This window comes from Taudactylus pleione, unplaced genomic scaffold (assembly GCF_031769625.1).
Source record: "Taudactylus pleione unplaced genomic scaffold, aTauple2 ptg000619l, whole genome shotgun sequence".
In the NCBI taxonomy this organism is placed as follows: domain Eukaryota; kingdom Metazoa; phylum Chordata; class Amphibia; order Anura; family Myobatrachidae; genus Taudactylus; species Taudactylus pleione.
Window position 1 is genome coordinate 4815812 of NW_028285021.1, and position 121896 is coordinate 4937707.

Consider the following 121896-nt stretch of genomic DNA (forward strand, 5'->3'; position numbering starts at 1 on the left):
CAATGTTGAGAGCGAGGTAGAGGCTACCAGCTATTCTTCATCTGGATAAAACAATAGGATAGAAGTAACTGACATAATGACCGAGTATCCTAAGTTTTTAATTCATTTTATAAGGGATAAAAAAATAACCTTTCTCTGGCACTAGTACCCTAGTAGGGACAGTAATACAATGGTGTTTTGGATGTGAGTGTGGCATTTTAATATTCTCATGGTCATTGGGTAGTGCTGTAGAGGTGACAGTCTGTTCAAGGCTGTAGGGGTCACAATGAGTCAGTCTTTTTATCAGAGGAGGGGGCCGGTGCAGGTGGACTGTATCCTGAAAGGGAGGAGGTCTCTTATTCAGTTGGGCCTCTTTATACTCTAAATCCATAGAACTCTATTCTTCCCCACCATACCAAACATTGTAATTATACAGCTTGTCTGCTGTGATGGCCTGTGACCTACGCTAACATTTTACAGGACTGGGGTTAGATTGGAAGGGGGCCAGGGCAGAAATGAAACTGAGTACCCAAATAGCCAATCTGTTTTAGGGATCTTTGAATAAAATAAATGTTGATCCAGTAAAAAAATCCATCTTGTACCTTTCATAAATAGACGTTGAGGTTCTTTTTCATTAACAGAACATGAAATCTTTATATTCTTATTGAACTTGTCGACCCAGAGCAAATGCCTTAATGTGATGTGGTGTTCTCCCCTTTCCTGCTGATACAGCATTGTTCTGCTACAACGCCATGTGGGCTCCTTTACGTCCAATAGGTAATCTGATGCCGTACAACATCTGGGTGCTATATGATATCTTAAGTGCTGTGATGTGGGAAGACATAGAGGAGAGATGTAATGCTGCCAGGAGCCCAGATATGTGACACATTATCACCAGAACTCTGCTGTGAATGTGCGTAGTATACTTTACCCCTGGAGAAAGATTAGCCAGCACCCCTAGTACAATTTGGGGCAGTGCCCTATGATTACTGGTCCACTCCTCCTGTGGCCCCTGCTCTGCTGACCATCTAACTCATGCACAGCGATGCCCTGCGTGCTCAGAAGTGCAGAGCTGGGGGCTCAGGAGGGTAACAAGGCGTCGCTGGGCCCATCTCACATCATATATGGTATATAAAGTTCTGCACTCTCATCTGCATTAGTAGTAATAGCTGGGGTGCTGCTTACTGTTCAGTACTAAGACAGTCCGTACACACAATAGTTACCCTGCAGTTCCAGTGTGAAGGGCACTTTCCAGACTTATTTATGAAATAAAGCACATTTATTAATGTTTGGATATATGTGAGTACATGTATGTGTGTGTATATATGACACAGGCGCACGCTTGGCACTACTTTGTTGATGCACGTGCGGCTACTGCGCACACAATTCACAAACACAGAAAATATATTATTTTTTTAGCACTTGGGGGGAAGCACCCCTGATGGACAGAGCACCCCCTGGACAACACTACAGCACCCCTTTAGGACTGGGACACTGCACAGGACTTTGGAGTGGACACAGCCCCTATGGAGAACTGACTGCACAACACAGTCCAGCCAGCCCCTATGGACTTTAAAGTAGTGGACAACAGCAGCACAGCGCAGCACAACACTACTCTGCACTACACTACACTACACAGCCCAGCCAGCCCTAACTCCCACCCTCCCTCTTCACTGTCCACAGCCGAGTGAGAAAATGGCGCCGACGCGGGTACCTTATATAGGATCCAAAACCCGCGAGACTCAGAAGGCGGGATGATGACGTTTTGCCTCGATTTCAGATCCGAGTCAGGCGGGAAAAGTCGAGCCTGACTCGGATCTGCCTCGGATCGGGGGGGTTCGGATTTCAGAAATCCGAACCCGCTCACCCCTAGTATGTATGTATGTATGTATGTATATATATATATATATATATATATATATACATATTAGAGCCAATTTTGTTGGCACTCCTGAGGATAAAATAAGTACTACTTTGCCGGTGCCTTAAATATACATTTTGTACCTTTTGAAGTCTCTGAGTGACGATCTTCTCTTTGAACATATTATTATATACACATATATATATATATATATATATATACATACACATAGGGGCATATTCAATTAGCCACGGGAGATCACCCTGTGGCTAATTGACGCGCTGATCCGATTCAATTAGGGGGGATTCCTTGCGCGGGAGTCCCAGAGTCCCTGCAGTCGGACTTTACCTCACACCTCATGGAGGTGCGAGGTTAAATCCGAATAAAAACGGCCTATTTGGCCTTGCGCACCAGGGAAAAACACTGATTTTTGCAGAATCTGTGTGTTTATGCGCGCGAGTCCCCATTTAACGACGCAGGGAAAAAGCTGTTTAATTGAATAACTATTTCCTGCGCCGCTGGACTTTTGGCCGGCAATTATTGAATATGCCCCATAGTGTGTGTGTGTGTGTGTATAATTCATGCAAAATAGAACTAAACATATTTTATCCTTTGATTCACTGTTGTATGCGGCAGATTTGTGGCACAATTATGTGTGTGCATGTCTGGCAGGTATTAATAATGTCTCTTATTAATCCGTGTGACTGGAGACAGTGAAGGAGAGAGAGGCTCTGCTTGTGAGCTAGCAACATGTGCTCCCATCCCAGCCTGTTCCTGCTGCTGTGTGTAGGGTGAAATAAGGACTTGGAGTTGTGATTTAAGGAAGTGTTACTGTGTCAGTGGTTATGAGAAAACATGAAAATAAATAAAGATAGGCACGGACCAGTACTACCCAGATCCCACATTAAAGGTAGGTACACACTGGATGATGTGTCCCTGGACGATATGTCGGACCGACAGGCCGGACATATCTAGTAACAGACAGAAAATTGTTTATTGGGCATTTGACAAGATAGGAAAAAAAAATTGATTGGCATGTATGAAACCAATATACAATACAGAGAGCATTCTTATGAATGTCATACAAAATAGAGATGATCTTAGTGACCACTTTAGAAAACAGAGAGCATCCTGATAACTGTCATAATCTAGAGATGGTAGGCTGAGTCACAATAATGGCAGGCATTTTTAGGGACCTATATACAATACAGAGAGCATCTTAGAAACAGATATACTATACAGAAGATATCCTACAGACATATATACAATACAGAGATCACTCTTATGACCATATACAATCCAAAGAGCTTCCTAGTGCCTGCCATACAATATAAAGAACAACCTAGTGATCACCATAGTAAATTAGCCCTTATATATAAACTTTGAAATGCTGAAGTTTCACGTCATGTCTACAGTAATGCATTCCCTCTCCTTTTGAGTATTTCATGGTTGTATATCAAGAATAAATCAATTATGTAACTCCCATTAATTAAAATATTTTTCACTGATTCAGATCCTATATCGTCAAGTATTTATACAGTAAGAAAAATTAAAAAATTTCCCTGTTTTAGACTTATTCAAATCACATGTTGTTTGAATATTTATTTACAAACAAACTCCACATGAAATATCATCACAGTGGACTCGTACCTTTCTCTTGAGTCCACACATTGGTGGAGCCACTCAAATTTGGACCTATTAGAGTATTTGCTCTGGTCCCTGTGGAAGTTTTGCTTTGTAATAATTACAGTCGAGATTTTCTTCCCAGTGCTACTACTTTGCGACTTTCTGGCTGGGAGCAGCCAGATCGGCAGAGGGGGGCATGGCCGGGACCAGGGGGAGTGGCCGGGACCAGGGGGAGTGGTCAGGCGGGTGACAGGCATTTGTGGGTGTGGCGGGAACAGGGCCACGCGATCGCATCATTTGGTCCCGCCCTCTCAACACAATGCCGATAATACAGGCATTGCGGAGTAGGGGGTGGGGCCAAAATGACGCGATTCACACTGTCACCAGCCCTCTCCGCTGCGGGGGTTTAACTATTAATTGCATAGGGTGGGATCGGGAGGATCGGCGGCTGCCGGGAGGCTTGCCTGCCTTTCCGGGGGGCCAGGAGCTACATCCGATTTTCGGGAGGCTCCCGGCAAAATCGGAGGAAGGGGGGGGGGGGTTGGGCTGTCAAGCCTGTACTGTATATGTTAGGTAACCTGATTAATATTTTGGCGGTCAGCTGACTATGGGCCTGATTCAGATAAAGACACAATGCCAATATTTATGCAGATTGAGTGATTGTTAGCCATTGCGCAGGCGTGTAAGCCTTACTGTGCCTGTGCAGCGATTGAATTGCGATGACACTTACACAGAGGATTAATTTGCAAAGTGACAGGCAGTCAGCTTCTGGGGGCGGTAACGGGGGGTGGTTAGAGAAATGCAGGCGTGTCTGACCATTTAAACACTGTTTTCTGGGTGTGCATAAATTAGCCAGTGCGTGTCTGGAGAGCCGCTGCTATGTCTGCGACAGCTTAGACTTACTCAGAAGGCTGATGGGCGTCTGACCTGCGTGCGATGTTTCCGTTTTTTGTCCGTGAGCGGCGGATGTGACATGCTGTCAGTGGGCGTTTCTAAGCCCTGTGCGGCGAGCGAGTCATTAGCATATTTTAGCAATTGCGATCCATGAGAGATTTCAGCTGCGATGACATTTGTTGCGGATCTGGATCAGGCCGTATGTGTGCTGAGCTTCCTATCCTTTCCCCAAGCAATGCACGGCTGCAATTTCTCTCACATTAGTAAATGTTATTTGAGGTTTACATGAGTGGTGTGCAGCTCTTGCTATAGGCAGCCTGTCCTATCTCCATCCCTACCGCTCCTCCTCCTTTTCTTCCTCTCACTCCAGCTTCCTTGGACAGCATCCTCCTCCCCCCTCCGGAGTCTGACTGGTACAGACAGTCTCTTGTTATAAGACATGCAGCTGCTCCTTTCTGCACTCTCTCCCTGGGGATACCCACTTGTCACAGACAGAGGATCAGAGTGGTCCTAACAAGCCCTGTCAGGTGAGTACGGAACCTGCTGACAACCATTGCAGTTTATGTGTGAGATGGTACCAAAGGCTACAAGCAGTGCGATGCTCTGCAGGGGTCATAGCCATACTACTATTGTCTTGCTAGATCAGTGTGGTCATTGGTGTTTTCATTTAATCATCAAGGGCTGTTGAGCTTCTGTCTATGAGAATTAGTTGGGGGCTTGAAACAGTGACTCTTGTTTACAATGCTATAATGGCAGTGACACGCTTTTGGCTGTGTTGGAAGCATCCTGTGATGTCATTATAGTTACAGCCGACTGTATGATGCTGTATTACTCTGAAATGTCTCATATACTGTGATGTGTTGATGGAAGCAGCGACAGACTGGGATGCTGTGAGAGGTGCTGTAAAGTGTTGTAGTCTGAAGTCCGTTGAACGTAGCGGGATGTTTAGAAGTGCTCAGTGCACCGTGATCCTCTGTTAGATACAGATCAATGATCGGGACGGTGCTGGGTGCAGTGCAATAGCCTGCAGGTTATTGACAAATTCTGATCTCGCCTGCAGTGCCCAGAGCAAAACAAAGAATGGATTTGTGCTGCAGAATCACACTGCAGAACTGCTGCTTGGGAGCATAGTGGGATGTGAAAAAAAAGAGTAGGAGGATAAGGAAGGCGAAAGGAGGGCGATGAGATGGGAAACAGGTGTATCCATCACTTTCCCTCGAAGACACGGGTTACCTATTTGTTCCGTCATCTCCTGACGTTGAATAGGGTTAAATTACGGAATTTGTCATTACACACAATTCATTTATATTCTTCCATCCTCCTACATCACACCAATGCCCCCTCTGTCATCCCCCTGTAATAAACCTGCCTATCCCCCGCACTTTATTTTCCTCCTTTGGTGTTCATGCATGAGATCTGATTGGTTGCTAAGGGCAGCAACTCCACTTCTAAAAACCCGCACTTTAGTAAATATACCCCAGAGTGTCCACAGCTGTATAAGGTCCTTTAAAGTCCATTCCTTTGGGAACGGCATAGTAACAGTTTCATCAGATGGGTATTAATATATCTAGACCAGTGGCGTAACTATAAATTTTGCTCCCCCATGCCAAAAAAGTTTCAGGCGCCCCCCCCCCCCCATACCCAAAGATCAAACACACCCAAAGACTACGTTTAAAGTGTGTGGTTACATGATACAGCAACGTGCCTTACACATTATGACACACTAAGTAATGCCACTTATAACACATTGTGCCACACAAGAATGCCCCTTACAACACATTATGCACACAGCAATGCCCCTTACACATCCCACACAATAATGCCACATATAACACATAATGACATACAGTAAAGCACTTATAACAAATTTATGCCATGCTGTAATGCCCCTATTTCACATTATGCCACACTGTAATGCCACATGCCACACAGTAATGCCCCTTACACATTATGCCACACAGTAATGCCCCTAATAGCACATTGTGCACACAGTAATGCCAAATACACATTATGCCAAACAGTAATGCCCATTACATCCCACCCTGACAGATCTACTTCACCAACCCTCCTTTCTGCTCCTGCCAGTCCGTCACCTCAGCTCAAGACAGGTTGCACAGTTTTTATGTCCGTGGAGAACCAGATTATTGGGAACATAGTTTATAACCTGTAAACTGTGTATCAAATTAGTGCCCCTTATACAGTGCCCCCTGTAGTTGTGCCCCAAAATGCAATGCCCCCTATACTAGTGCCCCTTATGCAATGCCCCCTGTAGTAGTGCCCCTTTTGCAATGTCCCCTGTAGTAGTGCCCCTTATGCAATGTCCCCTGTAGTAGTGCCCATTATGCAATGCCCCCTGTAGTAGTGCCCCTTATGCAATGCCCCCTGTAGTAGTGCCCCTTATGCAATGCCCCCTGTAGTAGTGCCCATTATGCAGGGCCCCCTGTAGTAGTGCCCATTATGCAGGGCCCCCTGTAGTAGTGCCCATTAAAGTAGTGCCCCCTGTAGTAGTGCCCATTATGCAGGGCCCCCTGTAGTGCCCCTTCTAGTAGTTAGCTGCCTGTAGTTAGCCCCCTGTAGTTAGCCCCCTGTAGTGCCCCTTCTAGTAGTTAGCCGCCTGTAGTGCCCCTTCTAGTAGTTAGCCGCCTGTAGTGCCCCTTCTAGTAGTTAGCCGCCTGTAGTTAGCCCCCTGTAGTTAGCCTCCTGTAGTTAGCCGCCTGTAGTTGCTCCCCCCCTCCGCGCGCACACAAACAAACACACACACTCAAAAGAAAAAAACACAAACACTTACCTTTCTCCCCGTTCCAGTGCTGCTGCCGTCCATACCCCGGCGTCCGCTCCTCGGCACTATGGGAGTGACGTCATTACGTCACTCCCATAGTGCTCTGTGGGACCTGGAAGACGGAGGGAGCTCCGTCCTCCGGCTGCCGCCGGGGGTTTGAATAGGAGCCGGGCGCCCGCTGGTAACACACTCAGCGGGTGCCTGGCAGATGGAGGGTGCAGGGGGTGCGACTGCACCCCCTGCACCCTCCGTAGTTACTACTACTGCCCCCGTCGCCCCCAAGCTACCCAGCGCCTCCAAGCCACCGCGGGGGCTGTGGGGGCAGTAGTTACGCCACTGATCTAGACTCTATAAATAAGTAACCATGTGATACCAGTTTACTGCATACTATAAATTAGTGTAACTGTGGTGTTATATAAGGATTTCACACAGTTGGGCAGTCAGACATTAAGTATACAATATATACAACTAGCTGAAGTACCCGGCGTTGCCAGGGTTTAAATCTTCAAGTTATTAAGTTTTGTTATGTGATGTCATCCAGATCCATCCAGTGGAAGGTCCAGAACAGGCTCCCTGGGTCAAAGTTCTGCCGTGAGATCTGACCGGGATCCCAAGCACTCCATTAGGCATCCCAGACCAATTAACCCTCCCCCCTGTGAGGTTTTCATCCAAATCCATCAAGTGGAAGGCCCAGTATAGGCTCCCTGGGTCAAAGTTCTGCCCAGTGTCCCCAGATTGAAGTTCTGCCCAGTGTACACCAATGGGAGGTTCGACCGGGATCTCATCCCTTTAGTATGTCTTCTGGGATCCAATTTTACCACTCTGTGAAGTTTTCGTCCAAATCCTTCCAGTGGAAAGCCCAGAACAGGTTCCCCTGTTCTGCCCAGCGTACACCAATGGAAGGTCCGACTGGGACCTCAACCTCCCCCTAGTATGTCTTCTGGGATCCAATGTTATCACTCTGTGAAGTATTCATCCAAATTTATCCAGTGGAAGGCCCAGAACAGGCTCTCTGGGTCAAAGTTCTGCCCAGCGTACACCAATGGGCGGTCCGACGGGACCCTAACCCCCCTAAAACCTGGCCAGGATCTAATTAGACCACCACGTATTGGTTTCACCCATTCGGTGCAGGGGTGTCCAAATGCATAACCGAACAGACAAACAAACAGACCAATTAATTTTATATCTAAGATACTGGGTTAAACTGCTTATATTAGATACATTGCCTCTTTCATGTCTACATATTTCAGTTCTCTTTATACCTTTTTGCCCCTTTTGTCTCTAGCCGCTGTTGCTCCCTGTGGGTGGGCTTTGGCTCTGGGCTGGGCCTCCTTTCCTCTTGGGTAGAACTGGTACTCCTCCTTGTATAAGACATGGATAACAAAGCATACAAAGTGGAAGGCACATGGCCCCCACAACAATGCAAACACACCTTGGAGCGTGAAAAGAAGAAAGCGAAGCTTCCTCCAGGGACGGTGTCTGTGGCTACAGGGAAAAGTGGGCCGCCTGTTACAGTCATTGAGATTTCCCCTGAGACAACCGAGGTGAATGATTATTACTTGTGGTCCATCTTCAACTTTGTCTACCTGAATTTCTGCTGCCTGGGCTTCATCGCACTGGCCTACTCACTGAAGGTGAGTCTTCTTTACTTCATCATTAGTCAAAACAGACCATACTGAAACAAGTTAACCTCAAAGCACAGTATGAGTAGGAGTTAGCCAGAGAGCCATATGTGGTTACTAGATCTAGGGCTGAGCCGGCTGAATTGCATAGCTGGTTCCAGATAAGATAATATAGGTGCTTTAAGCATTACAGAGTATACGCATTAAAAGATATAATGAAATCTTCAAGATGTACTATGCAAAAGATCTAGAGGCAGAAGCGTTCTACATTCTAGTCATCGTTTTTTAAACTCAGTCCTCAGGACCCTAACAGATGACGTTTTCCAGACCACCTAGTTGGTGCACCGGTGTATTAATTACTATCACATTCTAATGACCCACAGGTGATCCTGAAACTTTGGCTTATCTATAATGGGTGCAGGCCCTGGGCTAAGCCTACTGTGGTACCAGTGCCAGAGCCTACATTGCGCTTGCGGCATCGCGAGGGTGGACTGCAGACGGGCCTCCTCCTCTCATAGAATGCCTCTGCCTAGAAACCATGAACTGTGAGGACTCCTGAGGGCCGAGTTTGAGAAACAATGTTTTAGTGTATCGAGAACTTAACACTGACTGCTATGTGCAGGCAAATAGAGGGGATGTATTTGGCATCCCGGCGGACGGAATCCTGTCAGCAATCACAATCCTGACCGCTGACATCTTGAAGGTAATTATTAGGGTTAGGGATAGGTTTAGGGTTAGGCTGCTGGTGGTTTGGAAGCGGGAGGAGAGGGTTAGGATGCGGGAAAGGTGAGTTAGAGATGGGATACTTACCTAATCCTGTCGGAATCTTGACCGCCAGCAACCAACTACCGGGATCCCGTACCCAACCCAAATAGAGAGCTAGGCCTCTCACATAAGTATAGCTTAGCGCGTTAAATCTGGAGTTCTTTGTTCACAAGCGTTTGCAGCATCTGCGATTTATGTTGTGCAATGGCAATATTTAGATTTTTAAAAAAAAATGGATAACATATTTGTAAATCTGAGCCCATACATTGGATAATAGATAACATTACTAACCAAGCAGAAATTGGATCCATTAATAAAATCGATATAATGCCTCTACCAGAGGGAATATTACAGGGACAACTATGGGGCACGTGGACAATTCTTAGCTTAGTGCAGTCAGTAGGAACACGATTTTGACTCAGACATTTTACTAATTGTATTTATTTTACAGGTCAGGGATAAAAAGTTGTTGAATGACCTCAGTGGAGCCGTGGAAGATGCAAAAACAGCACGGCTCTTTAATATAACAAGCTCAGCGCTGGCAACACTCACCATCATTATCGTGCTGTTGTACCTGCGCTCCCCACCTGCTCACTATTAAGAACATGTTTCTCTATATACAAACTGTGAGCGATACCCGTCATAGGGTGAGAGATAGCTCTTCATCTTATACTGAGACAGTGAGCTCTGTATAGTTAGATGTAGTTGTGAGTCTCCGTTATCTCCCTTCCCCCTTTAAAATTCTACCCACAGATCTGTCCGAACCTCACTGTGATGTCATCATGCCTCGCCGTAAGGCAGCCTCCAGTTGGCTGATGGCAGCTAATATGCAAAACATCAGCGAGCGACTGTACCACCTCAGCACCGCAGGGGGAGGCGGCTCTGTGTGACATTGCGCTGCTTCCTTGGTCCCTCCCCTCTTGTGCCTCTTCAAAAACGACCAAGCCTGTGAATTTAGAGTCACCTCAGGCAACTGATCACATCCCATCAAATAAAGACTAATGTTTTATTAAAGATTGTGTCAGTGTCGGGGGGGATATACAATGTTTTATAGGATGTAACTTGTGAAGATCATAGTTTTTCAATCTTCCCTGAATACAATGGGGTAGATGTATTATAGCGGCACTTAACGTGCCGCTATAACGCTTCCCGCTTCGCCTCTTTACCGAGGCGAAGCAGGAAGCGTTAACTCCCCCTTCCGGTGCTACCCGCTAGAGACAGCAGCGCATCAGTCCCGGCCGGCTCCACTGAGCATGCGCGGGATCTCGCAAGTATCGCAAGATCCCCGCGTGGAGCCCTGGAGCCGGCAGACGCCGCAGCAGGGACAGTGCTGTCCCTGCTGTGGGGATAGGCTAGCGCCAGGCTGTAGCTGTCGATAACGACAGCTAAAGCCGGCCGAACGGTCATGCGTTATGACCGTTCGTACATGGCCCTGCCGTTGGCGCTGCTATCTTATAGATAGCAGCTCTGATAATGACAGGGGCGCACAGCGCCCCTGTCATTTACCGCCCAGACCCCCGATCATACATCGGGGAGAAGCGGTATCAGCGCACATAACGTGCGCTGATACCGTTTCTGGGCTTCGTACATCTCCCCCAATGTATCATATTGTCAATAAGTATATTTCTCTGTTAGGAGTGCTTAACAAATAGACATTAAGGGGTATATTTACTAAAGGTCGATTTTGTATTTCAGGATATAAATCATAATGAAACAATGTCAAAAATCATCTGTTAGTAAATGTGTGATTGTGATTGAGACCCTGAAACACAAAATCGACTTTTAGTAAATACACCCCTAAGTACCAAATGTATATTGGTTAGTCACTTTTTGGTCTTGAAGCCATGACCTGAAGCTGCAATTTGGTGACACCGTTAGCTTCTTACAAAATTACCTCATCCTGCTTCATACACTGAGATTCTATCCAGGTTCGTTAAAATGATCAACTAGGCCTGTTTCTATTAAACGGGATAGACACCGTTATGTGGGTGGGTGGCAAGATCGGTACAATGATCTACTCAGACAATGGTCAGATTGTTGTGAAAAAAAGCGATTATGAAGTATTACAGTTTACTATAGTATAGTAATAGAAATTATGTGTTTATATTGAGCTAGAGGTGTTATGGGAAGAAAGGGATTTGTGTACATATAGGTAATTAGATTTTTCTTCCTCTACAAACTGAATCAGCAACTATAAAAACAGACTGCAGGTTGTGAGTCTGTGGGCCCTACTACATACAAAAGGGGCTGTATGGTATTTCATTAAACAGAGCAAGAGCAGATCCGACAACTAATAAGACTTGGATATATGTAGATAATAGGACTGAAATGTAAGGATGACTTGTAAGCCATTAAATTCAACATTTTGGGTAAAATAATGAAAAGTATCATTAAAAATGTGGTAATTCAATTTACCTTTATCAGCCTTAAATAGTATATTTGTAATTTTGATATTGGTGAATGTTTAAAAAACATTCTGAGGGAGAGATGTATCAAACTTTAAGCTGAGTACAGTCTATACGATATATCGCATGCGATGGATCGGAATGACCATCGTATAGTGTGTATCCTGAAAACCACACAATCATTGTAATGAATTGGGTGGTCGCATCTTCCCATCGGATGTACTGCACATCTGATGGGACAATGCCATGGACGATGATTAGACATGTAATGATATATCGCACTGTCGTACAGTAGATTGTGCAGTGTATACAATAATGCGATTTATCGTTACACCATATTGCTGCGTCGCCTGGTTGTCCAGGTGTGTACCCAGCTTTAGGATAAAGTGGAGAAGTTGCCTATGGCAAACAATCAGCTCCTAACTGCCATTTTGTAGACTGTGCTGGACACATGACAGAAGCTGACTCGTTGCTATTGTTATCTTGTCCACTTAATGGGGAAAATTCAGTTAGGTGTGTGTTTGCAAAAGGTGATAAAACTCATACACTTTGCTTTTATAATTCGCAACTTCAACTTCATGCGCACATTCGAGATATACACATTTCAATTAGAAATGCCGATTCGCACTACGCACAGCGAGAGTGTGCAAATTTTGTCCAAAAAGCAAACAGGGAAAATAGCATAAAAATTTGGGAAGACCTTCCTGGACCCCAAAAAAGTGACGACTTCATTAGCAGAATCATATAGAAGACTGTAAGTGGGCATAAGGAAAGTACTGTATGTTTTTAAAAGGTGTCAAATGGCTGATTTGTGAAATTAAATAGAAAATGCAAAAAGAAGTAGAAAAAAGGCGCTTTTGGGGTAATTTGATGCGACTTTAAATTTTTTACATTTTTTTTATAAAAAGCAATTATTTTTTAATTGAAATAAATACTTTCATTACATTTGGGATGCATTATTTAACCTAAAAAGCTTATTTTGGGGCAATTTGAGGCCATTTAATTTTTTCACCGCAGAAATGATGTAATTATTGGCCTAATTAAGCTCATTGAAAGCTTCCAAATACCTAATTAGTCATTAGGGGGGAGGATCCAAGGGGTTCTGAAACAAGTCCCAACATTATTACCTTAACATAAAGATTTTTACTACCTTTTCACCTGCTCAGTGAAGTGCGAAAAAAAACAGGCAAATTTGCTCTAAAAAAAAGAAATGAGAATTTCGAATTAAATTGCAAATGTAATTCGCAATGTGAATGTGCCGTGAATTTGCCTTGCGGGACCAAACCTGCACCTTATTGAATTCCCCCCAAACTCTCTCGAAGGTTTGATACATCTCCCTCACAATCTTTTGAAATATATATGTTTATTGTGATTTTATTTTTTACTATAGGAAAGTATCATGAAATTTCCTGCAATGCCTGATTACAATGTTTTATCTTAAAACCTCTAATACTTTGCTTCTTTTCTCAGTGACTTTTCACCACAATATTTCCATTGTCAACTCACCATGGGGCTTCTGTAATAGCCTGCGAGATGCAGGCACAGGTGCATTTCGGCATGTCTGCCTGTTTTTAATTTTTTTTAAACCGGCAACCATTTAAATGATTGCCACTTTAAAAATACTCGCTGGGATCGCAACCCATGCCTACATCTCTTAGGCTACTGCATATAGCAATAGCCTAAGAGATTCCCACAGCCTTACCCCCCAGACGCCATGTCTGCTTGTCCCGAGCATTGAACTGTCTGTGACCCAACAGGGGTGTCTCTAGGGATTCGAGCGCCCCTGGCAAGGTAATGGACTGGCGCCCTCCTAATGTATGTATACTATATGAATGTAAGAATATATATTACATATGTAAGCACAGTTGCCAATGTTTTAGGGATCCTTATGTACTATGCATGTGAGACTACTAAGCATGTTACATTCTAAATTGGTACATGGCGATACAGTAAGTAATGTATTGGGTTTTAAAAGATTAATATATATTAAAGTATACATCCTAGCAAATGCAAATATATAGTGAGATATACACACAATGGGGATAAACTTTTTGGGTTCTAGACAGGGGCTGGCTGGCAACTTTTAGCCTGGGGGGCAAATGCATGCAGGTGGCCCTGGCAGAGGAGTAGCGTGTAGCCAGGGTGCCTGAAGAACGTGCGTGCTACGGCGCCCCCCCACCTCAAATGTTTCAGGGAGGAGGCGGGTCCATATGGGATTAATGTAAGGTAAAAATAAAGATATGGGGCAGCCCCCTGTCGTAGTGCCCATATGTAGTGATCCCCCCCCTATGCAGTGCCCACTGTGCCCCCAGTAGCAAGCCCCTTATATAGTGCCCCCAGTAGTGGTCCCCCCTGTGCAGTGCCCCTTGTGCCCCCAGTAGTAAGCCCCTTATATAGTGCCCCCAATAGTGGTACCCCCTATGCAGTGCCCCTCATATAGTGCCCCCAGTAGCAGTCCACCCCCCATGCAGTGCCCCCAATAGTGGTAACCCTTATGCAATGCCCCTTAAATAGTGGCCCCAGTTGTAGTCTCCCCCCTATGCAGTACCCCCAGTATTGCCCTTTATATAGAGCCCCCAGCAGTGGTCCCTCGATGCAGTGCCCCCAGTGGTAGTCCCCCTCCCCCTATGTAGTGCCCCTAGTAGTAGTCCCCTCCCAACTATGCAGTGCCCCTAGTAGTAGTCCCCTCCCCTTGTAGTGCCCCTAGTAGTAGTCCCCCCCTTGTAGTGTCCCCAGTAGTAGTAGTACCCCCTTGTAGTGCCCCCAGTAGTAGCCCCCCCCTTGTAGTGCCCCCAGTAGTAGTAGCCCCCCCTTGTAGTGCCCCCAGTAGTAATAGTCCCCCCTTGTAGTTCCCCCAGTAGTAGTAGTCCCCCCCTTGTAGTGCCCCCATTAGTAGTAGTCCCCCCCATGCCTTGTAGTGCCCCCAGTAGTAATCCACCCCCCTGGTAGTGCCCCAGTAGTAATCCCCCCCTGGTAGTGCCCCCATAGTAATCCCCCCCCCCTGGTAGTGCCCCCAGTAGTCCCCGCCCCCCCAGTAGAGAGAGACTTAAGGTGCGTACACACTAGGCGATAAAGTGGACGACTGAACGATATCGTTATCGTTCAGTCGTCCACTTTATCGTCCATTTTTAACCCCAAAACGATGAACGATAACAACGACGCGCGTTCCCGCGGGTCGTTCGTCATCATCGTTCATCGGGCTGACATGCAGGCCAACCTGACGATCTCGTCAGGTTGCTGCATGTTGGGGAATGGGGGAGAGAGCCCGGCGCTGAACGATATCGTTAATGATATCGTTCAGCAGCTGTGCTCAATGTCATGAACGACATTGAGCACAGCCTGCCGGGGACACACTACACGATATCGCTCAGGGAGAATATCGTGTAGTGTGTACGCACCATTAATAAATTAAAAAAAAAATCACTTACCTGAAACTCCCGCTCCTGGTCCCGCCGCTAACAGCTCCTCCGGCCGCTTTGCATGGGAGAGACGTCATTACTCATGACGTCTCTCCCTTTACCCACTGCGGGAGCCGGAAGATGGCTCCCGCAGTGGGAGCAGCAGCAGCCGATGAGAGTGTGACAGACTCTCAGCGGACAGTGGCTGCTGATTACAGCAAACACACAGCTGCCGGCTCCGGCGGCTGTGTGTTTGTGCTGTGTAGCGCTGACCGAACTCCGTCCGGTCAGCGCTACACACGCGGTGCAGTCTGTGTCACAGTGACACAGACTGCCCGCGGCCCGTATGACGCTGCGGCCCGGGGGGCACATGGTACCCTGCCCCCCGGCCCAGCCCGCCACTGGTTCTAGACCAGATAATTGTAAATTCTCATGCGCGGATCCATCTCAAACTGACAATTGCTTCATATTCCTGAGCTTGGTAAATTCTGCAATTGAGCATCACCCATAAAAAACATATGGGGACTGCTTTTGCAATCGAAAGTAGGGAATCTCCGATGTCTGCTACTGGTCCCCATAGATGCATACAGGGGATAATGAATATTTGCAGTTTCCCACTGGAAACAGGTGTTTCCAGGGAATATCCTGCAAACATTCCTTGATAAATAGGCCCCAATAAGAGACATTGTGGGGAAGAAGTGTTAATGATTGCAGATTACTTTGTTAAACACTTTAAAAATATGCTCTTTTTCTATTTCTCTTATTGAATTACTTTATTGTCATTTCCTAGTTGGTGGGTGTGATAACTGTTACAATATTTAGGGCTGATCTGCAGTATGTGCAGCTCATTGGGCTCATACCTTTACACGTTATGCTGCTTCCTCTGCTCAGCAATAGACCGTGGGGAGTTGAGCCTGTATTACATGCAGTTGAGCCTGTTTCCCTGCTAATCTCTGCCATCCACAAGATACATCACACAGGGCTATGTAGGCTGTTTCTGGGTTACTTTGTCTATAAATTTAAAATATAACCATGTCTATGCTATTTGTCCTAATATTCAGCTATACTGTCCCTGATGGACTGACTAGCTGCCTTTCTATGCGCTTATTATTTCACATGTAGAATGGAGATATACTGCAGCTCATAAATGATTACTGCCAGTCCAACAGCAGAGACGTCACACATTACAGATCTCCACTTAATGGCCACTACAGATCCCCACTTAAAGATCCAAGTAAAACACATCGCTCACTCAGTGTTAACCTGACATTAAATTGCAGCTGTATTGGTGCCGGTGCTGAGTGACATCACGAGGATTTACATAATATAAAACCTTTGTGATGTCATTCAGCTTTGGTGTGGAGGTAGCTGTTTGGTGTGGGAATGTTGGTTGTACCTGCTGATTTGATATCTCATAGTGCAAGGTAAATTTTTTATATTAACCTAAATATTATATAAAAATAATGTTAGATACATGATAGATAAAGACAGTAGATTATAGCTAGATATCAGTAGTGAAATATAGGCAAGTTGTTACTTGTCATCTCACTAGGTTTATCATGCGACATATAACAGTGTAAGGGGAGATTATCTTAACATGTTATATGAAAAAAATGTTTGATGGATAGAAATAGGGATGTAGTCGGCATCCCGGCGTGCGGGATGCCGACGGCCTGAATACCGGGACGGAAATCTCGACAGGTCGGGATCCCGGCACCAGTATCCCAACCGCCGGTATCCCGAAGGTAAGTATCGGGGTGTTAGGGGGGGGGTTAGGTAGCGGGGCTAGGATTAGGCACTAAGGGGAGGGACAGTCACCGGGTAGGGTTAGGATTAGGGTGCGGGGAGGGGGAGATTAGGTTTAGTCACTAGGGGGGAGGTGAGGTTTAGGCACCAGGGAGGGGTGTTAGGTTTAGGGTGCGGGGAGGGGGAGGTTCGGCTTAGGCACTAGGGGGGAAAGGTTAGGGTTAGGCACTGGGGAGGGAAGGTTAGGGGGAGAGGTAATCCCTATGGGTGTCGGGATGCCGCTGTCAGTATTCTGACCTGCGGCATCCCGACAGCCGGGATTTCATACCAAACCCATAGAAATAGACAGACATCAGTAGAAGGTTGTGATTAAGCACCTCAGTAGGCTTATCATGTGACATCTCACAGTGTAAAGTAGTCTTATATTAACCCTATATTAACCCTAGTGTTATATGAAATGAATGATAGAGAGACATCAGTGGTGAAATGTAGGCAGGTTTTCTATATATCCCCGTGGTCGGGATTATGACCGCATCCCTAAAAATCCATAGTACATTAATGTTTCTAGTTTTAATGCATTGTAAGTGCAATAAACTCTTAACCACTTAACTGACTAATTTTTTTTCCAAAACCGGTCAGAAATTGTCGGGTTTTTTTATGACTGAATTAGGTCAAGAACATCTTTTTAAAACTTATCCAACACAATTTTTAAAAACAATTTTTTTTTTTAAACACCATATACCATAAAATAGCAATTCTTATGGTATACTATAATGATGGCCATTGACAGCGGTACCATCGTTGGCCGATAAGTTCAACCATCAATAGAAACCATCGATTGTTTCAGACCATAGCCACCGTTGTTTCATTAACATTGGTTTTCAAACCATCGATGGTTCCACACCCCTGCCGGACCCCTCCGCACCCTTCAACGGACGCTGCTGGACCCCCGCACCCTACCATGGATGCCGCTGAACCCCCGCAATGCAAGCCAGACTCCCATATATTGTAAATACTGAAGAAAATCCCATATGCTCGGGACCAGGAGCATTTCGGATACGGGAAGCTCGACATATATATATGCTTACACATATATACACATATATGTGTGTTTTATATATATATATATATATATATACTGTATATGCACATATATATATATACACACACATATATATATCTATCTATATATATATATACACACATATGTATATATCTGTATACATATACACATGTATATATATATATTGTGATATTGTGATATAGTCGGGGTAGAGGGTCCCTCTCCTGGGGTAGATGGAAACCTCCTACACACACAGCAGCCAGGAAACAGCACACCAGTTCAGGGCAAGCTGGTCGGAACCAGTTTTATTGTGCAATATAAACAACAAAATAAACAAAACATAAAAATAAATCCTAGCCCGTCTGGGCACTAACTAGACAGGTTATTCCCTCTCTACAAGTGGCAGGGCCTAATGCCTTACCACAAACACAGCACTTTCAAATATCACAGTGTCTCTGAACAAACCTCAGTGTCTGTTCTCCCAGGGTATGTGAGACACTGAACCAAAACTTAACACAGCTTATTTGTGCCACTTCCGGGTGCAACTACTAATCAGCCTGCTCTCAGACTTAAAGGCCCAACACCTGGAATGGCCTGTGGATGGAGCCCTCCCTCTCTTCTCACGTCCACACCCCCAGGACCCATTATCCGGATTTGACCAAAGCCAACACTTCTGGTCTGTTTGGCATAACAGACTTTTCCTGTTTTTTTTTTTAAACAAATATGAAAGGAATCTGGGACACACATATATGCCATCCCAGACTTCTCCAGTGCTTCTATCACAATATATACACACATATATATATATATTATATATATATATATATACACACATATATATAGGGAAGCAATCGGGAAGCCGACTGCCTAAATACCAGCAGCCGGCTTCCCGGCTGTCTTATCCCGGCATGGGTGAAATGCCGGGTGTCTAGATGTAGACGCCCGCATTTCCCCGACGCCGGGGGACCGGCGCCCGGCATCACGATCGTAGTGATGCCGGGCGCCGTGAGCGGACAGCCGCGGGGGGGAGGGTTAGGTTTAGGGCTCCCAGGGGGGACTTAGGGTTAGGCACCCCCCGGGAGGGTTAGGGTTAGGCCAGGGGGAGGGAGGGTTAGGGTAAGGCACCCCCGGGGGGACTTAAGTTTAGGCAGCGGGGAAGGGGGTGGTTAGGGTTAGGCACTTAGAGGGGGGATTAGGGTTAGGCACTTAGGGTTAGGCACCCCTAAGGAGGGTTAGGGTTAGGGGGGTTAGGTTAGTACATACTTACCTATCCACGATCGGGATTTCCAGCGCTGTCGGGCTTCTGCTGCTTCGCACTCTGCTCCAGTCGGGCTGCCACTGACGGGAATCGAACCGCTGGCCATGCGGCCGGCGGTATATCATACCCATTCCATATATATGTATGGTTTATATTATTATATTTTAAATATTGCCCGATCACTGTGGCCAGCAGAGATCGGGACACATGGGGTGGCGGAGGAGGTGTGGGCGCCGCTAGGCTGCCCGGGCAGTGTACATAGCAGCAGCCGCGGCTATCAGAGCCACTGCTGCTGCTTCTGTTTTAAGTTGCTCCGGAGCTGCAGTGGGAGGGTGTCCCGCTGGCGGTCCGGATACATAGCAGCGGCGACGGCTACCAGACCCGCCGCTGCTGCTCTACACAGCAGTGATCAGTAGTGTGATCACAGTTGTTCCGGAGCTGCAGCGGGAGGATGTCCCGCTGGCGGTCCGGATGAATAGCAGCAGCGGCGGCTACCAGAGCCGCTGCTGCTTCTTACTGAAGGGGCTCTGGCCTGTTGCCTGATCACTGCTGGCCACAGTGATCGGCTCACAGCAGCTGCCGCGGCTACATGAGCCCTGGCTGCTTCCTCTATGGAAGTGCGCCGGGAGGGGGGTGCCGACGGTGCCCAATCACTGTGGCCAGCAGTCATCGTGACACAAAGGAGCCATGGGTGTAGAGGGACCAGAAGATTAACTTCCCGTAGCCGCCTAGTGCCCATTTTCTGACTGGTCGTATCAGATACGACCATGTCAGGGAAAGACCACTCTGGTATGGTCGTATCTGATACGACCGTGCCAGGCAAGTGGTTAAGATGAACTGTGCTTATCTCTGTATGAGTTACATAACTATTCTCATTGTAGAATGTATGCTTAAAGCTCAGGCCTAAAAGCTCTCATTACCGACAGGGTTGGAGACTCTACAGCACGGGTGGGGAACCTTTTTTCTGCCAAGGGCCATTTTGATATATATAACATTATTTGCGAGCCTGGTTCAGGCCATGGCCCCTCCGCGTGATGTCACACGGGGGCGAGGCCATCCTGAGGATGCTCCGGGGAGCTGTAAGGGCAGTGGTGTGACCATCTGACGCTAAGGACGCTCCAGGTGGCACTGCTGCATAGAATCTGGCTGCAGCGTGCCATTCTAGGCGCCGGTAAGTCGACCTCTCCACCCTTAAAATATCTGAGGATATGCTACGCATATATTACCATGTACTGTTACCATATATAGTATTATCTCCAGGCAACACCCCTGCCTGCTGCAATGCATGTTTGGCATATTACCTATGGCTAAATATTGATAAGTTGTGTGTACAGGTGAGAGCAGAAGCTTGCCTTACGCTTTAGTGTTAAACCGGTCTCCTACTGGTGGCAGATACCGGAGTCAATGGTCACAAGCGCTGAGGTACCGGTGTAAGGTCACGGCGGCGAATCTCAGATTGGCGTATCTGGGAAGAGTCATCACGGCGGTCCGTGTGATCACTGCTGTGTAGAAGCAGCAGCAGCGGCTCTGGTAGCGCTCTCTCCACTGCGGCCGCTTCTTTTAAACCCTGCTCTGCACCCCTCCCCTGCAGCCAGCCCCACTGCCTACCACTGGCCAGCGGGGCTAGCGAGGTGATAAAAGGAGGACAGATCTGGCTCCCTACCCCCCCCCCCAGGGATTCGCAACGTTGGCCCGTGGGCCACCTAGCGCCCCTCTCCCTTATCCTGCTGCGGCGGCCATTTCCCGGCACCTTCGCCCCTGTAAGAAAATAAAGTGATGTATAGCCTGGTAAGGCGACAAGCATAACATGAGGCTGCTTAGGTGTAGGGGCAGAAATGATCTAGCTGGCAGAGGTAGGCACAGACCACATAGACACTGATATATATTACTAGCCTCCTATATTCCCCTGCATCATCAGAGCATGTACAATCCCCCTCCGTATATACATTACTCTGGCTGACATGACCGCCACGTACAGGCATGTAACAGACATACATAGCAGCCAGCAGCAGTTTTATCACCAAGTCACACACCGTTTGGCAAAACGTCTCTTTAGCCGTTGGCAGAGATTAACGGCTGCAGCTGCGGGTAAGCATGGCAGGCTCCGCCCCAAAACACCCTGCCTTGTGTGAAGGCACCGGCCGCACCGCCCTCCTTATGGCCCGGATCATTAGAGACAATGCTTAGTTGGTAAAATAAATGGTACAATCAAGAGGGGCTATGCTGGTGACCCGAACCGCTCATCTTTAGTGAACACTGCTGGTATAATCAAAATTGGAGCAATCTTTGTGTAATTATTATGTATTATGTTATTTACATAGCACACACATATTACGCAGCGCTTTGCTGAGAACACGTACAGTAGTAATTCACATCTGTCTAGAGGAGCCGATATTCTGCTTTGTTTGCGTGTTTTCATTTTAGGTTAGTGGTATATTAAATTATATCTATACAATCATTTGCTAAGTCTGTCTAGTCTCTGACATGCTCTGTAGGTGTTGGAACTCTCAGGTCATGACAACTGCCATTGGCAGGAGAGGAGGTGGTCAGAGATCAAACCAAGGGGAGTATATACATGCAGCAGTGAAAAGCTCTGTTACACGTAGCACTTCAGGAAACAGAACTCATCACTGCTTGGTTGTATTCAGGAAGGGGTATACTTTTTTGGAGAATTCGAAGACTTCTCCAGTGGTGCCCCAGCTCCGTGTCAGGATCACTTCCCCATACAGTAGTATGGGGAGAGCAATTCAGAGAAGCACAGAGAGCTCAGCGTTCCGTTTCACATCTCAAAAAAATAATTTGACATCTCAGGATGGCATAATGAGCCTACTGACGGGAGAAAGGCAGAGAAGATTTCTGGCGTCCTGCCTCCTCTACATCTTCTCCACCCCCTTAATGGGCACCGGCAGTGAAGTCACCAGAGGTGGGGCTGAAGCACAGTTCACAATTCATATAGGGGAGCCACACCAACTGCCACCCCAAACATTGCCAAAAATCACCAGCCGGGACTCACTGGCAGTTGGTGTGGCTCCATTATTACCTCTGGACCCGTCACTGGACACCGGCTAATCGGAGGTACCTCAGGAGAAAAAAAATACAGCTCGTCTGCGAAGAGGCGCCTATGCCGGGTCTCATTACTAATACACCACAGTGGACCACTCAATACATTCACATATTTACACACAAGGACATACACAAATACACATACAGTCCACTCGCTATATACATCAATACACATACCGAACAATCCACTTCACCCAGATGGCCGACAAACTTCCTCCCAACGGCCGACTCACTCTGGACCTCACCAGCGCATGTGCAGTATCCGGGGCCAGGACACAGATGCGGTATGGCACTGATCCGCTGAGGAGGCTGATATCATGGGATAGCACAAGATGTGTAATATTGAATCACTCAGTAACTTCAACATATATTGCATCAATATGATTTACCGTGACCCCTTTTACTTTATTTATGAATATACCCCCAACTGTGAGTAACTGTAATGCAGCAGTTACTTATGCTGGCCATACACTAGGGAAGCTGTATCAAGCCTTGGAGAAATATAAAATGGAGACGTTGTCCAAAGCACCAATCAGCTTCTAACTTCTAAGGGGTAAATTTACTAAAGTGAGAGTTTTTAGAAGTGAGTTTTAAAAGTGACGTTTTCCATAGCAACCACTCAGATTCTATTTAACATTTAACTAGCACCTTCTAGAAGATAATAGAATCTGATGGGTTGCTATGGGCAACATCACTTTTAAAACTCAGTTCTAAAAACCTCTCACTTTTGTAAATTTACCCCTAACTGTCATTAATCTAGCACAGTCTATGAAATGACAGTTAGAAGCTGATTGGTTGCTATGGGCAACTTCTCCATTTTATCTGTCACAAAGGTTTGATATATCTCCCCCACTGTTATATAATACTCACCACCAGACAGACAATTTCTATGACATTTCCATACAGATAATTGGTCTGTCTGTCTGATGGTGAGTATATCCACTTAGATCTGAATACCAATCAGGGCCGTAACTAGGGTTGTGCGGAGTCCATTAGACGCTCCTGCCAGGCACTCTGCAGCCTGTGCCACTGATTAGAAAACCCTCAGAATGCTCCAACCAGCGCTGCACTTACATGCACAGGGCCCTGTACCGGCTATGACACCAATTATCGCATCTATCGGGCATGCTGAAAAAATTCTCATGCCCGACAGAGCAATAAATGGTGCTCGGTTATGGCCAATCAGCTGATAATTAGCCGATCGAACCGATAATTGCACAATATATGACCGCCTTTAGTAAAGGTGTTCTCAGGGTTACTCCTTACATCAGCAAAAATCTGCTAAGATCGTGGTAAGATGGCAAACATTCCAGGAGGTATTTTTCCGAAATGCTTTGTGAAACCATAAGGCCACCTAACAGTCTAAGTAAAGACAGACCCAAAAGTGATCTCCCATTCATTTCACACAATGTAAGTACATTTACTCTCCCCACTAACTCAACCAACTATTTGTTCGCAGACCTCTATCTGGACACTTTTTCTCTGGTCAGAGAACCATACACTTGCATGTCCACTCCACAATGGCCCTTAATTCACAAATTCTAATCACATAGTAAAACCTAATAAACCCTGTAAGAGAACAATTTATACCATTGCAAACTTGTTTTGTATTGAGCTGCTCATTGGATATAAAGACAGCATATTTTTCTAAAAAAGACCCATGTGGAATTTTAATAACAGATATAGGCAGAGGCGGATTGGGCCGCAGGGACACCGGGTCGGTTCCCACTGGGCCGGTCCCTACAGGGGCTGGCGGCCGCCCTCCACTCACCCATGCCCGCAGCACTGCCACGATTGGAGCTCGATCGGGCAATCTCTAGTCTCTAGTAGTCTCCAGCTTCTGCGCAGTGCGCATGCGCAGAAGCTTATCTGTATGTACTAGGGGTGAGCGGGTTCGGATTTCTGAAATCCGAACCCCCCCGAGCCCCCCCGATCCGAGTCCGATCCGAGTCAGGCTCGACTTTTCCCGCCTGACTCGGATCTGACATCGAGGCAAAACGTCATCATCCCGCCTTCCGAGTCTCGCGGGTTTTGGATCCTATATAAGGTACCCGCGTCGGCGCCATTTTCTCACTCGGCTGTGGACAGTGAAGAGGGAGGGTGGGAGTTAGTGCTGTGTAGTGTAGTGTAGTGTAGTGCTGCTGTTGTCCACTACTTCAAAGTCCATAGGGGCTGGCTGTGTTGTGCTGTGCTGCTGTTGTTAATAGGGGCTGTGTCCACTACTTCAAAGTCCATAGGGGCTGGCTGGACTGTGTTGTGCAGTCAGTTCTCCATAGGGGCTGTGTCCACTCCAAAGTCCTGTGCAGTGTCCCAGTCCTAAAGGGGTGCTGTAGTGTTGTCCAGGGGGTGCTCTGTCCATCAGGGGTGCTCCCCCCAAGTGCTAAAAAAATAATATATTTTCTGTGTTTGTGAATTGTGTGCGCAGTAGCCGCACGTGCATCAACAAAGTAGTGCCAAGCGTGCGCCTGTGTCATAAGTAAAGGGCCGGCTGGCTTGACCGTTAAAGGGTGCTGTAACCCCCGAAAGTACACTCCAGTCCAAACCAAAAAAAAATTATTTTCTGTGTTTGTGAATTGTGTGCGCAGTAGCCGCACGTGCATCAACAAAGTAGTGCCAAGCGTGCGCCTGTGTCATAAGTAAAGGGCCGGCTGGCTTGATCGTTAAGGGTGCTGTAACCCCCGAAAGTACACTCCAGTCCAAACCAAAAAAAAAATTATTTTCTGTGTTTGTGAATTGTGTGCGCAGTAGCCGCACGTGCATCAACAAAGTAGTGCCAAACGTGCGCCTGTGTCATAAGTAAAGGGCCGGCTGGCTTGACCGTTAAGGGTGCTGTAACCCCCGAAAGTACACTCCAGTCCAAACCAAAAAAAAAATTATTTTCTGTGTTTGTGAATTGTGTGCGCAGTAGCCGCACGTGCATCAACAAAGTAGTGCCAAACGTGCGCCTGTGTCATAAGTAAAGGGCCGGCTGGCTTGACCGTTAAGGGTGCTGTAACCCCCGAAAGTACACTCCAGTCCAAACCCAAAAAAAAATTATTTTCTGTGTTTGTGAATTGTGTGCGCAGTAGCCGCACGTGCATCAACAAAGTAGTGCCAAGCGTGCGCCTGTGTCATAAGTAAAGGGCCGGCTGGCTTGACCGTTAAGGGTGCTGTAACCCCCGAAAGTACACTCCAGTCCAAACCAAAAAAAAAATTATTTTCTGTGTTTGTGAATTGTGTGCGCAGTAGCCGCACGTGCATCAACAAAGTAGTGCCAAACGTGCGCCTGTGTCATAAGTAAAGGGCCGGCTGGCTTGACCGTTAAGGGTGCTGTAACCCCCGAAAGTACACTCCAGTCCAAACCCAAAAAAAAATTATTTTCTGTGTTTGTGAATTGTGTGCGCAGTAGCCGCACGTGCATCAACAAAGTAGTGCCAAGCGTGCGCCTGTGTCATAAGTAAAGGGCCGGCTGGCTTGACCGTTAAGGGTGCTGTAACCCCCGAAAGTACACTCCAGTCCAAACCAAAAAAAAAATTATTTTCTGTGTTTGTGAATTGTGTGCGCAGTAGCCGCACGTGCATCAACAAAGTAGTGCCAAGCGTGCGCCTGTGTCATAAGTAAAGGGCCGGCTGGCTTGACCGTTAAAGGGTGCTGTAACCCCCGAAAGTACACTCCAGTCCAAACCAAAAAAAAATTATTTTCTGTGTTTGTGAATTGTGTGCGCAGTAGCCGCACGTGCATCAACAAAGTAGTGCCAAGCGTGCGCCTGTGTCATAAGTAAAGGGCCGGCTGGCTTGACCGTTAAGGGTGCTGTAACCCCCGAAAGTACACTCCAGTCCAAACCAAAAAAAAATTATTTTCTGTGTTTGTGAATTGTGTGCGCAGTAGCCGCACGTGCATCAACAAAGTAGTGCCAAGCGTGCGCCTGTGTCATAAGTAAAGGGCCGGCTGGCTTGACCGTTAAAGGGTGCTGTAACCCCCGAAAGTACACTCCAGTCCAAACCAAAAAAAAATTATTTTCTGTGTTTGTGAATTGTGTGCGCAGTAGCCGCACGTGCATCAACAAAGTAGTGCCAAGCGTGCGCCTGTGTCATAAGTAAAGGGCCGGCTGGCTTGATCGTTAAGGGTGCTGTAACCCCCGAAAGTACACTCCAGTCCAAACCAAAAAAAAAATTATTTTCTGTGTTTGTGAATTGTGTGCGCAGTAGCCGCACGTGCATCAACAAAGTAGTGCCAAACGTGCGCCTGTGTCATAAGTAAAGGGCCGGCTGGCTTGACCGTTAAGGGTGCTGTAACCCCCGAAAGTACACTCCAGTCCAAACCAAAAAAAAAATTATTTTCTGTGTTTGTGAATTGTGTGCGCAGTAGCCGCACGTGCATCAACAAAGTAGTGCCAAGCGTGCGCCTGTGTCATAAGTAAAGGGCCGGCTGGCTTGACCGTTAAAGGGTGCTGTAACCCCCGAAAGTACACTCCAGTCCAAACCAAAAAAAAATTATTTTCTGTGTTTGTGAATTGTGTGCGCAGTAGCCGCACGTGCATCAACAAAGTAGTGCCAAGCGTGCGCCTGTGTCATAAGTAAAGGGCCGGCTGGCTTGATCGTTAAGGGTGCTGTAACCCCCGAAAGTACACTCCAGTCCAAACCAAAAAAAAAATTATTTTCTGTGTTTGTGAATTGTGTGCGCAGTAGCCGCACGTGCATCAACAAAGTAGTGCCAAACGTGCGCCTGTGTCATAAGTAAAGGGCCGGCTGGCTTGACCGTTAAGGGTGCTGTAACCCCCGAAAGTACACTCCAGTCCAAACCAAAAAAAAAATTATTTTCTGTGTTTGTGAATTGTGTGCGCAGTAGCCGCACGTGCATCAACAAAGTAGTGCCAAGCGTGCGCCTGTGTCATAAGTAAAGGGCCGGCTGGCTTGACCGTTAAAGGGTGCTGTAACCCCCGAAAGTACACTCCAGTCCAAACCAAAAAAAAATTATTTTCTGTGTTTGTGAATTGTGTGCGCAGTAGCCGCACGTGCATCAACAAAGTAGTGCCAAGCGTGCGCCTGTGTCATAAGTAAAGGGCCGGCTGGCTTGACCGTTAAAGGGTGCTGTAACCCCCGAAAGTACACTCCAGTCCAAACCAAAAAAAAATTATTTTCTGTGTTTGTGAATTGTGTGCGCAGTAGCCGCACGTGCATCAACAAAGTAGTGCCAAGCGTGCGCCTGTGTCATAAGTAAAGGGCCGGCTGGCTTGACCGTTAAAGGGTGCTGTAACCCCCAAAGTACACTCCAGTCCAAACCAAAAAAAAATTATTTTCTGTGTTTGTGAATTGTGTGCGCAGTAGCCGCACGTGCATCAACAAAGTAGTGCCAAGAGTGCGCCTGTGTCATAAGTAAAGGGCCGGCTGGCTTGACCGTTAAAGGGTGCTGTAACCCACAAAGTACACTCCAGTCCAAACCAAAAAAAAAATTATTTTTTGTGTTTAGCCGCACGTATATATCAAATCGATATAACATAAATGGAGGACCAAACTTTCTCCGATAAAAATAAAATAGAGAAAGATCAAGAACCACTTCCTCCTAGTGCTGAAGCTGCTGCCACTAGTCATGACATAGACGATAACATGCCATCAACGTCGTCTGCCAAGGCCGATGCCCAATGTCATAGTAGAGGGCACATACAATCCCAAATGGCAAAGTTCAGGAAAATGACCTTGAAAAAGACATTTAAATCAGCTGAAGAGAAACGTAAACTTGCCAATATGCCATTTACGACACGGAGTGGCAAGGAACGGCTAAGGTCGATCCCTAGTATGTTCATGACTAGTGGTTCAGCTTCACATGACGATGGAAGCACTCCTCCCACTAAAAAAATCAAAAGAGTTAAGCTGGCAAAAGCACAGCGAAGAACTGTGCTTTCTAAGAAGATATCACAAATCCCCAAGGAGAGTCCAAGTGTGGTGGTGGTTGCGATGCCTGACCTTCCCAGCACTGGACGGGAAGAGGTGGCTCTTTCCACCATTTGCACGCCCCCTGCAAGTGCTGAAAGGAGCACCCACAGTCCACTTGCTGATATGCAAATTGAAGATGTCACTGTTGAAGTACAACAGGATGAGGATACTGGTGTAGCTGGCGCTGAGGAGGAAGTTGGCGAGGAGGATTCTGATGGTGATGTGGTTTGTTTAAATCAGGCTCCGGGGGAGACAGTTGTTGTCCGTGGGATGAAAAAGCCCATCACGGTCATGCCTGGGCAGAAGACCAAACATTCCACCTCTTTGGTCTGGCAATATTTCTATCCAAATCCGGACAACAACTGTCTTGCCATATGTACCATATGTAAAGGTGAAATAAGTAGGGGTAGGGACGTCAACCACCTAGGAACATCCTCCCTTATACGGCACCTGCAGCGCGTTCATAAAAAGTTACTGTCAAGTTCAGAAACTTTGGCTCAGACCGTAAGCAGTCCAGGGACACCTAAATCCCGTTGTCCTGTTGTATCCAAGCGCCTGCAAACCACACCGTCAACTCCCTCCTCGTCAATTTCCTCCTTAGTCAGGATCGGAAGTAGTCCTGCAGGCCATATCACTGGCATGACTGACTCTCCTATCCGGGATTCCTCCGGAGGATCCTGCATTGCTACGCCTACTGCTGCCGCTGCTGCTGTTGCTGCTGCTGCTGGGAGTCGTTCATCATCCCAGAGAGGAAGTAGGAACACCACTACTTTTACTAAACAATTGACCCTCCAACAGTCCTTAGCGAGGAGGATGAAGTACGACAGCAGTCATCCTGAAGCAAAACGTATAACTGAGGCCTTGACTGCTATGTTGGTGTTAGACGTGCGTCCGGTATCCGCCATTAGTGCAGTGGGATTTAGACAATTGATGGAGGTAGTGTGTCCCCGGTTCCAAATCCCGTCTAGATTCCACTTCACTAGGCAGGCGATACCGAGACTGTACAGAAACGTCAGAAAAAGTGTCCTCAGTGTCCTGAAAAATGCCGTTGTACACAATGTCCACTTAACCACGGACATGTGGACAAGTGGAACAGGGCAGACTAAGGACTATATGACTGTGACAGCCCACTGGGTAGATGTATCACCTTACGCAGCAACAGCAGCAGCGTCACCAGTAGCAGCATCTCAGAAACGCCAGCTCGTTACAAGGCAGGCTACGCTGTGTATCACCGGTTTCAGTAAGAGGCACACCGCCGACAACCTCTTAGAGAAACTGAGGGAAATCATCGCCCAGTGGCTTACCCCACTTAGACTCTCCTGGGGATTTGTGATATCTGACAACGCCACCAATATTGTGCGGGCATTACATCTGGGCAAATTCCAGCACGTCCCATGTTTTGCTCACACAATAAACTTGGTGGTGCAGAATTTTCTGAAAAGCGACAGGGGCGTGCAGGAGACGCTTTGGGTGGCCCGAAAAATTTCTGGCCACTTTCGCCATTCAGCGACTGCGTGCCGAAGACTGGAGCGCCAGCAAACACTCTTGAACCTGCCCCGCCATCACCTGAAGCAAGAGGTTGTGACGCGGTGGAACTCAACCCTCTATATGCTTCAGAGGATGGAGGAGCAGCAAAAGGCCATACAAGCCTATACATCCACCTATGACATAGGCAAAGGAGGGGGTATGCACCTGACTCAAGCGCAGTGGAGAATGATTTCCGTGTTGTGCAAGGTTCTTCAGCCCTTCGAACTTGCCACACGTGAAGTCAGTTCAGACACTGCCAGCTTGAGTCAGGTCATTCCCCTCATCAGGCTTTTGCAGAAGCAGCTGGAGAAAGTGAAGGAGGAGCTAAGACGGAGCGATTCCGCTCGGCATGTGGGACTTGTGGATGAAGCCCTTCATTCGCTTTGCCAGGATTCCAGGGTGGTCAATCTGTTGAAATCAGACCACTACATTTTGGCCACCGTGCTCGATCCTAGGTTTAAAGCCTATGTGGTGTCTCTCTTTCCGGCCGACACAAGCCTGCAGAGGTGCAAAGACCTGCTGGTGAACACACTGTCAGCTGAAGCGGAACGTGACACGTCAACGGCTCCTTCTTCATTTTCTCCCGCAACTGGGGCTGCCAGGAAAAAACTTAGGTATCCTAAGCAACCCGCTGGCGGTGATGCAGGGCAGGCAGGACCAAGTTTGGACATCTGGTCCGGACTGAAGGACCTGGCAACAATTTCTGACATGTCTACTGTCACTGCATATGATACTGTCACCATTGACAGAATGGTGGAGGATTACATCGGTGACAGCATCCAAGTAGGCATGTCAGACAGTCCATACCTGTACTGGCAGGAAAAAGAGGCAATTTGGAGGCCCCTGTACAAACTGGCTCTATTTTACCTGAGTTGCCCCCCCTCCAGTGTGTACTCCGAAAGAGTGTTTAGTGCAGCCGGGAACCTTGTCAGCGAAAGGCGTAGGAGGTTGCTTCCACAGAATGTGGAGAAGATGATGTTCATCAAAATGAATTATCAGCTCTTCCAGGGAGACCAGCCTCCAGAACGTACAGAGGGACCTGTGGTGGTGGATTCAAATGGGGACGAGTTAATACTTTGTGAGGATGAGGATGTACACACTGAAGAGGGTGAGGAATCGGTGGATGAGGAGGATGAGGATGACATCTTGCCTCCGTAGAGCCAGTTTGTGCAGGGACACATTAATTGCCAGCTTGTTTTGTGGGGGCCCAAACGAACCAATCATTTCAGCCACAGTTGTGTGGCAGACCCTGGCGCTGAAATGATTGATTTGTTAAAGTGTGCATGTCCTGTTTATACAACATAAGGGTGGGTGGGAGGGCCCAAGGACAATTCCATCTTGCACCTCTTTTTTTCTTTGCATTATGTACAGTTTGGGGCCTAGTTTTTCTAACTGCCATCCTGTCTGCCACTGCAGTGTCACTCCTAGATGGGTCACGTGTTTGTGCCGCCCACTCGTGTCGCTTAGCATAGTCATCCAGCTACCTCGGTGCAACCTTTTGGACATAAAAACACTATTGTGAGGTGTGAGGTGTTCAGAATAGACTGGAAATGAGTGGAAATTAAGGTTATTGAGGTTAATAATAGCATAGGAGCAGAAAAACCTACAAATTCTGTGATTTTAGCTGTTTTTATGCTTTTTTTCAAAAAAATACAGATCCAAAACACAAAACCCAGAACCCAAAACACGGAAGGGTGGTTTTGGCAAAACCAATCCAGATCCAAAACACGAAGAAAGATCCAGATCCAAAACCAAAACACAAAACACGAAAAGTGGCCGGTGCACACCCCTAGTATGTACACAACAAAAAAATGACCGACAGAGGAGCATTTGCGGAGCCTGTCAGTCACCACTGACGGCTCCGCCTCCAGCCCCTCTGGTGTTCAGTCCTGCCTCCAGGACAACAGGCAGCCTGCACGGTGACGCGGACCGGCCACAGACAAGCGGTGGACAGCCAAACAGAAGACCAGTAGGTAAGTGTCGGTGGTGGTGGGTTGTTTGGATCTGACAACATAGAGCTGAGGGGGGGAGGTTGAAGCTGATAACATAGGGCTTGGGGGAGTTAGAGCTGAGGTGGCATGTAGGGCTGGCGGAATGAGGCTGACACTGACACACTGGGGCTAGAGACTGAGGCTGGGAGACACACTGGGGCTGGCTGAGAGAAGCACTGGGGCTGGCTGAGAGAAGCACTGGGGAGGAGCACTGGAGATGGCTGAGAGATGCACTGGGTATGGCTGAGAGATGCACTGGGGCTGAGAGACGCTGGGGCTGGAGAATGAGGCTGAGACACTCTGGGGCTGAGAAACGAACTGGTGCTGAGAGACACACTGGGGCTGAGAGATACACTGGGGATGGCTGAGAGACGCACTGAGGCTGAGAGGCGCCCTGGGGTGAGACACATGGGCTGGGCAATGAGGCTGAGAGATGCACTGGGGCTGGGGAAATGGGGCTGAAAGATGCGTTGGGTCTGGGGTAATGGGGCTATGAGATGCGCTGGGTCTGGGGTAATAAGGCTGGGAGATGCACTGGGTCTGGGGTAATGGGGCTGTGAAATGCACTGGGTCTGGGGGAATGGGGCTGAGAGATGCACTGTGTCTGGGGGAATGGGGCTGAGAGATGCACTGGGTGTGGGAACGGAGAGGCACAGGGGGTCCTGGGGATGGAGAGGCGCAAAGGGTCCTGGGGATGGAGAGGGGCTGAGAGACACACTTGTTATGGAGAATGAGGCTGAGATGCACTTGGGCTGAGAGACATACTGGGGCTGGAGAATGAGGCTGAGATGCACTGGGGCTGGGAGACACACTGGGGATGGCTGAGACGCACTGGGAATGGCTGAGAGGCGCACTGGGGATGGCTGAGAAGCACACTGGGGATGGCTGAGAGATGCATTGGGGCTGGCTGAGAGATTCGCTGGGGCTGGCTGAGAAACATACTGGGCTGGAGAATGAGGCTGAGACACATTGAGGCTGAGAGACGCACAGGGGCTGAGAGATGCACTGGTGCTGAGAGACACACTGGGGCTGGAGGATGAGGCTGAGACACACTGGGGCTGGAGAGTGAGGCTGAGATGCACTGGGGCTGAGAGACGCACTGAGGCTGGAGAATGAGGCTGAGATGCATTGGGGCTGAGAGACGCCCTAGGGCTGAGAGACACACTGGGGCTGGAGAATGAGGCTGAGATGCACTGGGGTTGAGCGACACACTAGGGCTGAGGGACGCACTGGCGCTGAGAGACGAATTAGGTCTGGAGAATGAGGCTGAGACACACTGGGGCTGAGAGACAAACTTGGTATGGAGAATGAGGCTGAGATGCACTGGGGCTGGAGAATGAGGCTGAGATGCACTGGGACTGAGAAACGCACTGGGAATGGCTGAGAGGCGCACTGGGGATGGCTGAGAGAAGCACTGGGGATGGCTGAGAGATGCACTGGGACTGGCTGAGAGACATACTGGGGCTGGAGAATGAGGCTGAGACACACTGAGGCTGAGAGACGCACTGGGTCTGAGAGATGCGCTGGTGCTGAGAGACACACTGGGGCTGGAGGATGAGGCTGAGACGCAATGGGGCTGAGAGATGCAATGGTGCTGAGAGACACACTAGGGCTGAGAGACGCACTGGGGCTGAGAGACACATGGGCTGGACAATGAGGCTGAGAGATGCACTGGGGCTAAGAGACATACTGGGTCTGGAGAATGAGGCTGAGATGCACTGAGGCTGAAAGACTCACTGGGGCTGGAGAATGAGTCTGAGAGATGCCCTGGGGCTGGAGAATGAGGACAGGACGCACTGGGGCTGAGAGACGCACTTGGTCTGAGGGAATGGGGCTGAGAGACACGCTGGGTCTGGGGTAATGGGGATGTGAGATGCGCTGGGTCTCGGTAATGGGGCTGTGAAATGCACTGGGTCTGGGGGAATGGGGCTGAGAGATGCACTGTATCTGGGGGAATGGGGCTGAGAGACGCACTGGGTCTGGGGATGGAGAGGCGCAGGGGGTCCTGGCGATGGAGAGGCACAGGGGGTCCTGAGGCTGGAGAGACACAAAGGGTCCTGGGGATGGATAGGCGCAGGGGGTTCTGGGGAAGAAGCACAGGGGGTCCTGGGGATGGAGAGAGACAAGAGGGCCTGGAGATGGAGAGACATGGAGGTCAGGAGATGAAGAGACACAGGGAGCCTGGAGAACCACAGGGGGCCTGGAGAACAACAGGGGGGCCTGGGGATGGAGACGTAGGGGGGTTTGGTGTAACACAGAGGGGCCTGGAGAGACACAAAATTGTTTGATCAGGGAAATTCATATTTTTCCCTGAACAAAAACTTTTGTTACTATATATTATCTGGTTATGATGATGACATTGGTTATATTTCTACATAAACAGGCATCTTCCAGACAATGAAGATGCTGCCCAGTGAGGCTCAAATTCTTCTGTTGCAGAGAAATCTCCATATAGGTAAGAAAAGACTTTCAAACTGACTGGCCTGTACCTAGTGCACAGGAATGGGGGGCCCAAAAAGAGTGTATCATTCACCAAGATTTATGTTGCCGGCTCTGCTCCCCTCAGAAGCTTAAAAAAGCCCCTCCAGGCCCTAAGAGGAGGGAATATCCTGCCCTCCTCCACAGACCCCACCCCCTCAACAGACCCGCTTCCATTAGGGTTGCATCCAGAAATCTCTCGGGCTGGTTTTCCATCCCAATCCGCCCCTTGATATAGGGGCCAATAATATTAATTTTACTCTTAGCACACGCATGTCTTAGAGGTCTATTTACTAAGCAGTGTTAGGAGACAGAGTGAAAAGTGATAAGGTGCCAGCCAATCAGCTCCTAACTGCCATCTCACAGGCTGTGTTTGAAAAGTGACAGTTGGGAGCTGATTGGCTGATACCTTATCACTTTCTTATCACTTTTCACTCTGTCTCCTAACACTGCTTAGTAAATAGACCCCTTAAAGTGGCCCTGGGTGCTGTGTGTCTGAGTGAGCTGTAACCCACAGCAATCAGACCTTTGCTTTTATTTGTCACCGCAAGACTCTGACCGATCACTATGGAGTCTATGTACTAAATCTTGGAGAAAGAAAGAGTGGACGTAGATAAAGTACCAACCAATCAGCTCCTAATTGTCACTTTACAGGCTGTGGGGTCTATGTATTAAGCCTTGGATAGGGATAAAGTGGATGGAGATAAAGTACCAACCATTCAGCTCCTGTCATTTTTCAAACACAAGGGTTCATGTATCAAGCAGTGAAAAGTGTGGAGAAGTGAACCAGTGGAGAAGTTGCCCATAGCAACCAATCAGCTTTGAAGTAGCATCTATCAAGTACAGTCCATAAAATAATAGGTAGGAACTGATTGGTTGCTATGGGCAACTTCTCCATTGGTTTACTTCTCTACGCTTTTCACTGCTTGATACATAAACCCTAACAGTTTGGAACTGATTGGTTGGTACATTATCTCCCTCCACTTAATCCATACTTGCTGACCTATTGGCTGCTTCCTCTGGGAGGGTGGGGGCAGTGCTCAGCAGAGGTATGCTATGCCGATATTACCAGCATTGTAAAGCGGGACAGTGATGACGCGATTCGCGTCATCGGCCATCTGTGAGCGGCTGGGTGACCCCAACCTTTTCGGGTGGCCAGGAGTGCCACCTGATTTTCGTGAGCCTCCCAGCCATTCTGAGATCGTAGGCAAGTATGACTTTATCTCTCCCCACAGCCTAGTACCGTTAGGGCTCAATTCAATCAGGTGCGAATGGCGACAAGCAATTGTTTCTTGAGACTTGCACACTTCGCAGCGAAGTGCGCTCCCGAGAATTCACCAATCCAATTAAAAATGCCTATTCGCACTACTCACAGCAGAGGGGTGCGAATTGACTGCCAAAGGAGATTTTTGAGAAATGTGTCAAAATGTGGGGAGACCATCCTGGACCCCACAAAATGGATTATCTCGTTAGCAGGACCATATAGAAGGCTGTTTATGGGCATTAGGAAGGTACTGTAGGTTTTGAAATGGTGTCACATGGCTGATTTGTGCTTTTTTTTAAAAAATGCAAGAGAATGATAAAAAACAAACTTTTTTCGTTTAATCTCAAAGAAATTAAATGAAAAAATGCAAACAAAAGTAGGAAAAAAGGGTAATTCTGGGGTACTTCGAGGGCACCTTGAAAAATGAAAATAATAAATAAATAAAAACAATTATATTTCAACTAAAAAATTATTGTAATTAAATTTGAGGTGCCTAAACTAACGAAAAAGTTGATTTTGTGGTGATTAGAGGACTTTTTTTTTTACCCTCCAAAATTACGTGAATATTGGACTAAGGCCCTGATTCAGGCCGGACGCTCTGAATCAGGGCCGTCCCTCCTACCTTTTGGAGCGGCCTCCAGGCCGCTCGCATAGCTGTGGGTGACCACCCACAGCTATAGCGAGCGGCCAAAATGATGGTCTTGACCATCGCGACCATCGGGCTTGCGACGAGACCCTTGCGGTAGGGTCTCGCTGCCGCAAGCCCTGGAGTGCTTTTGGCTTTATCAGAGCCAAAAGCACTCCCACTGACATCACTAGTGATGTCAGTGGGGCCGGCCCCAGACGGTAGGCGTTCCCATGGGAACACCTCCGTCTGGGCAGCCACGCCCCCGGCACGCCCACCAAAGGGGGCGCGCTGTCAATCACCACCGACAGCACACCCCCTTTGGTGCGAGACCCATAACGACGGCTTGGCCGTCGTTATTCGGGTCTCGCACATGCGCATGACGGAGCTGCCTCCGTCATGTGCATGCGCACTTGGGCAACATCGACCCGCTTGCGAACGCTCAGCGCTCGCGAGCGGGTCTGAATCAGGCCCTAAGTAAGCTAATTCAGTGCGTCACTAGGGGGGTGCGGGGGGTGCGGCCCGCATCGGGTGTCACCCTTCAAGAGGGTGACACCAAAAAGAGCAACACACACATGCGGGCCGCACCCCATCCACAGACCCGTCCGCTGCCCGCACACCCCCTGCCGACCCCAAATGGACTGGCCCTGCAGCCGCCACTGCGGGTGAGTTAAGTCTCTCACTGCGGCGCGGCCGGCGTTCAGAGCCACACACAGGCACAGAGCATCTCTCTTTGCCTGTGTGTGGCTCTGGCCGCTGGCCGCGGTGATGTCATCAGGCACGCGGCACGCCGGCTGAAGGGGAAATATACCTTTCCATTCTGGGAAGGAGAAGAAAGAGGTGTGTGCCCGCCGCCCGGACAAGCCAGCCTGGACTTCGTAAAGGAAGGTAAGTAGTACTGCACAGGGGTGGGGGCACAGCATAAGCAGCGTTACTGGGGCCACTGCATATTGGCACTACTGGGGATAGTGTATAGGGGGCACAGTATAAGGGTACTACTGGGGGCACAGCATAAGGGGCATTACTGTCTGGGGACACTGCATAAGGGGTACTACTGGGGGTACTATATAAGGGGCATTGCATAAGGGGCGCTACTGGGGTACTGTATAAGGGGCACTGCATAAGGGACGCTACTGGGGCCACTGTGTAAGGGCACTACTGGGGGCACAGTATATGGGGGTCTAATACAGGAGGCATTGCATGATGAGCTATAATACAGGGGGCATTGCATATTGGGCACTGCAGCAGGGCACATTGCATAAAGCGGCACTACTTAAGGGGGAAATGCTTAAATGGGCAGAGCTACAGGGGGCATTGCATAAGGGGCAGTACTACTGGGGGCATTGTTTTAGGGGCACTACTATGGGCATTGTGTATAAGGGTCACTAATGTGGGCATTATGTAAAAAGGGCACTACTGTGGGCATTGTGTAAAAGGGGCACTACTGTGTGTCGTAACATAAATAAGGGACACTAATTTATGGTGCAATGTGAATAAGTGGCACTATGGCCCTCATTCAGAGCCGTACGCTCTGAGCAGAGCGCACGCTCTGAATGAGGGCCGGCCTCCATGAAAATGGAGCGTCCTTCTGGACGCTCGTATAGCTGTGGGTCACCACCCACAGGCTATACGAGTGTGCATTTTGATGGCCGCGATGGTCGAGACCATCGCAACCATCGAAATTGCGAGCCGGAGCCTGCGGTTGAGGTTTTCAACCGCAAGCTCCGGAGTGATTTCGGCTCTATCAGAGCCAAAATCACTCCCACTGACATCACTCGTGATGTCAGTGGGCCGGCTTTTGATGGGAGGCGTTCCCGTGGGAACGCCCCCGTCAGGGAGGCACGCCCCCGGCACGCCTACCAAAGGGAGCGTGCTGTCAATCAACATTGACAGCACGCCCCCTTTGATCGGACACAACGAGCGAAGGACTTTCCTTCGCTCGTCGCGTCTGGCGCATGCGCACGACGGAGCTCCCTCCGTCGTGCGCATGCTCAGTCCAGAACATCGACCCACTTGCGAGCGGACAGCCGCTCGCGAGTGGGTCTGAATCAGGCCCTATGTGCGGTGTAATGTGAATAAGATTGTGCTACTGTGCGTTGTAATTTGAATTGGGGATAGTATTGTATGAACATGCCATTTTCTTTCGAGATCACGCCACTTTTTTGCACCATGTGCCTTAGGCGCGTGCTGTCCTTTTATTGATAAATTGCTGAGGATGGGGCGGTCGTTCCACCACGTCTCTAGGACCACTTTAAGCACTGCTACCCAGAATACCGGGCGTGGCATCATTACGCCCACCGGGTGCGCCCGGCATCCTGGGAGGAGCACAGTGTGAATGCTGGACAGGTAAGGGGGAAAAGTTTGCGGCGCTGCGCATCTTGGTCTCAATTTTTTTTTTTGGGTGGAGGGGGGGGGGGGGGTGTCACCATGCATTACAGCACCAGGTGACACCAACCCTAGTGACGCCTCTGAGCTAATTGGAAACTTCCAATTGCCTAATTAGTCATTAATTAGGGGGGTGTCCAAGGGGTTCAGCACAATGTCTTGACATTTTAACCTTAAAATAAAGATTTTCCTTTCCATCTCTCACCATCAGGGTGGTGCAAGTGGGAAGTTGCGAATTCAGTCTGACTGATCAGTGCGAGTTGCTAATTGGATTGCAAAATTAATTCGCTATGCGAATTCGAAGTGCAAAGAGCAACTCGCACCTCGCCATTCGCACCTAATAGGATTGACCCCTTAGTTTGAAAAATGACAGGAGCTGATTGGTTGGTACTTTATCTCTGTACACTTTATCTCTCTCCAATGCTTAGTACATAGACCTGTATGCGTTATACCATATTTTTGCATATAGCACCATTTTATTAAACAGGATATGCCATTAGGTCCATGGTCTCAGCACTGCTGCTAGTGAGAATAGTGTTACATGATCTTGCCAATGAGAACCTGCACGTTTGTGGAATGGATTATTATCTTAGCTTCACTGTTCCCTTGTTTGCATTACACAATTTATACATGGCAGAACACTTTCCCTGAATCTCCTCAGGACGTTAGGTGCATACACACACGATTGAGTTAATGAACGATTTTGGTAAACGATTTTCTCCCTTGAAAAAAATGAACTAAAATCGTTTACTAAAGTTGTTCATTTACTATGTTCATTTAAATGTAATGAACGATTTTTTAGAACTACAAACAATTTTTGCATATTCCCTTACTGAAAATCGTTGAGTTGACAAGTCTGACTGAACTACAAACTATAAACTACAAACGTGAACGTGCATGAACGAAAATCGTTCATCGTTTGACTCAGAAAGTGAACGATTTTTACAAATGATTATCGTTAAACGATAATCGTTAAAAAAAAATCGTTGTGTGTGTATGGACCTTTAGTAATAAGGGTGATAACAACTAATCATATTCAGAGTAAAATATATTTGTAAAAGTTGTAGGGTTACCTGCTAATAAGAATAGCAGTACACTTGCTGAAGTACAAACTTAATATATGTAAACTAAAAGGACCATAGACTGATATGAAATTGTTATTGGACTATATTTCTACAAATATATAAATAACTAAATAAAAAAGCAAAGCCATATAGCGTTCCCGCTAGGCTGTTTTAGCGTGGTACTGTGCCATGCCTGATTTAAACAGGGTAGAAATCACCCTTTGGCAGCTCCCCACTAAATGTTTTTCTGTCCCCACCCGCGGGCTGCAGTCTCCCGCGCGTGAAAATAAGCGATGCCAGATCAGACGACATATCGGGCACATCGTTGTGTGTGTACCAGCTATGTCGCTGACGATGTGTGCTCCCGCGCGTCGTCAGCAGCATCGCCCATCGGACCTGCATGCAGGTCCAACGGGCAACATCCTTATCGAAGGCCATGGTGCTGAATGCCAGCATCGGCAATTGTGTACGCAGTTGCCGATGCCGGCACCCCGCTGGGTCCCGTCGCTAACGAGGTCGGTACACAGTAGACATCATCTAGTGTACCGGGCTTTAGATTGCATATAACACACATCATACATTCCAGGACAGGTGGTGACACCAAATAATGACATTCATTATAAAATGCAGCTGTGATCTTACCTCTTAGTAACTACAGCAGCAGATTCACCTAAGTTCCAACTTATTATAAAACAAATCAAAAGTGCCATAGATTGATTGTTATTGGACTATGGGGGCTGATTTATCATCCCCCAATAACTATAATTTCTTATTATTGCGTATTTTTAGGGCCATTCATAAAGACTTTCTTGGTGGAACTGCGGCTCAGATAATAACCTGTCTTGGTTTAGACTAGAGTAAGTGGCAAAGTGATGGGTTGGTGGAGATACATGTAAAGTAGGGGTGTGCACCGGCCACTTTTCGTGTTTTGTGTTTTGGTTTTGGATCTGGATCTTTCTTCGTGTTTTGGATCTGGATTGGTTTTGCCAAAACCACCCTTCCGTGTTTTGGGTTCTGGGTTTTGTGTTTTGGATCTGTATTTTTTTGAAAAAAAGCATTAAAACAGCTAAAATCACAGAATTTGTAGGTTTTTCTGCTCCTATGCTATTATTAACCTCAATAACCTTAATTTCCACTCATTTCCAGTCTATTCTGAATACCTCACACCTCACAATAGTGTTTTTATGTCCAAAAGGTTGCACCGAGGTAGCTGGATGACTATGCTAAGCGACACGAGTGGGCGGCACAAACACGTGACCCATCTAGGCGTGAAACTGCAGTGGCAGACAGGATGGCATTGAAAAACTAGGCCCCAAACTGTACATAATGCAAAGAAAAAAAAGAGGTGCAAGATGGAATTGTCCTTGGGCCCTCCCACTCACCCTTATGTTGTATAAACAGGACATGCACACTTTAACAAACCAATCATTTCAGCGCCAGGGTCTGCCACACAACTGTGGCTGAAATGATTGGTTCGTTTGGGCCCCCACAAAACAAGCTGGCAATTAATCTGTCCCTGCACAAACTGGCTCTACGGAGGCAAGAAGTCGTCCTCATCCTCCTCATCCACAGATTCCTCACCCTCTTCAGTGTTATGTACATCCTCATCCTCACAGAGTATTAATTCGTCCCTGCTGGAACCACAGGTCCCTCTGTACGTTCTGGAGGCTGGTCTCCCTGGAAGAGTTGATCATTCATTTTATGAACATCATCTTCTCCACATTTTGTGGAAGCAACCTCCTACGCCTTTCGCTAACAAGGTTCCCGGCTGCACTAAACACTCTTTCGGAGTACACACTGGAGGGGGGGCAACTCAGGTAAAATAAAGCCAGTTTGTACAGGGACCTCCAAATTGCTTCTTTTTCCTGCCAGTACAGGTACGGACTGTCTGACATGCCTACTTGGATGCTGTCACCGATGTAATCCTTTAACAGACAGACGCACGCTTGTCGCTGCTGCTTTGAGGATTCAAGTGCGGCTACAGCCCACACAATTCACAAAGACAGAAAAAAAAAAAGAATATTTTTATTGTTTGTGGAGCACACTTTGAGGGTTACACCACCCTCTAACAGACAGACGCACGCTTGTCGCTGCTGCTTTGAGGATGCAAGTGCGGCTACAGCCCACACAATTCACAAAGACAGAAAAAAGAAGAAGAATATTTTTATTCTTTGTGTAGCACACTTTGAGGGTGTCACCACCCTCTAACAGACAGACGCACGCTTGTCGCTGCTGCTTTAAGGATGCAGGTGCGGCTACAGCCCACACATTTCACAAAGACCGAAAAAAAAAGAACAATATTTTAATTGTTTGTGTAGCACACTTTGAGGGTGTCACCACCCTTTAACAGACAGACGCACGCTTGTCGCTGCTGCTTTAAGGATGCAGGTGCGGCTACAGCCCACACAATTCACAAAGACAGAAAAAAGAAGAATATTTTTATTGTTTGTGTAGCACACTTTGAGGGTGTCACCACCCTTTAACAGACAGACGCTCGCTTGTCGCTGCTGCTTTGAGGATGCAGGTGGAATCTAGACGGGATTTGGAACCGAGGACACACTACCTCCATCAATTGTCTAAATCCCACTGCACTAATGTCGGATACCGGACGCACGTCTAACACCAACATAGCAGTCAAGGCCTCAGTTATACGTTTTGCTTCAGGATGACTGCTGTCGTACTTCATCCTCATCGCTAGGGACTGTTGGAGGGTCAATTGTTTAGTAAAAGTAGTGATGTTCCTACTTCCTCTCTGGGATGATGAACAACTCCCAGCAGCAGCAACAGCACTAGTAGGAAGTGGTTCTTGATCTTTCCCTATTTTATTTTTATCAGAGAAAGTTTGGTCCTCCATTTATGTTATATTGATATATATACGTGCGGCTAAAGCGCACACAAACACAGAAAATATTTTTTTATTTTTGCTGGAGAGTAGTGCACTTTGTGGGTTACACCACCCTTTAAGAAATGAGCCAGCCGGCTCTTTACTTATGGGACACAGGCGCACGCTTGGCGCTGCTCCTTTGTTGATGCACGTGCAGCCACAGTGCACACAAGTCACAAACACAGAAAATATATATTTTTTTGGTTTGGAGTGTACTTTGGGGGTTACAGAACCCTTTAACGGTCAAGCCAGCCGGCCCTTTACTTATGACACAGGCGCACGCTTGGCACTACTTTGTTGATGCACGTGCGGCTACTGCGCACACAATTCACAAACACAGAAAATAATTTTTTTTTTGGTTTGGACTGGAGTGTACTTTCGGGGGTTACAGCACCCTTTAACGGTCAAGCCAGCCGGCCCTTTACTTATGACACAGGCGCACACTTGGCACTACTTTGTTGATGCACGTGCGGCTACTGCGCACACAATTCACAAACACAGAAAATAATTTTTTTTCGGTTTGGACTGGAGTGTACTTTGGGGGTTACAGCACCCTTTAACGGTCAAGCCAGCCGGCCCTTTACTTATGACACAGGCGCACGCTTGGCACTACTTTGTTGATGCACGTGCGGCTACTGCGCACACAATTCACAAACACAGAAAATAATTTTTTTTTTGGTTTGGACTGGAGTGTACTTTCGGGGGTTACAGCACCCTTTAACGGTCAAGCCAGCCGGCCCTTTACTTATGACACAGGCGCACGCTTAGCACTACTTTGTTGATGCACGTGCGGCTACTGCGCACACAATTCACAAACACAGAAAATAAATTTTTTTTTGGTTTGGACTGGAGTGTACTTTGGGGGTTACAGCACCCTTTAACGGTCAAGCCAGCCGGCCCTTTACTTATGACACAGGCGCACGCTTGGCACTACTTTGTTGATGCACGTGCGGCTACTGCGCACAGAATTCACAAACACAGAAAATAATTTTTTTTTTGGTTTGGACTGGAGTGTACTTTCGGGGGTTACAGCACCCTTAACGGTCAAGCCAGCCGGCCCTTTACTTATGACACAGGCGCACGCTTGGCACTACTTTGTTGATGCACGTGCGGCTACTGCGCACACAATTCACAAACACAGAAAATAATTTTTTTTTCGGTTTGGACTGGAGTGTACTTTCGGGGGTTACAGCACCCTTAACGGTCAAGCCAGCCGGCCCTTTACTTATGACACAGGCGCACGCTTGGCACTACTTTGTTGATGCACGTGCGGCTACTGCGCACACAATTCACAAACACAGAAAATAAATTTTTTTTTGGTTTGGACTGGAGTGTACTTTCGGGGGTTACAGCACCCTTAACGGTCAAGCCAGCCGGCCCTTTACTTATGACACAGGCGCACGCTTGGCACTACTTTGTTGATGCACGTGCGGCTACTGCGCACACAATTCACAAACACAGAAAATAATTTTTTTTTGGTTTGGACTGGAGTGTACTTTCGGGGGTTACAGCACCCTTTAACGGTCAAGCCAGCCGGCCCTTTACTTATGACACAGGCGCACGCTTGGCACTACTTTGTTGATGCACGTGCGGCTACTGCGCACACAATTCACAAACACAGAAAATATATTATTTTTTTAGCACTTGGGGGGAGCACCCCTGATGGACAGAGCACCCCCTGGACAACACTACAGCACCTCTTTAGGACTGGGACACTGCACAGGACTTTGGAGTGGACACAGCCCCTATGGAGAACTGACTGCACAACACAGTCCAGCCAGCCCCTATGGACTTTGAAGTAGTGGACACAGCCCCTATTAACAACAGCAGCACAGCACAACACAGCCAGCCCCTATGGACTTTGAAGTAGTGGACAACAGCAGCACTACACTACACTACACTACACAGCCCTAACTCCCACCCTCCCTCTTCACTGTCCACAGCCGAGTGAGAAAATGGCGCCGATGTGGGTACCTTATATAGGATCCAAAACCCGCGAGACTCGGAAGGCGGGAAGATGACGTTTTGCCTCGATTTCAGAATCCGAGTCAGGCGGGAAAAGTCGAGCCTGACTCGGATCGGACTCGGATCGGGGGGGCTCGGGGGGGTTCAGATTTCAGAAATCCGAACCCGCTCACCCCTAATGTAAAGCAATGCTGCAAATATTAAATGATAAATAGGCCGTTTCTATTATTTCCAGGGTGTCTCCATTTTTCCTCAGTAGAAAACCATATTGTGCTTCCTAAACTGACAGTATACTGTACACTACCTTGCAGGGAGTGTATAGCCTCTAGCCATGCACACACTGATGGACTCATCGGTATATGCACCTGATTGGGGGAGGTTAGATATGTCAGTCATCCAGTATTTGCCACGTCCCAGCCCAATAACTCCCTTACCCACATGTGTTCCCAACCCAGCCAACTACCTCAATGTCTATAATAATGCACAATGTTCTGCAAGCCTGTGTATGCAGGTAAACCTGTGCTGACACACGTTTGGTGCTGTGCATGTCTGTACATGTAATATAATTATGCAACTTCTCCATTTTTTTGTGCTATATTGTTCCTTTTTTTTCACGTTTATAAGACTAATAAAATTAACTGGCATATATATATATATATATATATATATATATATAGACATGGAATGGCGGAACTAGGTGGAGTCTCCTGTGCAAAATATTATTACCTCAGAAGAAGCCTTTCTTTATACAGAAACATTTAATGATGGCAACATAAGCCAATAGTCTAAAAAAAAAGTCACAAAAACTGTTCAAGAGAATGTGTCAATAATCATTTACATTTTTGCTTTCCTTAGTGTATAATTTTCTGGATAATTGTTTGTTTGTTTTTTAGAAAGCATGCCAGCAAAAGCTGTAAAGGAGGAGTATGTGGCCTTCCAGCTGCTCTGGAACTACACATTCCTGGCATGCCCTGTCACAGTTATGCTAAAACGTTGGCATGGCATGCTGGGATCTGTAGTTTCACAGCAACTGAAAGGCCACATGTTGAATACCCTTGGTGTAAGGGATGTTTTGTGATACTCTGTACAACTACCACTAGATGGCACTACACTGCAGAGGCACAAGTTCATCACACTGCTGTAATCTCCAATACATAGAGGGCCTGATTCAGATATTTCCCAGAGACACCTCCAGCTGCATTTGCAGTTTGTTGGACGGTACTGCACAGCCGCTTCTGTACAGCTATACAATACCATCCAACAAAATGCAAATGCAGCAGGTGTCTATAGGAAATAGACACTGCCTGCATTGCATTTGCTCTCTTATAATTTTATTTTTATGTATTTAGGGAGACAGTGGGGTCTGGTTTCCATTGCTATATTTCTATGTATAATCTATCCATCATTTAGGTTAAAATAAGCTTACATTACAAAGTCAGTAGACATATTAACAGATACAGTTGATAACTGACATGGCTATAGCAAGTCACATGATCAGCCTTTTAAGGTTATAAATCACATCCTACCTGCATGGCACCAATGCCATTAGTCTATCTATCATTATTTTCATATATAATATTTAGGTTAAAATAAGTATACTGAGCATTGTGACATGTCATACCAGCAGATACAGTTGATAACTGACAGTTCTCTACAAAATGGTGACCTTTCTACCAAAGCTGAGTGACATCACAAAGGCAGTTTATGATGTATCAAGTCACATGGTCAGTATACTGAGGTGAATTAAAAAAATCCATGCATTTTGCCATTGCTATCTATTTATAACATATCTCTCTATAATTTAGGTTCAAATAATCTTACATTACAAGGTCACGATCGGACACCGTGAAAAAGACCACCGGAATAGGGGTCGAAACGCGTCAGTGTAAGAAGGAGGATATCCAATGCTGAGGGAGGTGCTAGATATCCGGAAGGCTGGGGACATGAGCGTGAACCAGTGGAGTGCCTGGGACTAACACTGATGTGTTACAATTTAAGCACGCTCATTGAGGTTATACCTCGGCCATCTGGTAATTGCATACCTTTGTCCTATGGGTTACCCTGCCTAGGAAATGTTGAATTTTTTTTATTGTTTATGTATAATAAAACTGTGCTTCACTATATGCACTTTTCTGTATTCTGTGTGTGAGCACTAAAGGTCTCCTGTGAGACGGGTTATCCATCAGAATATTATTCAGTCTCTACCAAGTGATTGATTTCATCAAAGGGGACCTTCCCTTTGACTGATTGTGACTAAGCGCAGGTTATGTAATTTTCTGTTTTTCTCACGCTATATTAACAGATACAGTTGATAACTGACAGTTCTATAGCAAGTCACATGATCAGCCTATTGAGGTTATAAATCACATCCTATCTACATTTCACCAATTCTATCTCTGTATCTATCATTATTTTTATATATAACATTTAGGTTAAAATATGCATACCTTACATTGTGACATGTTATATCAGCAGATACAGTTGATAACTGACAGTTCTATACAAAATGGTGATCTTTCTACCAAAGCTGAGTGACATCACAAAGGCAGTTTATGATGTAACAAGTCACATGGTCAGTATACTGAGATGAAAAATCACATTCTCCATGCATTTTGTCATTGCTATCTATCTATCTATCTATCTATCTATCTATCTATCTATCTATCTATCTATCTATCTATCTATCTATCTATCTATCTATCATTTAGGTTAGAATGAGCATACATTACAAGCTCAGTAGACATACCAGCAGATACAATTGACAACTGGCAGTTCTCTAGCAAGCCACATGATTAGCCTATTGAGGTTATAAATCACATCCTACCTGCATTTCATCACATTGTGTAATGTCATATCAGTACAGTTGATAACAACAGTTCTTTACAAAACGGTCATGGCCACATTAACAATGGGGCTGATGGAGCTACAGCTCCAGGCCTCTAGATAAAAATAGGCCCAGCATGATGATGACCAACTGCCTAGCTGGTCACACAGTCAACCATAAATAATGCATTCTTCTATTATGGAGATGTTGGGGCTGATTGTGTGTGGGGAGTGTACAGGCCCACATGGCTCTGGCCACACCCACACAGTACCGGTTACAGCTCCTCCCCTTCTCAGTATAGGCCCTTGAACATTTTCAGCCCCATGCCCATGTGGTCCTTAATCCGGCCCTGGAAATGGTTACATGTTGTACCAACAGAAAAAGATTCAATATTGACTTACAACGACGTTATGGTGTGGGATAGAGTGGTGCAGAGTTATAGGGGTTTATTTACTAAGTGTTGGGTTGTAAAACATGACACTTCTGTTTGTGTTTATGCCCAATATTTAAAAGGACAGTGCTTTTACTAACCCTGTCCTGCAGGTAAAAGCACTGCCTTTTTAAATATTGGGCATAAACACAGAAGTGTCGGGTTTTACAACCCAAAACTTAGTAAATTAACCCCATAGATCAGTGGTTCACAAACTTTTTTGAATCACGACGCCCTAGTGTATCAGCATTGTTTTCACGGGACCCCTAAGCCAAAAGTTTGTTATTTAGAAATTCTGAAAAAATGTAGTGAAGTAGTAAAGTGAAGTAAATTGTGCTGACCTGTCATCCTTAGGTTTGGTTATATAGTGGTGGACAGATTTGTGCTTCTGTTTGTGCACATACGAGGTATGTCTATTAAATAATGAGACTGATTAAATAACTAATCTTTATTTATTGGTATTACAAATGTAATGTTTGTCCCCATCATTATACTCCCCATTTGCACTAATACATCGCTGTAGTCTTGTTTTCCACTGGTGGAAGGCATGGAGCAAATCAATTTCTGTTAGTTGTTTCAACATATCTGCTGTTTTCTACTTTACAGCATCACCTGATTCAAAATGTGTCCCTTTAACTTTTGGGAAAAGATAAAAGTCGCAAGGTGCTAAATTGGGCGAATATGGAGGATGTTCAAGTGTAGTAATGTGATTGTCGGTCATAAACTGCTTCACAGAAAGTGCTTAGTGAGCAGGCGCATTGTCCTGGTGAGGAATGAAACCATTTTTCCACAGTTGCGGCCGTTTCTTTCTGACGCTTTCTTTCAGCTTTTTCAAAACTTCCTTATAATAATGCTGGTTACCTGTTGTGCCTTCTGGAACCCATTCTTGCAAAATTACACCCTTGATATCGATAAAAACAATGAGCATTGCTTTGAATTTTGACTAGCTTTGACAAGCTTTTTTCATTCTTGGTGATGACGGTATTTTCCAGTACATTGACTGTCTTTTGGTTTCAGGATCGTACTGGAAGATCCAGGTCTCATCACAAGTGATTACTAGACAGGCAGTCATTCCCATAGGCCGTAGTAAGCATTTGAAAACATTATGTTGGTGTTTTGTGCAATTTTACTAAAAATGTCAAATTGACACGTTGTTCAACTTTTAAACTTAGCATTTTTTCGACACTCTACAGAAAACACAACCAAATTAAATGGCGACTCACAATCAACTGAACGTCATAGAGTGTTGCTGCTTGTCATGCAGGTTCAGACAAGTTCAAGGTTACTACGTATGCAGTTAGAGACAGTTCTGACTGCTTTGTTTACTAGGTGGAATCACAGTCTCGTTATTTTATAGACATACCTCGTATTTACATTAAATTGACCATAAAGAATTTTTTGTTGGACCACCAACCTGAGGCACCCCTGCAAGTGTTCCGAGGCACCCCAGGCTGCCCCTGCGCACAGTTTGGAAACCACTGCCATAGACTCTAAAAATTAATCAAGAGAAGAGACAAGAGGATATAGCTGGTGGGCAAAGAGTGACAAAGGGCCATAACTGTGCAAGTTACAAAGGACTGTGCACAGATATATCCATTTCTTGCTGATCAATATCATTAATCAGGTCTGTGATTAGAAAGATGCGGTTAGCAAAATTGATGCCCCATTGTTTCACAAAAGGAGCACAGAGCATTTACAGCAAAGTTAGGATGGTCACCCATGAGATGAGGTTTGGTTGTCGGGGCACTGTATTATAAGTAAGACAGAACTTATGGGGGGCGAATGAAGTCTTTATGACAGCATGCTGGGCCTTTGCAGTGTGCTGGTGGAAACTGTCCTGTTTTTATTCTTCCCAGCAGCAGTCTTCATATTTTTAGCTGTATGTAAAGTATGTTTTTTTTCTCCTCTAGAGCTGGGACTGATGTAAATATCCAACAATTAACTGCATAGAATAATATATATGAAATAATACATTTCAAAACATGAATAATTGACAAATTGCCAGCAGCAGCCCTTCTATCTTTTGGATGTATTTCTCCATTCCCTTTCCCATGCACCAGCATTAGCTCAGCATGAATTAAAGTGCCTGTAGTTAACACGCCTGTAGGGGATGCAGCTCCTGGTCCCAAGGCCAAAAGAGAGACGGTCACCACGTCAGCATAATGGCCAGTAAATATCAGAATTTGGATACTTTAACCTGTAAAGAGCATCCATTGGTGGTCCGGGCTGGAGCCAGCAGCAGACCAATATTTGGGATCTATTTTCTCCTTATGGGCTGGGATTGACATACATAGAACCAATCAAGTGACAGATGACAAAATGTGCACACAAATGGCTAGGACAGACTGAGGGTGTCTCCCTTAAGGGGGGCATCCACTAGACGATTTTAGCCCTGTCCAACCTCTAAATGATTTTCCCTTGAATCTTCCCTTCCGATTTGCAAACGATTTGTAAACGATTTTTAAAAGATTAACCGATAACGATATCGTTATCGTTCAAAATCATCTACTGGATGCCCCCCTTTAAACTTTTTTGTATTGACTAAGAAGAACATGACATGAATAAGATGATTATATCATTTTACTTTTTCATGACTGAATTTAACTTTAATGAAGGACAGTCAGACTCCACCACAAGCAGCATGCACACATACAGTGAATGTGCTTTTGGTTTGGAATTGATTTGATTTGTGTTTGTAACTGCTCCATCACAAAGGTGCCAGCACAATTGAATTTGCAGAAGACAGAACACAAGGTGTAAAAGTTTAACATTACTTTTTTATTTTTTTGCAAGGTGGACTGAAACAAACATCCTACAATTGTAAAATTAAAATAAAATATATACTTTTTTTTATTTTGGCCTAGGGCTCAGTGGTCATCTTGGCCACTGTTGACATTGACAATTTCATCATCATTGTCATAGGCATCATCTTCCTTATCAGCAGAAGGAAATCAGGTTGTGCTGACCAATATCTGCATAAATATTGGAGACCCAGATAATGACGGGCAATCCATCGCTCCGGGTCTTGCAACAAAGGGGGCGAGTTGTCGATGTTGAGTGACAGCTCGCCCCCTTTGCTGGGCGGGCCGGCTGCCCAAACAGAGGCATTCCCATGAGAACGCCTGTCGTTTGGGGGCGGCCCCACTGACATCACAAGTGATGTCAGTGGAGAGCTTTGGGCTCTGTTAGAGTAATTGTAGTTTGTAGTTCAGTCAGACTGACCAACTCAACGATTTTCATTAAGTTAATATGCAAAAATCGTTTGTAGTTCAAAAAAATCGTTCATAAAGGTGCGTACACACTGGGCGATAAAGTGGACGACTGAACGATAACGATATCGTTCAGTCGTTCACTATATCGTCCATTTTTTACACCAAAACGATGAAAGATACCAATGATGCACGTTCCCGGGGGTCGTTCGTCATTGTCGTTCATCGGGCAAACATGCAGGCCAACCTGACGATATTGTCAGGTTGCTGCATGTTGGGGAATGGGGGAGAGAGCCGGGCGCTGACCGATATTGTTAATGATATAGTTCGCGGGTGTGCTCAATGTCATGAACGACATTGAGCACACCCTACCAGGGACACACTAGACGATATCGCTCAGGGAGCATATCGTCTAGTGTGTATGCTCCTTTACACTTTAAAAAATCTGATAGATAATCTGGGGGTCATTCAGACCCTGTCGTTAGCGCTGATGCGCTCGGACCGGGTCGATGGCCCCCCACAGAGCATGCGCATGATGGCGCCGGCGCCGTCGTGCGCATGCGTGAGACCCGCTACGATCGACAGCGCCGGTCGTAGCGGGTCTCGATCCAAAGGGGGCGAGCTGTCGATGTTGATTGACAGCTCGCCCCGTTTGGAAGGCGGGCCGGGGGGTGGCAGCCCAAACGGAGGCGTTCCCATGGGAACGCCTGCCGTTTGGGGGAGGCCCCACTGACATCACTAGTGATGTCAGTGGAGAGCTTCCGGCTCAGACAGAGCCAGAAGCTCTCCGGGGCTTATGACAAGGGAGACCCTACCCTAGGGTCTCGTCGTAAGCCCCGATGGTCGCGATGGTCTCTGACCATCGCGACCATCACCGGAGCGGTCGTTAGAGCTGTGGGTGTTAACCCACAGCCTAACGACCGCAACAGAGGCGGGCGGTCAGGATGCAAGCGGCTGCCCAGTTTCTGAGCGACCGCTTGCATCCTCCGACCGCCTCTGAATGAGGCCCTCTGACAGATATTCGTTCAGAAAATCGTTGGTAACAAAATCGTTGTGTTTGTATGCAGCTTATGTGTTCATGAAAACACACTCATACTTTTCAGAAAATGCATGTAGCCATAGGGATCATTGTGCCTTATAAACAATGCAGGGAAATTATACTAATGATCCCATTTGAATGTATATATCTCTATTTTTTTTTAATATAACAGCTTCATAATGGGGTTAAGGTACAATCAGGGAGATTGCTAGACTTCTCAGGGAGACAGGGAGATTGCTACTATTTCAGGGAGTCTCCATGACAATCAGGGAGAGTTGGCCAGTATGACTACATATAAGTAAAATTATTTTGCAGCACCAGAAAATATTAGAATCTAGCAGACTTTCAACCTGCCTCTCACTCTGTCACTCTCAGGGGTATATTTACTAAAGTGTGGGTTTTAGAAGTAGAATTGTTGCCCATAGCAGCCAATCAGATTGTAGCTATTATCATCTAGAAGGTGCTAGATATATAAGTAAAATGTGATTGGTTGCTATGGGCGACATCTCCAATTCTAAAAATCTGCACTTTAGTAAATATACACTCTTGTTTCGACTTCAAGTTTATTATAATTATAATTTAAAGACAGGTCGGGTTACTAAGGTAACAGGTTATACTCAACTGTAGCTGCAGGCAAAGCTAGTGCAACCACGATCCGGTCACATGGTCGACAGTGACCAAGTCCACATTCATAATGTCGCCATGGTTCAACATGTTGGAAGGCACCATATTGACATCCTCAAAGTGTCGACATGGTCACAATTTCGATATCTGAAATGTCACCATTCCCAGAATGCCAATGGTTGGGTTAGGCACAGCTGGGAGGGTTAAGCTGCAGGGAGAAAGGAGAAAATGTGGGTTAGGCAATAAAGGATAGGTTAGGGATCAGGGAGGGTATAATTACCTGAACACCTTTGCACCAGATCTCTCTGCCGGAACTGTTGGTCACATAACCGCCGGGACCCGGAAAAAGAGGCTGGTGCACGCTGACATTATAAATGTCGGCCTAACATACCATACCCGGTGCAACCTACACGCATACCTCCCAACTGTCCCGCTTCCAGCGGGACAGAATACACTGTGGGAACAGATATAAAGCGCTCTAAACCCCTAATTACATTGGTGTATGCCGATATCAGTGTGAAACTGACTACACAGTGTAAAGGTGTATCTAAATAGATAAGTCAAGTATTAATAATGAAAGGCTTTACTGGAAATTTACAATAATACACAACTGAAAATATGCGCACTGACTAAGTGCACATAATCAGAAGATGGATGACAAAACATAAAATAAACAATGATTAACAGTGTCCAAACGTAACTAAAAGTCAATGCTGAAAAAGAATTAGGTAAATGCCATTGGGCAAAAAGAGAGGTGGGAGATAAAAGAAAAATTGAATATATAAATATTTGGGAAAATCCAAAAAATAGGAAATAGTCAATTGCAGAGTCTGGGTTGATGTGTGAGCGAGACCTGGATACCCTGGAGCTTCTAGTCGGAATAAATAGATAATGTAAAGGTTGGTATGTTTGTAGGTGCGGCGTCCCGCACTTGGATAGCAGATGGTTGCTGTGGGTTTATTCTGGGTGCTGATGTGGGTGGTGTTCACAGGGTAAGCAGTACGGGGGACTTGGGGAGTATAGGAGGGTGTAGTACCACTCCCGTGTCTGGCAGTCCGGGCACGTGACGGAGATCGCCCGGGGTCACCAAGCAACCTCCGGCGTGTCCCGTCGGCCGACTACTGGGTGTACGGGAGGCGGTGTAACGGTGGTGGCGTGTTGGACCAGATGCCGTACTCACCTCCCAGACTGTGGACTCACCTCCTAGGGACTCGGCAGGACCCGCTCTTACCCCTAGCCGGCTTGCTGCGGTCTAAGGCCCTCATTCAGAGCCGTTCGCTATTTGCGTTCGTTCGTTCAAAAACAAGGGGTGGCTATGCAAATGATCCGTTCGCACATTGCAGTCTGTTCACACCTCTAAGTCTGAACGAGCGAGCAAAACATACGCTCTTTTATTTCTTAAAAACGCCCCCTGGCCGCTCGCACCATACGTCATGTCCGCTATTTATTAGATTAATCGAGTACATCGAACAGGATATGAACTGCTTGCTATTCTTGTGGTTGGTTTTTTCAACCGCTATTTTGCGAGCAGTTCTGAGTTAAAAAAAAACAAATGACGTGGTCATTGACGCTGCTATATTAATTATGCACACCCATAAAACGCCCGTTTTGACCTTTAAGCACGCCTGCGTTCTGATCTCCACTGCCCGTTTTCAAGCACCTTCCCCTGTTACCACCCACATACGCCTCATTCTGTCACTCAAAATAGCAGGCACTCGCTATATTGCGTACAAATGATTTTCGGCCGCACTGACTGGTTCGCGCATGCGTACTAAAAACCGTACGCATGCGCAGATGTGCGAACATCGCTCGGAACGAGCGTACTGCCGCTAGCGAGTGGCTCTGAATGAGGGCCTAAGTCTTCTTCCTGTCGGCGCGTCCTTCCGGGTACTCGGGTAGGTGAAACAACTTGTCAGGTGCCGCTGGAACAGATAGTCACAGGGTATACTTCCGGTACTCATTTGGTAGCAAATGTGGCCAACGCGTTTCGACCCATGTGGGGTCTTCCTCTAGGCAAAATGCTTAAAGTGGCTATGTCTCAGGTGTGCTTAAATTGGTATGCCTCGGCCATGTCTCAGCGTGGATTGGAAGATAAAAGTAGGGGCGTGGTGAAGCATTTACATAGGCTGAATGAATTGTCAATCAGCCATACTTCTTATGAAAGGTTCGGACTAGGGATGTGCAGGCTCGGATAGGTTCGAGTTTGCACGTGGAGTTCGGATTTTTCCCTCCAAAAAAACGGAACTCAGAACGAGGCAAAACGTCATCTTACATGGACGAACATCATCATTCCTGGACAAAAGACCAGGAATGATGATGTTCGTCCATGTAAGATGACGTTTTGCCTCGTTCTGAGTTCCATTTTTTTGGAGGGAAAAATCCGAACTCCACGTGCAAACTCGAACCTATCCGAGCCTGCACATCCCTAGTTCGGACCTATATGAACTTCACTAACAATCTGTAACATCGACATACATTGACCAGCCATACAGCCCTTGTGGCAGATCTGACCTGTCTCACATATAGCGTCTCTCCTGACATGCAGAATGCCCTCATGCTGTGTAGGAGATCACAATGGCTAATCTATGCAAACCCACGTAATGATGTTTAAGCGGAACGATACACCTGCCTTTGACGACATGAGCAATATGATCAAAAAAATTGTGATCACAGAGAATTATGGGAAAATGACGTTTAACCTGCTTATCCTCGGGATTGGATTATGTGACCGAACACACGAGATCTGAGATGTCAGGAGAGATGGCGTTTTGGAGCGAAGTTTTGAGACATGACTCATTACTACTCTGTACCCCTATAATCGGTTCTGCCTGATTTGTATACATCTGGATTGATGGAACTGAATGTATTTGATTTTGTCCTGTAATTTATGAAGAATTCTCTATACCTGAGGAGGATCATTGTAATAAGTCTTTCTCATGCATATCTACTACATATCTAGGTATCTTTGCTGTGGTACTACAAATACCAGCATGACTTGAGACATTTAGGTGCACGATAGCTGTAGAACCACCGGGTAACAAATATTGCCCTTATAAACCTGTATTTATCTTTTAAGCCCTATTTAAAAGTTATGTTACACCCAATCCTCATGCTGCCTTGTCAGAGAGCCGGTTGGAGCTGCTGTGAGGTCAGTGTGTGCTAGGGCTGGCCATCGACTATTGATGATTCATAATCATCGATGGTTTAAGGCCGATGGTGAATGCTTATATCATCGATGGGGAGAACCAAACGGTTTCTTTTTGCAAGGTGACGCCCCCGTCAGACGCTAAGCCCCGCTCCCAGGTTCTGATTGGACAACGGGCCAGTCAGTTAAAGAACAAGGATGACCATCGATTGGTGAAGCAATCGATGGTAATCCACTGCATAGTTAGTCACAATCGATGGCCACTTTCTAAATAGTCATTGATTGTAACAATCGATGGTAAGACCACCGATGGCCATCCCTAGTATGTTGGCTGTGTGCTCTCGTGTGCTGAACCCAAAATGCTCAGCCTGACAATGCGCCCCGCCCCTTCCATACTACTCCGCCCCCTCCTCCCATACTGCCCCGCTCCAAAGCGTCGGACCCGGAAGTGTGCGTGCTGCGGGCGGTGCTGTGTTTACTTCCGCTGGAGCCGGAGCCTAAGCCGGGGAGCGGGAGACACCGAGGATGAGCTGAGCCGGAGGGGGCAGTAGACATGGAGTGGCTTATGGGGTAAGCCTGAGCAAGCTGGCTGCGGGGCAGTATAAGCCGGGCAATGGGGAAGGTGCAGGAGCAGGGGTAACATGAAGGGCGAGGGGTGATACGGGTGCAGGCGACATCAGGAAGAGTGGGGAGTCCTGGGACAGATGTCCTGGGAGCGCAGCAAGTCACACGCGGGCCGTGGGGTGTTCGGTAAAGTGGATAATGTGTAGGACAAGGGGTGTGAGATGACTTGGAGAATTTGTGTGTGAAGAGATGTGTAAGTTAAGGGGACGCAAGGTGATGTGTAGGATCAGGGGGTCCCGGAGGTGACGTGAAGGATCAGGGGGTCCCGGAGGTGACGTGAAGGATCAGGGGGTCCCGGAGGTGACGTGAAGGATCAGGGGGTCCCGGAGGTGACGTGAAGGATCAGGGGGTCCCGGAGGTGACGTGAAGGATCAGGGGGTACCGGAGGTGACGTGAAGGATCAGGGGGGCCCGGAGGTGACGTGTAGGATCAGGGGGGCCCGGAGGTGATGTGTAGGATCAGGGGGGACGTAAGGTGATGTGAAAGATCAGGGGGGGACTTGGCGTGACGTTAGGGATCAGGGGGTACATAAGTTGATGAGTCGGATCAGGGGGTACGTAAGGTGATGTGAAGAATCGGAGCAATAGGAGATGCAGAGGATCTGGGGGACAATAGGTGATGCGGAGGATCTGGGGGACAATAGGAGATGCAGAGGATCTGGGGGAGCGCGGGGGGGTCAGGGGGAGCGCTGGGAGATGCGGAGGGTCAGGCGGGCAAGAAGTTATGTGAGGGGTGATGTGGAGAATCGGGATGGTGAGAGGTGATGTATAGGATCAGGGGATGGCGAGAGGTGATGTGGAAGATGAGGAGGGTGAAAGGTAATGTGGAGAATTGGAAGTGGAGGGGGGAGGTGATGTGTAGAATCTACAGGGGGGACGAGAAGTGATGTGAAGTATCATGGTGGCAGCAAGAGGTGATGTGAAGGTCAGGGGGCAAGATATGGTCTTGCCTGCAGGTGTTATCACAAAGATCAGTGCATCCAAGATGAACTAGGGTTGGAAGAGTAACATGAATAATAATGGTGAAATACAATTTGGGGTTTTGATTAGTATCAGTGGTGATCTGTGGTACAGGGTCATCATGAAGGACAAAGGGTGTGTGTGCAGAGGATACCATGGAGGATAAAAGCAGACTGGTGTTTAGTGTAAAGGCATGCGATGAAAGGATATCTGGGTTAAGGTGAGCGATAACCCAGGTGTACTGTGAAGTAACATCGTGCAGAGGATGGAGATTAGATTGACAGAAGGCACAGGAACTGGGTGTCTATGGGAGTAGGAATATGAAATGCCGGAATAAATTAGCAGGTCCTAATTTGGTTTAGGAGTCATTTTAGAGTTCTTACTGCTCTGTATGGAGGAAACAAGGTATTTTGAAGAGCTGGGTGGGTAAATGGAGTTAAGTTCTTTGGTTTGTCAGAGGTCATGAACACATGGAGAAGTAAGCTGGCCATATGAACGTTAATTGTTCCAGTCCTGCTGTTTTGCAATTGTTTTGCGCGTTTATCGTTCAGTGAATGTACATGAACAATAATTGTCCAGTGCTGGAAAACGTGATTTAGTTTTGATTTTCAAACATGATCAATCATTATGACCGATGGGTCAGTGTATGGGGTAGGCAGCTTTAGAGACGGTGCAGACAGTTCAACATGAAAAGTTGTTTATATATTAAGGCCTGTGACCTTTTCTGCTGGGCTATCATTTCACATATGTGCCATCTCTTCATCTCTGCTGTTTTACAGCTAAAGCTAGCCACACACTATACAATTATTGGGCCGATTTACCAATAATCGGGTGATCGTCCTAATTTATTGCCTAGTGTGCATGAATGATCGTTTTAGCGTTTCACAGATAAAACGGTTAAAATACATCCACAAACGCATTCTTTCGATTGCCCAAAATCGACGATCTCTGCCTCAATTGCCCTTTCGCTAGAGTGGTATCATTGTAAACTGTCTAATCAACTACCTGGTATCTTCCTTTTGTTTCCTTAAGCTGGGTACACACTGACAGATATATTGGCCAATCAATTGATCGATCAATATATCTGGTGCCCGTCGGCCAGTGTGTACCTGCGATATGTCTGTGAACGACGTCATTCACAGACATATCTCATTGGCTGTGCTGCACAGCCGATGGACAGATGTATCTGCAGACATATCAGTCCATCGGCAAGTGTGTACGGGCGGACTGCAGAAAGCCTGTACACATGCAGCCGCGGGGAGGGGGGCGGACTCGCCCCCCTGCCAGCGGGACCCACCGCGGCTACCGGGAAGATGCTGGCCATTCAGTTTATATAAACGACCATCATCTACAGATATATCTGCTAGGTGAGTAACCACTCTTGTTTCCTGCAAACAGATTGTTTGCACAGTTTAAGCTTTCAGCCTTAGTTGGCATTATTTATTAAAAATGTTGTAAATTGCAATTGCTGATGTTCAAGTGCCATCACTCAGGAAATGCTTACCATACAGCACACATCCGAGGATAGAAGCAGAGCTTGCGGTTTTAGTTCAGTTGAAGATGGATATAAATGTGTCAGTTTCATTGACCAGTATGACTTTTACTTAAATGGTTTAAATTGCTGCATTTATGGCCTTCCAGTGATTGCTAAGGACAATAACAATCTGATCACATTGAATGCAGTGATCTGGAGTTGCAGCCATGTGTCAGCTGCTGCTGTAGTTGGGACTTCTTTGATTTGGTTGTTTTTCCCAAACGCTGTGCAGCAAAATCTGCACAATTCTGTTCAAACTGGACACAAATCAGGTTGTTGGCGATTAAAGGGGCCCATACATCAGCAATCTAAAAAAAACTAAACAATTAACAGATTCTGTGATTTCCCCCCCCCAATTTACAGATTCCCTAATCCACCAGTCTGCGCCCATACATTACAGATTCTGTGATTCCCCCCCCCCCCCCCCAATTTACAGATTCCCTAATCCACCAGTCTGCGCCCATACATTACAGATATTTGTCAGTGCTTTGCAGATCATTTTCTGCATATCACAGATCTGCCAATCGTGAAAAGAGTAATCATTTATACTAGTAACGGTCGGTAATTTGGCTGATCATCTCCATACATTACCAAGCTCTAGCCCCGATTGCTGAAAATTAACATGTTGGACAACCTGAGTCAGCGATTCCGATTCACTTTTTTTTATCGGAATCGGCAGTTGGTGAAGCCCCATACATTGCTGATTTTTATGGACAATGATCTGCAAAACACCAAATTGCACCAGTTATTTGGAGATGTATGGGGACCTTAATGGGGCCTATCCATTAGCAGATCTTTCTGTAAGATGAAAGACAAAAGATTTATCCCTTAAATATTCCTGGGGCTGCTGTGACAGATATCTGTCATGTACATGACAGATTTTTGCAAACGACGAACGATATTGCATGACGACATTCTGGGAGTGGATTTTTTTTTTTGTTTCTATTCATTTTCATTAAAAAAAAAAAATCGTTCGTCGTTTACCGCGACTGATATTTCTAATATCTGTCAGTGATAAACAATAATTGACCAACATATTGGAGAGACAAAAGACCCAATTTGTCGGCTGCGAGAGTGCGCATTTTTATCGTTCAGAGCCTATTCATTAGCAGATACATTGAACGACTGAACGATAAATGGTTCAAATTTATCTGCTAATGGATAGGCCCCTTAAGTCAGACAATAGATCTAACTGTGCGTGGACAGTTTAAGAACATGTCTGTTGTAAATAAACCAAGTTTGCACTTTTCCGTCACTGTACTTTCTCCCCATTTACTCTGCTTTACAGCAATTTCATGAGAATTATTATACATAGCTCTGCCAAAGTACAGCATGTTTCATTTTCTCATAGATCAGAGAGCTGTAACTTTGTTCATCTCTATGAAGCAGTAACCTTCCATTATGAAATGCAGGGACTGAATATTACCCGTGTCAACCCGGAAGCGGCTCAGTGGAAAAGGGTCCTAGGAAACGATCTTGATTGAGCCGGTATTTCTCCCAGGGTCTCGAGCAGGGTTTTATGCGGGTAAAACCCTGGTCAGGCTCAGTGGACGTGGGACCCGTTTCCAGCACGGTAATTGTGTGTCATTCGGAAGCTATCTGTGACAGCTGTCACTGGGGAGGGAGAGATCACAGCCTCCCCGTATGGTCCGGACTGTTCCGGTTTTTACCCCATCCCCGTTTCATATGAGGAGGCTGTTATCTCTCCCTCCTCGGTGACACCCAACGTGAAGGACCCACTCCCCTGGTCACCGATCCATTCCAGTCTGGCGTTCAGGGGAGAGATGGAGTTTCCAGCGCTTGACCAGAAAGATACTTTCTGGTAAAAGATTATTCTGATGATCGCAATGTAATTATACTAATAACCGGAGATTTTAAAAGTTAAATCTAATCTTGCCTAAAATAAAACTCCACAGCATTCGGTATGTGCTGCCTTATCGGTTGCAACTGGTTATTAGTTAGAAATCAAGGGTGTGGCAGGTAGCCATGTTGTGGCTGGCGAGGGAGCACTGTTGCTGTCGGCTGGTTTGGGGGGGGGGAGGGGACTGTTGTTGCTGTTGAAAGAGGGGGGTTGCTTTCCATTGCTTGTAGCTGGTTGGTGGATGGGGTGTCTGCCCTGGCTGGTTATGGGAAGGAACTGGCTGGTTAGAGGCTGGAGCGGGGAATTTAATTGGAGGTGTTTGTTTGTTGAAGCGGCTGCCATTGCTAATGGCTGGTTGGGGAGGGAAGGCTGACATTACTGGTGGCTGGTATGTAGGTGAGGAACTGCTGTTTGAGGGAAGAGGACTGTTATGGTAATTGTGGCTGGTATATAGGTGGGGTGGACTGGCGCGGGATGTCATTTGTGATAAATGCCAACAGTAACTATACTGTCCAATAATATGCCAGTGGTGCACATTCATATTACTGCTGGCGTTTTCGTCACTTCTGAAGCTGTCTGGAGGTTCACAGACACCTTAGTGGAGATCCTCATTTCTGGCGTCTCCTAGTTACAATGGGCCTGATTCAGCAGCATACACAATTGCAATTACGTTCACAGATCGAGCAATTGTTAACTACTACGCACACGTATGCACCGCACTGCGACTACGGACACACTGAGGAATCCATTGCAGAGTGAGTGACAGGCTGTGAGCGTTTGGGGGTGGTGACAGGGGAGTGGCTGGAAAAACGTAGGCGTGTCTGTCTGTATGAACACTGTTGCGTGGGCGTGCATAAATTAGCCACTGATTGCATACACAGCCTGAGTACTCCCTGCGTGCAGTGAGACTTGCAGTTTCTGCGGCTAGTCAGACCTGGTGTTAATGCCGCGTGACTGGCCAATGTGCGTCGATGGTTCCGATGTCTACCCAGGAGTGTGAGGCTGGACGGATATGAGAAGGCAGCAGTGGGCGTCTTTATACTGGCTGAGCTATGGCAGGCATATTAGCATCTTTTCGCTGCCGCATTCCGTACGAAATCGCAGCTGCGTACGCAATAGCGATCCTTACTGAATCGGGCCCGATATGCCCACCGGTGTAGCGCCACAATCCGCTTAAGGTGAAATATTATAAGAATAAAATAATTTCTTTTCATTCCTATCTTTGTTTCTTCTAATTTTATTTGTTTGTTACTCAGAATTAAATGGACTGAGTAGCTGTCTTGTGGAGTGAGGGGCGCATATGAGAGCCCCTGTATCTAGCAGGTCACCCCCTATTTTTTTATGCCTCCAAACCTCCCATCCCGTTCTGTTACCTTTTTTTATTTTTATTTCCCAAACAAGAACCTTGTTTGCTGGAAAGAACAGAGGTAAATCTCTCTTCTTGGGGTTAATAGTGTGATTAATTCCAATGTATAACCTTTTAGATGTGTGTTTGTTATTTCATATAGTACGGGCAAAAGTGTTCTATTGGGATTTAAATGTGGAACTTTTGTGGTCATGACTCCGGAATTGAAAATTTTCTCTTCTATAACCTCTTACAAGCTTATGTGACTCTTTGTCATGTACATTGTTATGTAGTGGTTTCCCGTAGTGTTTTTCAATTTCCAGGTCACATGGAAGCATTGGACACAGTCATTTGTAGTGTCACATATATTTATATGCGTTTTTAAATGCATTTAAAAAAGGGTACTTGTGTACTTTATGGACTCATTGCAGAGAGAACCCAAGTGTCCTACACTCATTATTATGATCGATCATGGTAATGTCTAAATCCCCTTCACGGAGAGGACCCTGACGTCATCAGCCAGTGTCCAGCGTCATTCCCTACCGTCCAAGTGGGCATAGAGGGGGAATATAACCTTGTAGCGAGCCCGCGAGGGGACAACTTTCGGTGCTTGTGTGCGTAAAATACACAAGCACCAATTAAAACATTCATTGGGTTCTGTCTGCAATGAGTCCGTAAAGTACACAAATACCAAAAAAACACCAGTTTTGTAATTAGACATTGCACACAGTGCCTGATGATTTGCGCATGTAACTACTGAAACATCAGTGTACGAGACAGTAAGGCACGGCCCAATGTATTTACATAAGTGTTAAGCAGAATTGATTATTTCCACCGAACTTTGGTTTCTTGTGACATATGGTGACTGCTTAATGCTTCCATCAAGTGGGCTGCGCTATGTTTAGCAGGTGAGGTGACAGAACGCCTGTGAAGTTCTGGCTTTGGGTTATACTTAGACTACACACTATAGTGGCACTAGGCTGTGCACTGTATGAGGGCCATGCTTACAGGAGTGTTATGTCTCAGCTTATGTGTTAACGTTACTTTTGTTTGTGTTTTTTACTGTAGTGAATATTTAGCCAACTTATCTAACATAAGAGAGACGACGCATCAGGGATTGCACATCACCCGTTGGCAGGAAAATGGCAGTTTGTGAATGTACATAGATGCTTTTCTATATACTGCGGCATTATATATTTATCCCCGGTGAAAATCACAGCCAGGTCTGTAATTTGCGAAATCCCATATAAAACCAATGAAATCTTAACTTCATTCCTTGCTTTGGTGCTGCATCTGTGATCCCAGCACTGCAACGGAGGCTCAGGCTGGCCGGCCTGTGAGGCCAGGACACTGCGTAGGTCGACGCAGTCCCTGGTCTTGCCACTCCCAGAAAACCGGACGGGCACGCCCCCGTTTCCGGGAATGCCGACCACCCCTGCACCGTCCCTTAAATGCTTCTGCCTGTCAATTAGGCAGAGGCACAGAAGGGGCTACGTGCAACTACGCAGGACACATTCTTCACACTCGCAGAATCCCGATAATGTGTGAGCTGTTGAATCAGCCCCATAGTCTGTTCAGCTGTTTAGGATGAATGTGGTTTACTGATATCTTATGTGTAGTCAGAATAATAGAGGGGAATTCACTTAAGGGTGTATCCGTTCGCCCGGCCCAATCTGTGCGGCAGCCGCCTTCCTGACTGTCATATCTCGGCAAGGGTCTAAAGACAGGCGTCGATATGCCGACGGGAGACCGACGCCCGGCATCCCGATCGAAGGGACGCCGTGTGCGGATAGCCGTGCGCGCGCGGGGGGGGGTTTAGGGTTCCCAGGGGGGACGTAGGGTTAGGCACCCCCCGCGGAAGGTTAGGTTTAGGCTAGGGGTATGGGGGGGTTAGCATTAGGCACCCCCGGGGGGGACTTAGGGTTAGGCATCCCCCGGGGGACTTAGGTGTAGGCAGCGGGGAAGGGGGGGGGGGTTAGGTTTAGGCACTTAGAGGGGGGATTGGGGTTAGGCACTGGCAGGGGCTGGCTGGCAACTACCACCCTCAGTGCCCAGATGCAGTGCTATCTGACGCGCCCCAACCACACCGTGACTTCATCCACCCCCTACCCACTGCTACACTCACTATCTGTCATGCTGTCAGTCCAAACTTCATCCCCAGACTAAGCGATGCACTGGTGATTGGAGAGCTGATAGGCCCAAATTGTGGGTGTACAGTATCTGGCACTGTCAGGAACCTGCATAGTAATAGCCTACACTATCTACTGCATAAATATAATGTTATTCAACACATTAAGGTATGCGGGACTACAGGTGGGACATGTTGTATGGAGGGGAAGGTCCCCCACAGTGGTGTGGTGCAGAGTTGGACATACCCAGAACAGCGTAGCTGAGCTCAGGAAACCTTTACACAATACAGGCACCACCAGGCGCTGGCATCTAACAATTGCTCTGCTGCTTTCAGAATAGGTTGCACTGCTGCTGGCTGCAGAAGCTGGCTATCTGTACCCACACTCCAGCCATACAGAAGCTGGAGGTGGGGACACAGGGAAGTGGAGGCAAGGGAAATTTGAAGAAAGGTACAATTCCCGAGTAAAGTGTGCAGCGGTACTACATGTTTTGCCAAGTTGCCTCCAGCCTGCCTTATCAACTGCGCTAGGAGGGGACTCAGGGGAGTATGTTTTGTTCCTCCCAGACTACTTTCTCGGGCACCCCCACTGGTTCCTCCCCTCCACATTTGGAGCCTGGATGCACACGCTTATGATGCCTCAGTATACTATACACTGTTATATATCAAAAAAATAGTTCACAAGACACAAGGCATTTGATCTGTCCTCCTAGCTAGCTATGGGGGAGATGTATGAAGCCCAGAAGCGGTATAAGCGCACGTTAGGTGCGCTGATGCCGCTTCTCCCCGATGTATGATCGGGGGTCTGGGTGCTATGCCCCCCTGTCATTATCGGTGCTGCTATCTACAAGATAGCAGCGCCGATAGCCTGGGCCATGTATGAACGGTCAGATCGCCTGACCGTTCGTCCCGCTGTAGCTGTCGTTATCGACTGCTACAGCCTGGCGCTGTCCTATCCCCACAGCAGGGACAGCGCTGTCCCTGCTGCGGTCGCTGCCAGCTCCAGGCTGCACGCTCCCCCTCTCCGGCCGATGAGATGTTCTTACATCTCATCGGTAGTGCTTCCTGCTTCGCCTCGGTAAAGAGGCGAAGCGGGAAGCGTTATAGCGGCACTTTAAGTGCCGCTATCATACATCTACCCCTATGTGTGGTGCTTTCATTGTGAGACTGAGGCTTTTAAAGACCAGAGTCTACAGTCACATGTACAGTAGCTGTAGCATACATACTCTGACACACTCTCTGCAGTCCAGTCACACACACTGACCTTACTGACACTCTATCTGCAGTCCTGTCACACCACACACACACACACACACTGACCTTACTGACACTCTATCTGCAGTCCTGTCACACCACACACACACACTGACCTTACTGACACTCTTTCTGCAGCCCTGTCACACCACACACACACTGACCTTACTGACACTCTTTCTGCAGTCCTGTCACACCACACATACACAAACACACACACAACACACTGACCTCACTGACACTCTTTCTGCAGTCCTGTCACACCACACATACACAAACACACACACAACACACTGACCTTACTGACACTCTTTCTGCAGTCCTGTCACACCACACACACACACTGACCTTACTGACATTCTTTCTGCAGCCCAGTCACACCACACATACACACACACACACTGACCTTACTGAAACTGTTCTGGCAATCCTGTCATACCACACATACACTGACCTTACTGACACTCTTTCTGCAGTCCTGTCACACCACACACACACTGACCTTACTGACACTCTTTCTGCAGTCCTGTCACACCACACACACACTGACCTTACTGACACACTTTCTGCAGTCCTGTCACACCACACACACACTGACCTTACTGACACTCTATCTGCAGTCCTGTCACACCACACACACACTGATCTTACTGACACACTTTCTGCAGTCCCGTCACACCACACACACACTGACCTTACTGACACTCTATCTGCAGCCCTGTCACACCACACATACACACACACACTGACCTTACTGACACTCTTTCTGCAGCCCTGTCACACCACACATACACACAACACACTGACCTTACTGACACTCTTTCTGCAGTCCTGTCACACCACACATACACACTGAACTTACTGACACTCTTTCTGCAGCCCTGTCACACCACACACACACACAACACACTGACCTTACTGACACTCTTTCTGCAGCCCTGTCACACCACACATACATACACACACACACACACTGACCTTACTGACACTCTTTCTGCAGCCCTGTCAAACCACACACATACACACAACACACTGACCTTACTGACACTCTTTCTGCAGCCCTGTCACACCACACACCAAACACACACACACACACACTGACCTTACTGACACTCTTTCTGCAGTCCTGTCACACCACACACACACTGACCTTACTGACACTCTTTCTGCAGCCCTGTCACACCACACACCAAACACACACACACACACACTGACCTTACTGACACTCTTTCTGCAGCCCTGTCACACCACACACCAAACACACACACACACACACTGACCTTACTGACACTCTTTCTGCAGTCCTGTCACACCACACACACACTGACCTTACTGACACTCTATCTGCAGTCCTGTCACACCACACATATACTGACCTTACTGACACTCTATCTGCAGTCCTGTCACACCACACACACACTGACCTTACTGACACTCTTTCTGCAGCCCTGTCACACCACACATACACACAACACACTGACCTTACTGACACTCTTTCTGCAGTCCTGTCACACCACACATACACACACACACACACACACACACACTGACCTTACTGACACTCTTTCTGCAGTCCTGTCACACCACACACACACTGACCTTACTGACACTCTATCTGCAGTCCTGTCACACCACACATACACTGACCTTACTGACACTCTATCTGCAGTCCTGTCACACCACACACACACTGACCTTACTGACACACTTTCTGCAGTCCCGTCACACCACACACACACTGACCTTACTGACACACTTTCTGCAGTCCTGTCACACCACACACACACACACACACACACACACACACACACAACACACTGACATTACTGACACTCTTTCTGCAGTCCTGTCACACCACACACACACACACTGACCTTACTGACATTCTTTCTGCAGCCCAGTCACACCACACATACATACACACACACTGACCTTACTGACATTCTTTCTGCAGCCCAGTCACACCACACATACACACACACACACACACACACACTGACCTTACTGACACTCTATCTGCAGTCCTGTCACACCACACACACACTGACCTTACTGACACTCTATCTGCAGTTCTGTCACACCACACACACACTGACCTTACTGACACTCTATCTGCAGTCCTGTCACACCACACACACACACACACACAACACACTGACCTTACTGACACTCTTTCTGCAGTCCTGTCACACCACACACACACACACACTGACCTTACTGACATTCTTTCTGCAGCCCAGTCACACCACACATACATACACACACACTGACCTTACTGACATTCTTTCTGCAGCCCAGTCACACCACACATACACACACACACACACACACACACGCACTGACCTTACTGACACTCTATCTGCAGTCCTGTCACACCACACACACACTGACCTTACTGACACTCTATCTGCAGTCCTGTCACACCACACACACACACACACACACACACACACACACAACACACTGACCTTACTGACACTCTTTCTGCAGTCCTGTCACACCACACACACACACACACACACACACTGACCTTACTGACATTCTTTCTGCAGCCCAGTCACACCACACACACACACACTGACCTTACTGAAACTGTTTTGGCAATCCTGTCACACCACACATACACTGACCTTACTGACACTTTCTGCAGTCCTGTCACACCACACACACACTGACCTTACTGACACACTATCTGCAGCCCTGTCACACCACACATACACACACACTGACCTTACTGAAACTGTTTTGGCAATCCTGTCACACCACACATACACTGACCTTACTGACACTTTCTGCAGTCCTGTCACACCACACACACACTGACCTTACTGACACTCTATCTGCAGCCCTGTCACACAACACATACACACAACACACTGACCTTACTGACACTCTTTCTGCAGTCCTGTCACACCACACATACACTGACCTTACTGACACTCTTTCTGCAGTCCTGTCACACCACACACACACACACAACACACTGACCTTACTGACACTTTCTGCAGCCCTGTCACACAACACATACACTGACCTTACTGACACTCTTTCTGCAGTCCTGTCACACCACACACACACTGACCTTACTGACACTCTTTCTGCAGTCCTGTCACACCACACACACACTGACCTTACTGACACTCTATCTGCAGTCCTGTCACACCACACACACACTGACCTTACTGACACTCTTTCTGCAGTCCTGTCACACAACACATACACTGACCTTACTGACACTCTTTCTGCAGTCCTGTCACACCACACACACACTGACCTTACTGACACTCTTTCTGCAGTCCTGTCACACCACACACACACTGACCTTACTGACACTCTATCTGCAGTCCTGTCACACCACACATACACACAACACACTGACCTTACTGACACTCTTTCTGCAGTCCTGTCACACCACACATACACTGACCTTACTGACACTCTTTCTGCAGTCCTGTCACACCACACACACACTGACCTTACTGACACTCTATCTGCAGTCCTGTCACACCACACATACACACAACACACTGACCTTACTGACACTCTATCTGCAGTCCTGTCACACCACACACACTGACCTTACTGACACTCTATCTGCAGCCCTGTCACACCACACATACACACAACACATTGACCTTACTGACACTCTATCTGCAGTCCTGTCACACCACACATACACACAACACACTGACCTTACTGACACTCTTTCTGCAGTCCTGTCACACCACACATACACTGACCTTACTGACACTCTTTCTGCAGTCCTGTCACACCACACATACACTGACCTTACTGACACTTTCTGCAGTCCTGTCACACCACACACACACTGACCTTACTGACACTCTATCTGCAGCCCTGTCACACAACACATACACACAACACACTGACCTTACTGACACTCTTTCTGCAGTCCTGTCACACCACACATACACTGACCTTACTGACACTCTTTCTGCAGTCCTGTCACACCACACACACACACACAACACACTGACCTTACTGACACTTTCTGCAGCCCTGTCACACAACACATACACTGACCTTACTGACACTCTTTCTGCAGTCCTGTCACACCACACACACACTGACCTTACTGACACTCTTTCTGCAGTCCTGTCACACCACACACACACTGACCTTACTGACACTCTATCTGCAGTCCTGTCACACCACACATACACACAACACACTGACCTTACTGACACTCTTTCTGCAGTCCTGTCACACCACACATACACTGACCTTACTGACACTCTTTCTGCAGTCCTGTCACACCACACACACACTGACCTTACTGACACTCTATCTGCAGTCCTGTCACACCACACATACACACAACACACTGACCTTACTGACACTCTATCTGCAGTCCTGTCACACCACACACACTGACCTTACTGACACTCTATCTGCAGCCCTGTCACACCACACATACACACAACACATTGACCTTACTGACACTCTATCTGCAGTCCTGTCACACCACACATACACACAACACACTGACCTTACTGACACTCTTTCTGCAGTCCTGTCACACCACACATACACTGACCTTACTGACACTCTTTCTGCAGTCCTGTCACACCACACATACACTGACCTTACTGACACTCTTTCTGCAGTCCTGTCACACCACACACACACTGACCTTACTGACACACTATCTGCAGCCCTGTCACACCACACATACATACACACACACTAACTTTACTGACACTCTTTCCGCAATACTGTCACACCACACACACACTGACCTTACTGACACTCTATCTGCAGTCCTGTCACACCACACATACACACAACACACTGACCTTACTGACACTCTTTCTGCAGTCCTGTCACACCACACATACACTGACCTTACTGACACTCTTTCTGCAGTCCTGTCACACCACACACACACTGACCTTACTGACACTCTATCTGCAGTCCTGTCACACCACACATACACACAACACACTGACCTTACTGACACTCTATCTGCAGTCCTGTCACACCACACATACACACAACACACTGACCTTACTGACACTCTATCTGCAGTCCTGTCACACCACACACACTGACCTTACTGACACTCTATCTGCAGTCCTGTCACACCACACATACACTGACCTTACTGACACTCTTTCTGCAGTCCTGTCACACCACACATACACTGACCTTACTGACACTCTTTCTGCAGTCCTGTCACACCACACACACACTGACCTTACTGACACACTATCTGCAGCCCTGTCACACCACACATACACACACTGACCTTACTGAAACTGTTTTGGCAATCCTGTCACACCACACACACATTAACTTTACTGACACTCTTTCTGCAATACTGTCACACCACACACACATTTACCTTACACTCCTGCAGTCTGTTTTCCCTCACATTCGGAGAGAACAGTCTCCCATTGGTCCAATCTCCTGTGCTTCTGATCTCCAGGTTAAGCAGCTGCAGGGTCCTATCTCCTGCAGTGTTTGGTGATTGACAGCTTCTGCCTGCGTGCTTTCAAGCTTCCCTAACAGTGAATGTGGCCACTGATGCCGGCCCAAATCATTCAATAGTGCATCGGCCCCGGTGGGGCACATGGCCCCCTGGCCCAGCCCGCCGCTGGGCACTGGGGGGGGTGGGGAAGGTTAAGGTTAGGCACCCCTAAAGGAGGGTTAGGGTTACGGGGTAGAAATAGGTTAGTATCTTCTTACCTTTGACGATCAGGATTTCCTCCCCTGCTGGGATGCCGCTGTCGGGATTCCAACCGCTGGGCATTGGTCCGGCGGTAAATCATACCGATTTCCTCACGAACATGTATCCTGAAAACCAATTTTATAAATGAGTGTAAGTGTGATTGGTGTAAGATGCATATTTCACACTGTTAATACTGTTTATTATTATTAATTTTATAATTATGTCTTCCGGATTGGCACTTGGTGAAATCCTACTTATACAGGGACATGTTGAGAAACCCATGTCCTTGGTTGCATTGCTTTAACAAATATGAATATGTTGTAACATTGGATGCCTATCCACTACAACTAATGCATATCATTTACAATGTCCATTTATTTCCCTGAAATATTATTGTTAATTTATGTATTTAACAGCCCGTTTCCACCTTCTGATCTTGTTACACAGTCCCTGAGCCCAATTCCCCTCCAATCCGTAGCCGCACTGCATTTTAGTGTAGGTAGAGCCAAAGCCAATATTAGAATTCTAGTCTGATTTATCTAAACAATGTTAAAAGGAAATAAAAAGTACATTCTGCACATCATGCTGTTCTGGGGAGTGAAAGCCTTTGTATTGCTATTACCGGTGTAGAGTTGTAGCGTCTGACACAGCTGTACAGTGTTCTTGTTCTACATATAAGGTATAATTACCAGCCTCTGCTTTCTGCCAGTTCTGCTACTGGATGTAATATACTCAGACTCCTGTTACAGTAGATAGTGTGTGTAACCTATATACCATGATCTGTGTAGGAAAGGGCTGCTTGAGCGTATGCCCAACCCTGTTCCTTTTTGCTTTAGGATGCTGATATATTTCTGGTGCCAGGAAGACTGCAGGCAATTTACATACAGCACCAACCTAGTCATGTATCGATCACTAGAGCCCAAGCATGTTATGAGCAAGCACAGACTGAAATCCTTATATACTTGTGCATAGGTGAGGTTATTGAAGTGGAGCCCATATTGTAGACCTGCTCAGGGACCGTCTGCTCTGTCCTTCCACAGTACTTTTCTAATGCAAAAAAACACGTGTTCAACTAATCTTTGTTGTAGTTAGTAACCTAACACTATAGTGCATCACTATTTATGCGGCACATGTTAAATTTGTACTGCTTTATTTAACCGAGACTCTATTTTGACAATTTTGAGTAATATCAGTAACATGCAAAAAGGGACTAGTTGTCATTTGCTAGCTCTTGGAAGGCTTTTCTTATGTTTTTCTCCAGCTCTCTGTTTTTCTCCAACTCTCTCTCCTTCTGTCTTCTGTTGTCTCTCTCCCCATTCTCCCTCTACATCCCCGTGTCCCTGTGGGTGGGTTTGTGAGAATCTGGTTGTTGGGGTGGCTGACCGCTCCGCGCACTGAAAAAGAGGAACAGCTTGCTCTACATACACACTGTGCTGGGGAAAGCAGAGAGCTTGGTTTGACAATCAGGCAGCCAGTGAGAGCTGTGAAGGGAGGATGGTGAGGCCGTCTTCTAACTCTCGCTGCGTTACTGCAGGATGGGACACATTAGCTGACTATATAATAGATATAGCGCAAAATTATATTGACTAATGCAGAGTCTCCTAAACTTTCTTGAATCTCGGCGCCTTAGATTATCAGCATTTTATTTCACGGCACCACTAGGCCAAAAGTTTTTGGTATTCCCTGAATTTTTTTTTTTAATCTTTGTTTACACAGTATGTTTTTTTTTTAAGAAGTAGTTTGCTTTATATTTTACTACAGATAAACACAAGAACAATTTTCAATGTTAATATAGGCATGTTTGTGAATTTGACTAATTCAGTAGTGTTACCCAATGTTTTATAATTTTTTTGTATTGCTACTTTGCATTACCACCCCCTCCACCTGACAGCAGGTCCTTGGTTCTCTCTTGGGTCTCTACGAACACTACTTACCGGGCATCCGTGAAAGTTCCATAAACTTCTATCCACGGTATTTTGACGGTGTATAATGAAGTATCCATTTACAATATGAGTATGAACATGTCTGAGATGCCACCATCTTCTGAGTAATGATCAGTGTGACCCAGGAGTGTAAATATAATCATTTGATTGCAGGCTCCAATCATTTACTGAAAGTAAAGGCCTTCCTTTGACTCAGTGCTCCATCCTCTGTGCATGTGAACGGGGGACTCACCCAGCTGTCCCTAGCAGCCACTAAGAGCTGTGAGAGGGGACGGAGCCTCACTCTATCTGTCCCTAGCAGCCGCTGAGAGCTGCAGGGCTCTCCCCTTGGCTCTAAGTGCAGCTGCTAGACAGACATTCAAGACAATTGTATTGTAGATACGTTATGCAGCTTCCTCAAATTATACCCCCCCAGACTTTCCAGAAGATAGCATTAGTTTTCTTCTGTCTTCTCATATGGCAAAGACAATCCACCCAAAGTGACCAAAAGAGGTTTGTTTGTTTTGTTTATTTTAAATAAAAATTGCACAAAAATGAACTAAGAGCAATCTGTAAAAAACAAAATCTACCAAACATCAGGAAATACATTGTGTTTCTTGCTTCGACATTAATCAACTTTTCAAAATAGCAAAGAGCACGGGGTGTATCCTGCGCTTCTGATCGTGTTTATGTCCGAAATTTAAATGGGCAATGATTTTGCTTGCAAAACATGGCCAATAAAATCATTGCCCTTTCAAATGTGGGGAAGAGAAGAGAAACATCGGCTTCTGCACTGAAGCAAAAAGACTTGTTTGAACTATCATAGAAACCAGGTAAAGTTCAATAATAAGTAGAAGTTTGTAAATTCACCCCTTAACATTTATATTACACAAATCCAAAACAAACAATAAAATAGAAAGTTAGTCCCTTTAACAAGGACTGTGTCTTTCTGACAGTGTGTTAACACTTTATAGTGTGTTGTTTTTTTTTTTTTAAATTACAGTTTTTGGGGGGGCTTGGCTAACTTCTTGGAAGGTATTTATAACCATTTCTGATCTTGGTGCACTAATCTTGTATGATTGTCTCCAGGGTTGTGCAATAGATGTTTTCCAAGTATTGTGGAAAAATTGAGAAAAAAAACGTACACTACATGGCCAAGAAGTATGTGGACACCCGAACATCACACCCATTTGTGCTTGTTGAACATCCCATTCCAGAACCAGGGGCTTTAATAAAGATTTAGGGGGCGATGTATCAAACCATGGAGAGGGATAAAGTACCAACTAATCAGCGTCTTAATTTTCTAAGCACAGCCTGCATAATGACAATTTACAAACTGATTGGTTAGTACTTTATTTCTCTCCAAGGTTTGATACATACCCCCACCCCCTCCCAGTCCCCTATTGCTGCTACAATAGACTCCAACTTGTCCAGGAAGGCTTTCCGCCCTCCTTTGTGAGGATTCGCATCCATTCAGCCACAAAGTGAAGTCTTGCGATAAGGCCTGGCTAGTAGTCTGCATTCCAGTCCATCCCAGAGGTATTCATTCCAGAGTTGGAAGCACACTTTTGTCTACTACAATATAATTGAATGCTGTATTATAGCATTATGATTTCACTTCACTGTCTCCTATGACCGTAGCAATGGATGTGACTAAAATGGCCATGTACACCAATTGGAAGGGGTATCCACATATAAGAAGTCTGTATTTATCACTATGCTGTGGGCTTGAAAAAGAGGGTTAAACCTCGAAACGTCGCTTGGCCAGTTGGCCTTTATGGAATACAACTTTATACCTTTTGCAAAATCTTTTGGTGGATATTGATGATACATACAAGACTGGCACCAGCGTCGAGTATACATTACTAGTGAGTGCTGGCATAACGTGGAATGAATATATATATATATATATATATATATGTATGTAATGTATGTATGTCAATAATATAAGTGGCGCACAAAAGCTCAATAGTACACAGAAATATACATATATAATAAGAATATAGTGCAATAAAATAATAAAATGAAACATCCCCAAAAAATTAAGGTGGCAGCCAATGACTTCCCTGGGATAATTAGATCAGTAAACCATCAATATGTAAATGAGAGAAGTTTGTGGAAGACAGGCGCCTTCTGTGTACCGGTCAGTAGGACAAAGTTCAGAGGATTTTTAGATCACAGGATCCTTTGGAAAAATTCCTGAAGTGTCCTCACATAACAGTCTTCTTGGTGTGTGACTCAAAAATAAACAGAAAAAAAGAAAACAAAAAACATAGACTACGGCCGGGAGTTGTAGTCTCCACGCTCCCTGCATTTCTTCCTCTCCTGGCTGACACGTCGGGACCGCACGAAGCAGCCGATCAGACCTGCACGGAAGCGCTTTATATATATATATGGAACTGAAGGAAGTCCAGGCTAACTAAAGAATTTGATATATGCTAAATACAAAGACAGATAGTCGGTACGAGTTTCTGATATTATTGGTGCGGGAAACTGGCACCTTATACACTTAGTTATTACCAGCTACACTATGTTTTTTGTTTTCTTTTTTTCTGTTTATTTTTGAGTCACACACCAAGAAGACCGTTATGTGAGGACACTTCAGGAATTTTTCCAAAGGATCCTGTGATCTAAAAATCCTCTGGACTTTGTCCTACTGACCGGTACACCGAAGGCGCCTGTCTTCCACAAACTTTCTCATATATATATATATATATATATATATATATATATATATATATATATATATATATATATATAATATGTTTAGGTTAAAAAAAAAAAGTCAAATCTAGCTAACTCAAGTAATAGAATTAGATGATAATGTGCAGGGATGTCTCATACATTTCATGCGTCATCAAGAAAGTGATGGCATTAGAACTAAAGCACAGTAGAGGCAATGAAAGTGATGTCTGCTGATAGAGAAATTATTAATGATGATACAAATTAATATGAGTGTGAGGGAGGAACCTTCCATTCAACACACGGTACACTGCATAAGGCCAAAAGTTATGGGGAAATACTGGAATCTGCTAACAAGAGATGATCACTTATCGGGCGCTGAGCAAATTGTGATATGCTGCCATCGGATTTACAGATTTTTCTGCAGTTTTGCACCAGAATTTAAAGCAATCACTGAATTAAATCCTGTAGCAAAAAAAAAAGTAACTAGACAAAACTGAACCCTATTATATTCTATTCCAAAATCACTCCTAGTGCTGAGCTTCCTTAACACAGGTTCCAATCTAGGCACTGGACAGAGACCGGAAAACAGCAGGTTATTCCAGCTATAATACATGTTAAACATAAAAAAATAAACGTAGACAGAAGATCAACAAACATTTTTCAACTGAGATGTACAAAATATTGCATGCATTACCTATTCAGAACAATTATACCATTCAAGGTCAAAAATCGGCTACATAAGAAAAGTATCCAATTTATTAAATACACCCAAAACTAGGCCAGTATAAAAGAATGGTAATTGATGTAATAGATCAAAAACAAAAGGTGTCCTGCAGAGATTGTCAGTTTTTTCTATAAAAGGGGCAGGTCTCACCGGTGCACTAATAGACAATTACATAAGCCTATCAAAATTACCAAAATAGACACTAAGCTTATCACACAACGAATCGGAGCCGTTGCTACAGCAACCAGCAGAAACCTAAAACACTCAAGAGGCCCTGATTCAGAGCCGGATGCTGTGACAGAGCGCTCGCTCTGAATCAGGGCCGTCCCTCCTACTTTTTGGAGCGGCCTCCTGGCCGCTCGCATAGCTGTGGGTCACCACCCACAGCTATAGCGAGAGGCCAAAATGATGGTCGCGATGGTCAAGACCATCGCGACCATCGGACTTGCGACGAGACCCTTGCGGTAGGGTCTCGCTGCCGCAAGCCCTGGAGTGCTTTTGGCTCTATCAGAGCCAAAAGCACTCCCACTGACATCACTAGTGATGTCAGTGGGGCCGGCCCCAGACGGTAGGCGTTCCCATGGGAAAGCCTCTGTCTGGGCAGCCACGCCCACCAAAGGGGGCGTGCTGTCAATCACCATCGACAGCACGCCCCCTCTGGTGCGAGACCCATAACGACTGCTTGGCCGTCGTTATTTGGGTCTCGCGCATGCGCACGACGGAGCCGCCTCCGTCGTGCGCATGCGCACTTGGGCAACATCAACCCGCTTGCGAGCGCTCAGCGCTCGCGAGCCGGTCTGAATCAGGCCCAGAGAACGTATTGCAGCCATTGGCCACGGATCAGGGTTGGAAAAACTTTTTTTTTTTTTTTTTTTTTGTTTAAACCAGTTTTTTTACATTAATGTTTAAATGAAAAAAACAAATTAGACTCCTGCTTGTTATATTAATACTGTGAAACATTACTATGTGTTAGAAACCTTGATCAATCATGTTTTAATGCTTTCTAACATTAACAATCCAAAGTTTATTAGGGTTTGATATGATTTATTTGACATTTTTCAATAAAACCAATTTTAGACTAAACATAAGTAAAACATGCAAAAGCACTTTTCAGAGAAACACACAAACACAAAAAAGAGTTAAGCATTAGAACTGATAATGTCACTGGCATTAAACATTTTGAATAAAAACACTAGTTTAGAGTTCTTTTCAGTTCCCAGTCTGTTTCGAAGCTTCGAATGAACTACACCGAAAGAAGAAAAAGTTCTTTCTACACTAGCTGAAGATGCTTGAGCAGTCAGAAGTTGTTCAATAATAGGAAATACATTAGGGTTAACTTTTTTTTCAATTGTGCTTTTTGGCTCGTCCACCAATCATAAGATGAGACTTATGACACCGCGGAGACAAGTCTTTCTTTCTGAAGGTTATTTATTTATATGGTGCCGCAAGTGTTCCGCAGTACATAAACAAATAGATTGACCAGTGACTTACAGTACAATACAGTTACAATACAGTACAGGACATGGATAATATACATTGCTACATTTGCAACCATAACACCCAGATAAGCAAAAAGCAACCAAGTGCCCTAGTTGGGAGTAAGAAGTATATGAAAGTAGAGAATGGAGAAGCACAAGAAGGTAGAGGGCCCTGCTCGTAAGAGCTTACATTCTAAGGGGGAGGGGCAGACAAACAGGTGTGACACAGATGGGGTAGGAAGGAGTAAGTAGCAGCAAGCTAGGATGGGAGCTGGAAGGCTTTGATGAAATAGTGGGTCTTGAGAGCCCGTTTTAAGGATTGTAGAGCAGTGGAGAGTCTGATGGGAAGAGGGAGAGCGTTCCAAAGGTGGAGAGCAGCGTGGGCAAAATCTTGGAGGCGGGAGTGGGAGGAAGTAATCAATTGGCATGAGAGGCGGCGTGCATTTGTTGAACGAAGAGGGCGAACAGGAGAGTGAAGGGAGATGATGTCTGAGATGTAAATGGGAGAGGAATGGGTGAGGGCTTTGTAAGTGAGTGTGAGAACCTTAAATTGGGTTCTGAAAGGGAAGGGGAGCCAGTGGAGAGCTTGTAAGAGAGGGTAGACAGATGCAGAGCGTTTTGAAAGGAAGATGAGCTGAGCACTCCAATCTGGAGATGACCAATGAGTGTATGAGGGTTTTTGTGGCATCCTGAGTGAGAAAGGGTCTAATCTTGGAAATATTTTTAAGATGAAAACGACAGGACTGCGAGAGATTCTGGATATGTGGTTTGAAGGAGAGGGAGGAGTCCAGGATACCTCCAAGATGGGGCACTTTGGGGCTAGAGGAGATAGTTGTGCCATCAATTGATAATGAAATGGTGGGAAGTGTGGTTATGTTGGGGGGTGGGAAAATGATCAGCTCAGTCCTAGACATATTAAGTTTAAGAAATCGTTGGGACATTCAGGAAGAGATGGCAGAGACACATTTGGAGATACGAGTGAGTAGAGAGTGGGAGAGGTCAGGGGAGGAAAGGTAGATCTGAGTATCATCAGCATAGAGATGATATCGGAAGTCAAAAGAGATGATGAGTTCACCTAGTGAGGACAATATAGAGTGAGAAAAGGAGAGGTCCAAGAACAGAACCTTGGGGAACAACTACTGTAAGAGGCTGTAGGGGGGGGAGGAGGAGTCATGAGAGGAGACAGATGGATCGGTCAGAGAGGTAGGAGTATAGCCAGGAGAGGGCAGTGTCACATAGACCATGGGAGTGACGGATTTGCAGATGGAGAGGGTGGTCTACAGTGTGGAAAGCAGCAGAGAGTTCAAGGAGAATGAGTAGAGAGTAGTGGGCCTTGGATTTGGCAGCAAGGAGCTCATTGCTGACTTTTGTGAGCGCAGTTTCAGTGGAGTGGAGAGAACGGAAGCCAGACTGAAAGGGGTCAAGGAGCTTGGAAGCAAAAGGGAGGAGAGAGATGGGACGGTAGTTGGAGATAGTGTTAGGATCAAGGGTAGGTTTTTTAAGAATGGGGGAGACAAGGGCATGTTTGAATGCAGAAGGGACAGTACCAGATGATCGAGAGAGATCAAGGAGGTGGTCAAGATGGGAGCAGGCAGAAGGAGAGAGGTAGCGGAGGAGACGTGAAGGGATAGGATCAAGGGGGAGGTGGAAGAGTCGGGCGGGGGGGACAGGATGAGGGACATGACTTCCTCTCCAGAGATAGGGAAAAAGGAAAAAATGTATGTTGGAGTCTGTAAAATGGATGGGATGGGGAGGAGGAGGTGGAGAGCAGGGGGACTGGTGGGATATGATGTCCTGTCATATGGCGTCAATTTTAGATGTAAAGTAGGTAGCAAAGTCAAGGGCAGAGAGTGAGCAGGGGTGGGCGGAGGAGGGAGTTGAAGAGATGCTGGGGATTTGAGGACTGAGAGGAGATAAGGTTCTTGAAATATGACTGTTTACAGAGGGAAAGGGCATCACTGTAGGCTGAGAGCATACATTTTAAATTGAGTAAATCTGTCTTAGAGCATGAATTGAAATACAATGTAAACATGGAGATTAAACCATGAGGTGTTTCTCTGTATATTGCCTGTTTTATGTGTTGGTGTTGTTTACTCTTTAAGATTGAGAATGTTAGCTGCGTTTTTTTTCCTGCCCTATGGGATTGTTAGGGGAGAAATCTTAAGCTGGGTACACACTGACAGATATATTGGGCGATCAATTGATCGGCCAATATATCTGCTACCCGTCGGCCATTGTGTACCCGAGATATGTCTGTGAATTACGTCGTTCACAGACATATCACATTGGCTGTGCTGCACAGCCGATGGACATATATGTCTGCAGACATATCTGTCCATCGGCAAGTGTGTACAGGTGGTCTGCAGACCACCCGTACATATTCAGCCGCGGGGAGGGGGGTGGACACGACCCCCGGCCAGCGGGTCCCGCCCCCTCCTACACACTGGACACGGATGTTGGTTGTTCAGATATATCTGTTTAGTGTGTACCCAGCATTAAGATGCAATGTCGTCAACGATTTTCCTTGAATTCCTCTGGCACTCCCGGTCAAACAATATCTTGCTTAAACTGTTCAATCTGACCAATGATCTTAATCTCGTTAACGAGATTGCCAGAATTTACTGCATGCAGGTAAGATCTGAGGATACGACAAATGACCTGCGGGACTGCGCATCAGGATCGTTATCGTTAGTGGACACCACGATTTGCCAAATTTGTCGTTCCCATTCGTCTGAATCGGCCAAATCGTGCAAAATATTGTCTAGTGTGTGCACCTTTTAGCTTGATGCAAGGCACATTTCAAACTGCTTATCTGGTTCACCCACCGTATATCTTTGTAGAGTGTGTGATTTATTGCATTGGTTCAGCTTACTCAGATAAAGACTACAAGCAACAAGAATGTGGACTAATACCAGTAACGGCGTTGTGTCTGTAGTCACAGCATAATAAAAAAAATAAATCAGAGTGGGTTTAAAAACAAAAAACTATTTGGTTACAGCCAACCCTGCCACAGATGAATCCAGAGATATTGGTAAAGTGTGTTGGTCTTGATTACACAAACACTAAGGGCCGAATTCAATTAGCTGCAATAAAAAAATGGTACCGCATATTAAATTAAGGTAATTTCACTGTGTGCATGCCTGCTCCTGCTTAACTCACTGTTCAATTGGAAAAGGCCTTTTACGGTATTTGTGCGGTAATTCTTGCAGGTAATACCTGCGGTAAGTGTGGGTGAAAATGGAGCATGTACCCCAAGAAAATGCAAACTAATGTTGTATAACAGTATAGGGGGTAAATTTATTAAAGTGAGAGTTTTAGAAGTGGAGATGTTGCCCATAGCAAGCAATCATCCTGCTTCACATTTGACTAGCACCTTCTAGAAGATAATAGCTAGAATCTGATTGTTTTATTATGGGTAAAATTTCCACTTTTAAAAACTCTCATTTTAGTAAATTTACCCCTAGGAGTCTGTTAGTGGCCAAAAAGAAAGCATTTGGGGTGCTTAAAACGTGTCGAATGACTGTTATATGTGTTTTAAATAACAGTGAAAAAACTAGCAGTGTTTTTCTGCAAAATAAATGCTGTAGATAAATTTGGGGTGCTGTACAATGATATTTGTGTCATTTTAAGCCACTTTAAAAAAAAACAAAAAAAAAAAACACCTGTAATTCTCACCTGCAAGCTTAAAAAACACCTGTCCTATTCATATAGCACCCCCTTAACACGAGACATGTCATTATTAAACAAATTAAGCTGATTAAAAACTTAAAAGTGCCTAATTACTCATTAGGGAGGGTGTCCCAGTGGTTCTGAACCAAGTCCCCATATTTGTACCTTTAAAACTTTTCTCCTGCTCAGGGGTTGTGAAAAAAAAGTTGTGTTAAATCCTGTAGATAATTAACGCAGGTTAACTTGTGCGTTAATGGAGTAGACTAAAATTTGCGTTGTTTGTAAAATGTCACATTTACAAAAATGGGTTATCGCGGCTAATTGAATATGCCCGCTATACACTGTCCTGCATGAGAGCTCCAGATGGAAAGAGTATTTCCTGACCATTACAAATCACTGACAATTAGATGCACAAGCAGCTTCTGCTGACTAAACTGATATGCGACATGCCTATATTCTGTGTGTGACTGCGGCTGTATCTGCATGCCAAATGTTACATTAGTGTTACAGCTGCCGAAACTAGCATGCAGTAGTATTTTGCGTGCAGCTACAGCTGCAATAGGTATAAAATATATATATGTGTGTGTGTGTGTGTGTTCACTCTAGGCCTAGCGCAGGACCTAGAGAAGGGGCACATCTGCATGGGTCTGAAAAGGGAGCATGTTCAAGGAGAAGGGGTGTCTCTTTAAGACTCGTCCCCTTTTCGTCACTCTTGGGGGGCGTGCCCAACACTTACGGACATGCCGGGCTGACCCCAGGCACTTCTGTCAGTGTGAATACATGCTGGGCGCATCCATTCACCAACGGTGACCTTTACACCTCAGTTTTCCCCACCTGCAGGACACTGCGACACGCGGGTGGAGACGGCACCTGCGGGCTGTTTTATCGGGGGCTGCTAAGGAGGGCAGAGTGATTTCTGCCCTTTAGAAATAGGGCAGGGCGTGGCACCCCACTAAAACAGCCTAGCGGGAACGCTATACACACACACACACACACACACACACACACACACACACACACACGTGCATAAATATTGGGACATTGACAGAATTTTCATATATTGGCCTCTATTCACCACCACAATGGCTTTTAAATGAAACTAGATGTGCTTTAACTGCAGACTTTCAGATTTAATTTGAGGGTAATTACATCCAAATCAGGTGAACTGTGTAGGAATTACAACGGTTTCTATATGTGCCTCCCACTTTTTAAGGGGCCAAAAGTAATGGGACTATCAACTCAAAAGCTATTTCATGGACAGGTGTGGGCTATTCCCTCGTTATTTCATTAATTAAGCAGGTAAAAGGTCTGGAGTTGATTCTAGGTGTGACATTTGCATTTGGAATCAGTTGATGTCGACTCTTAATATGAGATCCAAAGAGCTGTCACTGTCAGTGAAGCAAGCCATCATTAGGCTGAAAAATAAAAAAAAAAAACCATCAGAGAGATAGCAAAAACTTTTGGTGTGGCCAATTCTACTGTTTGGAACATTCTTAAAAAGAAAGAATGCATCGGAGAGCTCAGCAACACCAAAAGACCTGGAAGACCACGGAAAAAACAACTGTGGTGGATGACAGAAGAATTATTTCCCTGGTGAAGAAAAACCCCTTCACAACAGTTGGCCAAATCAAGAACACTCTCCAGGAGGTAGGTGTATATGTTTCAAAGTCAACAATCAAGAGAAGACTTCACAAGAGTGAATATAGAGGGTTCACCACAAGATGTAAACCATTGGTGAGCCTCAAAAACAGGAAGACCAGATTAGAGTTTGCCAAACAAGATCTAAAAAGCCATTACAGTTCTGTAACAACAGCCTATGGACAGATGAGACAAAGATCAACTTGTACCAGAGTGATGGGAAGAGAAGAGTATGGAGAAGGAAAGGAACTGCTCATTGTCCAAAACATACCATAGTGTTCACTCTAGCTCCGGCGGCAGGCAGGGCGCCGGAGCTAGAGAGGGCAACCATGTGCGCGCGCTCATGAAAAGGGGGCGTCTCTATAAGACGCATCCCCTTTTCGTCATACTTGGGGGCGTGCCTGGCACTTACGAACACGACGGCTAGCCCCCAAGCGCTGCAGAAAGGGAGAATAGATGCCGGGCACATGCGCCCGGCGTCTATTCTCCGGCGGTGACCGGGTCACCGCACATTTTTCCACCCGCGGGACACTGCGACCCGCGGGTGAAGACGGCACCCGCAGGCTGTGAGGGCAGGGCGCTTTTTGCCCTCCTGGAGGGCAGGGTGCTTTTTACCCTCCAGAAGGAGGGCAGGGCGCCGTGCCCCGCTAAAACAGCCTAGCGGGAACGCTAATACCATCTCATCAGTGAAGCATGGTGGTGATAGTGTCATGGCGTGGGCATGTATGGCTGCCAATGGAACTAGTTCCTTTGTAGTTATTGATGATGTGACTGCTGACAAAAGCAGCAGAATGAATTCTGAAGTGTTTCGGGCAATATTATATGCTCATATTCAGTCAAATGCTTCAGAACTCATTGGACGGCGCTTCACAGTGCAGATGGACAATGACCCGAAGCATACTGCAAAAGCAACCAAAGAGTTTTTTAAGGCTAAAAAGTGGACTGTTATGCAATGGCCAAGTCAATCCCCTGACCTGAATCCGATTGAGCATGCATTTCACTTGATGAAGACAAAACTGAAGGGAAAATGCCTCAAGAACAAGCAGGAACTGAAGACATTTGCGGTAGAGGCCTAGCAGAGCATAACCAGGGATGAAACCTAGCCTCTGGTGATGTCTATGCGTTCCAGACTTCAGGCTGTAATTGCCTGCAAAGGATTTGCAACAAAGTATTAAAAAGTGAAAGTTAGATTTAGGATTGTTTAGTTTGTCCCATTACTTTTGGCCCCTTAAACAGTGGGAGGCACATATAGAAACCGTTGTAATATCTAGAATAGAGGCCAAAATATGAAAATTCTGTCAATGTCCCAATATTTATGCACCTGACTGTGTGTGTGTATGTATATGTATATACATATATATATATCCAAGTACCCAAACCACCAAGATAGACCCTGTTGTGCAACATGGGTCTATCTTGGTGGTTTGGGATGTCTGTCCTGAGGAAGGCTACGTCTGTTAGCCGAAACATCGACTTGTGACAACCTGTGATTATGCAGTAAGAAATAAATTACGTTTTTTGCTACTGAAGGAAAGTCCCTGGTGAGTGCACCTTCATTATTAACTTGGACATGTGTTGATGCTGCCCTGGAGGAAGCATTGGGGAGCACCCCAGGCGGATGTTTAAAAACTTTTTTTTGTGTGTGCCAACCGATCTTTGGAATATATATATATCTATTCTATCTGTAGGTGTGTAGGCAACGGGTACACATATATATATATATATATGTATATATATATATATATATATATATGTGTGTGTGTGTAGTGTACCCATTGACTACACACCTACAGCTATATATATATATATATATATATATATATAATATTATAGTCCATAAGAAGGAGCACTCACCTGGCTAATATTGCAACAGGACAAAAGTTTTTCTTAAATATTTATTCCATGGTACTGGTCGACATTTCGGTCTCACAACTAGACATTTCTCAAGACCACCAGGCTCCAAGAACAGAGAGAACGTTCATATATATATATATTACACACCCCCACACACAAAAAGGAATGGATAAAGTCGCGCACTGTGTCCACCTGTTATAAAATTAAATAATCGCAGTCCCAATTGTTCATCTGAAAACTCCAAAAAGTGCAGCTACCATAGTATACGGCTTCACCAAGCCTGGCTGAAATGTTCTGGGAGAGAAAACAAGGAGCGCACGATGTAGAATTATGTATATATATATAAAAAAAAAAAAGCATACAGTCACGTACATGTAAGTAAAAGACAATCTGCATGAGTCAGCCTGTTTAGTTACCAGTGAATCGAGATCTGTCAGTTCCTCTCCGGGATGATTTTCTTCACTGGAGGTGCACCAGCTGAACACCGCTCTCCTGGGACTCACTTTCTGACTCCAATATATTATCGGGGACTGACACTCACACACTAGAAGTCATGCTAGATCGGCGTGAGTTTCAAGCCTCACACTGGACGGCTAATAGACTTGTGTCCGAATAACGCTGCTCCAAACGCGTTTCGTCACTGATTAACTCCGTCAGTAGGTCAGCAATGCAGCACATTCATTATAAACATGCATTTCATTTAACCCATTATTCCTTAACTAATCAGTGTCTATTCCATTCAATATCTATTACAGAACACATTAGTGCCAAAAGATGATACAATGTAACCACTATGATTTATCATTGATACAATGAATCTCAATCATTTGAAAAACTTTTTCATTAACTACTAGACACAAATGTCAGCAGCAGATATTTAATCAAAATTAAAATCTGGATTACTGACATGGTGAATGATGGTATTAAACCCTACATATTGTTAGCAATTTCACCTGTCGCCTATCATTAATTTAAAGGCTCACCTAACCAATTAATATGTATGAAAAAGTACTTGCGATTGTGCTCACCCTCTGGGGTGTGAAGACCTTAAACCGAGAATGATAAAGCATATATTTCCTGACGTTTTTCTCTCTTTGAAAGTCCACTCCTGATATAGTTATATTAAACAGGGTAAATATTTTCTCCTGGCAATTACTCTGTACCTGTTTTATACCTATGACCTTATTTAATTACCTGCATCTCTTATTATGGCACTTTTTAAAATGTTTTGACGAGTGATTTTCAAAGCCGTTCTTAATGTTTCGGAGTTGCTTGGCCCATGGTTCTTTTAGTGGCCTCGTTGTGCGGCCTATATATTGAAGGCCACATTCACTCTCCACCAGATAGATACAGTTCTTTGTATTACACGTTATGAACTCTGTTATTTTATACGATTTATTCGTAATTGTTGAACTAATTTCCTCCACTTTGCTGGGTTGCGTGCTATGGTTCCTACACATCAAACATACTCCGCACCTGGTTTTATTCTTCCCGATTTCTTAGGTGGAATAGCGCTCTGTACTAGTTTCCCCCTCAGATTGGGAGCCTTCCTATATATAAACCTTGGCTTCTGAGGTACAATTGGTTTTAATACCGGGTCCTTTAGTAGGAGGTGCCAATGTCTAATAACGACTTTTTCCACATCCTTATGTTGGCTGTTAAATGATGTTATGAAAGATACTGGTATTTCTTCCTCCTTCTCTTTAGTTTATGGCTTCAATAAAATGGTTATCTATAGTTCTTTCTTTATATCCTTTGGATAAAACCTTCAGTTTAAGATCCTCGGCTTGTTGCTCAAAATTCTCACATCGGTACAGTTCTGTCGGATTCTTCGTATTTGCCCTTTGGGTACATTTTTTATCCAAGTAGGATGATTACTGGATATATATCAGTTGCTGTCCGTTGGTTTGCAAAACTATTTAGTCTTCACCTCCCCTTTTCAACATAAATAGTTAGGTCCAAGTGGAACGGACGCTGGACTGAATGAGGAATTTTACTATATTTTGGGGATTTATGAAACACAGTGGGGATATATATTCTAGCCACGGGAAATATAGAATACAGGAGATCCGTAGGTGAATATTCGCAAGTCAGTTATCAGGGAGCAGAGTTTTCATAAAAAAATAGTTTTTATAGTTAAATATACTTTTACATTTCACGGTCACATGTTGTGACCTTTGACCTTGAACATCAAAAAAAAAAAGTATACAATTTTTTGCCCATAAAGTATGTTATGCACTTAAGTACAATCTCTCTTTGGTATAAGTTTCATTTTGGTAAGCCTTTGGGCACAGGAGTAAGAAAGATATTAAGTACGTCAGTTGAACCCATCTTGCACTAACATTTCAACTGGCAAGTTCAGACTTCTCTTCTAGTGTCTCTCTGTGTTCTAGGGATGACCATCGATGGTACAATAACAATCAATGGTGAATCATTGATGGTTTGCACCACTCAGTCTAGCTGCAGCTTCTGCATTGAGAACTAGTAATACAAGACATGCTCGCCACCAGGAGGGTGCAGCCAGGTCGGCATAGTGGGGGGGTGTGGCGTAGCATAAGGGTGGTGCTAGGGATATTACCCGACATTGGAAGCAGAGGTGGGGGCGGTGTAACCACGCAATGACATAATTTTGGTTCCGCCACCAAGCACGGGGCGGGGGCATGATGCGGCGGGCGTTGCCTGCTTTTCCTGGTTTACCTAATGCAGTGAAAAGTGGTAGTTTGATCAAGAGTGTGACAAACGGATAAGAAGTACATTAGAACTCAGTGCTGTAACCCATTTGATATTAAAGCACAGAGCAGCAGTAGAAAACAATTAAGGAAGATGCTACCATGGATGATGAAATACAGCCACATGTCAATAGTGATCAAATGATTGTGAGAACTGGGAAACAAATTAAGGGATTCTGAATTAATGAGGAAAGTGACACAGAAGTGGTAACATGCAGGACTGAATCAGCTTTGCAGTCATTAAATGAAAGTTTATGCAGTGTGGGAGCATCACCTATCAAGACGAAAAGAATGAGAAGAAAACTATTACAAAAGGAGAGCTGTAAAAATTGCAAAAGTTATAAAAGAAGGATATATTCAACATAAGGAACCTGTGCCTGATTGTTTTCTTCTGCTGCTGTGTCCTTTAATATCAATGGGTGCCCCTGACGAAAACTGCCTGCGAGCAGCTGAAACAGACTGTTGGGCCCCTGTATCTGTCTGTATTATGTAATCTTTATATTGGATTAAAACCGTTTGGTGGAGTGCAAGTCCTGGAATCTTCTCTGGAAGGAGGGGGTGAGTTTATATATAATATGGCTGTGTTTAGTCAATGGGTACACTTTATATATGGGTGTTTGTATGCCAAGGGTACACTTGGGGCAGATATATACTTTGGGGGAGAAGCAGGAAGCACTAACAATGAGATGTATGAACATCTCATCGGCTGGAGTGGGGGTGTGATAGCCTAGTACTGATGCGCTGTGTCTCAGTCCCGGCCGGCTCCACTGAGCATGTGCGGGATCTCGCAAGCATTGCAAGATCCTGCGTGCAGCCCTGGAGCCAGCAACCACCGCTGTGGGGATAGGGCAGCGCCAGGCTGTAACTGTTGATAGCGACAGCTGCAGCTGGCGGAACAGTCAGCCGAACTGACCATTCGTACATTGCCCAGGCTATCAGCGCTGCTATCTTTTAAAAAGCAGCGCCAATAATGAAGCCCCTGTCATTTACCGCCAAACCCACCAATCATACATCGGGGAGAAGCGATATCAGCTTTGACGCTTCATACATCTCCCCCTTTGTGAGATAAATGTATTACCTTTTATAGTGACAAACGTGACTGATCAGTGTCCATAATCATATTTAACATGTACCATTTTCTTTAATATATTGTATACTTAAAACATATTTAACTTTGTTTGGTTTTGAATAATGCCCTCCAGGGTATAATATGTTGTACTTGCATATTCATTATGTCACACCCATGTATAATACAATTGTGTGCATGTACATACAGTGTGTGTATCTCAGGCTGCCGGCACGCTGGAAGGAATCCCCCTGCACGCTCTGCCTGCGCTGCACAATAGCCGTGCCTTTCTGTATTTGTGGAGCAGGAAGGCTGGCGTACACAGAAATGTTTGCTATGACTTTGATCCTGAATGTATGGAATGGACTGCTGGGTAACAGTCGCCAAGGTGCTGGAGTGTAGCCTGGTAAAGGGCCACTGAGCATTCAGATAAATATGTAAACATTTGTGCTCCATGGAAGATGTTAGACCATATAGTGCCACTTGCTGTGTGACGCTAACTTGTGATCGCCCATTTTAAACATAGAGATGAGAGAGGAAGGCTGTTTTACTGAGCAATGAGCAAATTACAGATGTATATTTTATAGTACAGACTAGAGATTGAGTGAGTGATGCCCTGCAGGTGCATAGCTGGACCGTATTACATTTTCTCAGGCTTGCTTTATGGAAAGTACAGACTTAAGTAGATTCACAAAAAGAAGCAAATTTGCACCTTGGTAAAGCATGCTGCACTCCAGGTAGGAAAGATTAGACGTTACCCATAACAACCAATGAGATTCTAGCTATTGTCTTCTATAAGGTGCTAGATAAATGAGAAGTACAATCTGATTGATTGCTATGGGCAAATGCCTCCACTAGTGTTCACTCTAGCTCCGGCGGCAGGCAGTGGGCCGGAGCTAGAGAGGGCAACTTTGTGCGCGCGCCGAAGGCGCCCGCGTGCCCGAAAAGGAGGCGTGTCTACAAGACGCGTCCCCTTTTCGTCTTACTTGGGGGCGTGCCCGGCACTTACGGACACGCCGGGCAGCCCCCAAGCGCTGCAGACAGTGAGACCGGTGACCGGTGAATTTCTCCACCCGCGGGACACTGCGACCCGCGGGTGAAGACGGCACCCGCAGGCTGTGAGGGCAGGGTGCTTTTTGCCCTCCTTCTGGAGGGCAGGGTGCTTTTTGCCCTCCAGAAGGAGGGCAAAGCGCCGCGCCCCGCTAAAACAACCTAGCGGGAATGCTACCCCACTTCTATAAACCTGCACTGTAGTAAGTATACCCCTAAGAGTTGGGAGGGGTGTGTCCCAGGTGAACTTTAAATTGTAGTGGTAGAATGGATGCTCTAATGTTTAGTATTACTGCCTCACAGCACAGAGTTCTTAGGTTTGATTCCCATCATGGCCCTAACTGTGTGGAGTTTGTATGTTCTCTTTCTGCTTGCCTGGGTTTCCTCCGGGTACCCCGGTTTCCTCCCACAATCCAAACATATTCTGGTAGGTTAATTGGCTACTAACATAAATTAACCCTAGTGTGTATGTGTGTGTCCATGTAATAGGGAATACAGATTGTAAGCTCCATTAGGGCAGGGACCGATGTGACTGGTCTTTGTAATGCACTGCAGTATATTTGTGTACTATATAAATAACTGGTAATAAATAAATAGTATAAAAATAAAGCTGTCCAGCATCCTTGGGCTACATGCAACAGCAGCCAGTATTTATGCTGCATGCCTAAATAAATATCTAGATAATTGTACCCCTTGCAGTGCAACCTGGATCTGTCCAGGTGTAAAGTTGCGTATGCTGGGTACACACTGGCAGACGACCGCCCGTACACTTGATGCAGAGGCTGCGGAGAAGGGGCGCGATGCGACCCCTGGCCAGCGGAAGCCGCGGCGAGATGATGGTTGATCAGTGTGTATGAACAACCATCATCTGCAGATATATCTGTTAGGTGTGTACCCAGCTTTAGTTTAGTTTTTTTTTACTTTATTTGCTTTGCCCCCAACTCTGAATCAGCCCCACAGCATTAGCTTGGTGATGGGACCGGTCTCAGTCATTACAGTAGTCACTGTACTATTATTAACTGGGCAAAGCTTTATAAACTTGTAGCAGGAGCTGATCTAATGGAAAATTAGTTCTCACAAGTGGCTGCGCTGTAGGTCTGTGTTCCTGGAGAGGGAAGGTGCTGAATAGAGCAGATTATGCTCCCTGTTCCCCCTCCAGGTCTGTGTGTCTGCTCTTCTATATTTTGCTGCACAGTATTTATAGCAGGTGGGGTGTGTCTCTCCCTGCCTGGCATCACCTCCCCTCCCTCCTGCTTCCTGCTTCTCCAACTTAACTCTCTGCTGCTCACCTAGTATTGCATGAAAGTGCATCAGGGTGCCAGGCTGTGCCCCCCTAATCATGCACCTCTCTGCCCTATTCTTGCTCTGCCCGCAAATGCTGTTTTAGCTAATTCATCAAAGCTCCACAAAACTTCATTTTTATAACGTAGATTTCACTCTCTGCGTCCACCCAGAATCAGGTTAATGTAGTAAGCAGAATTAACACTGAAATGACAGTCTCACCTGATGGAGACAGAGAGTGGAGTAACAGAGGAGAGAGAGAGATAGTGGGGTAACAGAGGAGAGAGAGAGATAGTGGGGTAACAGGAGAGAGAGAGGCAGAGTGGGGTTACAGGAGAGAGAGAGTGGGATTACAGGAGAGAGAGAGAGTGGGATTACAGGAGAGAGAGAGAGTGGGGTTACAGGAGAGAGAGAGAGTGGGGTTACAGGAGAGAGAGTGGGGTTACAGGAGAGAGAGAGAGTGGGGTTGCAGGAGAGAGAGGCAGAGAGTGGAGGTTAGAGGAGAGAGAGGCAGAGTGTGGGGGTTACAGGAGAGAGAGGCAGAGTGTGGGGGTTACAGGAGAGAGAGGCAGAGTGTGGGGGTTACAGGAGAGAGAGGCAGAGAGTGGGGGCTACAGGAGAGAGGCAGAGAGTGGGGGTTACAGAGGAGAGAGACAGAGTGGGGGTTACAGAGGAGAGAGGCAGAGAGTGGGGGTTACAGAGGAGAGAGGCAGAGAGTGGGGGTTACAGAGGAGAGAGGCAGAGAGTGGGGTTACAGAGGAGAGAGGCAGAGAGTGGGGGTTACAGAGGAGAGAGGCAGAGAGTGGGGGTTACAGAGGAGAGAGGCAGAGAGTGGGGGTTACAGAGGAGAGAGACAGAGAGTGGGGGTTACAGGAGAGAGAGGCAGCGAGTGGGGTTACAGGAGAGAGAGGCAGCGAGTGGGGTTACAGGAGAGAGAGGCAGAGAGTGGGGTTACAGGAGAGAGAGGCAGAGAGTGGGGGTTACAGAGGAGAGAGGCAGAGAGTGGGGGTTACAGGAGAGAGAGGCAGAGAGTGGGGTTACAGGAGAGGCGGAGAGTGGGGGTTACAGGAGAGGCAGAGAGTGGGGTAACAGGAGAGAGAGGCAGAGAGTGGGGTAACAGGAGAGAGAGGCAGAGAGTGGGGGTTACAGGAGAGAGAGGCAGAGAGTGGGGGTTACAGGAGAGAGAGGCAGAGAGTGGGGGTTACAGGAGAGAGAGGCAGAGAGTGGGGGTTACAGAGGAGAGAGGCAGAGAGTGGGGTTACAGGGGAGAGAGACAGAGAGTGGAGGTTACAGGAGAGAGAGACAGAGAGTGGAGGTTACAGGAGAGAGAGGCAGAGTGGGGGTTACAGGAGAGAGAGGCAGAGAGTGGGGGTTACAGGAGAGAGAGGCAGAGAGTGGGGGTTACAGGAGAGAGAGGCAGAGAGTGGGGGTTACAGGAGAGAGAGGCAGAGAGTGGGGTTACAGGAGAGAGAGGCAGAGAGTGGGGTTACAGGAGAGAGAGGCAGAGAGTGGGGTTACAGGGGAGAGAGACAGAGTGGAGGTTACAGGAGAGAGAGGCAGAGAGTGGAGGTTACAGGAGAGAGAGGCAGAGAGTGGGGTTACAGGAGAGAGAGGCAGAGAGTGGGGTTACAGGAGAGAGAGGCAGAGAGTGGGGTTACAGGAGAGAGGCAGAGAGTGGGGTAACAGGAGAGAGAGGCAGAGAGTGGGGTAACAGGAGAGAGAGGCAGAGAGTGGGGTAACAGGAGAGAGAGGCAGAGAGTGGGGTAACAGGAGAGAGAGGCAGAGAGTGGGGTAACAGGAGAGAGAGGCAGAGAGTGGGGGTTACAGGAGAGAGAGGCAGAGAGTGGGGGTTACAGGAGAGAGAGGCAGAGAGTGGGGGTTACAGAGGAGAGAGGCAGAGAGTGGGGTTACAGGAGAGAGAGGCAGAGAGTGGGGGTTACAGGAGAGAGAGGCAGAGCCATTGTTCTGGAGCGGTTTGTGAACTTGGCTAATTTTATTGTGAGCATCATACATGGCAGCTCTTATAGCGTCTTCAAGTAAGATGTGATTGTGCCTTCTCATCCATATTAATATATATGTTCCTTTCAATGTGTTCAGTAAGTGAGAGAGGCAGAAATTAACTAATTAATTTGGGGGGTTTAAGGTTAGACATGAAGGGGGGAGGGTTAGGCACTAACTGGGAGGCTTTGGGTGCGGGGGGGAAGGTTAAGGTGCAGGAAGGAAGGGTTAGGAGGTGAAGGGGGGGGAGGGTTAGTGTAATTACGTAGCCCCTGTCAGCATGCTGACGATCGGGATGCCGTTGTTGGCCTTTTGACAGGCGCCATCCCGACCGCCGGTATCCCATTCTCTTTAACAACCACCTGCTAGGGCAAATTACATGCTATCACCAATTACATATGTAAATATCTTCAGCAGAGTGTTCTACTGTACAAGCGAGGGTGCAATTTGTAATCATTTATGTACGGGGCTGCACATATAGAAAGTAAAAGCAGCGCAGCCTATCGCAGTTACCAGTGACCACATCCTGTGTGTGTGTGTGTGTGTGTGTGTGTGTGTGTGTTCGGTATAGTGAATGCTCTACATTTACTTTCCATTGTTCCGCTTCCCAGATTTTGCTTTGGCTAGTTGTGAGTCAGTGACTATCAGGATCCTATGTCCAGGGGTGTCTGATCACCTTGCTGCCTGAGGCTGGGAAGGAAATGGGCTGTGATACCTAAAGCTATCAGTCTTCTATGATGTAAAACACTTCAAGTCCTGATATTGTAACGTTAATAATCCGGTATATGGACAGACAAGAAGCTTCTGCAGCAGCATAAAGTGCTTTCCAACATGTATTCATTCCCTCTATTGTGCAGAACCAGCTGCCTCAGGGTATGCCAGAAGAGCCATACTTTCCCAATGGTTGTCTCACTCTCTATAAATGAGGTGGAGACCACCAGTGCCCTTGTAAATCTGTCTTCCGATCATACACTTCCCCACCGGGAGATTTATAGTATCCCTGGTTAGGTGAGTGAAGCAGTTTGCTAAGCAACAGCCCATTGGTAAACGGTCAGCTGACGTGCTCAGGAGGGAAGAGAACTCTCGGTACATTGATGTGCATGTGTTTGTGCTCCCATCTGGACCATGTGTGGAATTAATACCTTAAGTGACCTTTTAAACTGATATAAGTAAAGTATAGACTGTATGGTGACTGTGGTAAGTCTGGTCTCACTGGTTTTGTATAGATAGATTGTTGCCAGTGTTATCATGTGTTGCATTTAGGAATCATACACAGATATGGTTGTGTAACAGACTCCGGGAGCTTATCGGGTATGAAGATATTTGGGGTGGTAGAATTGTGATGGGGGGTCGTCATTTCTAAGCAAAGTCCATTTCCTGTAGCAGATTGATGGGTGCTGGCATGGCATCAGCCTCTATAAGCCGGGGTTTGCTGGTGGCGGAGACTGGTAGATTGCCCTGTATATGTGAAAGTTAGACACCTCGCACTTTCACATTGTTTATGGCAACCTCTTATATTGTGTTTTATGTTTTGCTCTATGTAATAAATGCCACCCAATATCTGGCATTTGTAGTTTGAAGTTATGTCGTTATTACTTGTACTTGTGTAAGTTTATATAACTTTGTGGTTCACAAGAGATTTGCAGAAATAATATTATGAGGACCCAAACCAAAGCCGTTTCGGGTACCAGATTTTTGGGTTTTTAGTATCGAAAATAAAGTGCATGTTAGTGGTGACTCTACAACATGCAGGTGTGAAGGAGAACGTGATGTACAAATGTGTACACATACATCTTACCTTTGTGCGCTACAAGTCTCGTTAAACATAACCCCTGAGTGCCTTGCGACTAGGTGGCACCGACCATCTTTTTGTGCGACTTTTATACCTTCATAGGCGTCTTATTCGCAAAGCGATGCGAATAGCACAAGCAGCAGGGTCAGCTTTTCGCATGCAGATACACCCGCAGTCGCACACAGAATATAGGCATATCATTTTAATCAGCAGCAACTGCTTGTGCATCTTATTTACATTGATTTGCAATGTATTTGCTTTATTAGAGTAGGAAGTCCACTGGGGCTTGCGGCCACGAGACCCTACCACAAGGGTCTCGTTGCAAGCCCGATGGTCAAGACCATCGCGACCATCACCTGGCCGCTCGCATAAGCTGTGGGTGGTCACCCACAGCTATGCGAGCGGCCAGGAGGCTGTGTTTGAAAAAAAACAACAAAAAAAACAACAAACGTCCTGTTTCAGAGCGAGCGCTCTCCAAGAGCGTCCGGCTGTGAATCAGGCCCTCAGACTGCACAGATAGCCTGGCTGTGATACAGTAGTGTCATGCGTGCACTGTGTCTAGCAGGGAAGATGTAGTCTTAAGGCACACATCCACTAGACAATTAAATTGAACGATAATGATATCGTTCGATAATCGTTGGTCGTGTAGACATCATCGTACAAATATGTTGTACAACCTGACGATACCGTCAAGTTCAACACGTTTGCAGATGATTGATGTTCCTACACTGAACGACTGCTCCATCAGTGTAAGCACATTACAGACTGACAAACATCTGCACGATTACAATGTCATAATCGTGTAGACTTTTGCCTGTCCTCTAGTGGATGTGTGCCGTTTAGTTCTTTTGCCATGCACAACATCTGGCTACTGATAAGCCCCCAGCATGTTCCTCTCTTTGTACTGCTTATTGTAAAGGCTCCAGCGCTTCTTGTGTAAGTGACACTTCATGTGCATCCTGTTACTGTGTGTCACAGTTTTCATATGGCTACACAGTGGGGAGCATACCTGCCCTTCCCACCTGAACACAGCAGATTTCTTTATATCCAAACAAATATCAGTGGTGTCTCCCCGGTCTCTTTGTGTTGGCATAGAGAGGAGGGGGTCTTGGATCGCAGTGCTCTCCTCCTTTCTATGAATAAGACCTTTCAGACTGTTTGTTTTTCTCCTCGCCTCCCTCCCTGTCTCCTCCTCACTTTACCATTGGAGAAGGGCCTGGTGTCCCGTCCCCCCTCCTTACTTTATGTGCTGGGAAGTTTCGGAGTTGGTCCTGTCACTGTGCTGTCTATCGCGAGGCGGAGGGGGGAGCGCTTATGTGAGAATGCTGGGGGACCCCACGCCACTCTCTTCAGACAGGACCCTGCTTGTGGGCAGCCCCAAATCTGGATTTAGTTGCAAGATGGTCCTGCAGGCAGTGGGCAGAGTATTAAGGTAGGAGCTCTATGTATAGTTCAGCTTGTGGTCTATGAGCTTTGTCTGGCTGGTTTAGTGACATAGTGGTGTGAAGTATTCCATGGACTTCTAGACCTGTTGCTGGTTAAACAAGTACTAGAACTGTATTAGCAGCGCCGTTCTACCTGCAGCCCTCAGATTGTGGTTTGTCACATCATGCTGCCTATTCTGCAAGAGTTTCTAGTTATTCATGCTGGGGATGGGAATATTGAAGCCGTTAAGTGGTTCATAGATATTTTTCTGTTCCTATCCTTTTTTTTCCCCTACTTTGGGTAATTCATGCACGCTCCTTCCTCCCTAACCCAGCTTCTATCCATGAGTCTTCTTTAGGAGACGCCAGAGCAGAGCGCAGGTGAGATTGTCACTTTCAGTTGGGGCATTTTTGCAGCAAATTCTTGCGATGCATTTTGGATAAAGTGCAGACATTGGTAAAGCGCAGTTATAGAGCAGACTGGGATGCCTGGTCTGTGTCTACAGTAGTGTGCATGCACTGTCATCACTTTCTGACCACAGTGTTTGCAGTTGCTGCTGTGAGAGCAGCACATACATTCAGGCCTAGGAGTACATGATCCTGAGGGGTCTATTTACTAAGCAGTGTTAGGAGACAGAGTGATAAGGTGCCAGCCAATCAGCTCCCAACTGTCATTTTTCAAATACAGGCTGTGAGATGACAGTTGGGAGCTGATTGGCTGGCACCTTATCACTTTTCACTCTGTCTCCTAACACTGCTTAGTAAATAGACCCCTAAATCCTGCAGAGCTAGCAATGCTACTGTCTGCATTGTCAGGGATGTCAAACGTATACCGTAGACAAAAAGAAGAAGAACCTGACTTAGACCTGTGAATATTATTTAAAGGAACTTTAATCTAACCGAATATATTGATAGTGTTTTTTTTTCCCTTTTAATATTCATAAATCTATGCTATAAATGACAGCTTTTGTAAGTGGGTGCACTCAGGAGCATCTATTTCCTTTTGAAGTAAAGTGTTGCTGCTGTATATACAGAATCGCACACGATCACCAATGACCCATTTCATATTCTCACAATTATAATGAAGAGTTGAGATTTGGTTTAATGAGCACGTCTGGTACGTTGCTGAAACTTGGTCCATGGGAACAAGTTGGTGTAAGCAATGCAAAGTGCTTTAAATCATATTGGTAGAAAAATATTACCACTGCTGTTGCTGTTGTTGTTGTTATTATAACAAGCAAATGTTGGTGTCCATTATCTGTGTATATGTGCTATGTAATGTTCCCCACATAAAGGCAGATTTACTAAACACAATATATGGAATAAATCCGTTAATCCCAGCGCTGGTATCTAGGAATAATTACTCAAAAATATTGGAAACTAAGAAAAATCAAAAAGAACTCTGCCGCAAGTGAACTAAGCCGGGTGAGGGCTTATATTTGAACACAGAGTGATAAAACCGGTATCCCTGCACTTAGTTAAAGAACTCAGCGCAGTGATACCTGTTTTATCAATCAAATTTACTAAACATCAGATTTTCAAAGCCACCGATGACTGGCGGCTTTGACCTAAGCTTTTCATACTGCAATACTAATGGTATGGAAGCCTGATTCAGCATTAATTACTATTGCTGTCAGGTCAAAGCTGCTGATCATTGACTGCTTTGAAAATCTGACGTTTTTTAAATTTCCCCATAGTATGTAGGGAAAAAATGCATACATTTCTATGGTCCCGAACAGCAATTGTGCAAGAACTTTATTGTATCAGCTGTGACCACCCAAAGAAAAGTAAATAGCACATGGATATCATTTTACACAATTGAAATATATACCTTGTTCATGGTGCGTGTACTTGCTGAAAAACATTAGTCTCTGTATTTTTCCACTTTTCATTAAGTGGGAGCTGCCATACCGTCCAGTGTACAGGGGAAATATATACTATACACCGTTATAAGAGCTAATATATAAATATTAGTAGTAATTGGTTGAAGTCCCTGAGTTCACAGCTGCATACTCTCCACCTAAGGTGAACTGTCCTCATCTGGCCTGGATCATTCCATTCATAACTGCAATGCCAACTTGTAACGTGGGCAGCACAATGTGTTTGATGTTAGGCAGCAGGAATTCTCAGGCTTAGAAATACTGTTGTCACCATAGGGCAGGGATGGGGAACCTCCTGCCGGGGGCCTTATAAGGCCCTCTGTATCACTTGGTCTGGCCCTCAGAGCTTTTTTCTGCTAGCCTCATTTGGCTAGTAGGGTGCCTAGAATGGCACACTGCAGCCAGAATCTATGCAGCAGTGCCACCTGGAGCATCCTTAGGACGCTGCAGATGGTCACACCACTGCCCTTACAGCTCCCCGAACATCCTCGGGATGCTCCAGGCATTGCTGTAATCACCAGCGATTGTGGTCCGGCCCCCATGTGACATCACGCAAAGGGGGCATGGCCTAGACAAGGCCCGCAAATAATGTTATAGATATCAAAAAGGCCCTTGGCAGAAAAAAGGTTAGGTACAGAGGCGATGTAATAGAGCAGCGATTAGGGCAGGTATAGGTGCAGAGGCTATGTAATAGAGCAGCGATCAGGGCAGGTATAGGTGCAGAGGCCATGTAATAGAGCAGCGATCAGGGCAGGTATAGATGCAGAGGCCATGTAATAGAGCAGCGATCAGAGCAGGTATAGGTGCAGAGGCCATGTGATAGAGCAGCGATCAGGACAGGTATAGGTGCAGAGGCGATGTAATAGAGCAGCGATCAGGACAGGTATAGGTGCAGAGGCCATGTAATAGAGCAGCGATCAATTTGTAGCCGGCGAAAACAGGAGCCTGCGGAAAGGTATTTTCGGGAATTCATCACGGGGACAACTCCTAATGATGTCCAAACATGGGGGATCACTGTGGGTACCCCTGTTTAGCCCTGCAGAATGTGTTCTGCATTTTTAAATAGCCGCGGCAGGTGTTTTTTCCCCGACATTGAAGAAGTGATGCAGAAGAGCACTTAGCTTTTTTTTCATTTTTAAAAGTGGTCCCATCAAATGTGGGGTACATAAAAATGGGTACTAGTATATTTTTAAGTCCCTAAACTGATTTTTTTAAAATTCTGCAAAAATGCACCTGCCGCTATTAGCCTATTCTAGAAAACACTCGCTGCTTACTTACAGAACACCCCTGAACCTATTGCCCTATTTTTACACACTGTTCCCCATTTTTTCTTTTTTTACCCCAAAACTAATTTTTTGGGGGTGTCCCTATTATTATTATTATTTTTTTACTTCTTTTTGACACAGTTCGTTTTTAGGGGCTATTCCCAGGGACGCAGGCTAGTATTTTAACGCCTGCACCCCTAACCCCCAACTCTGCACTTTTTTCACCATATAAAACATGGTGAAAAGTTATCCCCGTTATCTTTCAAAGACTTTTCGAACCTGCGAAAAGCCTTTGAAATTGAATACGGGGATAATTGAAATGGGTTTAAATGACGCCATCGGCAATAAATTATCGCCGATTCCGACTTTTCGCAGCCTAATTGAATAACCCTATATGTGTTTGTAGTTATGTGGTTAAATGCTGAGAGGATGATAATAGTATCTGTATATGGGAGATGTGTGTTATAAACCAATACTAATATGAAGATATGTAATACTGCTGAATGTGGTTTCTAGGTAGAAGTATATTTTTATGGGAAGTGTATGTGATGTGTTATGTATTGATATTAACATCTGTGATATTGCTGAATGTTGTTTGGAGGTGTGGTATTATCAGTGTGGGTGTATACATTGTGGTAATACTGTTCATTCTAGCACCCTGCACCTCTCACATCCCGTGCAGTTCCACTTTCCTGCCCAGTGTGTTGCATCCTGCTGTGGTGCTTCTTGCACATTCAGCTGATGCAACAAACTGCTGAGATACACACCAGAGTGTGCTAGAAGCACCAGAGCAGAGAGCCACACCCCAAGCAGAAAAAGAGGAACTGCACAGATTGAGAGGTGCAGGTTGCTAGAATGAACCCTAAATGCCGATGGGCTAGGTGGATATTCTATTATGCTCTATGCCATTATGTGTATTGCAAGATGGTGTGTGTAGTACAGTATCTGATGGGCGGTATATGTATATGTCTAAAGAGTGTATGTGTGTGTATATGTGTGTGTACATGTATATATATTGGTATGCGTGTGCTGGATATTTTAGAATGTATGGTATGGGGTGCTAATGGTGTGTTGTGTTGGATGTGCATAGTCTTAAAATTAACCTAATCAATAACCTACTATATTGTAACTGTGTATGTATGTGGGTCCAGCCTGGAAGGATGGTATATACTTTTGATTATAGGGGTGTGAGTTGTGCATGAAGGGAGAAAAAAGGGGGGGTTCTGGCCATAGGGCAGTGATTAGGACAGGACAGGTACACAGGCCATATAATAGAGCAGTGATTAGGACAGGACAGGTACACAGGCCATATAATAGAGCAGTGATTAGGACACAATAGGTACACAGGTCATATAATAGAGCAGTGATTAGGACAGAACAGGTACACAGGCCATATAATAGAGCAGTGATTAGGACAGGACAGGTACAGAGACCATATAATTAGAGCAGTGATTAGGACAGGACAGATACAGAGGCCATAGGGCAGTGATCAGGACAGGTACAGAGGCCATATAATAGAGCAGTGATTAGGACAGGACAGGTACAGAGGCCATATAATAGAGCAGTGATTAGAACAGGACAGGTACAGAGGCCATATAATAGAGCAGTGATTAGGACAGGACAGGTACAGAGGCCATATAATAGAGCAGTGATTAGGACAGGACAGGTACAGAGGCCATATAATAGAGCAGTGATTAGGACAGAACAGGTACAGAGGACATATAATAGAGCAGTGATTAGGACAGAACAGGTACACAGGCCATATAATAGAGCAGTGATTAGGACAGGACAGGTACAGAGGCCATAGGGCAGTGATCAGGACAGGTACAGAGGCCATATAATAGAGCAGTGATTAGGACAGGACAGGTACAGAGGCCATATAATAGAGCAGTGATTAGGACAGAACAGGTACACAGGACATATAATAGAGCAGGACAGGTACAGAGGCCATATAATAGAGCAGGACAGGTACAGAGGCCATATAATAGAGCAGCGGTTAGGACAGGACAGGTACAGAGGCCATATAATAGAGCAGTGATTAGGACAGGACAGGTACAGAGACCATATAATTAGAGAAGTGATTAGGACAGGACAGGTACAGAGGCCATATAATAGAGCAGGACAGGTACAGAGGCCATATAATAGAGCAGCGGTTAGGACAGGACAGGTACAGAGGCCATATAATAGAGCAGGACAGGTACAGAGGCCATATAATAGAGCAGCGGTTAGGACAGGACAGGTACAGAGGCCATATAATAGAGCAGTGATTAGGACAGGACAGGTACAGAGACCATATAATTAGAGAAGTGATTAGGACAGGACAGGTACAGAGACCATATAATAGGGCAGTGATTAGGACACAGAATAGGTACACAGGTCATATAATAGAGCAGTGATTAGGACACAGAATAGGTACACAGGTCATGTAATAGAGCAGTGATTAGGACAGGACAGGTTCAGAGGCCATATAATTAGAGCAGTGATTAGGACAGAATAGGTACACAGGTCATATAATAGAGCAGTGATTAGGACACAGAATAGGTACACAGGTCATATAATAGAGCAGTGATTAGGACAGGACAGGTACAGAGGCCATATAATAGGGCAGTGATTAGGACAGGACAGGTTCAGAGGCCATATAATTAGAGCAGTGATTAGGACAGAACAGGTACACATGCCATATAATAGAGCAGTGATTAGGACAGGACAGGTACAGAGGCCATATAATAGGGCAGTGATTAGGACAGGACAGGTTCAGAGGCCATATAATTAGAGCAGTGATTAGGACAGAACAGGTACACCGGTCATATAATAGAGCAGTGATTAGGACAGAACAGGTACACAGGCCATATATAGTGATAATTACAGGACAGGTACAGAGACCATGTAATACACCAGCAATTGTATAATTTGTTGCCATATATTTGGTGGGTGGTGATGTCACTTCTGTAGATTATGAACATCTACTATGGAGGAATGTGGAATGATTGTGAGGACAAAACTTACCAGAATAATACAAGTAAACATAAGTTTGTGTATAATATGGCATACATAATGCCTCCTACAGTAATACAACAGTCTCTTCAGACTCCTGCTGCCTGTCCATTAATGTGCTAATTGTAGTCTTCTATTTTACAGTCTGAGTACATTATTCATATGGTTTTATGTACAATATATTGTAGCTGGTATATGAATAGTTTTGGTTATGGCAGGGCTGTAGGAGCCAGAGAACACTCCACACAAAAGAGGTACCCAACACACCCCATTCCACAGAACTTGTTATTTATAACCTATAACTATAGCAGAATTGCATCCCATACAGCAGCACAACAATATTACCAGTACTCTGTAATGACATCAATGCTTACTGGCCTGGGGCTTTAGTACAGTGTCACATCTGGCAATAACAAAATCTTTGTTGCTAGTTAGAAACAAGAATTCAAATGACTTACGCAATCCTTTTATATAGAGGCTATAACTGTGCATGGAAGTGACTGTGATCTAGATCAGCACCGTTACATGTTTGGTGTCAGCAGTAAACAGCTGACCGATAACCAAAAGTCAACATATTTATGTGAGGGAAGTAAATGCGAGAGATCAATGGTGGATTATTATTTGTGACTGCAGGTATCAGGCCAATGACGAAGAAGCTGTGAAGTTGGGACTTTAATAACATATGGGGTGTTAACTATATTGTCAGAAAGATTGATAGGGGTGGGGCTGCGGTGTCATGATCCCATGTTTCATCAGTGTTTAGTCATCTTCCGTCCTTTGTGGTTCTCACCAAGAGCAGTGATGCTCCTGCCGCATATCTGTGGTCTGTAATCGGATATATTGGAAAAGATAGCCATCATTAGTATTCCCTCATAGTAGAATACTTTGTATTGAGCATGTGAGTAGATCTTTTATTATAGTACCATTCTGATGTATGGGAGATGCTGTGTTCAGAGGTTATTGCTTGTTTGGCCACTAGGTGGCACTGTACTCTTTAGATGCTTTTTGGCGATGCATCCGCTTCATCTGGGAATTTCACAATGCTCATGAGATCATAAGCCCAGTATTTTCCATGGTGTTGAGAAGCTTCCGTCATCACCTGTCCCAGCTTTTACTCAAGGAGATCGCTTTGGTATTATGGCCTGGGGGGCAGATATCTGTATTCATGCTGCTAAAGCTGCACAAGGGGTAACCATAATAAATATATGCGCTTTAAACTTTTTTATTTCCTTCAAGCATTGCTACTTGCTCTCGTGTATTTGCACCTATTGCACAAGTGACGATAAACCAGGAAGCAGACTTGTGGGCTTGTGTAATACTAAGAGAATCATTATTGTAGTTCTGTGATTGGTTATGTTCAGTAGTTTAGGTGTCTCTCACCCCTGTCCATGTTATTTTCTATCCCCAGATTTCATTTGCACAAATGTGTGACTTAGCAGTGGGCAACAGTCGGTCTCATACTGCCCCCCTGGCCAGTCATTGCCCTCCACAGTTCCTTTCTGGTTATCCCCAAGTTACACAATGAGCACAGAGCCTTCCCACAGTCTCTGGGGTATATTCAATGTAGCGCAAGATTCCGATTCTGACTGTGCATATACCGGTTGTTGTGGAGGAAACCCTTGTTGTATTTATACACGTATGTCTGAGCTGTGAGCAAACTCAAGCCAGGTTCTTCTGCATGCTTACATATTAACAAGCAAGGTGCTAGTAGAACCACGTGGCTAATTAGTTCTAAACTATATTGCAGATTACTTAATGATGTATTCTTATTAACTTGATGTGATATAAGATTATATTTTGCACAATGTCGTTAATTTAATCCCCCCCATCTATTAATGAACCATACAAATAATTATCTGAAACATCATTTAATAAGTGTTCACTCCCCTTGGCTAATACATTACACCTGGGTCAGGTCAGGTTAAGCTGGTTACACACGTAAAGATTTTCTGTCCAACCATCCAACTAGTTGATTGGTTGGAATGAAAATCTGATAAGGTATGAAAGCAAATGACAATCAGCAATTTGCTCCCAAAGCCGGAGAATGGACAAAAACTGTTGTTTGAACAAATTGTTTAGATCAAACATTTAACAAACTTGTCTGACGGCCATTTTCATCTCTCTTCTGGCATTTAGGAGCAAATTGCTGATCATCAGTTAAGGTGCATACACACTAGACGATATGCTCCCTGAGCGATATCGTCTAGTGTGTCCCCGGCAGGCTGTGCTCAATGTCGTTCATGACATTGAGCACAGCCGCTTAACGATATCGTTCAGTGCCGGGCTCTCTCCCCCATTCCCTGACATGCAGCAACCTGACGAGATCGTCAGGTTGGCCTGCATGTGAGCCCGATGAACGATGATGACGAACGACCCGCGGGAACGTGCGTCGTGGTCATCGTTCATCTTTTTGGGCTTAAAAATGGACGATAAAGTGGACGACTGAACGATAGCGATATCGTTATCGTTCAGTCGTCCACTTTATCGCCCAGTGTGTACGCACCTTAACTCCCATATATTACCAGATTTTCATTCCAACCAATCAAGTTGGCTGGTTGGATGTAAGTTGGTCTAGTGTGTGGCCAGCTTTACTCTACATGTATAACTACCTTATATAATACAAAGCGATAACATGAGAAAGGGACATAAAGCACCTCCCTTAGTGCTTTGATTTGGTAATGTGACCTGATGCTTCTCTGTAAAGTGAATGTGTGGCCCTTGTGTATGTAATTAGTGAGCCCCCATCAGGCCATGGTGTTTTTAGTTGTGTTGATATAGAGGAAGATGGGAGAAATCCACCTGCAAGACGGTTGATAATTTAACTTCACTAGGGACAAAAATCCATTATGAGAGTGCAGCCTATACATCCACTAGGGCCTGTGTATATCATATACCTTCTGGAGCCACAGGCTGCATTCTCATGAGCGTTGGTACCTACCACAAAATGGCTGCCTCCACCAGTACAGACAGTGTTTGCAGGAGTTCTGGAGTCCGCTCCTGTAACCACCTGGTGCGCCTCATATTATAAACCATTTGTGTGAGCATGTCTAGCGCCTGTGTCCCTGTATCTGTTGGAAGGCTCTCTGTATCTATATCTGCTGAAGGAACTCTGGGATTGCTGCTTCCTTCCTGTGTTGGCACCTAAGCCTTTCTTTCATCTGCCCACTTTGCACCACAGTGATGAGTTACAAGTGATGTGACAGCCTCCGTGCCAGTCAGTGCTCCCCACCTATGTTTGTCTGTGTAGTCAGGCCATGCCCGTCTGTTTCCTGTGTGTGTTTTGCTCTGGTTATGGTATGTGTAACATGCCTGGGCACTGCCCCCGTCTCCTCACCCTCCCCTTGTCTCCGGGAGTCTGTGGCGGCTCTAGGAATCCTTTTAAGGCAAAGAGTTCTCTGTGAGAAGGAGAGCATGGGGAAGACAAACTGGCAAAGGTTCCAGTCATTTAACCTTATCAGTACCAGTACTGGAGTGGTGAAGATATTTCTGATTCATTGTTTATTTGCACAGAGCAGAATGAAAAGTTGGCAAGCCCAGGCAACCTCATAAGTCTCAGGTTTAAGGATCTCTAGAACCACATGCTCTGCCTGTGTGCAATCTAGTACACGTAGAGTGCCTTGTACCTGCATAACTCAGCCCAGTGTGCAGCTTGGCTGATGTCCTGAACATTACACTATTTCAGGATGACGCAGGTCTCCAGCCAGCTTGTTTCTGGGAAGTCTATAATCTTTCCATGGAACATTATGGTTACATAGACTGTACATTCTATGTCATATGTTGTAGCCCACTGTGCCTTACTCCGTGACATTGTTATTCACACGCTAAACAATTGCCAAGTGTTCTGCATGCGATCTCCAGCAATGGGTTGGGTACGGATGTCGGTGCTTGGGTTCCCGGCGATTAAAATACCAACACTGGCATCCCGACAGGGTTAGGATACCGACACCTGTCGGTAAGTATCCTAATCCTACCCCTAACCATCTCCGCACCCTAAACCTAACCTTCCCCCCGTTTTTATTCAAAATGAAAATGTCTCTTTAATGCACTTTATTTTTCATTTTAATAAATAAGATCTAAAAAATTGGGTGACAGAAAAATCCTAATATCTTTTTAAAGCCGTGTTTCCTAAGTTAGGTCCTCCAAGGTATACTAACAGTCCAGGTTTTAAGGATATCCAGTCTTGAGCACAAATGGTTAAATCAAAATAACTGAAGTACTAATTGTCACCTGTACTCCAGTATGGTTATCGTTAAAAGCTGAACTGTTAGCGTTCCATGTGGATCGAGATTGGGAGACACCTGCTTTAAAGCAAGAAACACACTCTTAACCTGTCTGTCATGTCTGCAGAAAATCAAAGACTAAGCCAAATGGTAAAAAAGTGGTTTCTGAGGAGAAGAAGCTGTACCTGGAACCTGAATATACCCGAGTCCGTGTCACAGACTTTGAATTCAAGCAGCTAGTGACATTACCTCTGGAAATTGACCTCAACGAGTGGCTGGCCAGCAACAGTAGGTTTCTAAGCACTGGCTTATGTGTCTGTGTCAGTTTGTATGTGCATGCATCTATACATATATGCAAACATAACAGTAGGAGGAATGGGCCGCTAGGGAGATTCTTTTGTTTCCATTGATAAAACCTTTACTTCAGCTCTGTGGAAAATCAAAGCATTTCTAGGTAAAAGCCTCCTGCAGTTAGATGTTGGGACTAAATGACATCTCTATTTTAACATATATTACGAGGTGTGGCTGTTAAATAATGAGACTGTGCTTATAAAAAATAAATCATCCTGTGTGAGTGGGGGAACATTGACTTTGGATTATACCAAAACGGATTTGCAAGTATCACCCGTCTCGCACAGATAGCTTGCTGTCACACAGCGTTGGAAGAAGTTGTGTTTTTCTCGTGTGCCGTAAAAATGTTTAATTGAAAAGTAGAGCAATGTGTTCACTTCAAATATATTGTTAAATTGAACAAAACACCCACCGAATCTTTCCGTATGCTAACTGAGATTTATGGGGCAGATTGTATGGCACTTGTGTTTGGGTGGCACAAAAGATTTAGTGACGGTCGTGAGGATGTCGAAGATGATGAACGAAGGCCTTGCACATCAAAAATAAATGGAAATGTGGAAAAAACGTACAAAAATTGTTCGAATTGACCGTCGACTCGCAATCAGAATGATAATAGGAATGGTAAATATTGATAAAGTACCTGTAAGACAAGTTTTCCACGGTATTCAACTGGTGCTGTTTTTCGCGCTGATCGCGCCCAAAGTGGTTGGCTTTAGCTGCGTAAAACAGCTACCCCCGACCAAAGTGCTGGGCACAATCGTGAAAAGTGCTGTTTGGGCGCCCAAACAGGTCACTTTTCGCCCATTTCAGCTCGCACCCCTCTGGGGCTGCGAGCTGAAATGGTGCGCTGGCAGCTGATCGCGGCCGTCAGGAGCAACAATTGAATAACTCCTGTCGGGTGCGTAAAGGGGCGAAACACATGAATACCGCCTATTATTTTAACATGACAAAAGTTTGTGCTAAGATGGTCCCCAGGTTTCTCACTGCTGAGCATAAAGAAACTCAAAAGCGAATTTGTACAGACATTTTGGAACAAATTCAAGCATATTCACATTTTTATACAAAGTTATTACCTGCGATGATACATGGACTTCCCAGTCCATGCACAGGAAAACGCCATCATCACCAAGAATGAAGAAAGCAAATCTAAATTCAAGTCCATGGTAATTGTTTTCTTTGATATCAAGGATGTTCTTTTGAAAGTCTGGGTACCAGAAGGCGCAATCAACACTACTACTAAAATGTTCTAGCAACTTTGCGGGAAAGAATCAGAAGAAAGAGGCTAGAGTTGTGGAAAATGGTTTCATGCTCCATCAGGACAACTCACCAGCCCACACAGCTCTCTCTGTGAAGCAGTTTTTGGCTGAGAAACAGATTGCAGTGCTAGAACACCCTCCATACTCGCCAGACCTGGCACCGTGTGACTTCTTTCTTCTCCCTAAAGTCAAATCTGTACACAAGGGATCCTGTTTTGCATCAGTTACTGAGGTAAAGAAGAAAATGACGGAGCTGTTGAGACAGCTGACAGGTAATGAGCTGCAACACGGCTTTGACCAACGGAAAATAAGAATGCAGACGTGTGGATGCAGAAGGGGAGTACAAAGAAGGGGAACGAAGTTTAAATGTACTTAATATAATTAAACATAAATTACAGCATCAGAGTCGTTATTTAATAGCCACAACTATTACCTACTGCATGACAGCTGCTATAGATCAGGATTTAGGCCATTTAAGAATCTATATTTGTGGAACTACAAGTCACAGTGGGACCTGGTGACCTCTGACTGACCTAGCATGCCAGGGCTTTAGGGGGAATTCCATTAATGTGATGTACTGTTCCAGAACAGCACGTCGCATCCGCAAGCAAAGGAAGTTTTCCCTCCCACGCCATAGAGGTGTTTGAAAACCTGTGATGACGTCACGAGCATAAATGGTCTATATGTGTATAACTGGCCATTCGCAGCCATGTCCGGCAGGCACATCGCGAAGAATTGATTCACCCACAACAACCGGTAAACCACATATCTACAATAGATGAAGAATTTGGGAAATCCTGAAAACAAAAACCGCTTTTTACTTACAAATTTAAAAACCCTCGATTACATAACCATTAAGTACAGACAAAGTTATACTAGGAATTCTGATAAATGCCATGTAACGCCTGTTGTCCTTTGTGAAAAACAAACAGTGAAGATAGTAGTTCATTTTGTTTGTATTAAATTTTGTTTTATTTGTCTCTCACATTCAGTTACCACTTTCTTCAACCACATTAACCTTCAGTACAGCACCATCTCAGAGTTCTGCACAGGGGAGACGTGCCAGACCATGGCTGCCTGCAACACGTAAGTGGGGGGTGGCTGTCCTTCTGAACCTGCTGCTGTAACCCTCAGTTAGGGCCCTCCCAGCTGTCTATCACAGGCTGTAGTTATACTTGGTCATTGGTGAAATCCTGCATTGCTTCACCAGCCACTAGTTACAGGTTGCCCAGGTATAGGAGGACTGTAACTCATATGTTGGGTTAGGTTCACCTGTTTGCGTTGCTTTGTCCTGCTCTTTGTTTTGATGGTCAGGTTCCCTGTGCTGTTCCCTAATTTCCTATAGACATATTTATTTGTATTGCATTATTATACAATATACTACTATGGTTCATTGCTTGTTGGTGGTGTAAGTTATACCAATTTGCTGCCGTCATACTGATTTGCACACTGCTATCTTCTGCTACAGACAGTACTACTGGTATGACGAACGGGGGAAGAAAATAAAATGTACGGCCCCTCAGTACATTGACTGTGTCATGAGTTCTGTACAAAAACTGGTGACAGACGAGGATGTCTTCCCCACTAAATACGGTGAGTGAGTTCGGGGGATTGCATTTTGGGTTGTGAGGTGTGGAGTGTGCTGGAGAATAAATAAAGGAGTCACCAGATCCTGCTTATTTTCTAGGCTGGCTATAAAACTTTCTCACCCCTTTAGTTTAATTAGTCTGTAAAAGCATCTTTATGCACAATTACAGCTGTCAGTTGGTGGAAAAGTCTCTACCAATGTTCCACATCTGGACACAGCAGTTTCTACCCATCATCAGATTAGTAGGGACTGGCGGTTGGTGTCTTGCACAGACTCTCCTTGGGATTAATTGAGCGAATCCGGGACATTTTTTCTTTTGTACTTACTGTATGCTTTTGGTGATTGTGCTGCTAGAAATCAGAACCTGGAGAAAAAGACTTAAAGCATTCAGTAAAATAAATAGAAGGGCATATACTAGTCAGCAAGCTGAAGTTCTTTTAATATAGGGAAACCGTTTTACGTTATGTAATGGTATATTGCAAGGTGTTTTGTGGTAATTTGCTTACAAATTACTTAGAGGACCACTAAAGTACTATGTATTTTTTCCCATCCGCATATTATAATTATTCTAAATTGTTATGTTAAAAATACAAGCATTCTGCTGTGCTACACAATCAGGGATTGGAATTTGAGAACACAATGACAAGACGGTAGAATCAGTAAAATAGGAGGTGAGTGCTCCCCGGTAGTATTAGCTTACAATGAGATGCAGGAAATGAAACAAAAGTGCTTATACAGGTTGAGTCTCCATTATCCAAAATGCTTGGGACCAGGGGTATTTTGGATAACGGAATATTCCGTATTTTGGAATATTTGCATATCATAATGAAATATCTTGGGAATGGGACCCAAATCTAAGCACAGAATGCATTTATGTGTTATGTACACCTTATACACACAGCCTGCAGCTCATTTTATACAATATTTTCAATAATGTTGTGGCTCAAGCAAAGTTTGTGTACATACATGAAATTTATTTATGTTTCATATACACCTTTTACACACTTCCTGAAGGTAATTTTATACAATTTTTTTAAATAATTTGTGCCTTAGACAAAGTTTGTGTACATTGAACCATCAAAAATCAAAGGTTTCATTATCTCAGTCATGCCAAAATAATTCCGTATTTCGGAATATTCCTTATTTTGGAATATTTGGATATGGGAGACTCAACCTGTGTGTGCAATGGACCAGCCAGAAATATAACTGAAGGATGTACATTCCCAAATGCTCAGTGGTCCTCCATGTATCGGCCACGTAACTAGTTCTGGTGCCTTTACAGAAACAAAGGTCAGCGGGGAACAGATAATTTGGACAAAGCGTGGAGATGTTGCATGAAGCGTTCTAGATCTTACTGGGTGGGAGTTGACAATTGAGCTAGGGGAATAGTGTTAAACTCAAAAGTACTCCCAAAACTCCAAATAGCAAAGGACTAGAATGAGCTTGCGGAATTGTATACTGTTTTATTCTGGATGGAATCTTTCCCATTTGCTGCATAACACAGGTCCTGCTCCTTTGAAAACTTTGGGGGCAATTACATTTTCTATTACATGCACTGCCGCACACCTGGGAGATTTCCAGTCCTCCAACATCACACAATTTCCCGTGCACCTCTGTGGTTATCCACAGTCTCTGCGTCTTACTCATCCTTTCTGCTTTTCCGAGTCTTGTCGTCTTAGGTCTTTCCATGCTGCCTGTTGCATGAATCTCCATAGCTGTGATGCAGATTTCATTCCTTGGGGACACTGATGGATTACTCACAGCTTAAACGCAAAATATTTCTGTTCACTTTAGTGCAGAGAAATTGTCAATTCTGTTCCTCCTGCAATTCACAATTCCCCACCTGGGGTTTCCTTTGTCTTGTTGGCACTTTGTTATGCAGAAATGATTGCACTTCGCTATCTCTCCATAATCAAAAGAACAGGCACCAATAGAGCAGCGGTAACAAGAGTCCCAACTATAACTATATTATGCCCAGGAGCATTCCGAGTTACCAGAATTTAAACCCTAACACAATTATAATCATGGAAATAAATCATTTAGCAGATAGCGAGAAATATAACATGCGGATGGGCCTAAACATAGAAAATAAACCATAATGACCGTTCATTCCAGAAGATGGACTAACTAGAGACATTTGCATTCATCATAGAGAACAAAATACATTTTACTGTGTAGCATAGAAAAAGCTCTGAAAACAATACTGAACAGACCCCGGTAACTGCATTCACAGAAAGCTCGGACTCTGCGATTGGCCAGAGATACCAATGACCCCTGAAAATGATGTGCAGCATAGCTTCTCTACTCTTCTCATCATTTTCAGGGGTCATTCGTATCTCTGGCCAATCGCAGAGGTCGTGGGGTAAATCTTCACACTAACCTGCTTGTTGCTTTTGTATTTGTCTATTCTGTAAATGATAAGGACAATCAAACACAGATATCTGTTATAAATGTATTTATTATACGTACAGATTGTATAACCTACTGAACTGTAGAGTTACCAACGTGGACTTAACTCAAATACTAATGACAATTCACAAAACAATGGTAACCAGTGAGGCGTGACATCATACATTGCCGGCCTGTGAGTTTACCAGTAAATAAGCTCAATCTAATTGTTGGATTGATAGGTCAGTATGCAGAGAGGGCAGCGGGCACATTGTGTAGGAGGCGGGCACTTCTGATCCATTACGCATATGACAGACTAACAACATGTAACATTAAGACGTTAAACTGACATCTCACGTGTGAGCCAGGTTGGGCGCAGACAATAAGGGAGAGTAAAGGTACGGACTTAGAGAGGTAGGCTGGGAATCAGGAATGCGACTGCTGGCTCCAATCTGTGCTGCTGTAACTATCCAATGACAAAAAAAGAAGCCAGTAGATTGTCTATAACTTTTTATGGAGCCGTACAACCCCCAGTGACTGGTGGGTGGCTGAATTAGGTTAGAAAGTTCAGCCGTGGTTATAAACAGACTGGTCTGGATGGTAAAAAGATGCTAAGGACGTGGCACCATTGACCTTGTGTAGACTCTGGCTGGTAGGTTCCTATGGGGCTTGTACCAGTGTTATCACAGAGGATTAGGATGAGGTATGTGGGTATCGTTTGATTCTGAGGAACTAGGTCCAGGGCTCTCATAACATCTGCAGGTCTCTGTGAATACATTCCTTTGGTTTCAAGGGTAGATCAATAGAGCAAGTTGTACTTTCAAATGTATGGATGCAGCAGGAGAGCAGGACCTGAAGATGGTAAGGGACGGTGATGAGATCTGGTTATTGGCAGGTCTGAGTGGGCCATTACACAGTTGTGTATAGATTGTGGAGAGTTCTATATGGTCCATTATGGAGGCATATTTAGGTGAGGTGCATTAGTAGTAGAACCTGTAATGAAAACCGATTGGCCTGTAGGACTTAAAACCATGGTACACTGGTGCCTTTTAAACCAAAGACATTTAGACGAGGTGGTCAACCAATCAAAGGCTGTACACTTGTCTAGGAAACTTGATAGATTGATTTCGGCAGCCAAAAGTTTTTAGACGCTTGAGAGATACGTTGATGAAAAAAAAGGTGCTCTGAACCCAGATAGTAGATATCCAGGTATGTACCAGGCAAGACATGCAGATGCTTCATCTTTGGTTGAAGGGGGGTTTATTTACTAAGCCTTGGATGGAGGTAAAGTACCAGTCAATCAGCTCCTGCCATGTCACAGGCTGTTTTTGAAAAATGAAAGGAGCTGATTGATTGGGATTTTATCTCTGTACACTATCTCCATTCAAGGCTTAGTAAATAGACTCCATTGCCATATAGGGAGAGTGTGCATGGTGGCAAACAATGGAAAGCATTTGCTGCTTCTGCATTGTACCAGCTTAGTAGTGTCACTCTTATCCTTGACACGGCTATCTCACATTTATGCTGCTGGACTGTGAATATATTTGTATGGTATAATATTATAGAATTTATGTGTGCGTGTGTATATATATATGTGTGTGTGTGTGTGTGTATATATATATATATATATATATATATATATATATATGTGTGTATGTATGTATGTATGTATGTGTGTGTGTATATATATATATATATTTATTTATGTGTGTATGTTTAGGGGTTTGTTCTGCATTACACCATACATTAACTTGTTTTCTCTCCATTGCACAGGCAGGGAATTCCCCAGCTCCTTCGAGTCCTTGGTTAAGAAGATCTGCAGATACCTATTTCATGTTATTGCTCATATTTACTCAGCTCATTTCAAAGAGATTGTCGCCATGGAGCTACACGGACACTTAAACACTCTCTTTATTCACTTCCTGCTCTTTGTACGGGAGTTTAGCCTACTGGACCCCAAGGAGACTGCAATCCTGGACGACCTGTCTGAGATGCTCTTCTCCGAGGACAGCAGGGAAGCAGCAGGGGCTACAGGAGGGGCACAGAACCACGTTAAGGAGAGATGAGTCCCCCTTCCCCCCAAAATCCCGCTTCCTCTCCTTCCACTGCCCCTCACAGCGTGCCCTGACTCCCCTATAAAGAGTCGGCTAACTTTCCGGCTCAAAGCACAGGGGAAATGAGGTTATAGGAACTACGCTGCCAGTTTTGGAGGTGGGGAGGACCATGCCTGTACTACCCCAGCCTGAAGGGAAGCAGACCTCGCTCTTATCTTTAGCAGGACGTTGCACCGAGTATCACCTTATTTTTATTTGTGTCTTGAGGATTTCTTTTTTTCCTTTATTTTCCTCTTTTGTTCTTTCCCTATTTTTTTTTGGGTTTCTTCCCAACCCCTCTTCTCTTTGTTTTTGTCTTTTCCCCCTTTCTTTTTATGGGTGGCACTGCCATTACTGGCTTAATTCTATTATCCTATTAAGAGAAAATATTTGCATTTTCTATTTTATTTTGCCGTGGCTTTGGAGGAATGTTAGAAGCACCTGAGTGGGGTGAGATTTAGGTGGGATGGGCTGCCAGAGCATAGCAGAGGCTACCTGCAGTCTCCCATATCACCACCTGCCGAGGACATCAGCCCTTCCCATCGCCCTCTTCAGGAGGAATGCTTGGGTGCTCGCCCCTTATTGGGGTGGAAAGATACTGTTGGCTTCTTTTAGTTTATCTGTTAAATAATGATAATAATATTAATAATAAAACAGATTCTATCAGCCTGTGGGTTGGGTTTCTCTATTGTGTATGGAGTCAGTCAGTTGGCTTTTTCAGACCTTGCCATTAGTGAATACACTGATTCGCTCAAACTTTCTTGCGTCAGTAATAATATGACATCTTCTGACACTCTATATACTGGCAAAATGTACAGTATTATAAAGTTGGGTTGTAGCTAGCATACGATATGTAAAAGCAATGAAAAAGATTTGCAAGTTATGTTCAGCTCTAGTTTAGCTGCTCTTTGCCCATATGATGCCATTATTGTATTGGCCACTCCCTATTGATGTCACACCACAGCCCAAATCATCTGAGACCCACTCCACTTGCAAGATGGTATATAGGTATTAGGAGTAAAATATGGACTGCTAACACAGAGTAGAATAGATTCCTTATGAAATACAGGACCATGGGCATCTGCTATAAGCATAATTAAAATTGGAATATGGTATCTCTGCAGGACTGGGAACCCATTAAATTAAACAAAGATTTTCGAAGCTGATCCATCAAGTGTAGTGACTAATAGCACATTAAGTCTGCTTTAGTGACTCTAATAGCACATTAAGTCTGCTTGAAGTGCTCCCCACTTTCTAGAGCCCTGTAATCTGTATCTTTGAAGAGCTTTCGTCCAGTCTTACTGAGATGTGATAAGCTTCTCACACTCTAGGAGCTTGTAGGTATGGAGCAGTAGCAAGTGTTGTGACATCATTAGGGACATGGGCAGATTTCTACAGGGCTGGAAAATATTACAGCAAAGTGGTGGCAGACAGGACTTCCTAATTTTGCTAACAGCTTGCACACAGGGATAATACATTTTATATATATATATATATATATATATATATATATATATATATATATAAATATTCACCCCTGTGCTCAGTGAGATTTAAAGAAACTAAAAAGAACCTTGACCAAGCAGTTAATGTGGAACATCATGCATTAATATATGGGAATAAGTGTTTGTAGTAGCAGCAGCATACAATTCATAGGAAAGTATAGCATTCTTCCTCTAATACGTTACCAGTTTTGGGGAACTGTAATGGGTGTATCCACAGCCCAGTCATGGGTCTCACATGCCACTATATATATATATATATATATATATATATATATATATATATATTATGTGTGTATATCATTATGGAAGCATTGGGCCGCTGTGTTCCCTTATACTGTATCAGGTTTTTTTTTATTACTACTTTAAAAGATTTTATCTAAAAATACTGACCTGCTACTGTATTCTACCTCTGACCAGTTGTTACATGCTTGTCCTGTCACACTGTTTCTTAATGGACGAGGTTTAATGTTATTCCCCCAAGAAATACATTAGTGCTCATATTGGCTGAGCTATTATGCACAGAAAGTAAACTGCTAAATTAACCTGGTATTGGACATTAATATATACTGTATAAGAAAACCTGTTTATTACTGAATTATTTATTATTAATTTCAGAGCAAAATAAAATAATGAATCTCTTCCTTCCCTTGGCTTAAACCTGTGGTTTGTGGTGGTGCTTACCTTACATTGCTCCGATTATGGCTTCCGCACTGCTGCCGATTAAAAAGTTTACCAGGACTCCTCTGCACAGATGGGTAGATTCATATAGCACTTCCTCTGGTGTTTATAGCAAGCAAAACTGACAAATGGTTTATTCTGTAGCACAGGTTCTCAAACTTGGTCCTCAGGACCCCAAAAAGTGCATGTTTTCCAGTTCTCCTCACAGAATCACAAGTGAAATAATTAACTCGACCTGTGGATATTTTAAAATGTGTCAGTGAGTAATGAATGCACCTACTGGGTGACCTGGAAAACGTTACCTGTGTGGGGTCCCGAGGACCGAGTTTGAGTACCACTCTTCTATAGGATGTCAACAGCCTTGTAGCTACTGGAATCAAATACTCCCAACACCCCTGTATAACAAAGTTACATTGGAAACAATATGAAAATTTATATTTTTGTCCTCATTGTTCTTTTGATAACTAACAATGTACTAACATTTTTTTTTTTTCTATAGACGCATAAACTTGGAATTCACGTTATTTGATTAAATGTTTTTGTTTACACTTTAATAACAAAGTATCAGTCCTGTTAAATACATGGGAAAAAGGCATGTGCAGAGATTTAGAAATTAATTTACGAAGCATGGGGATGTAAAACCCGGAGCTTGTGATAGTGTTTATGCTCTATATATAAAAGGGCAATGCTTTTAGTAGCCATTTCTTGCTAGTAAAAATATCTGGCATAAACACAATCACGCCGGGTTTTACAACCAAAAGCTTTGTAAATAAATTCCTAATGGTGGGTACACACCCGAACGATATTGCCATGATTTTTCCAAATCGTAAGAACAAATGGGGCATATCGTGCCGTGAGTATGCACAATTTATGCGTTCCCGCGGTCGCATGCGATATTGTGTGATTTTCCGTGCTGCAGGCCAATAACACCATATAGCACGTGAGGCTGTACATTTGAATGAAGGATGGAACAGTGATCGTTCCGTCGCTCATTAAATCTTTTAAGTGTGTATCGGCAATCATGCAATGTCCAAGGTGAAGGCAAATCGCCCTGAACATCGACACGATTGCAGGTTGTTTAGGTGTGTACCCACCCTGTGGTGTGTCCTAGCTGACGTCTAAAATGCAATGTAAACACAAAGCTGTCCAGTATATTTGAGCTACTGTACATTCAAATGCAGCCAAAAAAATGTATTTGCACCCTTTGTAATGCAGTATGGTTTGGTTTTGTGCAAAGTTATTTTTTTCTTTTATTTCTCCTTCATCCACTAGGGGACACTGGAGTCTCAGTACAGTGGGGTATAGATGTGGGATAACCGGGAGCTGGCACATTTGAATAGTAGCTAGCTCCTCCCCCTCTATACCCCTCTACAGGTCAGTCTAAATTTTGTGCCAAGGGAGCTGGTCACATACAAGAGCTCTTTGCTAAAAAATCAATGGATCCTCGATCAGCATGAGGATCAGACAGGTAGCTCACTGCCCCTGCCTGTCTGCTTAGTTGGAGCTGCCGAGAGACCTCATCGCTGCTGCTTGCAGCGCGCGCTGGGGTCTTCAGAATTGCGCAGAGAAGTTTACACAGGGACTATCATCCAGTTCCCTGTTGTGTGAGAAGTGTGTTTTCAGAGAGACAGACTGCAGCATACCCACAAAATTCATGGACTGATCAAATTACATCAGTCATGTCTCAAATGTCTGCAGAGTTAGAAGCTTCTTGCAGGGAGAGAGAGGTTGAAAGATCTCAAAGGTCTGCCTTCTCTGAACCAGACTGGGCGCGGTCTTTAGCCAGGTCTGTAGAAGGGATCTCAAGGGTTATGTCAGCCCAGGTTCCTCCCGTGGCATCGTCCTCTAGTGTCCCCTACCAGGAGACTTATACCGAATCCTCTTATGTGGAATGATCCGGAAGAGGACGACATGCCTGATACGGAGGAAGGGGAGGTAGAGGACCCTATAGAGGAACAGGCGCCAGAGGAGGTGGAATCTGTATATCAGGGAGTAGAGGCGCTGATTGCAGCGATACGCCAGGTGTTACATGTTGAGGACAGGGATCCTGTAGAGGTTAGGCTGTCTATCTTTAATAAAAAGCAGAGACTGGCAGCCTCCTTTCCAGTGTCTGAGGAATTGGACGAGATCCTTACCTCAGCGTGGAAACACCCTGATAAAAGGTTTCAGATTTCAAGGAAGCTTTTGTCATACTATCCCTTTCCTGCAGAAAGCAGGCATTTATGCGAAACACTTTCAGTGGACCCTTCAGTGTCACGTCTGTCAAAAAAGAAAGTTCTCCCTGTTCCAGGGGCAGTGTCTTTAAAGGAGCCTTCTGACAGGAAGTTAGAAACTACCTTGAAGTCAATGTACACTGTAGCAGGGGTGTCTCTTCGACCCGCATTAGTCAGCTGTTGGGTCAACAAGGCGTTGGAAGCATGGGCTACGCAGCTCGCTGAGGGCCTTAAGACTGGGGCTCCAGCGGAGGATCTGGTTCCTCTAGCGGAACAGATTGCAGAGTCTGCTGCTTTTCTTGGAGAGGCTTCTAAGAATATATTTGTAGTCTTTCCTCTAGATCCTCGGCCTTGGTTGTCTCAGCCTGCTGAACCCTGTGGCTGTGACAATGGCAGGCGGATGCGGAATCCAAGAGAGCCGTGGAAGCGCTTCCATTCACAGGAGAAGCTCTGTTTGGAACGGAACTGGATAAGTGGGTATCTCAAGCCACAGGTGGTAAGTCCACTTATCTCCCATCTGCTGCTCCTCCCCCCAGGTAACCCTTTGCTGGACCGTCCTTTCGTATTCCAGGGAGATTCAGGGGCCGTGGCAGAGGCGCTCCCGCTATCAACCGTGGTTCCAGAGGCAGTGGTAGAGCCACTCCCAGCAGGATAAGGCTTCAGTTAAGCCTCCAGCATGACACGCTCCCTTCTCCCAGGGTGGGAGCTCGCCCTTGCAACTTCAAGGAGGTTTGGATCAAGTCTTGCCCGGATGCGTGGGTCCGGGACATCATTATTCAGGGATTGAAGCTGGATTTTCAGATCCAACCTCCTCGTTTTTTCACAACCGGTTTGCCAGCATCTGTGGACAAATGGGTTGTTATACAGGAGGCAATACAAAAGCTACTGTCTTCTCGAGCAATAGTGCATGTCCCTATTCACCAGCAGGGTAAAGGTTTTTATTCCAGCTTGTTTGTGGTTCCCAAGCCAGATGGCTCGGTGAGACCCATTCTGAACTTGAAACATCTCAATCCTTATTTACGAACTTTCAAGTTCAAGATGGGGTCCCTGCAATCTGTCATTGCAGGGCTAGAGAGGGGCGAGTTTCTCGTATATTTAGACATAAAGGATGCTTATCTCCACATTCCCATTTGGCCTCCTCATCAGGCATTCCTTCGGTTTGCGGTGCGGGCCTCTCATTTTCAATTCCAGGCCTTTTCGGTCTTTGATCAGCACAAAGAGTGTTCACGAAGGTCATGGCAGTAATGATGGCCCTTCGGATACAAGGGGTTACTATCGTCCCTTACTTGGACGACCTACTCCTCAAGTTTCTGTCTCTCAATTACTGCAGGATATCCGGGTAACACAGAGTCTGCTGTTGCTACACGGATGGATCCTGAATTACCAAAAATCTCATCTGCAGCCTACACAGCGTCTGCCTTTCCTAGGGATGATTTTGGACACAGTGGAGCAGAAGGTATTTCTTCCGCAGGAAAAAGGCACTTCCATCCAACACATGGTGTGATTGATACTGCACCATCGCAGGGTGTCAGTGCACCTGTGCATTCGCCTTCTGGGAAAGATGGTTGCGTCCTTCGCGTCCATACATTACGGGAGGTTCCATGCCTGTCCATTCCAACTGGACCTCTAAGTGGTCTGGGTCCCACCTCTTCCTTCACCAGCGAGTTCAACTGTCACCCAGGACTCGGACATCTCTCCTTTGGTGGCTGAATTCCTCTCACCTATTGGCAGGCAAGCAGTTTGCATTGTGGGAATGGATTCTCCTCACCACAGACGCCAGTCTGAGAGGATGGGGGGCAGTGACTCAGGGAAGACACTTTCAGGGAAGCTGGACTCGGCTGGAGGCAGTACTGCCCATAAACATTCTGGAGCTAAGGGCCGTGTTCTATGCTCTTCAGGTGGCACATCCTCTGTTGAAGGGCCAGGCCATCAGTGCAATCCGACAACGCCACGGCTGTGGAGTACATCAACAAACGGTGGTACCAAGAGTCGGTCCGCCATGAGGGAGGTAAGCCGCATTCTTCTCTGGGCAGAGGAATATGCGGTAGCGATATCAGTAATTTTCATACCACGGGTAGAAAATTGAGAGGCTGATTACCTCAGTCGACAGGACATTCATCTGGGAGAGTGGATGCTCAATCCGCAGGTCTTCCAACAACTGATTCAGCGTTGGGGTCTCCCTCAGGTAGTTCTTATGGCATCGAGACTGAACCATCAACTGCCACATTACTGCTCCAGGACAAAGATCCACAGGCAGTGGTGGTGGATGCTCTAACAGCTCCTTGGCGGTTTCAGTTTGTCTACCTGTTTCCACCACTCCCACTCCTTCCTCGTCTGCTGCAAAGAATCAAACGAGAAGGGGTAAAGGTTGTGTTGGTGGCTCCAGACTGGCCCAGACAGGCGTGGTATTCCAACCTACATCTTCTACTGATATATGACCCGTGGCCTCTTCCTCTGCAAGAAGATCTACTGCAACAGGGTCCGTTTATTTATCAGGACTTAAAGCTTTTCTACAGGCTGGTTTATCAGCAGGTCTTCGTCTGGGATCTTTAAAAGTTCAAGTATCGGCTTTGTCGATTTTCTTTCAAAAGCGACTAGCATTATTACCGGATGTCCAGACTTTTCTACAAAGGGTTGTCAGATTACAACCTCCGTTTGTACCTCCTACGGCCCCATGGGATTTGGTCCTCTCTTTTCTCCAATCTTCCCTATTTGAACCTTTACAAACAGCGGAATTAAAATTTTTATCGTGGAAAGTGGTTCTCCTGTTGGTGCTCGCCTCTGCTAGGCGTGTGTCTGAGCTAGGGGCGCTTTCTTGTCGTCCACCTTACCTCATTTTTCATGAGGATAGGGCCGAGCTACGTATGCAGTTATCCTCTTTCCTAAGGTAGTGTCTGCATTTCACATCAACCAACCGATCGTAGTTCCGGTGT

The 121896-nt window shown here is 45.6% G+C and overlaps 2 protein-coding genes across 3 annotated transcripts; both read left to right on the plus strand.

The window, feature by feature from the left end:
• The first annotated feature begins 4643 nt into the window (after nucleotides 1-4643).
• On the plus strand, nucleotides 4644-10540 carry IFITM10 (interferon induced transmembrane protein 10). Its single transcript, XM_088454491.1, has 3 exons — nucleotides 4644-4887; nucleotides 8425-8773; nucleotides 9978-10540. Exons 2-3 carry the CDS (start codon nucleotides 8513-8515, stop codon nucleotides 10125-10127), a joined length of 411 nt encoding a protein of 136 aa, XP_088310617.1. The 5' UTR covers nucleotides 4644-4887; nucleotides 8425-8512; the 3' UTR covers nucleotides 10128-10540.
• Nucleotides 10541-56250: 45710 nt separating this feature from the next.
• Nucleotides 56251-116717, plus strand: MOB2 (MOB kinase activator 2). 2 transcript variants are annotated; one of them, XM_088454559.1, is made up of 5 exons: nucleotides 56251-56395; nucleotides 107019-107179; nucleotides 109491-109584; nucleotides 109967-110091; nucleotides 114248-116717. In XM_088454559.1, exons 1-5 carry the CDS (start codon nucleotides 56379-56381, stop codon nucleotides 114538-114540), a joined length of 690 nt encoding a protein of 229 aa, XP_088310685.1. In that variant the 5' UTR covers nucleotides 56251-56378; the 3' UTR covers nucleotides 114541-116717. The 2 variants fall into 2 exon arrangements, with proteins under 2 accessions (XP_088310685.1, XP_088310684.1); XM_088454558.1 differs by lacking the exon at nucleotides 56251-56395 and adding an exon at nucleotides 96371-96540.
• Nucleotides 116718-121896: the final 5179 nt, after the last annotated feature.

Excerpts from the sequence above, each read along its gene's own strand:
- MOB2 (XM_088454558.1), top strand. The coding sequence starts at position 96,431 with ATGCTGGGGGACCCCACGCCACTCTCTTCAGACAGGACCCTGCTTGTG. Across the intron at positions 96,541-107,018 it reads GCAGTGGGCAGAGTATTAAG|AAAATCAAAGACTAAGCCAA; the intron begins GTAGGAGCTCTA and ends TCATGTCTGCAG. Across the intron at positions 109,585-109,966 it reads ACCATGGCTGCCTGCAACAC|ACAGTACTACTGGTATGACG; the intron begins GTAAGTGGGGGG and ends CTTCTGCTACAG.
- IFITM10 (XM_088454491.1), top strand. The coding sequence starts at position 8,513 with ATGGATAACAAAGCATACAAAGTGGAAGGCACATGGCCCCCACAACAA. Across the intron at positions 8,774-9,977 it reads CACTGGCCTACTCACTGAAG|GTCAGGGATAAAAAGTTGTT; the intron begins GTGAGTCTTCTT and ends TTTATTTTACAG.